This window comes from Carassius auratus, unplaced genomic scaffold, assembly GCF_003368295.1.
Source record: "Carassius auratus strain Wakin unplaced genomic scaffold, ASM336829v1 scaf_tig00008846, whole genome shotgun sequence".
Taxonomy (NCBI): Eukaryota; Metazoa; Chordata; class Actinopteri; order Cypriniformes; family Cyprinidae; genus Carassius; species Carassius auratus.
The window spans coordinates 18,548-160,339 of record NW_020523980.1 but is presented as its reverse complement, the minus strand read 5'-3'; the positions used below and the strand labels follow the sequence as shown (position 1 = coordinate 160,339).

At 44.7% G+C, this 141,792-nt stretch overlaps 10 protein-coding genes across 17 annotated transcripts; 6 read left to right on the top strand and 4 right to left on the bottom strand.

Annotated features, from left to right (window-relative positions):
- The first annotated feature begins 4,102 nt into the window (after positions 1 to 4,102).
- keap1b (kelch-like ECH-associated protein 1b) lies at positions 4,103 to 11,804 on the top strand. The gene is made up of 7 exons (XM_026245355.1): positions 4,103 to 4,224; positions 5,112 to 5,850; positions 5,927 to 6,172; positions 7,128 to 7,804; positions 10,303 to 10,508; positions 11,097 to 11,273; positions 11,534 to 11,804. Exons 2-7 carry the CDS (start codon positions 5,539 to 5,541, stop codon positions 11,695 to 11,697), a joined length of 1,782 nt encoding a protein of 593 aa, XP_026101140.1. The 5' UTR covers positions 4,103 to 4,224; positions 5,112 to 5,538; the 3' UTR covers positions 11,698 to 11,804.
- Positions 11,805 to 12,059: 255 nt separating this feature from the next.
- si:zfos-323e3.4 (volume-regulated anion channel subunit LRRC8E) lies at positions 12,060 to 17,528 on the top strand. Of its 3 annotated transcripts, XM_026245353.1 has the most exons (4): positions 12,060 to 13,582; positions 13,699 to 13,847; positions 13,945 to 14,093; positions 14,962 to 17,528. In XM_026245353.1, the coding sequence occupies exons 3-4, from the start codon at positions 13,953 to 13,955 to the stop codon at positions 17,233 to 17,235; spliced, it is 2,415 nt and encodes an 804-aa protein (XP_026101138.1). In that variant the 5' UTR covers positions 12,060 to 13,582; positions 13,699 to 13,847; positions 13,945 to 13,952; the 3' UTR covers positions 17,236 to 17,528. The 3 variants fall into 3 exon arrangements, with proteins under 3 accessions (XP_026101138.1, XP_026101139.1, XP_026101137.1); XM_026245354.1 differs by lacking the exon at positions 13,699 to 13,847; XM_026245352.1 differs by having other exon boundaries at positions 12,060 to 13,847.
- Positions 17,529 to 22,873: 5,345 nt separating this feature from the next.
- Positions 22,874 to 27,570, bottom strand: ap1m2 (adaptor related protein complex 1 subunit mu 2). The gene is made up of 12 exons (XM_026245351.1): positions 27,411 to 27,570; positions 26,899 to 27,055; positions 26,634 to 26,701; positions 26,406 to 26,536; positions 26,193 to 26,340; positions 25,991 to 26,117; positions 25,741 to 25,883; positions 25,365 to 25,436; positions 25,063 to 25,221; positions 24,071 to 24,196; positions 23,879 to 23,954; positions 22,874 to 23,137 (listed from the first exon to the last, which is right to left on the bottom strand). The coding sequence occupies exons 1-12, from the start codon at positions 27,450 to 27,452 to the stop codon at positions 23,112 to 23,114; spliced, it is 1,275 nt and encodes a 424-aa protein (XP_026101136.1). The 5' UTR covers positions 27,453 to 27,570; the 3' UTR covers positions 22,874 to 23,111.
- Positions 27,571 to 31,853: 4,283 nt separating this feature from the next.
- Positions 31,854 to 47,247, bottom strand: ldlrb (low density lipoprotein receptor b). The gene is made up of 17 exons (XM_026245349.1): positions 47,021 to 47,247; positions 44,911 to 45,033; positions 44,669 to 44,791; positions 44,200 to 44,577; positions 44,004 to 44,123; positions 43,802 to 43,924; positions 42,353 to 42,472; positions 42,131 to 42,259; positions 41,877 to 42,048; positions 40,727 to 40,945; positions 40,528 to 40,646; positions 40,318 to 40,457; positions 40,102 to 40,243; positions 33,826 to 34,044; positions 33,673 to 33,747; positions 33,423 to 33,586; positions 31,854 to 33,115 (listed from the first exon to the last, which is right to left on the bottom strand). Exons 1-17 carry the CDS (start codon positions 47,079 to 47,081, stop codon positions 33,080 to 33,082), a joined length of 2,463 nt encoding a protein of 820 aa, XP_026101134.1. The 5' UTR covers positions 47,082 to 47,247; the 3' UTR covers positions 31,854 to 33,079.
- Positions 47,248 to 49,674: 2,427 nt separating this feature from the next.
- smarca4b (SWI/SNF related BAF chromatin remodeling complex subunit ATPase 4b) lies at positions 49,675 to 73,283 on the bottom strand. Of its 2 annotated transcripts, XM_026245341.1 has the most exons (33): positions 73,065 to 73,283; positions 72,874 to 72,991; positions 72,278 to 72,661; positions 71,720 to 71,818; positions 71,353 to 71,620; positions 70,800 to 70,926; positions 70,518 to 70,691; positions 69,857 to 70,030; positions 69,343 to 69,564; positions 69,039 to 69,169; positions 68,911 to 68,965; positions 68,707 to 68,825; positions 65,378 to 65,525; positions 65,132 to 65,295; positions 64,988 to 65,054; positions 64,037 to 64,147; positions 63,714 to 63,956; positions 60,818 to 60,931; positions 60,637 to 60,744; positions 60,374 to 60,460; positions 60,238 to 60,284; positions 59,995 to 60,161; positions 59,533 to 59,696; positions 59,227 to 59,454; positions 57,987 to 58,028; positions 57,563 to 57,640; positions 57,249 to 57,467; positions 56,925 to 57,181; positions 56,455 to 56,560; positions 56,261 to 56,362; positions 51,377 to 51,503; positions 51,083 to 51,219; positions 49,675 to 50,992 (listed from the first exon to the last, which is right to left on the bottom strand). In XM_026245341.1, exons 1-33 carry the CDS (start codon positions 73,281 to 73,283, stop codon positions 50,954 to 50,956), a joined length of 4,845 nt encoding a protein of 1,614 aa, XP_026101126.1. In that variant the 3' UTR covers positions 49,675 to 50,953. The 2 variants fall into 2 exon arrangements, with proteins under 2 accessions (XP_026101126.1, XP_026101128.1); XM_026245343.1 differs by lacking the exon at positions 57,987 to 58,028.
- A 2,887-nt stretch (positions 73,284 to 76,170) lies between these two features.
- LOC113072328 (zinc finger protein 239) lies at positions 76,171 to 81,223 on the top strand. The gene is made up of 3 exons (XM_026245348.1): positions 76,171 to 76,329; positions 76,498 to 76,666; positions 79,435 to 81,223. Exons 1-3 carry the CDS (start codon positions 76,282 to 76,284, stop codon positions 80,310 to 80,312), a joined length of 1,095 nt encoding a protein of 364 aa, XP_026101133.1. The 5' UTR covers positions 76,171 to 76,281; the 3' UTR covers positions 80,313 to 81,223.
- A 209-nt stretch (positions 81,224 to 81,432) lies between these two features.
- On the top strand, positions 81,433 to 94,190 carry marf1 (meiosis regulator and mRNA stability factor 1). Of its 4 annotated transcripts, XM_026245345.1 has the most exons (25): positions 81,433 to 81,587; positions 82,097 to 82,543; positions 82,705 to 82,840; positions 82,925 to 83,130; positions 83,211 to 83,328; positions 83,871 to 84,043; positions 84,330 to 84,767; positions 85,049 to 85,149; positions 86,818 to 86,931; positions 87,016 to 87,202; positions 87,371 to 87,549; positions 87,622 to 87,702; positions 87,798 to 88,031; positions 88,158 to 88,277; positions 88,418 to 88,599; positions 88,772 to 88,992; positions 89,097 to 89,239; positions 89,318 to 89,451; positions 89,906 to 90,108; positions 90,184 to 90,411; positions 90,504 to 90,737; positions 90,807 to 91,031; positions 91,118 to 91,178; positions 92,009 to 92,086; positions 92,159 to 92,490. In XM_026245345.1, exons 2-25 carry the CDS (start codon positions 82,106 to 82,108, stop codon positions 92,488 to 92,490), a joined length of 4,566 nt encoding a protein of 1,521 aa, XP_026101130.1. In that variant the 5' UTR covers positions 81,433 to 81,587; positions 82,097 to 82,105. The 4 variants fall into 4 exon arrangements, with proteins under 4 accessions (XP_026101130.1, XP_026101131.1, XP_026101129.1 ...); XM_026245346.1 differs by having other exon boundaries at positions 82,097 to 82,228; positions 82,705 to 83,130; positions 92,159 to 94,190; XM_026245344.1 differs by having other exon boundaries at positions 82,705 to 83,130; positions 92,159 to 94,190.
- A 3,595-nt stretch (positions 94,191 to 97,785) lies between these two features.
- On the bottom strand, positions 97,786 to 103,499 carry bmerb1 (bMERB domain containing 1). 2 transcript variants are annotated; one of them, XM_026245340.1, is made up of 6 exons: positions 103,263 to 103,373; positions 99,908 to 100,023; positions 99,715 to 99,788; positions 99,234 to 99,348; positions 99,090 to 99,151; positions 97,786 to 98,642 (listed from the first exon to the last, which is right to left on the bottom strand). In XM_026245340.1, exons 2-6 carry the CDS (start codon positions 100,021 to 100,023, stop codon positions 98,530 to 98,532), a joined length of 480 nt encoding a protein of 159 aa, XP_026101125.1. In that variant the 5' UTR covers positions 103,263 to 103,373; the 3' UTR covers positions 97,786 to 98,529. The 2 variants fall into 2 exon arrangements, with proteins under 2 accessions (XP_026101125.1, XP_026101124.1); XM_026245339.1 differs by having other exon boundaries at positions 97,788 to 98,642; positions 99,908 to 100,028; positions 103,263 to 103,499.
- Positions 103,500 to 109,669: 6,170 nt separating this feature from the next.
- On the top strand, positions 109,670 to 134,792 carry mbd5 (methyl-CpG binding domain protein 5). Its single transcript, XM_026245338.1, has 10 exons — positions 109,670 to 109,936; positions 112,315 to 112,895; positions 113,709 to 113,811; positions 115,086 to 115,266; positions 116,319 to 118,262; positions 121,588 to 121,808; positions 121,906 to 122,976; positions 123,295 to 123,368; positions 134,348 to 134,423; positions 134,513 to 134,792. Exons 2-10 carry the CDS (start codon positions 112,789 to 112,791, stop codon positions 134,570 to 134,572), a joined length of 3,837 nt encoding a protein of 1,278 aa, XP_026101123.1. The 5' UTR covers positions 109,670 to 109,936; positions 112,315 to 112,788; the 3' UTR covers positions 134,573 to 134,792.
- Positions 134,793 to 138,180: 3,388 nt separating this feature from the next.
- Positions 138,181 to 141,536, top strand: sowahcb (sosondowah ankyrin repeat domain family Cb). The gene has a single exon (XM_026245337.1). The coding sequence runs from the start codon at positions 139,049 to 139,051 to the stop codon at positions 140,615 to 140,617; it is 1,569 nt and encodes a 522-aa protein (XP_026101122.1). The 5' UTR covers positions 138,181 to 139,048; the 3' UTR covers positions 140,618 to 141,536.
- The last annotated feature ends 256 nt before the right edge of the window (positions 141,537 to 141,792 follow it).

The following is a 141,792-nucleotide window of genomic DNA, read 5'->3' as shown; positions in this document are numbered from 1 at the left end:
ACAAACTAAATTAATTATTACCATTTACCAAAGAATCAAACAAACACCAATCTCCCCCTCCGGCATGAGACCAATTAAGTGTGCCTTCTATTGGCGGGAAACAGGTATTTAAAAATGGTGTCAATGTGGTGCCCGGGTTTCTTCTGATTGTTATGAGGAAATGTTCCAGTATACATAATACACAATAAATTAATCACACACACATACCTGGTGTTAACTGATGTTACATTGCGCAAAACTAATATGTGTTGTTGTATGAAAAGTGTATGTATACCCAGTGTGTTGTGTTCTCAGTCCAGTACCAAAGTCTCAATCCCACAGGTGTAATGGTTTTTATACTGTACAAACTGTATATTCTATGGCCCTACACCTAACCCTCACAGGAAACTTTGTGCATTTACACACTCTCTCTCTCTCTCTCTCTCTCTCTCTCTCTCACACATACACACACACACACACACACACACATATGTCATCATTGGCCAGAACTGAAGCTTCGGATGATTATATATAGAATTTATACAGAATTAGAATAGGGGCTTTATGAGGGCAGAAGATTAATAAGTCATTAATTCTGAAGCAGCTCTATATATGTATGAGATTGACCAAAAAAAATCACTTTTAACAAAAAAACAAAAACAAAAAAACAATTGACTGTTTTTCAATCCTGACACAAAATGAACAGCTAACATTAACTAATCACATCAGCAGCGCATGTGAAAGTGTGAGTGAGTATTGGTCAGGTAATCACTATCATACTAATTAAACTGTAAGAGCAGACAGATTGTTATAAAAGAAGAGAAGAAGCGTTTCCAATCGTTGTGTTGTTGTTGTTAGCAATGCTTACCTCCAAAGAAACACGTGCAGCCATCATCTCTCTGCATCAAAATGCAGGAAATTGCTACAAAGAATATTGCACCTGAGAGAACCATTTACCGGATCATCAAGAACTTCAAGAAGAGATGTTTGACTGCAGTGAAGAAGTCTTCAGGACGTCCCAGAGTGTCCAGCAAGGGTCAGAAGCGTCTCTGAGGAGTCCGCTCCAGAGTCGTGTCTCCAGCAGAGCTGAGCTTGCTCATGAAGAGCTTCAGGTTTGTGTGAGAACATCTGGACACACCGTGAGGACAAGACTTCTGGACAACGGCCTGGTTCAAGAAGAGCAGTGAAGAAGACACTTCATCCACGTGTGGGGTCGCTTCTCAACCCAGGGAGTGGCTCTCTCATAATTCTGCCCAAAAACACTGCCATGAATAAAGAATGGTATCAGAACGTCCTGCAAGAGCAACTTCTTCCAACGGTCCATGAGCAATCCAGCATGATGTCACAATGCAGGAGTGATGAAGAAGTGGCTTGAAGATCATTATAATGACATTTTGAATCCGTGGCCAGGTGTTACGTTCCCACTCTTTAACTAGTCTAGGGGAATGGAGGAATACGTAACAAAGAAAAGGAAAATCCACATGGAGCCTCTGGTCCCAGTCCCAGCTCTGAAGAACACCGCCAACCACCAAAGGATCCACTATAATTTGATTTATTATACTTCTTTAATACATGCAGGAGTAGCAAGAACAAAGCAAACAGGCTTCAGGAGGGGGCATAGCCAAAATAACAAACAAAACAGCAGCTTACTCCATTTTGAAACTAACTTACCTAGCACAGGGAAAAATAAATAACAAAAAGACAATATACTTCCTTAACTACCTAACTTTTCCAAAAAAACAGGAGAAAAGGAGTTAAAAGAAATGGGCACCCTCCTCCCTACAAGTTATAAAGTAGACAACTTAAATATTGAAGACAGGACTACAGAAGTATTAGCAATATTGAGTGGAGTTCAACAGTCTAGGTGGGAGCAGCAAGCAACAGTACACAAACTCAAACTCTAGCACAAAATTGGCATTAGGCATCAACTACAACAGTACCAAAACCACAACACTAGTCTGGGGCTGCAGAGAGGGAGATGGGAGATGGCTCAATCTTTCTCCTTTCCTCTCTCCTCCAACTGTGCTTTCTCACAGCACAGGAGAGAAAAGATGACTGAGAACAAACAAAAGCTCTGACCCCAGAACAGTACAACCTACGTCACAGGACGTAACACCAGGCAACTAACTCTTCAGATCTAAATCCAGTGGTGAACCTGGTCAGATCCTCAGAAGGTGAGTCAAGCAGAAGCACACAAACTGTGATCAACTCTGAGAAGTAATAAGACAAGAATGGGTGGCCATCGGTCAGGATCTGGCTCAGAAGCTAACATACAGCATGACAGAGGTTATGAAGAACATGAGTCAACACTCTTAATACTGACTCTGACTCATTACATAGTTTTGCCAATAAAAGCTGTTAAAAATTATGATATGCTTATCATTGTTTTTCAGTAAACCATATAAACATTTGGAAAAATGATCTACAAACACTGAAGCAGCAAACTTTGCAAAACACAAAATTTGTCACTACCAAAACTTTTGGACATGAGTGACTGTAGTTAAGGCTTCCTTCATCATACTGCTGATAAAGGCTAATAATAGATAAAAATGAATAGATAAATAATAGATATCTGCGTGTTTTTAATCCTTTTTAAACCCTACTCATCTACAGTAACAGCAGCTCTTAAAGACGAAACAGCACGTGCCAGTCAAGAGTCACACAATTTCTGTATATATCCTGAAGAACAGCCTCATCCGGGTTCCTCACAGTCCACTCGATGACCTGCAGCGACACCTAGTGCTCGACACAAGGAACGTGTTTTATTATTGAGTTTAACACACTTCTACATTTCACTCATAGTCATGTGTTTATGTCTCATCTTTTCTTGTATTTATCAGAATTTTAATCCATCTTGAAGTATTCCTGGGAACTAAGGTTAACTTAAATTGGGAACTAAATGTATTTTCCAACTTGAGCACTATAAAGCCTATTAATTTTATACATAATATATCAGTGGTTCCCTGTTCTGGTCCTAGAGAACCCCCAGCACTGCACGCTTCTGGTGTTATCTGACACACACATCTGAGTGTTTGAATAGAAATACATCTAAAATGTGCAGTGTTGGGGGTTCTCCAGGAACCACTGTAATAACACTGTAATAATCTCACTTCAATGTCAATACATATGTATATACTGTGTAAGTGAAGTGAATGCAGCTGAATGCCATTTTAACACAATTTTAAGTGTTTCTTTGGTTAAATTATGTATTTGCTTGTTTTTATTAATATTCACCTGTGTTACAATAAAAAAATGGCTCTTATTTGCCTCTTTAACCTTACACAGTCCTACTACACTAATTGTAATATAAATAATAGAAACATTAGACTTTAGAAGTGGTCATTAATAGTGGACCATAATTATTGCACTAATAGTATTTAGTACCAAACGATCTCCTCAAAATATTAAATAAATGTTACTGAACTAAAATATAGAACATTTAATTAGCTTTGAAAAATAGTTAAGGTCTATGGTCAAATTCTAAGTAAGGAATACCTGAGGGTTAAATACAAGAAAAACATATTAATGTTGCCTCTCCATCACTCTACAGAATAGAATGATACTGTAAATGTCATGGACATAATAATCAATGTGTATAATATAACTTAATGTTCACCAAAAGTTGCTGCTATTACCTGTAGAGTGAAGCTGTCATCTGTCCTGTTAACCCATTCAGATGTGTGGAGAGCGCTTACTGAAGCTCGTGACCGCGCGGCGGCGAGATCAAAGAAACAATGTAGCAACTCTTGTGAGGTGCTACACCAGTAACGCTACATTAAGCGTGCCAAAACGGCATTTATTGTTTGAATTACATATTAAAACTTACACAACTTGAAAGCTGAGACTTTGTTTTATATCACAAGCAGGCTTGCCAGTTTAGCGTGAGATTTACATGACAGAGTTTATCTGAAGTTAATAGAACGCAGCACAATAAAGACTAAGAAAAGCCATATTACTCTCGTTACTCTCGTTAATAAACGAGTTGTTAAGGATATTGTTATCATTAACAGCCCTGAGCTGATAGAAGCAGAAGATTCCATCCTGCGCGGACGAGCACTTTATAATTATGATCGATTAATTGATGGATTGGCGCCTAAACGCTGTTTGCGCGTGCACGGGGGTTCGGGAGCGCGCGTGTCTCCGCTGTGCTTAGTCACGCTGAGTTTCTGCTTTCTGAAACACACACACAAACACACACTCACACACACACACACACACACTCACTGTGAGCTGCAGCGATGATCTGTAAGTGTTTTCATCAGCGACTTTGTTTACTGTGTTTCTGCTGAGATTGAAACGCTTTTATTTCGTTTCACAGCTTCTGATTTATTCAGCTGATGGATAGTGATGATGATGAAGAAGGATTGTTTTGTTAAAAAAGAGGATCTGATTATTATGAACTTAGATCAAATTTAAAGATATTTCCGTCTATCGCAGTGAGATGTATTTGACACTTTTACAGTTATTACAGTCGTTTTATATTTTTCTCCAGATATTTGTAAGTGTTGAGGTTTGCGAGCGTGTGAAATCGACGGTGTTTTTGAGTAATCGGTTCGGCACGGAATTGTTTACACGTCGACTGCAGCTTCAGAGTCCGTAGAGCGCCGCGGTGCGGCTGTGTGAGAGACCGGCCTTGAGCCGCCGGAGCCGGGGAGAGTTTAAACTCCAGCCCGGGGACACCAGGCCCTCTCACTGTTTACATGTCAATATTTCAGACTCATACTTGCACTTTGTGATTTTAGTTTTATTTCTGTGTACTGTAAAATATGTAAGAGGGATTCTAAGAAAATTATGAATTTAGAGCCTTTATCAAATATTTATTTAACAGATCGTGACTTTTCAGCTTTCACTCAGTAAAAAAAAATACAAATATTAATTTAAATCTGTCCTGATCCCTGCCATTTCAGTGCCGTTTTTGAAGTTTGTCATTTATGCAGCAGCAGTTACATGTGTTTTTACCTGTGCAGTGTATACACACACAGAAACTCACACACACACACACACACACAGAAACTCACACACACACTCTCACACAGTCGTATGTTCTTGTGTTGCTCAGGACTCTGGACTGAGTGTGTGTCACTGCTGTAGTTGTGATTATGATTGTGTGTGTGTGTGTGTGTTTTCCTCAGGACTCTGAGTGAACGGAGGAAACAGATCAACATCATTAAACTGAAGGATGCGTGTGATTCCTGCTGAAGTGTGAGAGTCTTCACGCTCCAGAGACGTCCAGCCGCTGGTTCCAGACAGACAGACCTGATCTGAAAGACTCTAGAAGCTTGTCTCTTTGAGGAGAAGACTCAAAGATGTGAGCGACACACCGGGTGGACTCTGAGCTGACGTGAGCGTTTGTGTCTGTGCTCTTCCTGGTTCATGAGTGATCTGTCTAAACAGATTCACACGAGGGAGGATCTTTACAGAGCTGTGACCGTGGCCGGGTGAGAATGAGCAGGAGCTCTGTGAGCGTGGCTTTATAACTGTGTGTCTGATCAGAAGAGCGTCCCGTAAGACTCTGCGCTGGCGAGCGAGGATGTGCGGGCCGAGCCGCGGCCGGTGAGCATGTACACGGCGTCCGGGATGACGGAGTGTAAGGCGGAGGTGACTCCGTCGGAGAGGAACGGTCACCGTGTGTTCAGCTACACGCTGGAGAGCCACACGGCCGCCGCCTTCTCCATCATGAACGAGCTGCGTCTGGAGCGCCAGCTGTGTGACGTCACGCTGAGGGTCAAATACAACCAGCTGGAGGCCGTGGACTTCGTGGCTCATAAAGTGGTGCTGGCCTCGTCCTCGCCGGTGTTTCGTGCCATGTTCACCAACGGCCTGAAGGAGTGTGGGATGGAGGTGGTGCCCATCGAGGGGATCCACCCGAAGGTGAGCGGATCTCAGAAGAGCTCGAGCTGTGTGTGTCTGACGCTGTGTGTCTCTAACTGTGTCCTGCTGCTCTCAGGTCATGGGGCGGCTCATCGAGTTCGCGTACACGGCGAGCATCTCTGTGGGAGAGAAGTGTGTGATTCATGTGATGAACGGGGCGGTCATGTACCAGATCGACAGCGTGGTCAAGGCTTGCTGTGATTTCCTGGTGCAGCAGCTCGACCCGAGCAACGCCATCGGCATCGCCAGCTTCGCCGAGCAGATCAGCTGCACTGAGCTTCACCAGAAGGCCAGAGAATACATCTACATGAACTTCAGTCAGGTCAGACACACACTAACACACACACGCATACTCACACACACACACACTCACACACATACATACACAGACACTCACTCACACAAACACACACGCACAAACACACATACTCACACACACACACTAACACACACACGCATACTCACACATACACAGACATTCACACACACGCACGCACGCACAAACACTCACTCACACACACACACACACACACTCACACACACACATAGACAGACACTCACTCACTCACACAAACACACACACATACACAGACACTCACACACACGCACGCACAAACACTCACTCACTCACACACACTCACACACATGTGCACACACACTAACGCACGTACACACACACGTGCGCACACAAACACACACATACACTAATGCACACACACAGCCCAGCGGCAGAGACTCACAGTTCGTATGAGCATTTATGGGAAATAAATTATAGAATTTAATACTTTTATTTAGCAAGGATGCTTTAAATAATAAAAAACATGATAAAGATATTTATAATGTTACAAAAGATTTTTGTTTCAGATAAATGCTGTTCTTCTGAACTTTCTGTTCAACAGAAACCTGAAAAAATTCTACTTAGCTGTTTTCAACAATAATAATAATAATAATAAATCATCATATTATTCTGATTTCTGAAGATCATGTGACACTGAAGACTGGAGGAATGATGCTGAAAATACAGCGGAGCATCACAGAAATAAATTATACTTTAACACAGATTCACACAGAAAACAGATGATTTACATTACAATAATATTGCACAATATTACAGCTTTTTCTGTATTTCTGATCAAATTAATGCAGGGTTGGTGAGCAGAAAAGGCTTCTTTAAAAACTTTAAAACCTTACTGTTTGAAATCGTTTGACTGGTAGTGTCCTGTCGCTCGAGCTGTTCCTGAGAGTGTGTGTGTGTGTGTGTGTGTGTGTGTGTCCAGGTGGCCACGCAGGAGGAGTTCTTCAACCTGTCTCACTGTCAGCTGGTGACTCTGATCAGCCGTGACGAGCTGAACGTGCGCTGTGAGTCCGAGGTGTTTCACGCGTGTGTGGAGTGGGTCCAGTACGACCGGGAGAACCGTCGGCCGTATGTGCAGGCTCTGCTTCAGGCCGTCCGCTGTCACTCGCTCACACCGCTCTTCCTGCAGCGTCAGCTGGAGCGCTTCGACTGGGACGCCCAGAGCAAAGACTACCTGTCCCAGATCTTCCAGGACCTCACGCTGCACAAGCCCACCAAACTCCTGCCGCTCCGGACGCCCAAGGTGCCGCAGCTCATCTACACGGCGGGCGGATACTTCCGGCAGTCTCTGAGCTACCTGGAGGCGTTCGAGCCCTGCTCCGGAGCCTGGCTGCGTCTGGCCGATCTCCAGGTGCCCCGCAGCGGTTTAGCAGCCTGTGTCATCAGCGGCCTGCTGTACGCCGTGGGCGGCAGGAACAACGCTCCGGACGGAAACATGGACTCCAACATGCTGGACTGTTACAACCCCATGAACAACTGCTGGCTGCCCTGCGCTCCCATGAGTGTCCCGCGCAACCGCATCGGTGTGGGCGTCATCGACGGCTTGATCTACGCTGTGGGCGGCTCACACGGCTGCGTCCATCACAACAGCGTGGAGAGGTGAGACCGTGTTTAGCACCAGCGCTCCTCATCCAGTATCGAGAACAGACTAGTGAGCGCTGATTTATCCTGTCACTGCTCCATAATGAGCTAAAATAGTAGGGACGCACTGATATGAACATCGTCCGAAACCGATAATTCTTCACCGAAAGCTGATAACAGATAAATCTAAATCCACATTTACATAATTTTTGAGAGCCTGATTACCAAAAAAGTCTCATCATTAAAAGGTATTAAACACTTCAACATAAATCTTACATAAAGAAGCCTTACAAATAAATAAAATAATGCTTAAATAATGGAAACAAGTTACTGGACAACATTACTCAGTGTAAAAAACAATATATAAGGCGATAAGAGGTCCAGCATGTAAGCACTATAGCCTGAGATATTGTCTAAATCATTAAATATTGTCATTATTAAGAGCATTTGGCATTTCCAGTTAACTAGGCCTGTTATTTTCTGGCTAATATTATTAGGTTACTATTAATAAATTAATATTACAATTAATTGGCTCTGCAGCAATTGTTACACTTCAGTGACACTCACAATTTTATGCACCAATGTTCAAAAACAACCTGTTCAAGACGAATAATGTCTCTTCTCATTGTTTTCACTGTGTTCAGGCCACAAGAGAAACATTAAAGAAATAAATTAACAGTTAAATATGACACATATTAGGAGATCTGTCTCTCGTCGTCTCGGAGGGAATATTAATGTGTGCATCAGAAATCACCGTCAGCTTTTACTTTCACTTTCATGGTGAACGACGTTCTTCTGCAGAAGTTTGACTGCACACAGTTTGCTCGGTGCTTGTTGATATCCACTGGCTCTCCTCGGCTTAAAACAGAAGTAGATTATTTCTGCTATTGCAATACATCCGCGCTACAAACCCCAGATGGTCAGATCAGTCAGAATAGCCAGCTCTGAACAAAGATTCACTTACATTATTTAACAGTAGCTAATAATCTCATTATAATATGACACGCGTGCCCTGCACATGTTGCAGTTCACTGTATTTTCATTTTGGAAGTGTTTCCATAGCGCATCTGAAGTGTCTCTGCAGGAAATAATGCATTATCACATTTTCATTTTTGGGTGAGCTGTACCTTTAACAGAGCGTAAACAGCATAATACACCTGTGTTTCCAGGTTTAAAGGGACAGCAGCCTCATTCAGTGGCTGTTCTTTGTCATTAATGTTAATCAAGCAACAAACGAAAGAGAAAACCACTCACTGCTCTTGACGGAGTCACTTTAGGAGCCCTGATGAGGATTGAGTTTAATGAAGCATGTTGTTAGCAAAGAATGCATATACTGTATTACATAACTGTGCTATTGAAAAGAAGACCATGTTTTGTTTCTTTATGAGAAGAGGTTTTATTTCATTTAAAAATATAAAACATGTTATGTGTCACAACAGTGTCTGTATTGCATGTGCAGTCCTTAATATCAGGTTCATATATGATTTATTCATAATAAAAATACTTAAGTGCATAACTAAATCTAGTAGATTTTAGCTGATTAAATGTACAGTAGATTAAGACTAAACTATGACTAAAACTAAATAAAAATGAACACTGCTTTTGTAAAGACCTGCCCAAAACCGAACAAAGCTGACATTGAAATATAGCTTTGTGCGCTTAATTAAATAAAAATATGCGTGTTTCAGAGGGATGTTGATTAACAGTGTTGGGGAAAGTTACTTTTAAAGGTAATGCATTGTTACTTTTTATGGAAAGTAGTGTTACGTTACTTTTGGATTACTTTTTAAATCTGGACAGGGCTTGCTTGTTTTTAAAATAAAATAATTGTTTTTATATTTTTGGCAAATATAAAAGAGATTTCTCGCCAAAAGGGAAATGAATACATCTCAGGCTGAAGGGAAAGTAAATTTACATCTGTTCAGTAGAATTCAGAAGAAATTACAACACACAGCAATAAAAGACACACAAATGTTTGTCTAGAGTAGTTTCTGCTCATTAGTATGATTGAACTGCATCATCAAAGGTTGATTTATCAAATCAAAGACATTGATTTATAGAATGGCATTAAATACATGAAGAATATTTGTGTTGTTTAACATTTATTGCAGTTTTGCGTCATATTCTGATTTGCATTATTATTCATTTTGAGGACTACTGAATCTGTGGAGTAACACTGAACTACAGATTTCTCTCAACATGGGGACAGGAGAGCTGTCAATCAATAAATTGGAAAAAAATTAACTTGTGTTGTTTATTTGAAAAAGTAACTTCGATATACTCTTGTAAATGAAAAAGTAAGGCGTTACTTTAGTAGTTACTAGTAATCTGATTACGTAACTGGTGTTTCTTGTAATGCGTTACCCCCAACACTGCTGATTTACACCCGTGCAGCTCGTGATGCGGTTTCACTCCTGGTGTACTCACAGAAACCGCTCTACACTTCACCTGCTCCAGTGAGTTGAGCTGTGTGTGTGTGTGTGTGTGTGTGTGTGTGTGTGTGTGTGCGCGCGCAGGTATGATCCGGAGAGGGACTGCTGGCAGCTGGTGGCTCCGATGCTGACGCGGCGGATCGGTGTCGGTGTGGCCGTGATCAACCGGCTGCTGTACGCTGTGGGGGGGTTCGACGGCACGCACCGGCTGAGCTCCGCTGAATGCTACAACCCCGAGAGAGACGAGTGGAGGAGCATCGCGTCCATGAACACGGTCCGCAGCGGTGCAGGTCAGACATCGCATCAACAAATGGTTCATGTCGAAAGCTCAGTTGTCCTCGTTACCTTTCCTCGTTTACTTCCCAAACCTGCGCGAGGCCAGTGAATAAATGACGAGAGAATGAACACTTGTGTCTGAACTGTTCTTCAGACTCTTTCTTTAACTCTTTCTCCACCATTGATGAGTTATCTGGTCTTTTAGAAGACAACACTTCCCGTGTTTTCACTGTAATACACTGGGGGTGCTATTACACATCTTCTGAACGAGTACAAAAACCCCCGAACAAAAACACACACACGAGCAGGACGGAGGAACCGCGATCTCTCATGTAAACAGATGCATATGAAAAAGAATGTGTTCATCAGCGACAGACAGCATGTAAATGAAAACTGCATAATGTTATGGAGTACAGTGTTGATCCAGGAAGTGTGAGTGCAAGCTTTAGAGGTGTTGATGGAAGCGATTCACTGGATTTATGCTTGGATGGTCATACTGAAGATTATCCAGATGTACTTTTTTATAAAGTGTTCAGGCGTGTCCTGGGCGTCATGTGATCTGTTTTCAGGCATGTTCTGAGTGTCATGTGATCTGTGTTCAGGCGTGTGCGCTCTGGGGAACTGCATCTATGTGATGGGTGGATACGACGGCACCCATCAGCTGAACACTGTGGAGCGGTACGATGTGGAGACGGACGTCTGGAGCTTCATCTCTTCCATGAGACACAGACGCAGTGCTCTGGGAGTAACGGCGCACCACGCACGCATTTATGTGCTCGGTAAAAACTGCATCTTACATTTATACATTTATATTCATTCTTACACCTTTAGAAAGAATAAAACACACTCAGATATTATCATGTATTTTAACTTTGGTTACAGTTATTTATGGAAAGATAATACATTACAGTGTACATCATCAGTATATATACAATTTAAGCTTTAAGTCGAGTGTTACCGAAGCCCTCATCCGATGCTGATGGAAAGTTTCCGTGCTGATTATGAGACGTTGACTGGTTTGTTTGTTGTGTGTCTGCAGGTGGGTATGATGGGAACACGTTTCTAGACAGTGTGGAGTGTTATGACCCGGAAACAGACACGTGGAGCGAGGTCACCAACATGACGTCCGGCCGCAGCGGTGTGGGAGTGGCAGTGACCATGGAGCCGTGCCAGAAGGGCCTGAGCCCCTGTCAGAAGAGCTAGAAACACCTCTGTCTGTGTGTGTGTGTGTGTGTGTGCTCATTAATGCTCTCCCTCTCGCCCTCTCTGTCTCCCCCCCCCCTCTCTCCCGCTCTCTCTGTCTCCCCCCCCCCTCTCTCTCTCTCGCCCCCCCCTTCTCTCTCTCTCGCTCTCTCTGTCTCCCCCCCTCCCTCCCCCCCCTCTCTCTCTCGCCCCCCCCCTCTCTCTCTCGCCCCCCCACCCCCCTTCTCTCTCTCTCTCACCCCCCCCCTCTCTTCTCCCCCCCCCTTCTCTCTCTCTCTCTCGCCCCCCCATCGCTCCCCCCCCCTCTCTCTCTCGCCCACCCCCATCGCTCCCCCCCCCTCTCTCTCTCGCCCACCCCCCTCTCTCTCGCTCCACCGCCCCCCCCCCCCCCCAGCCGGTGTCATTAGCACACAATGCATCTGTTGTTCTGATGAAGCTCAGTGCACGTGAGAGTCCTGTGTCTGTTTCATGTGTGTTTCTCTTGTGGAGTCGAGGGAAGGTTAGCCAGCGAGCAGCAGAACTAAACAGGATGTTGTGAAAACACTGACGGCGTCTGAGCCGAATAAAGTGCCACGAGCGCCGCATCAGTATGTCTGCTGGACTTCACACCAGTTAATCAGTGCAGTTTGGATCAGATTAAGCTGTTCGGATGATTTTTGTATTTGTCTTTTTCATGTCAGACGTCGATCCCTCTTGAAACTGATGGTGTGATTTTGTGTGAAACAAACTAAAGATCTGCCTCAGAGCTTCTGGAGATGTACAAACATACATACACGATCATTTTTACTAACAGAATGAGCTGTGAAGCGTTTCCAGATTTATCTAACTGAATTCCAGCCTACAAAGGTGTTTGATGCCAACATTGTTTTTTCTCCTAAATGAAAGATGATTTTCACAGGCTGATGAAATGATGTATTTGTAAAACCAATTTAAGCTGCTTATCCAGGGATTTTGTACGTTGGTATTGCATGAAGTCTGTTTTTTCTTTTATTTATTTTAAATATTGTCCCTTTGCTATTAATGATTGACTCCTGTTTGTTCTCAATGGACTGAACTCGGGCTCTTTTTTTTATTTCTTTTTTTTTTTTTTTTTTTACAAATTAAGCTTTTTGTTTCAAAAGGGATGCGTTTTTCCTTTTCATCATTAAAAATTAAGTATACAGGTTTATTTAAAGTCTGCCTTGTAAATTTTACAGCAACGAATACATTGTACAAACATTGTATATTAAAAGCGTACGTTTCTTGCATTAGTTTGTGTTGTGATTCATTCGCGCGGTGGCGCCAAAACACCAAGCGCGGGAACGCCATGAAAGCGCGCGAAATATTGATTATAATTATAAAAGATTTAAACAATGACAAATTATGGCTGGACATACAGATTCTGAAAAATGAGGTTAAGGTTACCAAAAACATTCAGCGATTGAAACTAAAATGTTTCGAGTGTCCTCAGATTAAAACATAAACGTGATTTGTCTAATTAATAACTAATAAGGAGATATAAGATGCCCTCGTGAGTCGTTTGTGATGATGTTCCATTATTACTGAAGACTGAAGCTCAACAGAACCTGTTTACCCAGTGCACGCGCACAGCGCTGTTACAAGGGATTTAATGTTTGCGCGTGCACTGAACACTTCACAACGGAATGCCAAAGTAGACAGAAAAAAAAGACAGTGAAATATGAAGAAGGCTGAATATGGACCTGTAGTGACAGGGCTGTTTAATCGCGTTTATGAGAAGTATATAAGGATTGTTGCTGGTGTCTGACTCATTGAGTTCTCATGATGAAACTTGTTCTTCTGGGAGGTGCTTCGAGGATCTCTCGCTGTAGAAAGGCTTCGAGTCGCGGGACAGAGTCTGTTTCCGGGTGCAGGTGCTGAGGAACAGGTGAGTTCAGCTCCAGACACTGACACAGCTGCGACTCTGCTTTAGATCGGTTTATCTGTGAACTACCAACAATACTGCAATCCGAACACATGCATCTGGTCACCTGTGGTCAGCAGTGATATTACTGGAACAGTCTCTGGTTGAGTTGGGAAAGTCAACATAATTACTGAAAAGAAAAAACTTCGCAGAAACTGTTGAAAGTGTCACGTGGTGCTGAGTTCATCAATGTCGCAGATGATTAAAACCTCAGCTAAGGACTAATCAGGTTTGCTCAACTTCATTATGTCAGTATTAGGCAAAGCATTAAAATTACTTGTGATATTTTCCTAACAGTTAAGCGTGGGTCTGTGTTTGTCTGGCAGGTGTGGAGATGATTCCTGTGAATGAGTTCCGGAGCATCACATCGGAGCAGAACCCTCAGTTCCGGGTCCTGAAGCCCTGGTGGGACGTCCTGTCGGAGTATCTGGGCATCACCATGCTGATGATCGGGGTGTTCGGCTGCACGCTTCAGGTGGGACATCCGTCCGATCCGGACACCAGAGAACATGATGAACATAACCTCAGAGTCTCCTTAAGAGTCTGTGTCACACAAGACTTCCTGAGGCTGTTAATCAGTGACTGAGAAGAAGTAGTTCACATGGAAATGAAACCGTGTCATCAATGTTCTCTGACAGTGGACAGTGATTTTTACTGCCAGACTACACAACAAACGCCATCAAAGTATCATAAATGTATAACAACAGTCGTGAATATGACACGCACTTTATTCAGAGACTTCTGAAGCCATATGAAAATGAACAGACTGAAATGTAGTTTAATATATATTTTCCTTCACTGTGAGAATTTTCATTTTAATGTGAACTATTCCTTAAAAAAGTGCATATTTTTGTGTGTGTTGTCAGGCACGAGCAAAAGGCATTTTCACACAAGGATGACGTTTAAATGGATGTAAAACAAACATAATTAAATGTTAAAACTCTACATGGGGATGTGTTGACAAATTAATATTTTGTACCATTTTGAATGGACACTCCCAGCGTAAGGAGTTAGCAGCACTGATAATATTTCACCCACAAAAAATTGTGGAATTGAATTATCAAAAAAACGTGTTTGAGACATTGCATTCAAAAACTGAGTGCTCCGCGGGGAACTTCTGATCAGGAACGTGTGCAGTAAAGACAAGGGATTAGCCAAGAGCTTTAGCTGATTAGATAATGTGTGTCTGCGGTGTGTTTGCCGTCAGGCTCCTGTTGAGATACTGATCCTCCATTCTTCCTTTTATTTGCCGCCAGCTGTGTCCTGCTGTCAGCTCCAGACACATGCAGGTGTTTGCAGTGTAAATGTTCACTGATGCTTAGACAATCTTCATCTCTCCGCAGCTGACCCAAGACAAGATATCTTGTCTGCCGAACCGATTCCCGGATCTCTCCGGCGGAGAGCGAGACTGCAGTCACCTGCGGCAGGAGAACCAGAGTCTGTGGGAGTTCTCCATCACCAAACACCTCAGTCCGGACGTCGTGGAGGTGTTCGGCCGGAAGAACGGTCTGGATATCCACCAGTACGAGTTCGTCAACCACTTCTGCTACGAACGGGCCGTGCACTGGTACGGAAAGTACTTCCCTTACCTAGTGGTCATCCACAGCATGATCTTCATGGTGGCCAGCAGCTTCTGGTTCAAGTTCCCAGGAACCTCGTCTAAGATCGAGCTGTTTGTGACCATACTGGGGAAGTGCTTCGACTCGCCCTGGACCACGAGAGCCATCAGCGAAGTCTATGAAGAACGGCGAGAGGAGAGGATGGTCGTGTGGAGGAAGAACACAATGACCAAATCAGCCGCAGACAACAACGATGACATGGTGTCTCTGATCCGATCTTCCATAAAGTCCGGCTCGGAGCAGAAATCAGCAGAACCGCAGCCGACCGCGTCGCTCTTGGATAAGAAGGAAGGTGAGCAGGCCAAGGCCCTGTTTGAGAAAGTCCGTAAGTTTCGGACACACGTGGAGGCGGCGGATCTGCTTTACTTCATGTACGTGCTGCAGACGGCGCTGAAGGTCTTCAAATTCGCTCTGATCACAGTTTACAGCGTGGCACTGGTCCCTAACATCCAGATCGTGGTGATGTGCTCGGTGCCTCCAGATCTGACGGGGTTCAGTGTGTTCTGCTGTAACTACAATAAAGCACACCTGTTCTCTAAATTAGCCTACTGCTACATCTGCTTCGTGGGAGTGTACGGACTGCTGTGCGTTTATTCACTTTACTGGCTGTTTCACCGACCGCTGAAAGAGTATTCCTTTGAGGCAGTGCGCTTGGAGACGGGAATAAACGACATCCCGGATGTTAAAAATGACTTTGCGTTTCTGCTGCACCTCAGTGATCAGTACGACGCCCTGTACTCCAAACGCTTCGCCGTCTTCCTCTCGGAGGTCAGTGAATGTCGCTTACGGCAGCTCAACCTCAACCTGGAGTGGACGGCCGATAAACTCCGCGCTCGTCTGTCACGCAACGCCTCCGAGAGGCTGGAGCTCGCTCTGTTCCTGCTCCCAGGGTTACCCGACACTGTCTTTGAGATCTCCGAGGTCCAGTCGCTCAAACTGGAGCTGATCAGTAACGTGACGATCCCAGGAACCGTATCACAGCTTCCAGCCTTACAGGAGATGGTGTTGATCCACAGTCCGGCCAAGCTCCAGCTGGAGGCCCTCAGTCATCTGCGGGAGAACCTGAAGGTTCTGCGGTTGGGCTTCGAGGGCCCGGAGCAGGTTCCGCTGTGGATGTACAGCTTACAGAGTCTGGAGGAGCTTCACCTGAGCGGCGCTCTGAGCAGTGAGTTCTCCCGCGGTCCGGCGCTGGACTCTTTACGTGAGCTGAAGAACCTGCGCCTGCTGACCTTACGCTGCAAGCTGACCAAGATCCCGCCCAGTGTTGTGGATGTTTGCGGTCAGCTCCTGCGACTGTGCGTTCACAACGAGGGAACCAGACTCCAGGTCTACAACAGTCTGAAGAAGCTGGTGAACCTGAGCGCTCTGGAGCTGACGGGCTGCGGTCTGGAGCGGATCCCCAGCGCCGTCTTCAGTCTGTCCCTCCTGCAGGAGCTGGACCTTCGAGAGAACCGCCTCACCACCGTGGAAGAGATCTTGAGTCTGCAGCACTGTCGTCGTCTGACCGTCCTCAAGCTCTGGCACAACCACATCTCCTACATCCCCGAGCACATCAGCAAGCTCCGCGCCCTGGAGACACTGGACCTCAGCTGGAACAAGATCCGCAGTCTTCCGCCGCGCCTCTGTTACTGCACCAAACTCCGACACCTGGACCTTTCCCACAACCAGCTGGCGTCTCTGCCCTCGGAGATCGGCATCCTTCAGAGTCTGCAGTTCCTCTCGCTGGCCTTTAACTCTCTGGAGAGTCTCCCCGAGGAGCTGTTCTCCTGTAAGAGGCTGAAGGTGCTGGCGCTGGGGAATAACAGCATCTCCTCGCTGTCTCCTCGGGTCGGGAATCTGGCTCAGCTGCTTCGGCTGGAGCTGAAGGGAAACCGTCTGGAGTCTCTGCCTGTGGAGATCGCCGACTGTGTCTCGCTCAAACTGACCGCTGTGATCGTGGAGGACAGTCTGATGGACCTTCTGCCTCCAGACGTGAAGGACAGGATGAAGCACAGATAATCACAGCCCTGGAGCGCTGCTCTTATGCTTTGAACAAATATAGCTGATTTACTTGATGACATTGATTATATGAGCTCATTAACATGCACTGATTACAGCAAACCCTATCTCCACACATAATGTAAAATAATCCAGATCCTGGACAACTACCTTCAGTTCCGATCCAACAATGATCAAGTGTTCCTGGAGACTTTCATTCTGTGCTTCAGGTGTTTGATTACGTTTGGACCTCAACTTTTGCCATCTGGGAATTTCAACAGTAATTTATAAAGCATTAAAGACACGTTTATTGATAGATGGGTTATGCTTTAGTTGAAACTAAATATTTTAACTTTTTTAGGAAGTTTAACGCTAAAGAAAGAAAAACCTAGACAAAAACAAAACCATGATTTAACCCTGATTCTGCAAATAAATCTTGACACCAATCAGTGAATCACTCTTAGGCTCCGCCCACTCTCACATGAAGCACAAAATCCCCTCTCCACGCTCTTTCTGCATACGTGCTTATTCTGCAATGAACATACAATATGTTGTTTATAAATGCACAATTAACATCTTTAAATAAACCGTTTTAGTAGTTTTTAATTAGATTGAAATTTGCAATGGTTCATGGGATTGTAGTTCTTTCCTTCATTAAAGTCGTTAAATACAGTCTTGTACCTTTTTTGTACTTTATAGCTCTGACTCAAGGTTTGTAATGTTGTGATTTAGGGTTTATGACTAAACTCTGTAATAAATACAGTGAACACTATAGACACGATATTGACACGACAGGAAGCTGAACACGAGAATAGATGACATCAGTCCAGATGCATTGTGGGTCCCTTTGGCCCAGTTGATTCTGTATTTACAAAAAAAAAAAAACACATATACATACATACATATATATATTGTTTTGTTTTGTTTGTTTGTAGTATATAAGCTCAGATCTATTGAAGGAAGTTCACTCGGGTGTTTAAACCGTAATATCTGAATAAATAGAAATTAATGCTGCTTTTCTTCATAACAGCAGACACAGCTCTTAAAGCAAAAACATTTCTAAACAATGAAGCCTTTGTGAGTTGTTCACTGAAGGTGGGTGTGTCTGAGCCAGAGGACATGTCCACAGGTGTGTGTGTGTGTGTGTGTGTGTGTGTGTGTGTGTGTGTGTGGAGCTTTACCTTTATACCTGTTAACATTCCTTTTCATCTCGTGAAGTACACAATTAGAAAACCTCACTCATGGACGTTAGGTTCAGCCAACCACCTGAGCTGTGAATGTCATGTGACTCTCGAGCTGCAGGAAATGATGTCACAACAACACCGATTGGCCAATGACGAGAACACACACACACACACACAGTCACAAATCCTTCAGTAACCTCCTGAGCTGAGATGTCTAAGTCAGCACAATCAAGAACTGTGTCTCCTAGAGTATAATGTAGTTGTGACTGAATATTACAGGCAAAAAATTTTATCAGAATATTCAAATGGTTTTAAATATTTACAGCATCTGAAGTTAACTTGACTAACCAGCGAGGCTTGACTCGTCTGAAGCTCCAGTGATTGCTCCATGTGTGTGAGGATGAAGAAGATGTGTTCTGGGTCATGATCACCGGCAGCATTACATCTGCATCATTCAGTGATCATATTTAGCTAAATTCATCAAATCAGTAAAATCACTAGCGAAAGGCTGCACTTCTTTTGTTAGTAGCAAGACTGTGGATGTCCAGACAAAACATATTTCTTAATATATGAATTATCAATATATTAAATAATATTTTTATATGTTGAGAAATATGTAACAATATATTTGCTTGTAACACAGACTTAATGGTCTAAATTTCAAAATAATCCAACATTAAACACTAACAGACCTCCCGCTATAATAATATTGAGCAAAACACATGAAATATCACTTAACTTTATAATTTTCACTCTCCTTTAACGGTCAGAAGCAAAGCATGCTGGGAACTAGAAACCATTCTGTACATGTGTGTATATGGGAACATGAATGTGCAAATGTACTCAACAAAGAATCTGATGTTATGAATATTAGATGTTTTTGTTGAGATGATATGGTCAGGTGTAAACTGATCTGAGTTAATGCTTTCATCCCTGAAGAGTTTCTCTGAGGATGATTAACTCTCGCTGGCTGTGGATCTCAAACACGTATGTTTTACAGGTGCTGGTCAAATAATTAGAATATCGTCAAAAAGTTGATTTATTTCACTAATTCCATTCGAAAAGTGAAGCTTGTATGTTATATTCATTCATTACACACAGACTGATATATTTCAAATGTTTATAACTGGCAACTAAGGAGAATCCCAAATTCAGTATCTCAGAAAAGAAAATTAGAACATAAATTTAGACCAATAGAAAGGATTTTTAGAAATCTTGGCCAACTGAAAAGTATAAAAATGAAAAGTATGATCATATACAGCACTCAATACTTAGTTGTGGCTCTTGTGTCTGAATGACTGCAGCAATGCGGCGTGGCATGGAGTGGATCAGTCTGTGGCACTGCTCAGGTGTTATGAGAGACCAGGTGTCTCTGATAGTGGCCTTCAGCTCTTCTGCATTCTTGGGCCTGATATATCACATCTTCCTCTTCACAATACCACACAGATTCTCTCTGGGGTTAAGGTCAGGTGAGTTTTGTGGCCAATTAAGAACAGGGATACCATGCTCCTTAAACCAGGTACTGGTAGCTTTGGCACTGAGTGCAGGTGCAGAGTCCTGTTGGAGAATGAAATCTGCATCTCCATAAAGTTGGTCAGCAGCAGGAAACATGAAGTGCTCTAAAACTTCCTGGTATACGGCTGTGTTGACCTCTGACCTCAGAAAACACAGTGGACCAAAACCAGCAGATGACATGACACCCCAAACCATCACTGACTGTGGAAACTTTACACTGGATCTCAAGTAACGTGGATTGTGTGCCTCTCCTCTCTTCCTCCAGACTCTGGGACCCTGATATCCAAATGAAATGCTCAATATACTTTCATCAGAGAACATAACTGTGGAGCACTCAGCAGCAGTCCAGTCCTTTCTGAAGCGAGACGCTTCTGACGCTGTCTGTTGTTCAGGAGAGGCTTGACACAAGGAATGCGGAGCTGAAACCCATGTCTTGCATACGTCTGTGTGTAGTGCTTCTTGAAGCACTGACTCCAGCTGCAGTCCACTCTTTGTGAATCTCCCCCACATTTTTGAATGAGTTTTGTCTTCCCCATGATTGTGTAGCCTACAGAACCTGACTGAGAGATCATTTAAAGGCTTTGCAGGTGTTTTGAGTTAATTATCTGATTACAGTGTGGCACCAGCTGTCTTCAGTATTGAACCTTTTCACAATATTCTAATTTTCTGAGATACTGAATTTTCCTTAGTTGTCAGTTATAATCATCAAAATTAAAAGAAATAAATATTTGAAATATATCAGTCTGTGTGTAATGAATGAATATAATATATAAGTTAGTGAACGAAATCAACTTTTTGATGATATTCTAATTATATGACCAGCACCTGTATATAACAGGTGTTAGACTGATCTTCTAGAACTAACTCGTGTGTTACAGAGAATCACTCATTAAAATAAACTGGCCTGAAACACTCGATATCCTGCAGCAGATTCAGGTTTTTGCCTGAATGCAGCGAGCAAACAAAACCTCCATTGTGTCCGTGTCCTCTCAGAGCTGTAAAACAGAGTTTCTGCTCAAAGCGAAGCTCTGTCACAACACAATGTTAGTCTTGAACAGAGACACACAGTCCTGTGTCGAGGGTCACCTTCAGCTCATCTGCAGGAGTATAGTTACACCTGCAAAACAGTCCTACCAAACTTACACAGAAAGAGAAAATTCATCAGTGAAATAATTTTACCAGAATAAAACTTAACAGTTCAAGTTTCTGCATGAAAATGTTTTGTAAGATAGTAAAGAAAGTGTTATTTACAGGTGTTCCTGCAGAGCCGCTGCTAATGAGCCGCGAGAACTCACAAACACATGAAGCGAAATGTACAGTTCTTCAGTGTGAACTGGTTCCCATCAGACGCTCAAACAGCTCCTCCATCTCCAGAGAGCGAGCGTCCAGAGCGGTGACCCCACGGCTGTCCCAGTGACCCCAGGTCCGAGAGCGGGGCCAGGTGCTCCACCACATCCCTGTGACCCTCGGGGACACACACTTCACCTGCAGCACAGACAGACACACACACACACACTTCACCTGCAGCACACACACACACACTTCACCTGCAGCACAGACACAGACACACACACTTCACCTGCAGCACAGACACACACACACACACACTTCACCTGCAGCACAGACACACACACACACACACTTCACCTGCAGCACACACACACACACTTCATCTGCAGCACAGACACACACACACACACTTCACCTGCAGCACAGACACACACACACACACACACTTCACCTGCAGCACAGACACACACACACACACACACTTCACCTGCAGCACAGACACACACACACACTTCACCTGCAGCACAGACAGACACACACACACACTTCACCTGCAGCACAGACACAGACACACACACACACACACTTCACCTGCAGCACAGACACAGACACACACACACACACACTTCACCTGCAGCAAACACACACACACTTCACCTGCAGCACAGACACAGACACACACACTTCACCTGCAGCACAGACACACACACACACACACTTCACCTGCAGCACAGACACACACACACACACTTCACCTGCAGCACAGACACACACACACACACACACACTTCACCTGCAGCACAGACACACACACACACACACTTCACCTGCAGCACAGACACACACACACACACACACACACTTCACCTGCAGCACAGACACACACACACACACACACACTTCACCTGCAGCACAGACACACACACACACACACACTTCACCTGCAGCACAGACACACATCATCATCATCATCACCTGCAGCACACACACACACACACACACACTTCACCTGCAGCACACACACACACACACACACACACACACACTTCACCTGCAGCACAGACACACATCATCATCATCACCTGCAGCACGCACACACACACACACACACTTGAACTGCAGCGCGGTTTTCCCGAGCTCATTGAGTGTGTCGGGATCCCCCCGGTGATCCTGCAGCACCCCCCGCACCGCCGCCGCACCGAAGCTCCTCCCGAAGCCGAACCCGTCCACACCCATCCTCCGGAGCTCTTCCTCATCCGGGCACCTCATTCAGCACGAACAGCATGTGAAGCGCTTACCGTGTGTCCCTCCGTCGAGTCCGTGGATGAACGACCGTTAGCTGTTTATCTGTTAACTCGAATCCGTCAAAACAATCAGAAATAAACGCGCTGAGCGCCGTCACATGCGACAACAGCGCCGCAGCCAATCAGCGCTCACACACAGCAACACGGCTGCCATAATTGGATAAAAGGGAGGAGTGCTGATAGCCAGCGACCAATGAGGAAGTAGAAGGCGGGCGATTTGAGAAGGTTTGTTTGTAAACAGTTGCGTTTATTCACTCTGAGAGAGAGAGAGAGAGAGAGAGAGAGAGAGCGACGCATGACACACATTCATATGTCATCAGCAGGAATGATAAACAGGTATATAGCAGTAATTTCAGGACAAATATATTGATATGATATTCAATTTATTATTAATATTAAACAGAAATGATTGACAACATATCCCATGATTTGGTGCAAAAAGCACTTGAAAATACATTGTGATTGAAATGCTGAGTTTACTTCCATTCAACTTCAATTTATACAATAAGCTTTTGAAATTCTGACAGGATAAAATCAACTAAAACACAGAAACATTTCTTAAAATTCCTCCAAGAACTTGCGGTGCCGTTCTCAGCTGCAGTCTTTAGCTGTTTGTCCTCAGCTGGTAATCTGAAAACACATGCAGATATGAATAAATGATGATAATTATCCCCATCATCTCCTGATCTGCTGCACTGCCCAACACAGTCTTTTAGAAAACATTCTTTGTGAGAGATGGAGAATATTCTTAGTGTTTTTTCCTTTTCTTTTTTTTTTTTGCAATTTGTTCTATGTTGTAATTATGAGGTAAGGTAGGAGAAGTATTGCACTAATGGTCAAAGCAATGAGTTTTGATTGATACAGCCCTTTTTTTCTTTCTTTATATTATTCATTTACATTTTATTTAGTGTGTTTCTGTCTACATATTTAGTTTAAAGTGGTGCTATTATGCTTATTCATGTTTTCAATTTTAGTTAGTCTGTAATGTTGCCAATTGAGCATAAAAAAGGTCTGTAAATTGACAAAGCTTAAAGTCTCGTTATGGACTACAATGCATATCTTCCGGGATCTGTGACATCAGCCCAGGTGACCAATCACAGCGCGCACACCGGCCCAGCTGACCAATCACAGAACTATTGGAGCGTTCATGTCAGACTAGAGAGAGGTGTTGTAATAATGAAAAATATGTGTAAAATAATTTGCTCTTCGAAACAAGACTTGATTGTAAAAAGAACATAATTGGACCCCTTTAAATGACTGAAAATATGCATGTTAGACATGCTTGCCTGTTTGCATGAATTAGAAGGCCTAATCAAATATAAACCATATTAAAATCCCTGGCTTGTTAAGTGTGTGTAAACCGGCGCTCACCTCCGCTCTGAGTGATGTAGCGGACCCACGGCAGAGCCTGATAGCCGCTCTTCTCAATGATCTTCATGTACCGCACCTTTCATTGAACAGATCTGACATGAGTTACAGAACTGATCACACACTCTCACTACAGATCTTTAACACGATGACACGAGTGTAAACAGGGAGATGGTAGAACACATGTGAAGTCACCTGAATGCCAGACACGGTGAAATACGGGATCTCAAACTTGACGGTGATCGGAGGTCTTCCCTCGAGCTCGTCGTTCTCTACACTCGGCAGACAGAAGTGTGCACGCATCAGAAACTCCTTTCCTCCCTGTGGAGCACACCAGAGCTCAGATGAACAGATTCAGCACAGATCACAGCGTGAGAGAGCATACATGCCAACCCTCCTGATTTTTCCGGTAGACTCCCGAATTTCAAAGCCCCTCCCGAAAATCTCCCGGGCCGACCTTTCTCCCGAATTTGTCCCAATTTCCACCCGGACAACAATACTGCTACACCATCCGTCACTGGGCGCCGTTTCAGACCGAACAGCCTCTGGGTGGAACGGCAACGCCATTCTGGCGTTATATTGCGCATGCTCGAATTTAACTGCTACTTTGTGACGTTCTACTTTTAACGGTCTACTACGGGAGAACAGCTGATTTGCCGGAGTCGCTAAAATGTGAGAGATTAGATAAATAAATGTTATGGCATATGACACTGTAATTTGCATCAGTTTACGATTGTCTGATCACAAACGATCTCATTGGGAATCCCGAGAACATCTATATAGGTAATAAGAAAATATTTTATTTAACCATGATAGGTAAAAAAAAAAAGATAGCTTGAATGCACTGTAAGTCGCTTTGGATAAAAGCATCTGCTAAATGCATAAAAAAAAAAAAAATCTACCAGAATTGGTAGGTCACATTTTCTGACATGAAATTAATTTAAGCATTAGTCTTCCTCCATGTAATCACGGTTAAAAGGTATTGCTTACATGGTAAATCTAGGTTTTTAGACTTATTTACATCATACAATATTAAAAACTCCTCTTCTGACAAAAGATTGTAATTTAATGCCAAAAGCAATCCTTCTCTTGCTTTTTTAAATGACATTTTTTTATATCTCAAGGTTGGCAAGTATGTGAGAGAGTCAGAAACACATCAGGGATTACGTCTGTAATCACGCTCTCACCGGGAAGGATTTAATGCTCCACACCACCAGGTTCTTCTCAGGAACGTATTTAGCGTGACCCGTGCTGGTTTTGAACTTGGGAGAGTCGGCATCGCTCGGCACCGGCACACGGATCTCCACATTATTAGCCACGGACTGCTTTTTAAACTGCCCTTTAGCCTGAAATACAGAGAGAGAGAGAGAGAGAGAGAGCATTATATAAATATATCAGTCTACACACACTGAACAATGACTCTAAAGCTGTAGATTTAGACACAACATGTCTCCAGTGTGGAGTAATGAAGAAAGTCTTGCTCACAAACCTTCACCATGATCTCCACCCGACTGTGAGAGAACTTCTCGATAACAGACTCGATCCAAATGAGCGGCTTCACCTGCAGACCAGAGATGGAGAAGTGAACGGAGAGACACACATCGGCTGCAGATCTTCTCCAGAACTCACACGGTTTATTTTATGGACTAGTTGAAAGATCTAAAACCACAACACCATCAGGACTAAGTTCAGTTCTGAACAGATAAAGCCGTTCAGTATCTCTAAATGATCATGAGTCCGGTTATTGTGAGCTGTAGGAACAGAGACCAGCTGTCTGTAACATCTCAAGTATCACGGCTAGGTCTTCTTCAATCTGTTCGTGACTGCGGTTGTGTTACAGACGTGTTCGTACGGCTGGTTCTTACGTGTGTGTTGATCCGGTACGACATGAGCTCAGACTCTCCGTCAGGTGGGATGAAGGAGATGGTTCTGTCACTCTCGAACCGCGACAGACGAACACACTGATGAAACTTCACATCCTCCATAGCCACGGACTTCCCTTTGTCTCCTGCACGCGCGCGCACACACACACACACACACACACACACACACGTGTCAGCAGAACTGATCCTCTTCATCACTTCTTCACTCTAACAGTGTACTCTCGGTTCTTACGGCCGGTGAGGGCGAACACCATGCGGTCGTTGAGGCCCAGCCGGAGCTCTGGCATCCCTGAGAGCATCGTCTTGAGTTTGATGCTGCCCACGATATCACTGCTCATCACACTGCCGTTAGCGTTCACCTGCACACACACACACACACGTCTCGTCAGCACACAGACTACAGGAGGACAGCTGCTCAAAGACGCGTCACACACCAGCACGTTAATGGACTCGATGACGTCGATGAAGACCTCGTTCTTCTTGTATTTGATGCCCTCAGATCTCCAGGACACGGCGTTGGTGACCGTGGTGGGCACTTTGGTCTTGGCCACCTCCAGCTTGTTCCCCTGCTGCGTGATGTACCTGAGAGAGAAACAGGTGTCAGGAGAAGAGCCTCGGCTCGATGGCGTGAAGCAGACGTGTCTTACTCCTGAAGGATCTTGCTGTCTGTCGTCTGCGGGAAACCGAAGTCCATGAGCTCGTCCAGCAGCTCGTACACCACCACGAAGTTATCCTGAATGCTCTCCTCCTCCAGCTCCTTGAAGTACTCCGTGAACACCTGAACACACGGCACAGACACACGCTTGTTTCTCAGCATCACATTCAGCGCCTTCAGTTAACATTGAAGAAGTAACCCGCAGGTGTCTCCGTCTCACCTCCACCAGCTTGTACAGGAAGGCGTAGACCAGAGACGCGTTGGAGTTCTTGTTGGTGGTGGCCACCACTGATGTTATCAGCAGGTTAAGTGTAACACACACACACACACACACACACACACACACACACACACACACACACACACACGTTTACTGAAAGCTCTCTGGAAGATCATTACTCCACAGGATTCCACAGGATCTAACTTGCACTGGTTACTTAGAACTTTCTACAATCAGAACAAGAAGTTTGTGATGTTAAGGATACAGTAGAGATTGCTGTGTTTGATCCACAGGAAGTGGACACTGCCGTGTGACATCACTGGGCGGAGAAGCCCCTCCTCTTCCTGTTGCATTAGCAGGGTGAAGAAGTGGTCGATCTCTGACATGTCGACATCACCTTTGTAGTTACGGCATATCAGCACCTGATGGAGGACAAGTTAGGAAACACACAGCATTGACTTCAGATGACTGGGGTCATCTGTAATAATACTCCTTCCTCTCTGGAGAGGAAATTACATCTGCTCATTCACTGTCTGTGAAGCAGTCAGCAAAAATAAATCCGTTTCAGTAGAAAACATCTTCAAGAGATATGAAATACTACCAATAATTTATTGACCACTATTAAAGACAGCTGTTATTACAGTCGATTGAAGCTGTAGAAATCATTAAACAAAGACTATTACAAACAGCGGCTTGCAGGTGTTTCACGTAATTAATTCAGATGCATTTAATCTACAAATATCTTCCCTAAAGTCGCTCATTAAGAGTCATAATTACCTTCCCCTTCAGATCCAGCACGAACACGGCTGACGCAGACATACTCAACTCTTACTGACCACAGGATCCGTCCAGTTTAAAGAAGGGTCAGTGTTTACTGGTTTAGCGGAGACCTTATGGACTCACCTCGATCACTAGTTCCTTTTCCTGCGCGGTGACGTCACGCAGCGCCAGGTAAACGATTGCCAGAGACCACGTGACTGCGGAGGACCCCCTGTAGAGGGCAGCATCCAGCCACATTCAGCTCCTGCAAACCTATAAACGCTTAAATAACACGGCAAATTCTCTATTTTATGTATAATTATTAAAAAAATAATTGTATTAATGTTATTTTTATTTAGTCGCCATTATTACGCTTCACATAGCAGTGTTCATCCTGACAACATCTTCCTTACTGTCCTTCTGTGAAAAAACTGAACATGGTGTTTTAAAGATATTATAAATGAGGTTTAACACGCAGAATCGCAGGCTTGCTTTGTGTGTATGTGTGTGTGTGTGTGTGTGTGTGTGTGTTTCTGTTAGACTTCAGCTGCCTTTGGGAAGGAAATCTGATCTGATCTCCTGGGATTCAGTAACAAACACATGAAATGTTTCGTGTCCAACAGCAACTCCTCATCAGCAGAACATGCATCACACAGAGAATACCTTCAGTTCATCTCGACACCAGCTTCTGATCTCCACCACACTATTTATAGTTTTAATAAGATAACTTGTACAGGTTTATAGGCTATTATCTGATTGAAAATAGAAACACTGTAGTTCATACAAAACTTGACAAGAATAGCATATTTAACATCAGGATCTGCATCAGGTTCACAGAAAAAAAAGGGAAAAAAAAGAAAAAAGATATATATATATATATATATATATATATATATATATATATATATATATAAAATAGCTTTTAATAACTTAAACCAGTTTGAGTTGAGTTGCGTTGTGTTTTTCACTGAGACAAAGTGCTGAATCTAAAATCTCAAACATCAGTGAAAGCAGTCACTCTATTCATGAATCATAATACGATTGTACATTACAGAACATAGAATATCCAATGACTCAATTCTGCATAGAATTAGATCTCAGGTTATCATCATCATGACAACAAGACACGCCCTCCTGCCGCATCACTGCCCGTGGTGTGAGTTTAAAACCCCGCCCATCGCGTGGACCTGACCAATGAGATCATCAGAATGAGAATATTCTAAAGCTGCGAGCTGCTGATTGGATGGCATCATTATTCACCTGCACGCTGGGATCTTCAGCAGAAAACACACCATGACTGAATAACACAGGTGTAAACTGATTGGTCATTTAGCAGACACTGAATCTGTGTTCCTAATCTAAACTCACACCTAACCCTAACATTACTGCATGAGTGATGGTCAGCTGGACACTGTGTCCAACTCAGGCCTTCAGAGCCGGATGTTTATATTTATGGTTCCACAAATACAACAATGAATAAACTTGGTTCTATAGATAAGTATGGGTTCATAAATACATAAGTGTGGTTAAAAAAGTGAATGCCACACACAGTTCTTAAGAGCGTCACACATGCATCACTGTTCTGTTCTCGTGTCCGGTTCAACAACATACCAGACATTACTGCAGAGCTGAACATGACGTCCTCACAATGACTTCCGGTCCTTCATCACCTCTGATCCATGGAAAAAACATGAGGATGGAATATGTGATTTAATACTGTAGAACGAGAGAGAAGTTCAGTCACGAGATACTGACAAGTGAATATCAGCAAACACCATGATCAGTGTTTAATAATGAGTGAATGAATGAATGAATGAATGATGAAGGAATGAATATATTAATGATAAATGTATAAATTAATGATGATTAAATGAACAATGGATGAATTAATGAATTAATGATAAATTAATGAATGCTGAATGAATGAATGAATGAATGAATGATGGATGGATGAATGATGAATGAATGATAAATGAATGAATGATGAAGAAATGATGAATGAAAGAATGAATGAATGATAAATGAATGATGAATGATAAATGAATGATTGATAAATGAATGAATGATACATTAATTAATGATGAAGGAATGATGAATGAATGATAAATGAAGGAATGAATGATGAAGGAATGAATGAATGATGAAGGAATTAATGAATGAACAAACAAATGAATGAATGAATGAATGATGAAGGAATGATGAATGAATGAAAGAATGAATGAATCAATGAATGGATGAATGAATGAATGAATGAATGATGAAGGAATAAATGAATGAACGAACAAATGAATGAATGATGAAGGAATGAATGAATGATGAAAGGAGGGGTGTGGACTGCTCTGGAGGAGATTCATCAGGATTCTGCTCCTGATAGACAATAAAACATCCTATATGTCAATCAAACGCCTATATTATATTGCCACATTCAAATAAAGATTTTAAAATGCAAGCTAAGTGTCACTAATTAAACAAGTAGGCTATATATTCAGCTAATTGTCTTCCTCTATGTTTCTCATAAACAATTAACGTTTACGTTAGTCAATATGCATTAGAGCTGCCCTCAACTAAAGATTTTTCTGGTCGACTAGAATTCGGTCATTAGTCGACTATTAGTCACACTTTTATTAATAAACCATAAATCATAATAATGAGCCTTTTACTGCCTACATATCCAAATAAGTGCTCAGGCGCACACAAAAAATGCTTGCCACAGCACACCGGCAAATATAATAATTATGAATGTGTTAGGGGAAAACAGCAAGTACACTGCATTAACGTTTTTAATTTATTGTAACATCGTAATTTATTGTTACACTAGTGCTTTCTGTTTTCAGTTTAAGAGTTGAAGTCTGCGACACTGACTAATCTCTTCAGCACCTGTGTGCATGTTTCTTACGGATTACATAATGTGAGAATATTTGTTTTCTGTTTGAATTGGTTCGTTGATAAGTTAAACTCTCTATAGATTTATTTTTCATGTCTGTAATAAGGCAAGAATAGCTGTCTAAACGACAGAAAACGCTTCATGTTTGCATTCATTATTTTACAAAAGCACAACATCTCATTGCTATTCTGAGTGCACACAAATAAACATAGAGTCTTTACAGATAAAAAAGATGATTACTCTTATCTGTATTATCAATGCCAAAGAACTTTAAGAGTAAATGATCGCAGCGGAGCCTCCATCTGTTCAGTTTCACACTCCACACAAACATGAGCATTTTTCTCTACACTAACATTAGATTGAGCTGCAATGTACTACATATCTAAAGCGAGTGAATGTAAGGAAAGGAGCCGGACCTGATGGGATTTCTGGCCGTGTTCTGCGGTCCTGCACTGATCAGCTCACTGGTTTGTTTACATCCATTTTTAATGAGTCTCTTGCTACATCGGTGGTTCCCACCTCATTAAAAAAATCGGTCATCATCCCTGTGCCTAAGAACAATAAACCCTCTTGTCTGAATGACTATCGTCCAGTTGCCCTCACATCAATAGTCATGAAGGTGTTTGAGGGACTGGTTAAAAACGTCATCTGCTCCCCCATACCGTATACTTTGGACCCTCTTCAGTTTGCCTATCACCCAAACAGATCCACAGATGATGCCATCTCTCACATTCTGCACTCTTCTCTTACACACATTGACAGCAATAACAGGAACTACGTAAGGCTGCTATTTATTGACTATAGCTCAGCTTTTAATACTATAGTCCCCATAAAGCTAGCTTCTAAACTCATAGACCTCGGCCTGAATTCTTCACTCTGCAACTGGATTCTTGATTTCCTCACCGGCAGACCTCAAGCGGTGAAAGCCAGTACACCTCCAGCTCCATCACCCTGAACGTAGGAGCCCCACAGGGCTGTGTCCTGAGTCCCCTGCTCTTCTCTCTCTACACACATGACTGCGTGTCTTCGCACAGCTCCACATCCATTATCAAATTTGCTGATGATACTGTGGTTCTTGGCCTCATTCACAACAATCACGGACAGTGATTTCACCACTTCATGTGCAATTTATTTTTTCTGCGACTAAGTGACTAATTCAATTTAGGTAATGGCATATAAACAGCATTTTAATTAGAATAATCATGACTGATAGTAAAACATGCAAACATAAAAGAAAACCAAACTGGACATTAAAACAGCTATAAATTAAGGTTATTATTAAACATTTGGAGTTGGGATAACCTCCAAACCAAACCAATTAGAAATTATTTTTCTAAAATGTTTATATTCTGAGGTAGATTGCTGGCAACAGCTACTTTGGGATATTTTAGATTTGGTTTTAGTCCTCTTCACTGCTCCGAACGCTTTACAGATTTAGGAGCTAGTTTTAGTCTTAAGATGTTTCGTGAATAAGGGCCTGATATCTGGATGAAAGTGAATCTCAGACCAACACTTGAATAAACACCAGAGAGAAACAGAACAGCAGCAGCATCAAGAAATCAAAACAAACACACAGATTTCTGGTTTCAAAATGTGCATTTATTTAAAAACAATGTCAAAAACAGCTGAGTTGTTTCTTTGGGTGTCATTATATTCCGATCACTGGACCACCAGTCCTGAGATAAAGAATTAAAACTCCAACAGGTTTATCCCTTCTTCACAACAGTCAAACTGAACTCAAATGGCGCATCAGTAACAGAATGAGAATCCATTCAAGACTTCACTTTTACTCCACATTAGTGTTTCATCCTTCATAAACGTATAAAAGTCCCTGAATGACGCAGGTTCACTTCCTCTGTAGTGCACATCGATTTCTGGACGATATTTCTATATAGCATCTGATAAACAACACATTCAAAAGAAAAGCAAGAAACTCAAAATTGTACATTTACACAATAAATAAGAGTGTTCTTCGTACAAAGTCTTGGGTTTAGACGGGGTGATGAAGGAGAGACAGACTGCAGATTAGTGATTCTTCATTCGTCTGATAACAGCGAGCACGCTCCGATCCTTCAGATAACACGCTGCACTGGAGCATGCACAACAACAACAGAACATAAACACGTGACTCTAACGGACAGGTGAGGTCAGAGGTCACCCTGAGCACTGATTCACGCTCACGTGTTGAAGGCATCGTGGATTTTTCACACATTCAAACATTACACAGGCACGATCAGATTTAAGGCCCAGATGCAGTCTACAGAATGAAACAGAACTAATGCACTGTCATTCTCATTATTACTAAAGGAGCGCTGTGCATTCATCAAAACAAAGTCAAACAGACTGTTCAAGTGTGTCTGTGAAGGAGAAATATAAATAAAATCTGTGACAGACAACAAACTTAGTGCAAGAAGAGAGACACCCGTCTGCCCTCCACATAATCATAAACATTTACAAAGATCATATTAAATATTACAAAGTGGTAATACCTTCAATAAGAGGATCTTAAAAGCTCACGAATCACAAATGAAACAGCGTTGTGTTTGTAGCAAAGACACAGACTCCAGAAGAGTCTCTGTTTGAGATCTTCTGCTCTTCACTGTGATGATGTCCGTTAGACAGGAGTGTGTGTGAGTGTGAGTGTGTGTGTGTGTGTGTTTCTACATTCCTTATATGATAGAGGCATGATTAAATCCAGGGCGGATCCTGGGATCGCTTCGCACATGTGGACGAGTGTTTCCTTCAGCTCGCTGAGCAGCATTTAAAGTGACCTTGAGCTTCTGGAGGAACTTCTGGAGGAGCGTCAGGCTGCGTCTTCATCCACACTGATCATCTGACACTGAGACACAAACACACACACACACACACACACATTAACACCGGTTCAGTCGATCAGTCAAATGTGTGATAAAAAACTCTGACTCTTTTGTTCTAGTCAAATAAGTCAGTAACTTTCATGTTTCTGCCTCATCAGGACGAATCAGTTCTGCTTACAGTGCTCTTAATTCATCCAGATTTACATCAAATATCTGATAACAGTTTGATTGACAGCTGTCTCTGTGTGTGTGTGTGTGTGTGTGTGTGTGTAAGAGAGAGAGAGAGAGAGAGTGAGTGAGTGTGTGTGAGTGTTTAAGTGAGTGAGGTACCGATGGATGTGAGTATCCGTCCAGACTGGGGCTCCTGAAGATGTGCACCGTGTCGTCGGTCTTCTTCTGGTACACTGGGTTGGTGAAGTGGATGGTGTTGGTGTTCTTCTGCCGCCAGTGTCTCCATAGCAACACACTGCCGACCCCCAGCAGACACACGGCGGCTGAGAGAGAGAGAGAGAGAGATGGTCACTGAGCCGATCGGTCAGTGAGACACTCGTGTGTATTATGAGAATGAAGTTTTACTGACCGATTGGAAGTGTGATGTACAAGACTGTGGGATGCTGGGAAGGGCTGGAAACTGGCTCATGTTCTCCATTAATTTCTGTAAAGAAGCAGACAGATGTTAAGTGTGCGATGGGGGGGGGGGGTGAACATGCATCAGACAGGATGATGGACTGACCGCTCCGAGAGCCCGTATGGTCAGGCATTGATCCGGAGCGTCTGTGTGCGGTTCTGCTCGGAGCCGTGCTGCTCACACCGGACACACACGTCTTCATGTCTGCACCCAGGGTCATGTGATCAGGACAGGTGCAGGTGTATTTGGGCGAGTGTGTGTTAATCTGCGGCGCCGGCAGACACAGAAACTCACAGCCGCCGCCTTCTCTGCACCAGTCCTTTCCTGCCAGAACAACAACAAACCTGCAGATCACCGACTGAGACACAGAAGAACAGCTCACACACACACTGAACACGCTCGCGTCACACAGAAGAAGAGCTCATACACACACTGAACATGCTCGCGTCACACAGAAGAGCTCAAACAAACACTGAACACGCTCGCGTCACACAGAAGAGGAGCTCAAACACACACTGAACACGCTCGCGTCACAGAAGAACAGCTCAAACACACACTGAACACGCTCGCGTCACACAGAAGAAGAGCTCAAACACGCACTGGACACGCTTGCGTCACACAGAAGAGCTCAAACACACACTGGACACGCTCGCGTCACACAGAAGAAGAGCTCAAACACACACTGAACATGCTCGCGTCACACAGAAGAAGAGCTCAAACACACACACTGAACACGCTCGTGTCACACAGAAGAAGAGCTCAAACACACACTGAACATGCTCGCGTCACACAGAAGAGCTCAAACACACACTGGACACGCTCGCGTCACACAGAAGAAGTGCTCAAACACACACTGAACAAGCTCGCGTCACACAGAAGAAGAGCTCAAACACACACCGAACACGCTCGCGTCACAGAAGAACAGCTCAAACACACACAGAACAAGCTCGCGTCACAGAAGAACAGCTCAAACACACACTGAACATGCTCGCGTCACACAGAAGAGCTCAAACACACACTGAACAAGCTCGCGTCACACAGAAGAAGAGCTCAAACACACACCGAACACGCTCGCGTCACAGAAGAACAGCTCAAACACACACACAGAACAAGCTCGCGTCACAGAAGAACAGCTCAAACACGCACTGAACACGCTCGCGTCACACAGAAGAAGAGCTCAAACACGCACTGGACACGCTCGCATTACAGAAGAACAGCTCAAACACACACTGAACACGCTCGCGTCACACAGAAGAAGAGCTCAAACACGCACCTGACACGCTCGCGTCACACAGAAGAAGAGCTCAAACACACACACTGAACATGCTCGTGTCACACAGAAGAAGAGCTCAAACACGCACTGGACACTAGTGCTGCACGATTAATCGTATCGTAATCGCAATCGCGATGTCAGCCTGTGCGATTATATGACGGGAAATGTTGCGATTATATTAAATAAATAAGTGTGTGGACTTAAACACACATTTTCTGAGAACAGTTTGCCGATTTTTCGTGCCGCTAACAAAACAAACAAAAAAAGATGAAAAAAAAAAAGATCTGACAGTCTATCAGTATAAGCAAGTGCACGTGTGGCGTGCGTGTTCACTTTTGTGAGCAGCGCTGAGAGACCAGAACGAAGATGGATGCCGAGGAGACTGATCTGGTAGCCAAAAAAAACTCTACCTCTGTTATATGGCGATATTTCGGATTTGAGATTACTGACACTGAGCAGAGAGATGTACTGTGCAAGATTTGCAAAATTAAAGTCGCTACATCACGTGGCAATACGACAAATTTATATCAGCACCTGAAACAGCACAGAGAAAAATATGATGAATGCATGACGATGAAAACCCAGATTAGTAAAGAGACAGGTGAAGGAAACAAGGCACAAGCTGTTCCCCGAACAAAACAATGCGCAATTACAGATGTGTTTACAAGTCTCACGCCATATGATAAGTCTTCGCATAGACATAAAGAAATCACCGACTCCATAACCCACTACTTGGCAAAAGACATGACGCCCATACACACCGTAAGTAAAGTGGGATTTCAGAAAATGATCCGCACACTGGACAAGAGGTACCAGCTGCCCTCTCGAAACTATTTCTCTCAAGTAGCGATACCTAAACTTTATAACTCGCGCCGTGATGAAGTTCAAAAGGAAATGGCTTCGGTGACGTTCTTTTCAACCACTACGGACCTGTGGTCAAGCAGGACAAGTGAACCGTATATTAGCTTGACTGTGCACTTTGTCAACGAGGAGTTTGAATTGAAAAGCCGCTGCCTTCAAACATCGTATTTCCCCGCCGACCACACAGGAGAGAACATAGCCTTGGGCTTGAGAGAGGCACTGGCTGCGTGGGACCTCTGTGAGGAGCGTCAGGTCGCCATCACTACAGACAACGGCACCAACATTGTCAAAGCAGTGGAGCTTAATCAATGGACTAGAATCCAGTGTTTTGGGCATAGACTTCATTTGGCCATTGGTAAGTTAAATTAATTTCATATTTTGTTATTAAGACGGGCAGTACGACAAATCGCATGCAAATGCACGTCTTTTCAGTAAAGCCGGTCCTGTAATCAGTAGTAAATCTCCATCACATATGTGTTTCAGATAGAGCAGCTCTGTGTAGTAAGCGCTGCTGAAAGCACACACGTGATGGAGATTTACTACTCATTACAGGACCGGCCAACTATGGGGTTAGGGGCAGTTGTACCCTCGATTTATTAATGAAATCATTTTAAATACAGTGTAAAATTATGTGTATCACAAAAGATACTAGGAGTAGCCTATTTCATTAAGTGCTAATAATTAGCATTAAACATAACTCTGTAAGAGTGTAAAGAACAAATCTGCCATAGCTATTTGCCTACTACTATTAGGCCTAGAGTGGTGACATGATTTGATGAAAACACTGTGTGTGTGTGAGTGTGTGTGTGTGTGTTGTCATTTTTGTATTTTGTATTACATTTTTTTTTCATCTTATCATTCACAGAAAATGCTCTGAAGGATAATGCACAATGCATTAACAGAGCTACTGGGATATGCAGGAAGATTGTGAGCCACTTCTCCCATAGTTGGAAGAAAAGAGTGGCCTTGAAGGAAGCACAACAAGAGCTGAACCTCCCAGAGCATGCCATGGTGACAGACTGCTCAACACGATGGGGTTCCACTCAGAAAATGATAGCAAGAGTCCTGGAGCAGCAAAGTGCGTTGTCCAAGGTTCTCTCTACAGACCGCAAAGTGCGACACCTACTCCCTTCATGGCAGGACCTGGAGGTCTTGGAATCTGTAAACAAGGCACTAAGCCCACTCCAGGACTTTACAGATGCCTTATCTGGTGAGAGTTATGTGAGCATATCTTGTGTGAAACCTGCTCTGCATCTTCTGAACACCTCAGTGCTGGCTGAAGACGAAGCAGACACTGAACTGACCAAATCACTGAAAACAAAAATCCTTAGCTACCTCAACAACAAATATGAAGGCACACAGGACTTGCTAAACTTCACCACTTTCCTAGACCCAAGGTTCAGAACTCAATACATCTGTGAAGAGGAGACCCAGACCTTGAAGGAACGAGCCATCTCTGAATTGATAGTGAGTAAAACCAGAGTTTACCTAACTGGTAAGAATTCAATCTAACAAATTTCTAAAACATGCATTTTTTTTAATATTTGTTTCAGGAAATTCACCAGCAGCAGTCTGTTGCCCAAAGCACTGCAGTGATGGAGAATGATAGCCTGGATGTGGAAAGTCCACCTGCTGCTAAAGCCAAGAAGAAAACTCTGGCCAGTTTCTTCAAGGAAACCACATGCACAGCACCAAGAACATCATTGTCATCCACATTTGATTCCATGGCACAGTTTAGAGAAGCAGTGACCGCTGAACTCAATGCTTACATTTACATGCCATGTGTAGACCATGGAGAAGATCCACTGAAATGGTGGAAGTTTCACAAAGTAAACTTCCCTAGGCTATGCAAACTAGCACAGAAATATCTGGGCATACAAGCAACAAGCTCTGCATCAGAGAGAGCTTTTAGCACTAGTGGTAATGTTGTGTCGAATCATCGCTCCTGTCTGAAACCAGAGAAAGTAGACATGCTTGTCTTTTTGGCAAAGAACCTCTAATGTGATCAGTTTAACTGTTTAGAAAGAGGATTTAAAAGTACCAGTTGGTCATTTAAAAAAAAAAAAAAAAGATTTAGTGGTTTGACTTTGAACAACAATTTTATATGCAGTTGTTGTTTTTTTTATTTTCAGTATGTTACCTCCTGCGTAAATGTCCCTGTTTGTATGGACAAAATGTTTAAAATATCTTATTTTTGTGAAAATGTGTATGTTTTTATTTATTGTTTTATTTAATTTAGCTATATATTTGAGAAAATAAGTTTACATTAATAAGAATGTTATTTCATTTTCTAAAAATTATTTATTTTGAAACCATTTCTAGTTTTACAAATACACATTTCAGCATTATTACTAATCTGTGTGTGCATTTTCCTTAAAAACCCATCAAGTTGACTCACGATACCATTTATTATAATCGTATATCGCAATATTGACCTCAATAATCGCAATATGACAATTTTCCCAAATCGTGCAGCCCTACTGGACACGCTCGCGTCACACAGAAGAGGAGCTCAAACACACACCGAACACGCTCGCGTCACAGAAGAACAGCTCAAACACACACCGAACACGCTCGCGTCACACAGAAGAAGAGCTCAAACACGCACCGGACACGCTCGCGTCACACAGAAGAACAGCTCAAACACACACCGAACACGCTCGCGTCACACAGAAGAAGAGCTCAAACACACACAGAACACGCTCGCGTCACAGAAGAACAGCTCAAACACACACAGAACACGCTCGCGTCACACAGAAGAAGAGCTCAAACACACACACTGAACATGCTCGTGTCACACAGAAGAACAGCTCAAACACACACCGAACACGCTCGCGTCACACAGAAGAAGAGCTCAAACACACACAGAACACGCTCGCGTCACAGAAGAACAGCTCAAACACACACAGAACACGCTCGCGTCACACAGAAGAGGAGCTCAAACACACACCAAACACGCTCGCGTCACAGAAGAACAGCTCAAACACACACCAAACACGCTCGCGTCACACAGAAGAAGAGCTCAAACACGCACCGGACACGCTCGCGTCACACAGAAGAACAGCTCAAACACACACCGAACACGCTCGCGTCACACAGAAGAAGAGCTCAAACACACACAGAACACGCTCGCGTCACAGAAGAACAGCTCAAACACACACAGAACACGCTCGCGTCACACAGAAGAGGAGCTCAAACACACACCAAACACGCTCGCGTCACAGAAGAACAGCTCAAACACACACCAAACACGCTCGCGTCACACAGAAGAAGAGCTCAAACACGCACCGGACACGCTCGCGTCACACAGAAGAGGAGCTCAAACACACACTGAACACGCTCGCGTCACACAGAAGAAGAGCTCAAACACACACAGAACACGCTCGCGTCACAGAAGAACAGCTCAAACACACACAGAACACGCTCGCGTCACACAGAAGAAGAGCTCAAACACACACACTGAACATGCTCGTGTCACACAGAAGAAGAGCTCAAACACACACTGGACACGCTCGCGTCACACAGAAGAGGAGCTCAAACACACACCAAACACGCTCGCGTCACAGAAGAACAGCTCAAACACACACCAAACACGCTCGCGTCACAGAAGAACAGCTCAAACACACACCGAACACGCTCGCGTCACAGAAGAACAGCTCAAACACACACCGAACACGCTCGCGTCACACAGAAGAAGAGCTCAAACACACACAGAACACGCTCGCGTCACAGAAGAACAGCTCAAACACACACAGAACACGCTCGCATCACAGAAGAACAGCTCAAACACTGAACACGCTCGCGTCACACAGAAGAAGAGCTCAAACACACACAGAACACGCTCGCGTCACAGAAGAACAGCTCAAACACACACAGAACACGCTCGCGTCACAGAAGAACAGCTCAAACACTGAACACGCTCGCGTCACACAGAAGAAGAGCTCAAACACGCACTGGACACGCTCGCATTACAGAGGAACAGCTCAAACACACACTGAACACGCTCGCGTCACACAGAAGAAGAGCTCAAACACACACTGAACACGCTCGCGTCACACAGAAGAAGAGCTCAAACACGCACTGGACACGCTCGCATTACAGAGGAACAGCTCAAACACACACTGAACACGCTCGCGTCACACAGAAGAAGAGCTCAAACACACACTGAACACGCTCGCGTCACACAGAAGAAGAGCTCAAACACACACTGAACACGCTCGCATCACGTGAAGCGCTGTGGTTCTCACCAGAAGGCTGTCTGAGACTGTGATAAAGCACCATGTTTCCCGGACCCTGCAGGTGCTCGGCCACAGCGGCGATGTCTCGTCCTGTCACACGGTTGGCACTCCAGATGCTGTTACTGTGTTTGTTGGTCCAGAAGACTTTCTCCTGTGGGACAGACACACACATGAGCACCGGATGAAGGACACACACGCTCACGTCTCAGCGGCGACGCCACGCACCTCGAACACGGCCAGCGCCAGCGGATGCCACAGCTTCTGCTCCCCGTGGATCAGTGTGTGCCGCCCATCTCCATTCACGCTGATGCTGGACAGTGTGTGCAGCTTCGAGTCGACCCAGTACAGCCGGCCGCTCAACACATCTGCACACAAAGTGTCACGCGTCAGCACACGCCTTACATGGACTTCACACGCATCATCTGTGTGACTCACCGAGCGTGATGCCGTTGGGCCAGACGATGCCTTCTGTGACGAGAGCCGTCCGGTCCACTCCGTTCAGCCCGCTCTTCTCGATCCGTGCTGGCTCGCCACAGTCCGTCCAGAACATGAAACTGTGAAACAGATCAATAATCAGTACGAGCGCTTTCACACACGCTTCATCCCGTCCACACACACACACACACACACTCACTTGCTCTGCGGGTCGACAACGATCGCGTGTGGATTCTGCAGGCCCTCGCTGACCAGCGTCTTGCGCTTGCTGCCGTCAGCCGTAGCCACAGAGATGGTTCGGAGATCACTGTCTGTCCAGTAGATGTTTCCGTGGATCCAGTCCACCGCCAGCCCCTCGGGGCGGGAGAGCCGGCTGTCAATCACAGTGCTGGGGTGGGCGGGGTCAGTGGCCGCGGCGCTGTAGGACACACACGCACACACGAGATATACTATGAACACACGCAGAAACACGATGACACATGATGTTCTGATTCAGCATTACACTAGCAAATAAACTGAGCTGAAATACTGATTAAAACTATTTTATTTCCAGTAGAATCTACCAGAGCAATGGAACAAATAACTGAGACGGCGGTCAATGAAAGAGTTAATCAGTGAGCAGTGTTGGGAGAAATTACTTTTAAAAGTTATGAATTACAATGCTGTGTTACTCCATTAAAATACTTTTTTTACATTACTTTTTGTCACCTAGGCTTGGTTTACTAATTAGTTTTTTAATAAACAGAAATGATATTTCTGGCCAGTGTAAAGGCTCTCTCACACCAGAAGTGATCTGAATCTGCGTTCACTGCTGATTCTCTCAACACAGAGACAGGACAGCGGTCAGTCAGTACACTGCTGCTCATTTGAAAGAGTAACTCAGATGTTGTTAATTTAAAAAGGGGAAGTCGTGGGAAGTCGTGGCCTAATGGTTAGAGGGTTGGACTCCCAATCGAAGGGTTGTGAGTTCGAGTCTCGGGCCGGCAGGAATTGTGGGTGGGTGGGGAGTGCATGAAAAGTTCTCTCTCCACCTTCAATACCACGACTTAGGTGCCCTTGAGCAAGGCATCGAACCCCCAACTGCTCCCCGGGCGCCGCAGCATAAATGATGAACACTGCTCCGGGTGTGTGTGTGTGTGTGTGTGTGTGTTCACTGCTCTGTGTGTGTGCACTTCGGATGGGTTAAATGCAGAGCACAAATTCTGAGTATACTTGGCTGAATGTCACGTCACTTTTTCACTTTTTTTAAAAGGAATGAGCTCCTTAACAAGTTACCTGAAAAAAAGCAATCTGATTACATAACGCGCATTACTGCCAGTGGTCAATCAGTCACGCTCAGCGTCTCTCACCTGTAGATCTTCTTCAGGCTCATGTCAGACCAGAAGATGGTGTTGTTGTGAACATCCACGTCCAGCGCCTGCACGTTCTTCTGCCGGCGGATCAGAGCCGTGTACGTCCGGCTGCCCAGCTCCATCTTCCTGACCTCGTGCTGCGTGCTGAAGAGCAGGAACGCACTGGACCCTGCAGGACGACACATGCATCTCACTCTCTGAGCCGTTACCCATAATTCCCTCTGATCACTCGTCTCTGTTCGGTCACGCACCTGTTACTGCTTTGCAGTCTTTGGTCATGTGATCCAGCTCAAACCCATCTTCACAGTCACACCTGAAGCTGCCCGGCAGGTTTATGCAGATCTGAGTGCATCTGTCTGCGTCTGCACACTCGTCCACGTCTACACACACACACACACACACACACACACACGTGATGAGACCAAACACACTCACAGACCATAATGCACTGGGCTCATGGGGACGGAGCTCACCTTCACAGTGTGTGCGGTTGATCAGGTGGAATCCGTCTGGACACACACACTCGTATCCCATCTTCAGGTCACTGCACGTGTGGGAACAGCCGCCGTTGTTAGTGAGGCACTCGTTAATATCTGCGCAGAGGAAACACACACGTCACATGATCACCTCCACAGTCACATGATCAGCTCCACAGTCACATGACCACCTCCACAGTCACATGAGGTGCGTTTGACTTAACGCAGAACTGCACAAACCAATCGCAATCTTGAAGCAGTGCATGCAGGTTAGAATTTTTGTCCGGCTTGAGATGGCACAGATGCCACATGACTACAATCACATGTGTTTCGGGTTAGATGAACCTTTTCAGTCCCATGAAAAGTTAATGGTCACAAATCTGTGTTTTTAGAATGGTAAAAGCTTTTGTATTGTAGTCGCACTGTTTTTATTGAGTCATGTTTATCATACAACACTAAATAAAAGCACATATACCCCCACTTTATTACTATTTAAATAGTATAAGATTATGTTGAACTTTATTCTTATGGCGCTGTATTAAGCAGTATATAAAGAGTGTTTGTTGCTCATGAAAACATTTCTGAAATGTCTCTGTAGCCTATTTGACAAATACTGCATTATTTACCTCATCTGTGATAAAGTATGAAAACAGCGCGTAACTGTCAGTTTTCAACTCCGTCCTGATCACCCCCCCTCCTCCAGTCGTGGGATCACCCCGCCCCCCTTCCAGTCACAAAAAGTAATCATTTGTTTTATGTTAAATTGAATTGTGAGTTCATATTAACGCTCATGTTACTCAAAGAAATGTTTGCAAAAAAAAAAAAATAAAACGCTAATATTTTCTGACGTCATATCATTAACTGCGTGATAGTTCCACAGTTCCGGATTATAAGTCGCACTGTTTTTCATAGTTTGGCTGGTCCTGCGACTTATAGTCAGGTGCGAGTCATTTCTCAAAATTAATTTGACCTGAACAAAGAGAAATGAAGCAAGAGTTCACATGACCGTCTCCAGCCGCTAGAGGGCGCTCTGTGCTGCTCAGTGTCCTGTAGTCTACACTGAAGACATAGAGCGCCCTCTCACGGCTGGAGACGGTAATGTTTTCTCTCGGTTCTTGGTTCTAAATAAATGCAACTTATAGTCCAGTACGACTTATATATGTTTTTTTCCTCATCATGACGTATTTTTGGATGATGAATGAACGATGAATGATGTCGTGTGATGTCATAGTAGTGTTGTCCCAATCCTTAGGGGAATATTTTCTCCCCTACCCATTCACACTGTGTTTCATGGGACAAGGGGAAGGGGAAGGGGTATAAAATAGATTTGGGATTGGGCCTTAATAGTTCATCCAGAAATGAACACTCTGTCATCATTTACTCATCCTCATTTCATTCCAAACCTGTAAGAGTTTCTTTCTTCTGCTGAACACAAAAGAGACTCACTGCAGTCTGTGAGAGGCTCATCTGAGCCGTCGGGGCAGTCTCTCTGACCGTCACACACACGGTCTGCTCTGATGCACTCTCCACTGCGACACTGAAACACGCTCGGTCCGGCACACGCATGCACTGCAGAGAGAGAGACAGTTACAGACGGACAGGTACAGACGGACAGCAGCTTGATCTCATTCTCACGTGTGACCCTCACCGGTGCAGTCCGTCTCATCGCTGTGATCCCGGCAGTCAGGTTTCCCGTCACACTGGTGTATTCCCGGGACACAGCTGCCGTCGTTACACAGGAACTCATCTGGACGGCAGGTGGACACAGCTGTGACAGAAACAGGATGTGAGCGAAGGATCTCTCAGACACGTCTGCTCTACACCATCTAACACACGTGACTCACTGCAGTTGTGTTCGTCTGATCCGTCTGCGCAGTCATTGCCTCCGTCACACCTCCAACTGCTGTGGACACACTCCCCACTGGAGCACAGGAACTCGTGATCGCGACAGACCGTCCGAGGCTTCTGACCCGTGCCGCCTGGGCAGTTCTGTGTCCACTCGTCTGAGCCGTCTGTGCAGTCAGCGTCGCCGTCGCAGGCCCAGAGCCGCGGCACACACACAGAGTTATTGCACTGGAAGGATCCGGGGCCGCAGGTGGGCACAGGACAGGACGCCTCATCACTGCCGTCATCACAGTCAGAGTCAGAGTCACACACGAAGGACAGCGACACACACTGACCGCTGCGGCAGCGGAACTCCTCGTCCGTGCAATTCTTCAGGACTGAAACAACACAAGAACAAAACCATCGTGAGCACAGCTGAACATGTGACGTGTCATCTAGTAAACAAGGGCTTTAGATGGTTATATTTACCACAGCCCTGCTCGTCTGCACCGTTCTCACAGTCAGACTTCCCGTCGCAGCGCCACCTGGTGGACACACACTGATTGAGACGCCCGCCGCAGCTGAACTGACTCGACAAACACTTCTTGTTACCTGCAGCGGAGAGTGAGCATTAGCAGACGGACACTCAATCATCTCAACAGTGAATGTAAACATGACTTTTCGCAGCTAACTGTTTTCAGCGGTGCAGTGATGAGGAGTGTGTGACTCACTGCAGGACTCCAGCAGCTCGTCGCTTCCATCGCCGCAGTCGTCCGTCTGATCACAGACCCAGCGGCTGGTGATGCACTTCCCATTAGCACAGCTGAACTGCTCCTGACTGCAGACGGCCGCACCTGACACACACACACACACACACACATGCGTGAGGCTCTACACACTCATCTCTACTCCACTGTCACATGATCACATCAGTCATTCTTGCTGTGTCCCCATCCTTAAAATTAAAACATTAACTTGTGCACTTTCATAAAACATCTAACAGAATCATAAAGTTAAATGTTTATATGTGTCAGCAGAGAGAGAGACAGACGGAAAGAGAGTGTGTGTGTGTGTGTGTGTGTGTGTGTGAGAGAGAGAGAGAAAGAATGAAAGAGACAGAGAGAGAGAGAGAGAGAGAGAGAGAGAATCTTTGCACGAAGCATTTGTTGATTAGAAACACTCGGTGTCTTTGACTGATGACAGGTGTGTAGTGTCTCTTTAAGACAATGGCAGAGGCGGAGTTAATAATCACACCACCAGTTACTCACTGGTCTCTATGGAAACATTTGCATAACCAAGATACAGAGGAGATGGAGGAGGTGGAGCTTGATGGAAAATATCCAGAATGATGTTTAGAGAAACTGACTGATCTGACTCTACAGTATTTAAGAAACAATTATATATTTGTGCTTGATATAAACCACATTAACCAACTAAAACTCAACTGGTTTTCCTCCATGAACCTGAATACCCCAAATGCACACAGGGTGTGACAAGCCCATTGTGTGTGTGTGTGTGTGTGTGTGTGTGTGTGTGTGTGTGTGTGTGAGAGAGGACAACCAACATGCGAACTACCTTCACACTGCACTATATGCAAAGACACCTTTATAAATACTATAAGATTATATATTTAAAAAATTGTTACCATATTTGAACGTTTATATATATTCTTATGTAGAGTGTTATTAACGCTTTGGCAATGTAAAGATTCCTTTCACCGTTCCAATACAGCTAAACTCCCCAAAACAGATCTCTCTCTCTCTATCACACACACACAGACACACACACTCTCTCTCTCTGTCACTCCTCTCTCTCTCTCCCTCTCCCTCTTCTGTTTCAGTAAATGATGGATGTGATGTGTGGCCTAGTAAGGGAATTCCATACTCGGAATTTGTGCTCTGCATTTAACCCACACAGCAGTAGTAAACACACACACACACACACACACACACTTCTGTCTGAATGAGATGCAGATGTTCCAGCATCAGAGCAGAAGATCATCGGGATCAGAGGCTAAACCCGTCCTCATTAGAAACACAATCATGAAGCTGCTTTGATTCTTTGCTGAATCTCAGCGTTTGTGTGTTTTACTGAGGTTTAACAAACTCCCGCGAGAATAACGGTGTGTTGAGCGTGACGGCATCAGGTGTGTGTCAAGAACTGGACAAACCACATACTTCCGGTCAGATTTCCTCTAGATATCTTTACGACAAATCCCCGTTCAGACCTGCATGAGTCTGGTCTTTCATGAGCTGCAGCAGGACAATCTCTGAACCTCAGTCTACAGAGTTCGACGCGGACCGATCGGTGTTTCACATCAAAGTACCGCGACAGCTATTTGATACTTGGATTGATACATCGATCGATCTGCGCCGCTTCCAGTCGAACACACCTAGAGCTGATTCTCGTCCGACTGGGCTGTCAAAAACGACCAATCAGAAGCAGAATTTCAACTCCCTGATTGGCGCGTCCAACCAATCAGCGAAAGCGTCGCGCATGCGCTTCAGCGGCGGCCAATCAGGAGGCGCGTTTATTCTGCCATAGGAGCGAGGTTAAAGAGACCGACACTGTGACTGTCCCACGCGCGATACAATCATAAAACACCGATACCGGATCTAATAAACCCTTATATACACTGTATATATACACAGACCCCGAGATAAAAGCCACAGACAGCGTCAGCCGTTTATTCACAAGACAAAACAAAAACAGGAAGAGTTTGAACAACATCGGGTAATCCCAAGAAAGAAGAAACAAAGAACAGAATAAATATCTTGTGAATTGTGAAACAAGGCTCTGAACACATAGACAAGCAGATCTGCATCATAAACCGACACTCACGGGTTCCGTGGACGCAGTGAAGCAGAAGAACCGAGCAGATGAAGCCGAGCCGAATCCCCATCACCTGCGATGTTCTGATCAATCACAGACAGATCGATATCAGTCACAGAAGCGCTGCTCGAACAGCTCAGTATTATCAGATGTCCGCGGATCACTGATGCTTGTGTGGAGCTTGACCAGTGACAGGGCAGTTCTGACCTCCAGGTGCAAATCCCATCGATTTGAATGAAGCAGACCGGGGGGCGTGGCTCTAGCAGTGGTGTGATATTTAAAAAAAGTGGGACGTCAGCGCTGTGGGCGGAGCCTCGCGGTTAATTCTCTTATCATCATCGCAGTTTACACACGGGGCGCTTCCTCGAGCTGATAAGAGCATGAGTGATACAGAAGTATCCGAGCATCAGTCTCTGACTCTGTGTTACACACATGTTCAAGAGGGTTAGGGTTTTAAAGCTCAAATCTAACATGTATAGGGGATAATATCATTTACATGAGGCCAGGGCAGATAGAAGTCGCACAGTATAAATCCAAGAAACATAATTCTGCCTGAAACTGTGAAACCAGCTCACAGTTACTCAGAATGTCCCTTATCCTTCAAAAGAAGAGACAATTATTGATCAAACTGTAAAATACAGTTTGTTGAAAACAAAAATATTTCCCAGAAATCAGGATCAGAGATGAATATGCTTAAGCTGAATCGTATTACATAGAATATAATGCCTGAGATAATTTGCTGTTTACAATATCATCAATAAAACATGAAATTCTAGAACATAAAACCAAAACAGTCTTACGGTCAATTAAAGTCACCTTTATTTATACAGTGTTTAGTAAAGTAGCTAATGCTGTGTCAGAGCAGGTTTATAGTGTTAAACAGGAAATTAGTGTGCTGATAATGCAAGAGGACAATAGAAAACAGTCAGTTTATCAGCTAATAGTTCAGTTTTGATTCAGTGATGTGATAGTGTCACTAAACAAGCCAGAGGAACAAAACCTCCATCAGTGACAGAAATGAAGCCAAAACCTTGTGTGAAACCAGGCTCGGTCGTCCTCTGACCGCACCAAACCAGCATGATGTGCTCTGATTCCAGCAGCTCTTCACAGGGGATCTGTCCAGGGATCATCCAGCTCAACCGGAGGGAACACGATTTGCATTGTATTTGTAGATGCAGGGAAATGATGTTTCCGAGCTCTGCAGGCCTCCATTAACAGATGAAGTTACTCGCTGAATATCAGGAGCTCAGACTGAATCCAGCACATTGAACGCTTGTCCTAGTTTGCATATTTAAAATCAGTCTTCAGCGGGAGGAAAACTAGCTTGCAAATTTGATATCCTGAAAGTTGAAAACATTCATATGCACTTTATAATGAACTGAATAGTGTTGAATGTGGTAAAAGTGATGAGGAATCAGGCTTGTGAAGCAGGGAGGGAGTTTCCTGAGGGTCAGACAGGTGTGTGTGTGTGTGTGTGTGTGTGTGTGTGTGTGTGTGTGTGTGTGTGAGAGAGAGAGACACAATGATGACAGATTCTCTGAACTATGTGGAATGTTGAAGATCAGGAATGAGAGAAACCTCGCCTCGGAAGATCTTCCCTCACAAAAGCCTTTGTGATTTGACCTTAGACTCTGTTAATGATTACAGCAGAAACTTCTCTAGTTCTACAGGAAGCTGTGAGGGACACTTCAGCTTGACCCCGATGTAGACAGAGCAGACTCATGGAGAACGTGACTGTGTTTGCACGAGATCCTGGAGACCAGAACAGCTCTGCTCACAGCTTTACGAACCCCTTGCAGAATGTGAAAAATGTTAATCCTTTTAAAAGGGATCATGAATATTGCATGTTATTTAGTATTGGTCCTGAACAAGCTCCACATTACAGATGTGTACATTTAATCAAGATAATTCAAATATAACTCACTTTATAAAATTATCTGTTCAGAATTGTACATACCCTGTAAGCATATAATACCGTGTGTGTCATTATGTTTTGTTATAGCGGTTCATGAAGAATCCTCCAGCATCATCTCCATCTCTGACCCTTTCCAACTGTGAGCATGTGATTGTGTGATCCATCTTTACACACAGAGGACAATGAGGGACTCAAACACAACTATTACAAAAGATGAACACATTTCCACATGCTCAAGATGAACAATGCATTAAGTCAGAGTCAAAACAGTGTGAATCAGTTTATGGTGAAATCACACGGTGTTTGGAGCTACTTTATGGACAAGAGTCTGTCCGTCTTTCTGTGTTTATATGTGGAGATACACACTAACTCTTCTCTTCAGAATGTTAGAGGCATGAGCAGCAATGATATTAATCTCACATGATCATCACATTCAGATGTAAACACTACAAACGTTTGTCACTTTTCCTCGAAATCTCGTTTGTGAGCGTTAACGCCATCTAGTGGTTACTGTGTCAATACACACACTGCTCCTGTAAGGTCACGATTTAGTTCTAAACACAGTGCTTCAGAGTTTAGTAATACAGCAGTTTGTGGAGGGTTTGTTCTCTGTTCCAGCATTACAAGAAGCACATTTAGGAATAATCTTTAAACCACCCGAGAACCAGAAGACCACATCACCCACATCAGGTGAGCGTTTCATTCTGTGTATCAGTCATAAACACAATGGAAAACTACAAACACAGACATGAGGTTGTGATGTTTATTGTGTTTCATCTACACGCACAAACATACATTCACTACAGTAAGAGCTCATGCCATACAAAAGAGAGAGAAGTTCAGGAATAATATGATTAATCTACTACAGTAAGAGCAGATCAGCAGTCAAACAGCAGAAGCACACGATGAGCAGCAGCTGATGTGTCTAACACCGGACTTCAGCTGTGGTCAAGCTCACCTGTAGTGACCCTGATGACCCCGGTGACCCTGACAGATAGCTCAGGTGTGTTTGATCAGAGATGCAGCCGAGAACACAGGACCATTCCACCCTAAAGCGATCAGCAGTTACAAATCAACAGACATCATCCATTTTCAATCAAAGCTGGCGATTTCCAGCAAATACGAGCGACAGAAACAAGAGTTCAGCATTAAACGAGCAGCGACACGATTCCGCGACAAACGACGAGATCAGACCGGGATCCGCTTCATAAATCCGGTACCGAGAGAGAGCTCTGCTCCCGCAGTCTCCTGAATCAAACACACCTGGTTCAGATCATCAGATCATCAGTAGAGAGTCCAACACCTGAACCGGGTGTCAGAGAAAGGCTGCGTGTACACTTGGCATTAACATGCGGCCAGTACCCGGATGTTGTCCACACACACATCGAAAAGACGAGTGTAAACGCGCTTGTGATCGTGATGTTATCGTGTCCCGGTTCAGAGGAAGTCGAGGACGCAGTGTGATCAGTTTGAAGTTTAAACCTTGCCCTGTCTGTCGCGAGCTCGCATGTTCATGTCAAGTGTGAACGCATCCGTGCAGTGTTGTGAACCTCTGCTTCGAGTTATTCAGAGCACAGAGAGAGCTTATGACTGCAAAAACCCTCCGAACCCTTTCCTCAAGCGCGTGTAAGCCTTAAATCTGGTCTTGTAGCACACAGACAGCCTGAAGAACAAAACAACAAGCACATGAGCGTAGAACAGCTGCTTCTAATCCATTACATCTACTGTACATGCTAATGTTCTCCTAATGACACACTAGTGCAATTAACTGACAGCTTACTGGGGTTATACGAGATCATTTTACAGACGATCACAAATATTGCTCTTCTAAAACAGCAACGACTAATATTAAACAGAAACATGATGATGTCTGAAGAGCATCTCGGGCACATCCTCAGATCTCCTCGGTCTTCACAAGCTGATGATGAACGTGTGAGCGAACGCTTATTCTGCTGCTGATGAACAGATGATGGTGTTCTTCTACAGTGAGGTGTGTGTTTGTATCTTTAATGGTTTGCTGTGGATCTTCATCCCTGCTCTTCCTCACTGACGCTGTTGGACCGATCCTGAACAAACACACACACGTGACTTAACACACGATCAGACAGTGTTTCTTGTGCATGTGCGATTTCTGTGTGTGTGTGTGTGTGTGTCACCTCCTCCTGATCCTCGTCTGTGTCGTCATCACTAACTACAGGTTTGACTCGCGTTCTTGCGGTTCTCCTGCGTCCTCTGCCGCGCTCTGCACTTCTGTCCTTACGGCTAAGTTTAATCTTCACCTTCATAGATCGAGCTGCACACACACACACACACACACACACGTTATAGAGACACGTGGTCAGTAGTTCCTCTCTGCAGGTGGGCATCCAGCTAGCAGCTAGTTCCACATTTTCATTATGCATATGCATTAATTTGGCTGCCTTAAATAGCTTTGAATGAGTTAGACTGACTCTCTGAATCAGAGCCTTCATCCTCTTCATCTTCCTCACTCTCCTCTCCGTCACTCTCCTCCTCTCTCTCGATCTTCTGACGCAGGCTGGTGAACACTGACTGCAGCACGATAGAGTCCTCATAGATCTGACACACACACGAGAGAGTAAATACATCTATGTGTGTGTGTGTATGCATAAGTGAGTGGTTGTGTGGTGTGAGTGAGTGTGTGTGTATATGAGTGTGTGTGTGAGTGTGCCTAACCAGTGATCGCTCCAGGTTGAGGGTCTGAGAGAGAGAGTGAGTGTCTGTGTGTGTGTGTGTGTGTGTGTGTGTGCTAGGGCTGTCAAAAAATTTGATCTACGTTGCATTAGAATTTTAGGTGTCCTTTAAGGAGGCAGCTTTAAGGCCCGCCCCGAGTATACTTCACATTCCACGTTTCTGTTCCGTCACACACACAGCTTCGTCCGCACAGCTTTCAGAAGACGGATGAGCTGGACACGCAGTACCACTTCTGTCATCATTCACCTCGTGCATGTGCTGTTGTACACGCACCGTCCGCATGCAGGCACTTTTTGAGACCACGTGGACGGATGCGCGGTGACGACTAAAATTACATAATACAGTAGGTCAAATTATACTTTGGCCTTTATCAGTGGCGCACGAGATGCAATGAAAATAGTGTCATTGCATTATAATTTGTTTGTTAACATACAGTTGAAGCAACTAGATGCAGAGCTGCTGCGATGTTCACTCAAAATATTGCAGAAATAGAGAATGTGGAGAAGATCTTGTTTACTTCAAAACTGAAACCAAGCCATTCACACAGAACGTCTCCGGTTACTATCGTAACCTCGGTTCCCTGAGAGGAGGGACCCTACCTTCTCTGAAATCTTATTTGCTAACACCAGCTGGGGGCAGCTGGCCAATTGACGCATGCAAATACTGACAGGTTCGCAGGCAGTATAAATTGCATGGGTGCGAATATTACGTCAGAATCACGACTGAACACTAGCACAGCTGATCAAACAGCGACCATGGCGGCTTACGTAATGTCTCGTTCCCGTCTCTCAGGGAACCGAGGTTATGATAGTCTCGGCCGGAGAGTGAAATTACAGTCGCCAGGCCCGAAACATCGTTCACCGAAAACGCATGTAGGTCTCCAATGCGCTTTGCCGAGGCGAGAGGAAGAAGAGCAAGAAGTCTTCAGTCGAGGCTAAGGGTTTGAACAGCGGTAGAGATAGGGCCCTCAAAACTAGAGCTAAATCCCATGGCGGCACGAGGGCGGCCATGAAGGACACAATCTCCTCACTCCCCTGAGAAAACTGATTACCAGAGCATGCTTGCCGAGCGATTGCCCGTCAACCAAAGAATGAAAAGCAGCAAAAGCGGCCACATACACCTTCAGCATGGACAGCAAACTCCAGCAGTCCATTCTCTGCTGTAGAAAGCATAAAACATCTGACACGGAACAGGTCCCCGGGTCAATATGAATGTCATTGCACCATTTTGTGAAAACTCCCCACTTCAGAGCATAGAGGCGTCTTGTAGATGGTGCGCGAGCCTCCGTAAGTGTGTTCAGCACCTGTGAGTGCAGAGCGTCCTGCTCCTTTATGGTCCCCGCAGTGGCCACACAAGAAGGTTCCACAGCTCGGAGCTGGGGTGCCATGTTGTGCCATTTGCTTGAGACAGCAGGTCCTTCCTGAGGGGGATTTGCCATGGGGGAGCCCTCACTAACTCTCTCAGGTCCACGAACCAGGGCCGATTTGGCCAGTTCAGGGGCACAAGTATAACTGACACTCTCTCCTCCCTGATTTTGCACAAAACCATAGACAGAATCTTCACCGGAGGACACGCGTAAAGCCTGGCTTCCGGCCAGCGCGATGTCAGAGCATCTCCCAGTAGAGGGGAGTGAGATAGCGTGAAGAACGTCTGACAGTGCGTGTTCTTGCTTGTGGCAAACAAATCCACTTCCACCCTCCCAAATCGGTCCAAAATCATTTGAACTGACCCTGGGTGAAGCCCCCACTCTCCTTGAGGAATCCCGTTCCTCGAAAGCATGTCTGCTCCACGCTTCAGGATACCGGGAATGTGCGCCGCTCTTATGCAGAGAAAGTGTCGGTCCACCCACAACAGGAGACTGCTTGTTTGAATAGAGAGAGAATGTGCTCCTGAGAAAGATGGGCTCGCATCGCCATCGAGTCCAAACATACTCCCAGATATGTTATAGTTTGACTCGGTAAAAACATGCTCTTCTGTATATTCACACGCAGTCCAAGGGTATCCAGATGGCGGAGCAGTGTTTCCACGTGACTGATTAGCACATCTCTTGAGTGGGCTAAAATCAGCCAATCTTCCAAATAATTCAAGATACGCATTCTGCTCGATCTGAGGGGAGAAAGCGCTGCGTCCACACACTTTGAAAATGTGCGGGCGGCCGGGGCCAGGGCCAGGCCAAATGGAAGCACTGAATACTGATAAGCCGTGCCTTCGAAAACAAACCCGAGGAAACGCCTGTGGTGCGTCGCTAATTGAATATGGAAGTACGCATAATTTAGATCCACTGAGGCAAACCAGTCCCCAGGCTGTATTTGTGTCAAGGTCTGTTTCAGTGTTGTCATTCTGAATGCGCGTTTGTGAAGTGCTCGGTTGATGGGTCTCAGTCCTCCATCCTTCTTTGGCATCACAAAGTAGCGGCTGTAAAAAACGCTTTTCTGCTCGCTCGGAGGGACACGCTCTATCGCTCCTTTCTCAAGCAGACTGAGAACTTCCGGTCTCAGAATTGAATGATGAAGACTGGAGTGAGCGACGAGGCATCACGTCTCGGAGAAACGCTCTGTGACCGAATCCACGGTGTCACCAAAGAGGCCGGAAGGAGTGACTGAAATGTTTAAAAGCGTTCTGTGGTCCGCGTCCTTCAGGTCAGCTAGGGTAAGCCATAGGTGCCTGTAAAGGATGACCATGAACCCCATAGAACGGCCGATGGTTTGAGCGGAGCGCTTGGTAGCCATCAGCACGAGATCAGTTGCCGTGCGCAGATCCCTGATGACGTCAGCATCAACCACGCCACCATTGATGGATTGAAGTAGCTTCGCCTGGAACAACTGGAGAATCTGGAGAATCCCCTGCAGCAGCATAGGCTTTGTCCGCCTGGTGGGCTGTGAACCTGCACGGCTTGGAGAGCAGGCTGCGCTCCGAACCAGATGCTGAGGAAGACGGACACACGTGCGCAGCAACGGTCTCCTCGAATATGGCCTGTGTGGCAGAGTGGGTGCACGGTGGTTGGGGTGCAGCCCACGACTTCACCACGTGCTCATGTACGTCTGGGAAGAATGGGGTTCTTCTCCTCAATGCGGCCTGACCGTGGCTCGACTGGAGGAACCACAACTCCAGTTTACTTTTCACAGGCTCATCAGGTGCGTTCCAGGTGAGGTCCAGCTCCGTGATGGCCTTGCCGAGGATCCTGACGAGCTCCTCCTGGAGGACTGCAGGGCCCTCGTGGTCGGGGCGGTCTGACTGATTTGCCCAATCCTTCTCTGACGCAGAGAGTGGCATGGAGTCGTCTTCCTCACCAGCTCCGAAGGCGACGAAGTCTGCGTTTCACGCATTTTCTAGAGAGCGATATCTTCTATCACCCTAGCACTCGCGTCTCGCACAACAGAGTCCCATGTTTAGAAAGCCATGTAAAATTAAGGTGGGTTCAGTTTTTTTCAAAAACATATCTTGAGACTTTATGGTGGGTTTTTCCCATCACACTTTATTTCATTTTAAAAATAATTTTTCACAGTCATATTTTCTTATGCTTTGAATAAACGTGCATTTGTAATATTTTGCCCAATGCGCCCTCTTGTGGCCTCAGAAGAGAAGCCAAAAGCTTTTCTTCCCCCTTACTGAAATTATGCATTTTATATTTGAATATAATTCATATATAATATAATAAATTTTATTTGCAAATTCAAATTTAATTTTTCAGCCATTTTGACAGCCCTAGTGTGTGTGTGTGTGTCTAACCAGTGATCCCTCCAGGTTGAAGGTCTGAGCGTGTGTGTGTGTGTGTGTGTGTGTGAGAGTGTGTGTGTGTGAGTGTGTGTCTAACCAGTGATCCCTCCAGGTTGAAGGTCTGAGCGTGTGTGTGTGTGTGTGTGTGTGTGTGTGTGTGAGTGTGTGTCTAACCAGTGATCCCTCCAGGTTGAAGGTCTGAGCGTGTGTGTGTGTGTGTGTGTGTGTGAGTGTGTGTGTGTGTGTGTGTGAGTGTGTGTCTAACCAGTGATCCCTCCAGGTTGAAGGTCTGAGCGTGTGTGTGTGTGTGTGTGTGTGTGTGTGTGTGTGAGTGTGTGTGTGTCTAACCAGTGATCCCTCCAGGTTGAAGGTCTGAGCGTGTGTGTATGTGTGTGTGTGTGAGTGTGTGTGTGTGTGTGTGAGTGTGTGTGTCTAACCAGTGATCCCTCCAGGTTGAAGGTCTGAGCGTGTGTGTATGTGTGTGTGTGTGAGTGTGTGTGTGTGTGTGTGTGTGTGTGTGTCTAACCAGTGATCCCTCCAGGTTGAAGGTCTGAGCGTGTGTGTGTGTGTGTGTGTGTGTGTGTGTGAGTGTGTGTGTGTCTAACCAGTGATCCCTCCAGGTTGAAGGTCTGAGCGTGTGTGTATGTGTGTGTGTGTGAGTGTGTGTGTGTGTGTGTGAGTGTGTGTGTCTAACCAGTGATCCCTCCAGGTTGAAGGTCTGAGCGTGTGTGTGTGTGTGTGTGTGAGTGTGTGTGTCTAACCAGTGATCCCTCCAGGTTGAAGGTCTGAGCGTGTGTGTGTGTGTGTGTGTGTGTGTGTGTGTCTAACCAGTGATCCCTCCAGGTTGAAGGTCTGAGCGTGTGTGTGTGTGTGTGTGTGTGTGTGTGTGTGTGTGTGTGTCTAACCAGTGATCCCTCCAGGTTGAAGGTCTGAGCGTTCTGGCACAGCAGCATCACGTCTCTCTCCAGGTCGCTGAGGCTGCGGTATCGATGGCTCCTGATGCGCTCCTGCTCACACACAGAAGACAGAGGACTGAAACCTGAGCTCACAGACGCTGACTGTGTTCACGGATCTAGTGCTACTTCCTGGACACACTCACCTTGATCTTCCTGAAGTCCACAGGTTTGCGGATCAGCTCGTAGTACTCGGGCAGTTCCTTGCGTGACGGCAGCTGGATGAACACCTCACTTAGCTGACGGCCGTTACTAACATTCAGAACAGCACCAGACACACACACACACACATCAGTCACGGAGGATCAGTGAGGAATAATTCATACACTTGATGCCTGTTTGACCTCTGACCCATCCTCCAGACCTTGACCGCTGACTCTGACCAGTCCCTGAGAAAACACCGTCTCTAATAAACCTGCAGCATCTCCAGCTCTAACTAACACTCAATATCATGAACCACATCCCCGTTCAGCTCCTAGCGTCCTAAACATCTGAACATCATGGACCCTGAGAGGGACACACAAACCTGTTCACCAAGAACATCTGAAGAACCCACAGAACTTTATCACATCCCAGAACTGGCTTCTACTGTTCTCAACCACATTTGGACACTCACTTCTCCTTATATTTAATCACAGCGTCCACAATCTTCTTCATCTTCTTGGTGAGCGACGGAGGGTTGGGCGAAAGCTTCTCAGACGGGGGACGACCTCGTTTCTTCTGTCTTTTACTGTCGTCGTCTCTCTCTCGTCCCCCACGAGCACCTGAAGTGGACGGGATGGCGTCCGGATCCCGATCACGCCTCCTCTTCCGAGTGGTTTTCTTGTGCCGCACCTCCTCCTCGATCTCCTCCAGGGTCCCGTCCTCGATCGCCTGAGAACAGAGGGATGGATCAGGATCCAGCAGAGGATGATGGGTGAGAGAATGAAGCGTCTCTGACCTTCAGCCACTGTTTCTCTGTGAGTGAATCGCTGTAATCCACCTCCTTCCTCTGACGCGAGCCGCGGCCGAACATCTTCTCCTCCTCTTCCTCACAGGTGAGTCTTTCCACCTCAGCGTCGTCTTTCATGATCCACGTGGGCAGCTCGTCCTCCTCCATCAGACGAGGCTTTCGCTTCGGATTGCGTGCTTCCTCGCGGCGGCGATCCAGATCCATTCGCTGCGCAGAAGCAAAGAGATATTTGAGTTGATCTGGATCAAGTGCTGATCTGAATGTGTTACAGAAAACACAAGCAAGAGAAAGTGAAAGGAGACCATGAACTGGTCAAACTCGTCTTCACTCCTGGCGATCATCTGATTCACGGTCTCATCGTCCGGCACCTCGTCCTCTTCCTGACGGAGAAACAGACAAACAGCAAGCCATCAGAAGAGGATTAGAAGCACAGAAGTGATTCATGACCACGTTTACATGAACACAGAAAATAAGGTCTTGATTCTTCACAGTTAGCAGGATAATCCTACAGTATTTACATGCTAATAACATTCTCTCGCTAAATACTGGAGATGCTCTTATTATTATCAGATCACCTTAACGCTATAAAACTAAGTTATTATTAGTGCTTGTCACGATATATAAACATTTTGACTTCAATACGATACCGGACTCAAATATCTCGATACTAGTACTGAACCCATACCATGACAAAAATTACAAAAAGAAAAGAAAGAAATCTCTCACTTGACCAGTGTTCCTGTCCTGCTTTTTGAGCATTTCGTCCCCCTTAAAAAAACAAACAAGATCACATGCCAGTGTCAGCACACAGCCTCGGTGGAGATCTGTGTTAGCTTACAGCAGGAGCTAGCGGCGGGAAATATGACCCAAATATTATTCAACACTAGCAGTCATTTGATCTCACAATAACAATTTATATCATGATATAGTCATTTTTGTTATTAAGAATAACATTGTGCAAGTAACAAACAAAAGGACAAATACAATAAAACAAAGACAGTGTTTTTAGGGAAAGGGCTTTCAAGAAAGAGATGATGGAGAAACTGAAGTCATCAAAATGTAAAAGTAAAGCACTGCATAGTCTTCACTGTATCAATCAAACATTCATACATGTGTCCTTATTAAAGCTAGTAAAGTTAGTCAAGATTAGCGAGTGATTTTCTATTTTTCTTGATTATCATTGTAGAGACAGACAGGAATATTAGAGTACTGTCACTTTAAGAGCTCCACGCACCCAATTTATTGATACACACGTGTTTTCTTTCTCAGCCGTTTATGTTTATTTCAGTCATAAACCAAGATGATTGTGTGTGTTTGACCATTTAAAGAGATCTGAATCTGCGATCGCATGCTGGACTTTCGGACACGCCAGTTGTTTTTCAAGGTTTATTGCGCTTAAGTCTTCTTAACATCAAGCTCGTCCCGCGCTTTATTTTCTCATTCATGCAGGTTTCTTACTCGCTCCTAAACTCTCTAAGTTTAAGCAGCGATATATAGATCACTCAGGAAATAAAGCTCTTATTAAACCGCTGTTGTTCTTAAAGTATTAGTGAAATCAGGAATCGCACCATTAAAAAAAAAAAAAGTAGGGGATTGCGAAATCTTTTCAGTTCCGGTATATTGTGCAGCACTAGTTATTAAATGTATGCACAAATCCAGCGTCACAAACCCTTAAACGCATGAGAATAGTGATTAATTCTCACTTCTCCTCATGTGAGACGAATCTCCTCCAGAATGTGTGCTTGACCGATGTCTTAAAGCTTTTAGAAACACGTTTGGATGGATGTGAAAAATACTGTGCTACAGCTGATATTCTGGATAATTATTCTGGATAATATCATACGGCACCAGCCTCATTCATGACGCCTTTGTTAATAAAACAAGAGCAAATTATGAATGTATGTAATATTGGAATATTCTCATTCACGTAAATGTGGTCAACGTAGAGCCCAAAGAGACTCCTGACCTCGTCCTGCTCCTCGTGCTCCAGAATGGCCTGCAGAAACGCTCGGCGCTCGTGACTGGACGACTTCTGGTCGAACATGCCGGCCTGGATCACCTTCTGGTCCACGTTCAGCTTGTATTTAGCGGCCGCCAGGATCTTCTCCTCGACGCTGTTGACGGTACAGAGCCGCAGAACCCTCACCTCGTTCTGCTGACCGATGCGGTGCGCTCGATCCTGCGCCTGGAGGTCCTGCAGACCGAGAGCATCAGAACCACGCAGGACAAACATCGTCCAGCTGATGATGAAGATGAAGATGATGATGGGTACCTGATGAGGGTTCCAGTCGCTGTCAAATATGATGACGGTGTCTGCGCTCTGCAGGTTCAGGCCCAGTCCTCCGGCTCTGGTGCTCAGCAGGAATATAAAGTACTGAGAGGCCGGATCATTGAAGGTTTTCAGCAACATCCCACGATCCTCTGCTTTAGTCGTGCCTAAAACACACAAACACATACTGAGCCAAAGACCATTTCTATCACTAGTCTTCTGTCGCTTCTGAAGAAAGTGGATCTGCTGTGATGGCGTCGATAGAGTCGGGCTCTTGTCTCGTCACCTCGGCTGTAAACTATCTCTCTATATGAGGACAGTTCTTCTGGAATCCCAGCTCCTCACTAACTATTCTGATCTCCTGATCTCCTGATCTCCTGATCTGAGGGACGAGATCATCAAGAACAATAATAATCATAATCATGCTATACTTCACAAACTACAGACAGAGAAACACAAGCTCACCGTCCAGACGCAGGTATTTAAAGCTGCGGTAAGCGAAATAATCCTCCATTATGGTCATCAGAGACGTCATTTGGCAGAAGAGCAGTACTTTGTGATTGGACGCTCGTAATTTGGGCAAAATACGATCCAGCACCTCAAACTTCCCCGAGGCGCGGTATAAATCAGGCCTGCAGGTCAGACATGAAGCAAAGGTTTATGTCTAATGTGTTTCACAGATAATTCTACAGCATTTCTAATGCTCACCCCTGAACGATTCCTCCTGAGAAACCCAGATGCTCAGAAAACGACTCCTGAAAAGCAGAAGGTGTCAGATTCAGCGACACAAGAAACGAAGGACGTTCAGCAGATGATAAACACCACGACAGAAACACTAACACACCTCGATCTGCTGGAACATGTACGGATGATTGCAGATCTTCCTCAGCTGCATGATGGTGTTCATCAGAGTCTTAGTGCCGCCTTTACCCTGAAACACACACACACATAATCACACACACAAACTTATCCTGAAACACACACACACACATTTACACAGTCTGAATCTTCACGAGGGTAAAGAGCTGCTGGGACGTCTGTGACTCACCAGACTGTTCTCATGATCTCCACACACACACACACACACACACACACACACACACACACCTTCTTGTCCTTCTCTGAGCCGTCGGTCAGCAGCACTCCTTTGGCCTGCATGTGTCTGTACAGGACCCTCTGCAGCGCAGACATGTCACACTTGATCACGTACTCCACCTGCACATGGACAGAACGTGGGCATAAATCTATCCGAGGCCATGACACAGACACTGACCGCAGTCCAGCTCACCTTCTCAGGCAGCTGCGCTTCCACTTCCTTCTTCAGCCGGCGTAACAGGAAGGGGCGGAGCACCTTGTGCAGACGACGGATGATCAGGATGGTCTCCTCCTCATTCAGATCCACCTGAGAGACACAGCAGTCACGTCTCATTCCATCCTAGTTCATTTTTCATCACAATGAAGTGAACATAGGGGTACATTTTAATTCATTTCACTACTTTGCTTTGAATGGTTGCCTGTAAAGGGCTGCGCTCGCAACGCCAGGATCATGGGTTCGATTATAATAATAATAATACATTTCATTTGTAAGCGCTTTTCTAAGTACTCAAAGACACTTTACAGAAAATTGTAAAACAAATGTAGCAACATAGAAAAATTGTAAAGCAGAAGTAACAGAATAGAAAATAAAACACACAATAAAATTAAACATTAAAAGCAATTTTAAAAAGATTAGTTTTTGTCAAGATTTTGAATTTTGGCAAGTCAGTGCAGTCACGGATTTTTAGGGGTAGAGAGTTCCAGAGGGTTGGGGCAGCAGCAGAGAAGGCTCTGTCCCCTCAGGTTCGGTGCTTGGTCCTGGGAGGTAGAGTCGAGAAGTTTGCATTAGAAGAGCGGAGGCAACGAGATGGGTTGTGGCGGTGGAGCAGGTCAGTGAGGTAGGAAGGGGCCTGGTTATAGAGGGCTTTATGAGTGAGGAGAAGGATTTTGAATTGAATTTGTTGTGGCACCGGGAGCCAATGAAGGTTCTTAAGGACTGGAGTGATGTGGTCGCGGGTGCAAGTGTGGGTGAGTAGACGAGCAGCAGAGTTCTGAATGTATTGAAGTTTGTTTAAGCTTTTCAATGTTGTGCCATACAGGATGCTGTTACAGAAGTCGATTCTGGAGGTGATGAAGGCGTGGATGAGGGTTTCAGCAGCTGAGAACGAGAGTGAAGGACGGAGTCGGGCAATGTTTTTTAAATGAAAAAAGGCAGTTCTGGTGATTTGTTTTATGTGCGGATCAAAGGAGAAGTTATTGTCAAAGATGACTCAGAGGTTGCGACTGTGAAGGGATGGAAACAGGGTGGAGTTGTCGACAGTGAGAGAGAAACTGTGAGTGGCCTTGGTGATGGATTTGGGACCGATGATGATCATGTCTGTTTTTTCACAGTTAAGTTGAAGGAAATGAATGTGCATCCAGGATTTAATGTCAATGAGGCAGTTGGAGATAGTGGAGTGGGTAAAGGAGGTAATGGATTTAGTAGAGATTTAAAGCTGAACATCATCGGTGTAACAGTGAAAGTTTAGACCATGGTGGCGAATGATGTTGCCAAGGGGAAGCAGATATAATATGAAAAGGAGAGGGCCAAGCACCGAACCCTGGGGGACACCTTGGGACAGCAGAGCAGTGGAGGAGGTACAGTTGTTAATGTGAATGAACTGTTGTCTGTCGGTGAGATACGATTTGAGCCAGGAAAGGGCGGTGCCAGTGATGTTGAGGGAAGATTCGAGGCGGGAAAGAAGAATGGAGTGGTTTATAGGGTCAAAAGCTGCTGTGAGATCCAGGAGGATGAGAATAGTGAGATAACCAGCATCAGCAGAGAGGAGGATGTCATTGGTGACTTTAAGGAGGGCTGTTTCAGTGCTGTGTTGCGAACGAAAGCCAGATTGAAAAGGTTCAAACCGGTCATTTGAGCAGAGGTGGGTTTTGAGTTGTTTGGCAACAGTGCGTTCCAGTATCTTTGACAGAAAAGGGAGATTAGAGATGGGCTGAAAGTTTGACATGATGTCGGGGTTTAGTCCAGGTTTTTTAAGAATGGGAGTAACAGCAGCCAGTTTGAGTGAAGGGGGAATTGAGCCAGTGCTGAGAGAGGAGTTAATGATTCCAGTAATGAGTGAGGAAATAGCTGGTAGACAGTTCTTGACAAGATATGATGGGATGGGGTCCAGGACACAAGTAGATGTTTTCATTCCAGTTATGATTTTGGACAGCTCCCCTACCGACACAGGTGAGAACTGAGACAGGGACAGAAAAGTGAAGGGCAGGAGCAAGTGATAGGATGGGAGTACAGACAGTATTGACAGAGGAAGAGGAAAGGTTGTTATAAATGGTGTCAATTTTGGTCTGAAAAAATTAAAGAAAAGCGTTGCATTTCAGTTGTGAAAGAGTTGGTGGTAGTATCACTGGGTTTGAGAAGTTTATTTACAGTTGAGAAAAGAGCCTTGTGGTTGGAGGAACCAGAGTGTATGAGGTGTGAGTAGTAAGTGGATCGGGCAGTTTTGAGAGCTTCTTTATACTGCTCGAGGTAATCTGTATATGCTTGAAAATGAACAGATAAATTGGTTTTCCTATGAAGCCTTTCAAACTGACACTTTCGTGATTGGCAGGAAATGCATGAATTGATAAAAATGTATAATCTGACTGAATGCAATGAAAATTGTTTTGGATAAGATCGCCTGCAAAACATGTGAAAGTAAAGTAAATATCAGGTTACATCTTCAAGGATGATAACTACATCATTTATATAACTATACGTTTTAATAATGACCCTAATTATTCCACACTAAACGATAACCATGATAACCAACCAATCAGAATTAAAGAGCTTGGGCATTTAAAGCAGTAGATGACAAAACAACAGCACGCTTAAAATAAACCTAGTGTCGGTCAAAATAATTATCATTACAGTTCCTGGAGTGAAGAGGCCTTAACGGTCAATTCCTGAGCGATGACTACCTTCAGCTTTTCTCTGTTCATTTTCTAGACAAATAATCATGTTATAATGCACATTTCTGAAAGTCTGATTCATCCTTATAAGAAGAAAGATGCTAACACACTAACACAAGCATGATTAGCATCCATGTTTTTAATCGTTTGTGTCTGTGTGTGATAACGGCTCCGTGTCAGAGATGTGTCCTCAGACGGACCTTCTCTCCGGTCATGGCGAAGGGTGCGTTGAACCACTGCTCAAACGTGCTGCAGCTCTTGAAGATGGTGGGCAGCAGGAAGTTGAGCAGCGCCCAGAGCTCGGGCAGCTTGTTCTGCAGCGGTGTCCCGGTCAGCAGCACGCGCCGCGGCGCCAGGTAATGTGTGTTCAGCACCTGCGTCAGCTTACAGTGATGGTTCTTCATGCGATGGCCTTCGTCCACGATCATGTACTTCCAGCGAATCTGTGTCAGGTGACAGGATCTCATCAGTGCGTCTGGACGAGGTCACAGGTCAAAGGTGACCACACAGAGGAACACGTTACCTTGGCCAGCACATGCTTGTCTTTGATGATGTATTCGTACGTGGTGATCAGCACGTTGAACTTGCCGCTGCGCAGCTGTGGGACGAAGGCTCTTCTAGCAGCAGGAGATCCCTGAACACACACCATCACATGATCAAACCAGCGCTTGGGTTCGTGGGAAGCTACGAGATCAACTCTAGTGGTCAACCGATATATCGCCGATATTTTGCATTTTTCAAATATCGGCATTGGCTGATGAGTTTTTCTGCGTGACGGCCGGTCCGTGTGAATTGAATGTTTAAACTTTAAACTTGTGGTTTCAAATTAGCTACGCTTTATGGACACAAGCTTCCCAGAATAATGAGTGCTTACTTTTTAAATATATTTTTATTAAATATTTATTTGTGAAAAATACTTTGTTTATTTTACACATTTATTTTTTAATCCATTGTCGAATCATTTAGAATTTCTTAAATATTAATAACATTTTTTTTTTTACAAAATTATAATAGCCTTTATATCAGCTATCAACCCCCTGCTTTCCAAGATATTCGCTGTCAAAAAAACAATATCGGTTGACCACTACTACTGACTACACTAAAACGGCTTAAAGTAACTGTGAAATTGAATATTTACTTCCTTAAAACAAAGTGACTCAAATATGAGGAGCATCATCATGAGTGTCACGTAAGATTCGCACAACACAGGCACAATATAAACTTAAGTAGAGCTACTTTACAGCTGAGCTCATTTCATGAACAATGAATTATACAACATTAACTGTTATTTTCATGTTTATTTACATGAAATCTGTATTGTATAAAGTGCTATAGAAATAAATATGACTTGGCATAAGCTGTATTATCACATGGGCTCAAGCAGAAGTGAAATACAGCCAGTTTAGTCACTCGCCAACACAGATTCATGTTTACTCCACTACAGTACATCAGATCACGTCTCTGTGTGTCTCACCTTGTAGGAGACTTTGACGACAGACGGCGCCCACTTATCAAACTCATAGACCCAGTTGGACAGAGTCCTGTCAGAGAATCACAGTGTTCATCAAACACACAGAGAAGAATGAAAGCTGATATAAAAACAGGCTGAGCGACTGACGAGAGCGGCACGATGATGAGGTAGGGTCCGTTCAGACGCTTGTTCTCCATCAGGTACGTGATGAGCGCGATGGTTTGGATGGTTTTGCCCAAACCCATCTCATCCGCCAGGATCCCGTTCAGATTGTTGTTATAGAGAGACACCAGCCACTCCAGACCCTTGATCTGTGGAGAAACAATCACAGCATACATTCAGCGTGTCTTGTGTATACCAGTCGTTAAATGTCTGGTAAGAACGCCGAATGACCTGGTATTGCTTGAGTTGACCGTTGATTAGCAAAGACGACTGTTTGTCCACCCGCTCAGTGACCGCATGAGCCACGGCGTAATAAGACTGTAACCCACGAGCAAACACTGCGCTGCCGTACTCATCATCCACATCCTGTTTAGCATGCCTGCAAAGACACACACACACACATCAGAGACATGAGACACACACACATCAGAGACATGAGACACACACACACACACACACACACACACACATCAGAGACATGAGACACACACACACATCAGAGACATGAGACACACACACACACACATCAGAGACATGAGACACACGCACACATACATAAGAGACATGAGACACACACGCACACATCAGAGACATGAGACACACACACACACACACATCAGAGACATGAGACACACACACACACACACACACATCAGAGACATGAGACACACACGCACACACACATCAGAGACATGAGACACAAACACACATCAGAGACATGAGACACGCACACACACATAAGAGACATGAGAGACACGCACACATCAGAGACATGAGACACACACACACACACACACACACACATCAGAGACATGAGACACACACACACACACATCAGAAACATGAGACACACACGCACACACACATCAGAGACATGAGACACACACACACACACACACATCAGAGACATGAGACACACACACACACACATCAGAAACATGAGACACACACGCACACACACATCAGAGACATGAGACACACACATCAGAGACATGAGACACACACATCAGAGACATGAGACACACACGCACACACACATCAGAGACATGAGACACACACGCACACATCAGAGACATGAGACACACACACACATCAGAGACATGAGACACACACACACACACATCAGAGACATGAGACACACACACATCAGAGACATGAGACACACACGCACACACACACAAACACACATCAGGAACATGAGACACACACACGTCAGAGACATGAGAGACACAGGCACACAAACACACGTCAGAGACACGAGACACACACACACACACACATCAGAGACATGAGACACACACACACACTTCAGAGACATGAGACACACACGCACACACACATCAGAGACATGAGACACACACGCACACACATCAGAGACATGAGACACACACACACATCAGAGACATGAGACACACACACACACACACACATCAGAGACATGAGACACACACACACACACACATCAGAGACATGAGACACACACACACACACACATCAGAGACATGAGACACACACACACACACACATCAGAGACATGAGACACACACATACACATCAGAGACATGAGACACACACGCACACACACATCAGAGACATGAGACACACACGCACACACATCAGAGACATGAGACACACACACACATCAGAGACATGAGACATACACATGCACACACACATCAGAGACATGAGACACACACACACACATCAGAGACATGAGATACACTCACAAACACATCAGAGACATAAGACACACATGCACACACACAAACACACAACAGAGACATGAGACACACACACACAATAGGAACATGAGACACACACACACACACAAAGACATGAGAGACACAGGCACAAAAACACATGTCAGAGACATGAGACAGACACACACACACACACACACACACACACACATCAGAGACATGACACACACACACACACACATCAGAGACATGACACACACACACACATCAGAGACATGAGACACACGCACACACACTTCAGAGACATGAGACACACACACACACACACATCAGAGACATGACACACACACACACACACACACACACATCAGAGACATGAGACACACACGCACACACACTTCAGAGACATGAGACACACACACACACACATCAGAGACATGAGACACACACGCACACACACATCTGAGACATGAGACACACGCACACACACATCAGAGACATGAGACACACGCACACACACATCAGAGACATGAGACACACACGCACACACACATCAGAGACATGAGACACACACACACACATCAGAAACATGAGACACACACACACATCAGAGACATGAGATACACTCACAAACACATCAGAGACATAAGACACACATGCATACACACAAACACACAACAGAGACATGAGACACACACACACAAACACACAATAGGAACATGAGACACACACACACACACACACACACACACATCAGAGACATGAGACACACACACACACACACACACATCAGAGACATGAGACACACACACACATCAGAGACATGAGACACACACACACATCAGAGACATGAGACACACACGCACACACACATCAGAGACATGAGACACACACGCACACACACATCAGAGACATGACACACACGCACACACATCAGAGACATGAGACACACACGCACACACACATCAGAGACATGACACACACACACACACATCAGAGACATGACACACACACACACACATCAGAGACATGAGAGACACAGGCACACAAACACACGTCAGAGACATGAGACACACACACACACACATCAAAGACATGAGACACACACACGCACACACACAAACACATCAGAGACATGAAACACACACACACATCAGAGACATGAGAGACACAGGCACACAAACACGTCAGAGACATGAGACACACACACACACACACAAACACATCAGAGACATGAAATACACACACACACACACATCAGAGACATGAGACACACACACACACACACATCAGAGACATGAGAGACACACACATACACACACACACACACACACACACACACATGAGACGTGAGGCACACACATCAGAGACATGAGACACACACACACACATCAGAATCATGAGACACACACACATCAGAGACTTGAGACACACGCACACATCAGAGACATGAGACACACGCACACATCAGAGACATGAGACACACACACACATCAGAGACATGAGACACACACACACACAAAGAGACATGAGACACACATACACACATCAGAGACATGAGAGACACACACACATCAGAGACATGTGACAAACACACACACACACACACACATCAGAGACATGAGACACATACTCACACACACATCAGAGACATGAGACACACACTCACACACACATCAGAGACACGAGACACACACACACACACATCAGAGACATGAGACACACACATCAGAGACAGAGACACACACATAGGTTCAGACTGCAGTGCTGAGAGTGTATGAAGAGCCTGTAAATGCTGATGATTGCAGTGAGGCTCCAGCTGCAGCAGATGTGCGTCAGGTGTGTGTGAGTTTGTCCTACTCTATAATGTGACGGGCGTCCACTTCAGACACGTCCTCACTGTCCGGGTCAGGAATCTTCTTCTTCTCTTCTGCAGGAGTTTGTGACTGCATCAGCTGAGGAGCTTCCTCATCCTCTTCCTGTCAGGAAACAATCATAGAAGGTATTTAATGAATCTTGTTCTCTCAGTTTAATCTGGTATGGTCAGAAAGCAGCTGTAGGAACCTCATCCTCCTCCGACCCAGAATCCTCGCTGTCTGACCGCGGAGCAACTTCGTAACTGAAGAGAGAGAGAGAGAGAGAGTGGAGATGATTGAATCATTAGCAGCACAGATGATCAACTGTCCTCTTACCCAGGGTTCATCTCCAGCCACGTGTCCAGCTGTCCAGCTTTAGGAGCGTCCACTCCAGTCAGAATCTTCCCACTGTCCACGTGGATCACCTTCACTGGAAGATCACTCATCTGACTCGTCTCATCCAGAGGCTGCAAACATCATCATCCTCATCATCATCCTCATCATCATCATCATCCTCATCATCCTCATCATCATCATCATCCTCATCCTCATCCTCATCCTCATCAGAGCCTCATATAGATCAGTGCAGCAGACTTCCACAACTTTCCTGAAATATTGGATATTGTGACGCTGCACCCACCTCTCCATCGGGTCCCAGGGCCCCCGACTGGCCCTCTGCGTTCTCCAGCTTCTTCTTCTTCCTCTTCTTCTTCTTCTTCTCTTTCAGGGCCTGCACAGCTTTATGAGCGCGGACCAGCTCCGTCAGATTAGCCACGTACTCATCCGTCTGCTGCAGCAGATACGCCAGACGCTTGTCCTTCTTCTGGTCAATCAGCTTCCTGTAACCCTCCTCATCCTCAGCCTACAGCACAAACACACACAACAGCTACACACCTGACCTCAGGTAAGTGTACGAGTGTGAGTGTGTGTGTGTGTGTGCAAGTGTGAGCGTGAGTGTGTGTGTGTGTGTGTGTGAGTGTTTGTGCATGGTAGTGTTTCTGTGTGATAATGTTTGTGAGTGTCAGAGTGTGTGAGTGTGTGTGTGTGTGTGTGAGTGTTTGTGCGTGAGGGAGTGCAAGTGTGAGGGTGGGTGTGTGTGTGTGTGTGTGTGTGTGTGTAATTGTTTGTGTGAGTGTGTGTGTGTGTGTGTGTACCATCAGGCGTCTCATTCGCTCTTTCTCGATGCGCTCGTTCTCTTTCTTCTGCTCGCGCTCAGTGTTGGCGTGGTATGTGGCCACAGCTTTGGTCAGTTTCTGGATCTTTGCGGTGATGGACCGATGGTACTCCTTAAAGTCTTTGGCGTGCTGCAGGATGCTGTTGAGATATTCCTGCAGAGCAATGAATCATGGGAATTATCAGAGTGACTGAAGTGTGCTCCAAACGTCTGAGAACACTTGTGGAAATGTTTATTTTCCATTCTCCTGTAATTAATAAATAAACAAATATTTCATACTAATCATATGATCAGCATCACAATAGGAGTGAGCAGCTGAACTGCAGAAGGAAGAGTGAGAATCAGTCACCAACTAAACCTGATCATCGTGTTCTTCAGCGGGACCTGAGATGATCCACAGAGCATCTTCAGCTTCACTGGAAGAACAACATGATCTCTGATCTTCTGTTTGATCGCTTAGAAACAAATAGAGCCCCTTTTTCAAAATATTGTGTTTTTTTACATCATAACTTTTCCTTTAAAATCATAAAATGATCTTCTTATTTGTAGGTTTAAATGAGATTTTGAATCCCAGATTCCAGTGTGCTCTCAGACGTTTGGAGGAATCAGAGATCCGCTGTGAATGTGCTAGAGCTGCTTGCCTGGTGTTTCTGCCTGCGTTTGCGTTCCTGTTCGATCTTCTGCTGTTTCTCTAGTTTCTCTGTGATTCGCGCCTCACGTAAGGACTGTCTCTTGTTGCGCTTGTAGCCCTTTGAGTCCAGGGAGGTTTCTAAGGCCGTGTCGCGTCTCATGCAAACCACCACCTCCTGACGCAGCTGTGAAGACAGACGGATGAACATCAGAGCGCTATAGCAGAGGACGTTCAACAGATGCACTGAGGAGGTGGACTGATGTGGATCACAGCGTTAGTCCGGGTTCATCACCTGTCTCTGGAAGTTGAGCAGTCGGAGTGCTTTGAGCTCAATCGTGGCTTTGGTGCGCAGATCTCCAGCCAGAGACCCTGGAAGATTCTCCAGCTCCTGAATACGGTGAGTGATACGAGCTTCCAGTCTGCAGAGAGACAAAGCATCAGACGTCCTGGAACCACTCACTGAACATCAGAGTGACACATCAAACAACACAAACGAGACCATCTGTGCCTGAAAAACGTGTTTGTTGGAGGATTTTTTTTTAAAGCCACTGAACTTCAGGCTCAGGGAACCGGCTGATTCTTGAACTATTACCAGCAATCATGAATGAGTCTTTACGGTTAAACTGTACATTTCAACTATTTCATAGTGATTAGGAATCCAAGTCCTAGTATTCAGAACAGACCATGGAGAAAATCACTTCAGTGCAGATTCACTAGGAACAAACCTCTACAAGCCTAACTTCTTTTGGTTGAGAGGAGGCTGGTTTGACAAACAGCAGAAGCTGTGTCCTGAGGAGATCATTGGTTTTCTCACGTCCATCACTGCCTGCGGTTCTGTGACTCACCGGTACTCTCTCTCCTGCAGGATCTCCACCGGATCCAGACCGCAGGGCTTCTGAACCGGTGTGATGCGGTTCTGCTTCTGGTGCAGCGGCACCATGGTGCTGGGTTGAGACGGATGGGCCAGGTGTCCTGGAGACTGGGTCTGGGGCGGCATGACCGGAGACGCAGCGGGCGGCACAGACGGTGGCGCGGGAGAGGGACGTCCAGTGGGCTGCGGCGGCATCAGCTTCTGAGGAGCGTTCGAGGGGGTCGCTGCATTGACCAGAGGACCTGCCACACAGACACACATCATCACAGACTGCTTCACCATTCAGAAGAACGTTACCGGAAGAAGTACAGCCAGCACACGCTGCACGGATGCGCTCTCACCTTCAGGCCATGGTTTCGGGGGCCCGTTGTGGTTCTGGCCCTGAACACCAGCTGGGACTCCAGAAGGTCCAGGAGGAGGCATGTTGGGTCCCACTAACCCTGTGGAGCAACCGAAACAAACTAACCCTTTACTAAAGTCACCACAGACGAGCGCAGCGCCGCACCTCCACTCCATCAGTGCTGAGCATCATTCAGAAGAGAAGCCAGGAATACACTTCAGTCTGAACTAGGAGCGAGATACGCACAGAACCCAACTGTGAATTTAAGGACTGGTTGTTTGACTGCGTTGAAATTCTTTTGAACTTTCAGTCAGTTCATCTTCCTGTCATTACAGTTTAACATCCTGTGTGACCAATTTAATTCAATTCAACTGAAACCAAACAACTAAATTCTGAATTTTGCCCAACCCTGCACTCCATAACCAATTAAACATTACAATACGTACCTTGTCATCAGAGAATGAAATCCCATCATCAGTAATTGATTTAAACTATCAGCACCAGCATGAAGCGCTCAGATACAGGTGTGATAGATGAAGTGTGACGGGTGTCTGCTCACCATGTCCTCGGCTGAAGCCGGCGCTCGCTCCTCCGGCTGGAGACGGACCCTGGGGCATCCCTGGCATGGGACGCTTGCCCTGCACCGCCATCTGCAGGTGTTCTGGGAGCGGCTGCCCGCGCGCCAGCATCTTATAGGCCATGATCTGCGCTCGCAGCTGGTGCAGCTGGCTCTGGTTGAAGGGTGTCGGAGCGGAGGAGCCGCTGGAGCCCGGGGCCACACTTTGGCTTCCCGGACGGTTCTGCTGCGAGAGGGTCTGGCCGTCCACACCGTCCAGCGAGGCAGAGCTGGAGCCAGAGGTGGACAGGAGAGGACCTGACGGAGGCCCGCTGGCGGACACAGGACTGGACACGTGCTCTGAAGAGCCCAGCGGAGACGGGTATCCTGCAGGAGACAGAAACAACACTTCAGTCAAACAGTAAATCATCATCCTGTCGGTGACGGAACAGACCGCAGCGCTTCTCAAATGCTGAGTCTCATGCAGCACAGTAAAGCATTAACTGAATGCACAAATTAAAATGCAACTAGGGACCCGAAAACTGACATCAGTCAGAGTCTCCCTTTGTCTGCTGATGGTGAAGGCTGTGAAGTGTTACCTTGCGAGTGCTGGTCCATCGGGCTCCCTGGACGGGTCATCCCACTGTGACCGGCCCTCATCGGAACCACCTTCATCTGACTGAAGCGAGCGTCTTCTGGAAGGTTCTCCTCCACTGGCTGTAGGACAAATACAGACATTAATAGAGATATGAGCTCATCTACTGGGTTTAGGGTTGGGTCAGACCTCCACCTTGTGCATCTGGTGCAGACTCTCCTGGCTGTATCCCACAGACGCTTGCGGAGGAAAGGAGAGTCCTGTGGAAGTGGCTGGTCCAGGACTGGGGCCCATCATGCTGTGTGAGGATCCAGGGGACAGTCCGGACCCCAGCACGGCCCCTGGAGATGGACCTGGACCAGGCGAGGGCCCCGGACAGGGTGTGCCTCCTAACGAGGGCTCCGGGGTGGACATGCCACAGACTCAGCCTGCATTCAAGGTTCGGGAAAGAACATCTGTGCCCATTAAAATCTTTTTAATTTATGTACATTATTTATATGGCGTCCAAAACTGTTTTGAATCTAAATTTCTCTGTGATGCTTCACAACATGATCCAGCTGAAGAAGTGAATTACAGACGCATTCACATAACATCACCTTAACAGCAGGTCCTGCATCTTTCACCTGTTAATTAATTTATTTTATTTTTTCATATCATTTTAAATTTTATTTTATATATATATGAAAAATATATAAAATAGTTATCATATATTTCATATATATATATATATATATATATATATATATGAAAATATATGATAACTATTTTACTCAAGAAAACTGCCCATTTTGAGATTGTGTTAGGTTTCCATGACTTTTCCGGGCCTCAGATTCAGAACCACCATTTCTAATGTCTCTGTGTGGTCCAGGTCTTCTGTGATGCATGATGATGCTGATAATGATGAAATATGATTCTGCAGATCAACTCATCCCTGCCTCTGGAAACATCTAACAGCGGCTCGTTATGGGAAAATAAGGCATGCATGAACATCTGACAGGAGAATAAAATGTCGCCCCGCTCGCGCCGCTGCAGTGGTCCTCCGCGCGTCATCCGCCGCCTTTGATCTCGCATCGCATCGCATCGCTGCAGCGCGACGGACATCATGACGCGCGAGGCGGACAGACAGACTGCTGTGCTGTGCTCGTGTTCACACTACACAGATCGATAGGATAATAATTCCTTGCGTATTTCATTAGACTTACCCTCGATATAACGAGAGAGGCGGACGCGCTCGAGCTGATGACGGTGCGGTTAATTACCGAGCAGCGCCGCCGACATCCGCTCCGTTCATTCGGTCGATGCTCATGTACGGAGCGCCGCTGCGGACACAGAGATCGAGTGAAAGCGAAAGAGATTACATTTCTAAATTATGAAAAGATATGTTTCATATTATATAAATAATATTTTGTCTTTTGATGTTTTTCTTTAATTATGTATGGTATAGCTGTAACAGCTGATGTTAATTTCTGACCAGAATAAACACATATGTCTACCAACTAAATGAATATCAAAAACCTTGACATAATCATTCTGTAGAGAAATATACAGATACTTTGTATACTGTGTGTAATTTAAATGCATCAGTATTTCTGACTTCATGCTCTTAATCATGTTCAGAGAGACAGATATACATCATCCAAGCTGTGTACGGTGGTGCTGATGGGAAACTGCAGGTTAAAACTGTCCAGCTTGTGTTGTTTTTATCCAGCTGATCTATTGTAAATCTATGGCAGAACAAAAGAGACATGATAAAGCCCAGTATTGTGACCCATACCCAGAACACTGAACAGAACTGAAACACACAGAAAATGACAAACGCTCCGTAACAAAACAAGCAAGTGATACTGAAGGACATTATATATATCTTGAACTTCTTCGGTTCAGGGTCATTGTGTCATGAATGTTAGAGTTACAGTGTTGGGCTCGTTACTCCAGATGTTTTATACACTGTATTTTATTACTCGTTACTAGTTACTCCTTTCAAAAGTAATATTATTATTTTCCTTATTACTTTCTGGCAACAGTGAATAGTTAAATTACTTTTCCTTCACGCCCCTGTCACGATGGCGATCCAGAAAACACAGGGAGAGAGAGATCCAAATGCAGGTATGCTTTTATTGAGGTAATCCAAATCATAATCAGTCCAGACAGGGGTCAAAACCAAAGTAACAAATCAAACATGAACAGACACTAAACACACGGGCAAGAACAAGACTAGAATAGTCGTGAAAACTACAAGGACTGCGTGACACATACTAAACAGACAGGAGTAAATACACAGGGAAATGACAGTGCTAATGGGGAATTGACTGAGTGCAATGATTAGACAGAGATCGTGGGGAACGAGGATATCTGAGGTTACCACACACTGTGACAGTCCCACAGAAGTTTTAATTGTTGAATTGTTCTAAAATGTTATAATATATTTCTGCTCATCACTGGTTTGTGTCAGAACTTTTAACAAACACTCATGGATTGATAGTGACTTTTAAGTAAAAGCTAATTGCAGCTATCATTTCTCCGTTACCCAAATATAATTATAATTCATGATTTTATTTAAAAAAAAATCATGTTCATAAGATTTTTAATTATAGTATATAATTTCTATGTGGATCACAGGGATGTGGGCAAGCCATGTAATGCCACAACTTACACATCTGAGATCAGATCAGCTTTACTCCTGACAATATTCCCATCCCCTGAATGTAAGCTTTTCCATGTGCCAAGTTTTCCTGATGCACTGCTGACTTCATGTGAAAATTATGAAAATAAGTCCAGGAATTATTGGATGTTGAGACATCAAAAGTAACGTAACTAAGTAATGAGCTGTTTTATGGATACTGTGCTAATGCTGATATCTTATTAGTTACACTACTTATCACTGCAAAAGTAATATTATTACAATAACTAGTTACTGCCCAACACAGTGATGAAAGTTTGTCATGTTCTGGTAGAATTAGATGATTGTGAGACTCAGACGTAGGATTACTGTGTGATTCAGGACAGGGATGAACTGATGTGTGACAGAGTTGAAGAAGTGAACTCTTATCAACAAAGACATGAAATCAGTGAAAATCATAAGGAAAACATTCTGATTTGACTGTTTTATATACAAACCTATACTGAACTACATCTAAAAACTGTGTGAGTGTGTGTGAGAGAGAGAGAGAGTGTGTGTGTGTGTGAGAGAGAGTGTATGTCTGAGAGAGAGAGTGTGTGTGTGAGAGAGAGAGAGAGAGTGTGTGTGTGAGAGAGAGTGTATGTCTGAGAGAGAGGGAGAGAGAGAGAGAGAGAGAGAGTGTGTGTGTGTGTGTCCTCCTCTACAGCAGGTGGCGCTGTTGTTTATTGTGCTCGTGAAAACAGGAGCGAGTTCCGGTGAATATCAAATGTCTGCTCTTTCTCCTGCTCATCGATGAATTTCGTTGATAATTTACACAAATGGACGAGTAGGATGGATCTGGTACGTGTTCTGCGGTTATAATGTTTCACTCTGTTCGATTAAAGGTGATGAAGGGGCTGTCAGAATGAGTTTAATCTGGAGCGTGTGTTTGTGGAATATGTTCCTGTCGGTCCCGGTTGACGCGGCCGCGATGTGTGTGTGTGTGTGATGTTATTCACTCTGTTTTAGGACTTCGGGAACAAACTGCCCCAGGCTCTGTCGACAAACACTAAACTGCCCCAGTCTCTCTCCTCTAGCGCGAAGTTTCTGCCCTCAGACCCGTTTGAGCGCTACAGGCGTCCGCAGGGGGTCCGAGTCAAAGAGGAAGACGAGAGTGTGGAGGACTTCTTTCATTTCGGTGAGTGTCTAGACACACACACACACATCCATACAGACTCTCTCTCTCTCACACACACAAACACACACACTCTCTTAAGTCAAGTCACCTTTCTGTGCATTTATTTGCAATCAAGTCAATGATATCGCTGTAGATAAAGTGACCCCAACTAAGCAAGCCAGAGGCGACAGCGGCAAGGAACCGAAACTCCATCGGTGACAGAATGGAGAAAAAAAGCTTGTGAGAAACCAGGCTCAGTTGGGGGTCAGTTCTCCTCTGACCAGACGAAACCAGTAGTTCAATTCCAGACTGCAGCAAAGTCAGATTGTGCAGAAGAATCATCTGTTTCCTGTGGTCTTGTCCTGGTGCTCCTCTGAGACAAGGTCTTTACAGGGGATCTGTATCTGGGCTCTAGTTGTCCTGGTCTCCGCTGTCTTTCAGGGATGTAGAGGTCCTTTCTAGGTGCTGATCCACCATCTGGTCTGGATACGTACTGGATCCGGGCGACTGCAGTGACCCTCTGATCTGGACACAGACTGGATCTGGTGGCTACGGTGACCTCGGAGCAAGAGAGAAACAGACAAATATTAGCGTAGATGCCATTCTTCTAATGATGTAGCAAGTACATCGGGTGTTATGGGAAGTGTTTCCGGTTCCGGTTTACCTAATTAATGCAGCCTAAAGATCCTTTAGCGGATTTGGATATTAAAAGCATATTAGTATGTTATGTGTAAGCCAGGTTAAAGAGATGGGTCTTTAATCTAGATTTAAACTGCAAGAGTGTGTCTGCCTCCCGAACAATGTTAGGTAGGTTATTCCAGAGTTTAGGGGCCAAATAGGAAAAGGATCTGCCGCCCGCAGTTGATTTTGATATTCTAGGTATTATCAAATTGCCTGAGTTTTGAGAACGTAGCGGACGTAGAGGAGTATAATGTAAAAGGAGCTCATTCAAATACTGAGGTGCTAAACCATTCAGGGCTTTATAAGTAATAAGCAATATTTTAAAATCTATACGATGTTTGATAGGGAGCCAGTGCAGTGTTGACAGGACCGGGCTAATATGGTCATACTTCCTGGTTCTAGTAAGAACTCTTGCTGCTGCATTTTGGACTAGCTGTAGTTTGTTTACTAAGTGTGCAGAACAACCACCCAATAAAGCATTACAATAATCTAACCTTGAGCTCATAAATGCATGGATTAACATTTCTGCATTTGACATTGAGAGCATAGGCCGTAATTTAGATATATTTTTGAATGCAGTTTTACAAATGCTAGAAACGTGGCTTTCTAAGGAAAGATTGCGATCAAGTAGCACATCTAGGTTCCTAACTGATGACGGAGAATTGACAGAGCAACCATCAAGTCTTAGACAGTGTTCTAGGTTATTACAAGCAGAGTTTTTAGGTCCTATAGTTAACACCTCTGTTTTTTCTGAATTTAGCAGTAAGAAATTACTCGTCATCCAGTTTTTATATCGACTATGCATTCCATTAGTTTTTCAAATTGGTGTGTTTCACCGCACCGCGAAGAAATAATAGAGCTGAGTATCATCAGCATCACAGTGAAAGCTAACACCATGTTTCCTGATGATATCTCCCAAGGGTAACATATAAAGCGTGAAGAGTAGCGGTCCTAGTACTGAGCCTTGAGGTACTCCATACTGCACTTGTGATCGATATGATACATCTTCATTCACTGCTACGAACTGATGGCGGTCATATAAGTACGATTTAAACCATGCTAATGCACTTCCACTGATGCCAACAAAGTGTTCAAGTCTATGCAAAAGAATGCTGTGGTCAATTGTGTCAAACGCAGCACTAAGATCCAATAAAACTAATAGAGAGATACACCCACGATCAGATGATAAGAGCAGATCATTTGTAACTCTAAGGAGAGCAGTTTCAGTACTATGATACGGTCTAAATCTTGACTGGAAATCCTCACATATACCATTTTTCTCTAAGAAGGAATATAATTGTGAGGATACCACCTTTTCTAGTATCTTGGACAGAAAAGGGAGATTCGAGATTGGTCTATAATTAACTAGTTCTTTGGGGTCACACACACACATACACACACTAGAGCTGCACAATTCTGAGAAAATTTTGATTTTTTTTTTTTTGTGTCCAATAGACATCCCGATTACGAACTAATCCAAATAGTGTTTACTTTACTAGAAGCTGTGACAAAATATTAATTTACACCATTTAAAAGTTATTATTAAAAGACTCATTGTTATTTAGAGATGAGGTTGTGTGGGTGTTTAAATCAAGATTACGATCTTTTAACTATTAATCATGCAGCTCTAAATCACACACACACACACAGATATATAAACATAGATACACACACACAGATACACGGCTCGTTATTCTTTATTTTTTTCCCACTTGTCTTGTGTTAATGACACAATCATTTTCAATCTCATAACTTGTAAGCTGTTTTTCTGCTTGCAGTTGTGGCATTAACCATGAGTAGGTCTTAAAGTATTTTATTTATAAATGCAAGAACTAACACCCTTTCAGTTTTATATGGGTTAATTTAAAATATGGATTAGAAAGTTTTGTCATTGGGTGTTTTAAAGTCATAATTGATGGTGTGCGGTCACTTAGAGGGACATTCGGACAAACATCATCATTCTGTCAGATTTACTGACTTTCTTCTGTGGATCAGAACGATGAGATGAAAGTCCCTTGAAAGTCACTGATGCTGGTTAAGACTGGAATGAATATGATATCTTGTGTTCACCTGGAGCGGACTGCAGTTAATTGTGTTTCTCTCCGCAGCTCAGCACCTGCAGCAGCAGACCGGAGAGTGTCTCACGGCTTGCTGCGGCACATCGAACCCTAAAAGCCTGTCTCTCTCCGATCCGGCCAAGACCCCCAGTCGTCCCTCTGCGGACCGGCCGTACCACTGCCAGGACTGCGGCAAATACTTCCGGATCAACGACATCAAGCGGCACCAGCGGATCCACAGCGGAGAGCGGCCCTTCCCCTGCTTCCAGTGCGGCAAGAACTTCCCCACCTCCGGGGACCTGAAGAGACACGAGCGCATCCACACGGGCGAGCGGCCCTACCACTGCCTGCAGTGCGGCAAGAACTTCTCCGACTCGGGCCACCTCAAGCAGCACGAGAGGATGCACACGGGCGAGCGGCCCTACCAGTGTCCGCAGTGTGCCAAGAGCTTCTACCGCTCCGGAGACCTGAAGCGCCACCTGAGGATCCACAGCGGAGAGCGGCCCTACAAGTGCCTGCAGTGCGACAAGACCTTCTCCGACTCCGGGCACCTGCGGGGCCACCAGCGCATCCACACCGGAGAACGGCCCCACCGCTGCACGCTCTGTGAGAAGAGCTTCTTCAGATCGGGCGACCTGAAGCGGCACCACAGAACACACACGGGCGAGCGGCCCTACCAGTGCTTCCAGTGCGGGAAGAGCTTCTCCGAGTCGGGACACCTGAAGGAGCACCGGCGGATCCACACCGGAGAGAAGCCCTACCACTGCAACCAGTGCGACAAGAGCTTCTCGCGGCTGGAGCGGCTCAAGGGCCACCAGAGCATCCACACGGGCGAGCGGCCCTTCCACTGCACGCAGTGCGGCAAGAACTTCTTCCGCTCGGGAGAACTGAAGCGGCACCAGAGGATCCACAGCGGCGAGCGAGCGTGAGCAGACCTCGCTGACGTTTGGCCTTCGCTCGAGACTACGTGTTCCTGTATGAGCACATGTGAGCGGCAGACGCTTGACCTCACTGACCCTGTAAGACTGTAGAGCACTGCTGATCACTGACTCTGCTCTTCATCTCGTGTGAGAGCAGCACATGCTGTGTGTCGCTGTGAGTGTGCATCTGTTGGTCATCGTAATGAAGCCTGCTCCAGCTGTTCATCCTCTGACTGATGCTCATGGGCTTCGTTCATCACACTCTGTATGTTGTTGAGAAATATATAGTCCAGTGACTCATTAGAACTGTAAATTGTATTACAGTTAGTATTACTGTGTGTTCTCACATTCCCTGTATTTAAGGAGTTCTTCTCAAACTATGTTTAAAAAATATATATAAACCTGAATTGTTTTATTGTTAACATGATTTGATGCCACAGAAGCGTCTCCAGATCCTCTTCGTGTGTGTCTCGATGGTGGCTCTGTGTTTACTAGCTGCTGTGTAAATAATGTATGTGAAACACCAAATAACGTTACTTTTTAACTGCACCACTTTATTTGTTTCTACTGTTATAAAGAAGCAGTTATAAAGTATAGATGTGCTGTAAATCAGCAGCTGTTTTTGAGCAGCAGATGATAAATATAGTCAACTCGGCTCATAAATCACATTAGATTTACTTTATAGTCTTTTTAAAATTAGCTCTTTACACGTATCATGGTTTTGAATGGTCTTCTATTTTTACTTTATATATTTACGTATTTAGCCATCTTTAGTTTGTGTTTAGTTTTCAAGGCTTTAATGTCACCAGAAAGGCTTTTTATAGTAAATTAGAGGATCGAACTATAATTGTGTTCTTAGTGTGAATTAATGTTTTCTTCATATGTGTGTCAGGATAATAAACACTTGAGCTCTGATTACAGCCGCGCACATGAACATGCAGTTTATTGTCCTTCTGTAACATTTCCACTATTATTATTATATTAGATCATTAATAAACGATGATGTGAAATCGAGTGATTCAGGGTCGTTTCAGTTTTCGTTGAGTTTTGAACGACACGCCACACATTGTCTCAGTAAATTACTCGCCTCATTTAAAAATGTGAGAATGTAGCCTTTTAGATACATAGCCAATATTTTTACACAATAGAAAAAAGCGCTGCAAACCGCTTCCGCTCTGGTGTAAACAATGCTCATTTTACGACATCAGCGTTGGTTTACGGCACCGATCAGTCGGAAGTCTGGTAACCAGGGAGACTCCGAGACACTGCGGCCGGCGCGAGAAGGTGAGCTTTGTTTAATTCAAAATGTCCTTATTTAAAGCAATACATTGTCCGATTTTCGTCACAAAGGACTATTTCATGTGTCTGATGGTGTTTCCACGAACCCGTAAACGGTGACTGACAGGCAGCGCGCGGAACACGGCAGTCGCGCGAACAAAAACAAACACTGACAGAAAATCTGGAGCAAACAGCAGCGCGTAAAGCAATCCGTTCTTTAGAGTGTCATGTGAGGCTCATTAGCTTTGATTCGACTGATTGGCGGCCCGTGTCGTCTGTCGGATTGCTTTGCTGGTGTTTTTCTCGTGTGTTTGTCGCTGATCTGAGGTCAGTGCGGTGCTGATGGCAGACAGGTGCGATGCTCAGGTGTTCTCTCACCTGCTGAGACGCTCCTGAAGATTTAAACCTGCTGCTGTGTTTGTGTGGAATCTCGTCAGAAATGCGATGCAGCGCGAAAGTGATCTACGAGCACATTTGTGTGTTCTCAAGGCCTCTGTGTGTGTGTGTTTCTCTAGAGCGACTCCATGGAGGTCCGTGATCCGGTCCTGGAGCTGAAGGACGTCCCTCCTCCTCCTCCTCCTCTTCTTCCTCTTCCTCGCCTCCACAGCACCGGTTCTCCGCCGTGTCTTGGGCCGGGCCGCCTCAGTGTAAGCGTGTGTTCCCGCTGTGAGGCCAGCATCCACCTGCAGCAGGGTTGTGCTGAAGCGGGTGGAGGCTTTCCTCTGTGTCTCTCTCAGACAAACACCCTTCCTCACGCCGGGTCTGTGGGAGCGCCCTGCTGCGGGGGTCTGAGGCAGCAGCACACCTGTGCCCCGCCGGGCGTCTGTCTGTGCCACAGAGTGCCCTCTCTCTCTCACGGTGACCCGTCCTCACCCTCTCACCTCTGCTCTCTGCACCTGAGTGTGGGCCGCGCACCGCAGTGTGTGAAGGGCGTTCACTGTTTGCAGGACTGCTGGAGAAAGGTTGGTGTATCGCACTACTGTTTTTGGGAGCACATCCTTCGTTCCTCAGTAAAGCACAGCCTCGACTGACTGAGGGCGAGGCAGAAATGTGGTAAAACTCACTGTAGGGCTGTCGGGTGGATTCTGCGCTGAAATCTAACATCAGTCTCTTCTGCTTTCAGAGTTTACATGTTGACTCGGAGAAGGTCTGGCCGAACATCCCTCCACCTGTCCCTGTGTGCAACGGCTGTGGTGTGACGGGCGCATCGTCTGACGGTCTGCTGGGGGTCCATTTCGGCAAAACCACACAGAAATACGGTCCGTACACACACAAAACACACGTTTTGACTCTTGAAGTTGTGCCTGTGGAGTGTGTTTGGAGTGTGTCTCTCTGTGTCGCAGGTCCTCTGGAGACCGAAACACTGCCACCCATCGGGGTGTTCTGGGACATCGAGAACTGTGCGGTTCCCAGCGGACGCTCGGCGGCGACCGTAGTGCAGAGACTCCGAGAGCGCTTCTTCCAGGGACACCGCGAGGCCGAGTTCATCTGTGTGTGTGACATCAACAAGGAGAACAAGGCCGTCATCCAGGAGCTCAACAACTGCCAGGTGCATTAGTGTTCACTGTGCTGTGACTGCTGTTCCTCTTCAGGAGAGCGTTTCTTCACGGCTTCTCTGTTCTCGCTCAGGTGACCGTCGCACACATTAATGCCACCGCCAAGAATGCAGCAGATGACAAACTGCGTCAGAGCCTCCGGCGATTCGCAGAGACCCACGCCGCTCCCGCCACAGTCATCGTTGTCTCATGTACGTGTCTGCAAACGTGAAAAAACTGGGGTTCTTATATTTGATGGGATTACATGATGACGAATCAGATTGTTGTTTATCTCTTTGGATGAAAGTGCTTGATTTATAATGAGTCAAATAAATCCGCTTTACTTCCTCCAGCAAAACTAAACCTTTATTAAAAAGAAGGTTCTCGTTCTGAACTTCTGGCGTCACACAGATGAACGTCATGAGCGTCCTCCTTCACCTGTGATCAGAAACATGATCTCCTGAGTAACCTGAGGACATTAGGAGGAAGCAGGATTTCCAAATGTGGAAAAGTGTAAAGCTTTAGCTGCTCCTGTCAAAACTAGACTGAACTGACCGCAAACACACAGTGATGAACTGGTTTCAGGTAGACTAGACACACCAGCAGCAGTGACCCTTCAATCTAATAAGGGTTAGAGACAACATTAAGACTGATTCAAACACAGCCTAGTTACAAACACTGTAAGCTGGCCTCATGTAAAACACGAAACCGAATCCAGTCGTTCTAATGTCAGCGCTCTCTGTCCTCCACACAGCGGACGTGAACTTCGCCAGTGAGCTGAGTGACCTGCGGCATCGACACGGGTTCCAGGTGATTCTGGTCCACAAGAGCCAGGCCTCGTCTGCCCTGCTGCAGCATGCACACCTGCGCGCCGCTTTCGAGGAGTTCGTCTCAGACCTTCCTCCCGGGATGATCGTCAAATCTCAGGTCAGCCGCCACACCTCACTCTCTGTTCCTGACTGCGTTTCCTACAGGTGAACACTGGTTTGATGAATGCAGAGACCGGCCGGCTGGTGTTTCTGTTTGAATGCAGCGCAGTGTTTGGATGCTGCTGCTGTAATCATGTGATCGTAAAGTCGTTCACTGTCTGACTCCATGCTCTGAGATTTTATTGGGGTTGGTAGAGAGTTAAAGCTGTCAGCGGCGGGCTAGACGCTGAACTCCAGCACCATCTCAGATCTCCCAGAGTGCTGTTTGTGTGTGTGCTCCTCAGCCCAGTTTCAGCCTTCTGTTTGTGCACCGCCTCCCCACGCACCGCGACACCAAAGCAGTGGCCAACCGGCTGCAGCGGCTCTCCAATAACTGTGGAGGGAAGGTGTTGGGTGTGTCGGGCAGCTGCGCCGTGCTCCGGTTCGCCAGCACTGATGCAGCCGAGCGCGCCCGCAAGCGCATGGAGAACGAAGACGTCCTGGGCCACCGAATCGTGCTGTCCTTCTCTCCCGACGGCCCGGAGGAGGAAGAGGAGCGCCGGCCTCCTGCCGCCTCCTCCTCTTCGGTCTTCCTGCCCGTGGAGAAGCCGCACTCGCCCCGTCGCCTGCGGCGGGCATCTCGCTCATGCCAGGGCGGAAGCCACGCCCCCGAGCGCCCGTATAGTCCCAGGAGAGCAGGCCACGCCTCCTCATGCAGCCCTGTGATGAAACCCCTCCCCCAGGTCAGCTGTGTACCCGCCTCTGCCCGCCTCCTCCCCATCATCCTCCAATCGCACGCTTCCTCTTCTCATGCCCTTCTCATTGTGCTGCCGCTTGCCCTGCTTGCGCTGCTCGTCCTGCCGCCGTCCCGCTGCTGTCTGACCTGTGGCGTGTGCCGCTGCTGAGACTCATCTTCCTCTGTCTTCATCTGTCCTCCCCGTCACATTCCTGTCTCTCGCCTCATTGGGAATCGGCCGTGTGTTCGTGTGTGTTTAAGTCAGCGCTGTGTGTGTGTTTGCTGCAGGCTGTGAGTGCTGTGACCCGTCCTGCGACTGCCTCTCCCCAGAGTCTCCCGGTCCTGTGTGCAGCCGTTAAACCGGCAGAGCCGCCGCAGCGCAGCCGCAGGTAACCCAACACACACATGCATATGACCACAAATCAAAGCGACAAAGTTGTCTCCACAGTTTTATAAGGCTAAAATCCAAGTGATCGCGCCTCACACAGTTCCAAGCATTGCTAACTTGACATTTTCATTTCTGTTCAATTTCATCATAAAATGCATTCAGCCAAACACACTGAAAAACGCTCTACTGTTCGGTTTAAACATTCTTTAGTTCAATCTGTGCCCCTTCGAGTGACCACCGTACCGCTGGGATTCTTAGGCAGAGCACATTTGTGTATTTTCCATCCCTCTACACCTAAACCTACTCCTCACAGAAAACCTCCTACCCTTTTTTTTTTTTTTTTTTTTTACAATCTCAAATAAATAAATCCATTCTGGATGATTTATAAGCTTTTGTACCTATGGGGACCTCAATTTAGGTCCCCACAGTTACACAAGTCTCCGTGAGTTGGTGTGCATTCAGGGTTAATTCCCCAACGGACACACACACACACTCTTCTCTCTCTCACACACGTACACTCACACATACAGGTGCTTCTCAATAAGTTAGAATGTTGTGAGTGGTTTTATTTTAATAAACTCAAATTGTGAAACTCGTGTATTAAATAATTTCAGTGCACACAGACTGAAGTAGTTTAAGTCTTTGGTTCTTTTAATTGTGATTTAATTTTGGCTCACATTTAACAAAAACCCACCAATTCACAAATCGGAACAAATCTCAACAAATTAGAATATGGTGACATGCCAATCAACTCAAAACACCTGCAAAGGTTTCGTGAGCCTTCACAATGGTCTCAGTTTGGTTCACTAGGCTCCACAATCATGAGGAAGACTGTTGATCTGACGGATGATCAGAAGACAATCATTGACACTCTTCACAAGGAGTCACAAACATTCATTACCAAAGAAGCTGGCTGTTCACAAGTGTTCAGAGTGCTGTATCCAAGCATGTTAACAAAGTTGAGTGGAAGGAAAAAGTGTGGAAGAAAGATGCGCACAAATTTTTTTTTTTTAATACATGAGTTTCACAATTTGAGTTGAATTATTGAAGTAAATTAAATTTTTCCATAACATTCCATTTCATTGAAAAGCACCTGTACACACACGCTTGCTCTCTCACGTGCACACACACACACACACACACACACACACAACACACACAGAGATCAGATTTTGGAAAAACTGTTAATGCAGCAAAACAAACACACCCCTTCCCCAACAAGGCCTCGCCCCTATTTTGATAACTCCACCCCACATGTACAAACCCTGGCAGCGACGCGGGTGGAGTCTGTCATTCCTGCGGCTGCTGCATCTTCAAGCAGAAGCCAACACAGATTAGTTGTGTGAAACAAAGCTAAATCTTCCTAACTGGCCGATCAAAACCTCCTTCCACTCCTTAATTTTCCCCTCCTCTGGAAACCTGCTCCAATATTTACACGGTCCCACCTCTTGCCTGATCATAACCCTCGACCATTCTCCCGGTCATTACTAGAGAGTGTGTTTGGGACCAGGTCCAATACTGCATTTAAACAAAAATAAATATATAATTAAAATATAACTTTGACAGCATTATTATTATAATTATTATTATTAAATGAGCTCTGAGATTGTGAAGTGTTTGTAATTGGATGCTGGTGTGTGTGTGTGTGTGTGTGTGTGTGTGTGTGAAGGCGGGACTCTCCTGGCCAGATGTTTCAGGTCAGCACTCCTTCAGCATTCAGTAAACTAAGTTTGCAGCGGAACTTCAGTCCCATGATGCTCTCTCAGAGCTCATGGTCATCACGGTTAGTAAATCACATGATCTTTAAACACTTTATAAATCTCTCTTGCATTCTTGTCACGTGTTGGTTGGTCTCTGCTCTCTTCAGGAGCGCGTCCCCGTGCCTGTCGAACCGCTCGTCTCCGCTGACCGCTCCGTCCCCCAGCATCTGCACCGATGGCCTGGCCGAGCCCTTCTCTGATGGAGTGGACGTTCAGGTCACTAATCTGGACTACAGGATGTCACGCAAGGACCTGCAGCAAATACTACGAGACGTGTTTGCTAAACATGGCAGAGTGAGTTGCTTTTCACAAATTCAAAACCTGAGTGCATTAGGAGTTTCGTTCATCTCTCTCTCTCTCTCTCTCTCTCTCTCTCTCTCTCTCTCTCTCTCTCTCTCTCTCTCTCTCTCTCTCTCTCTCTCTCTCTCTCTCTCTCTCTCTCTCTCTCTCTCTCTCTCTCAGGTGAAGAGTGTGGATCTGAGTCCTCACACTGACTATCAGCTGAAAGCACGGGTTCACATGAGTTCGCTCCAGCAGGCCATCGGCGCCGTCAGTCTGCTGCATCGCTATAAAATCGGTAGCAAGAGGATTCATGTGTCTCTCGTCACCGGAGCCAGTAACAAATCTCTCACCTGCCTCAGGTATCCCACAGGCTCTGCTTCTGTTCTCCGTTCTCTTTTCCTGTCCTAGATCTGACTGTGTTTGTTCCTCAGCTCAGAGATCATCAACATCCTGCAGGACGCTCCGGCCAACTGCCTGCCTCTCTACAAGTTCACAGAGACGTACGAGAGGAAGTGAGTGACGTGCTCAGACATGCGTGTGCTCTCGTGTGTTTGACTCGACTCCTGATCTGTGTGTGTGTGTGTGTGTGTGTGTGTGTGTGCTGCAGGTTCGGTCGGAAGCTGGTGGTCAGTGATCTGTACCGGCTGCCGGAGGTGGTGTGTGTGCGTGAGCAGGGCGGCGGGCGGCTGGTGTGTCTGCTGTCCAGCACTCAGGCCCGTCAGAGCCCGCTAGGATCCGCACACTCTCACAACAGCTCCAGCACCGCCAGTCCAGTTCTGTTCGAGGAGCTGGAGTACCACGAGCCCGTCTGCAGACAACACTGCACTCAGCAGGACTTCAGGTGAATCTGGGCACACGTGTATTCATCAAGTTGCAGATTTTCATGTTTGCTGTTTAGTTTCAGTAAAAGCTCTTTTTGGGCTGGAGAGGAAGTTCTGAACTTATGATGTTTCTCTTCTGGTTTCAGTGAATCTGATTTTGATCCGGATTCTTACGTGATCCCGTTTGTGCTGGTGTCTCTAAAAGTTCTGGCTGCTCATGTCCACAGTTTACTGCAGAGTCACGAGGGAACGGTGCCGCTGCTCAGGTAACACACACACACACACACACACACACAAAGCAACAACGTGTGATTATTTCAAAGGGGCTGATTCTTTTCTAAACCTACTTTATTTCATTGGTATTTTTAATCTCTTTAGCACACGTGACCGTTCTTTCTCTGTACAGTTTCCCAGAGTGCTATGCAGCAGAGTTCAGTCCTTTACCCGTAGCAGAGGAGGGGAAGCTGGAGGGAAGCGTCCCGTTAGAGCACCTCATCACCTGCATCCCTGGAGTCACTATCGTAACGGCCCAGAACGGCTTCAAGATCATCAAGTGGATTCACAACAAACCCCCGCCACCAAACGCAGGTGTGTGTGTACCTGCTTAACCATATTTTGGGGACAAATCTGTACTCAGAAGTGAGCAGGGGGTAGGAATGGGTTGAGGTTAAAAGTGTATAACTCTGTATTTGAAAACAATGGAAGTCTATATAATGTCCCATTCCACGTGTGTGTGAGTTTGTTTCTGTGTGTTTGTCAGATCCGTGGCTGCAGCGCAGTAAGAGTCCGGTCGGGAACCCACAGCTGATCCAGTTCAGCCGAGAGATGGTGGATCTGATGAAGAACCAGCCGTCCTGTCTGGTGCCCATCACAAAGTTCATTCCAGCGTATCACCACCATTTTGCCAAGCAGTGCCGTGTGTCCGACTACGGGTACTCCAAACTGCTGGAGCTGCTGGAGGCCGTTCCTCACGTGCTGCAGGTCTGAATGTGAACACAAGCACACACACACGCTAACATCTGTTTGACATTCTCTTACATTCCTCAGCCAGTTTAAAATATGTGTGTGTGTGTGTGTGTGTGCAGATCCTGGGTTTAGGCTCCAAGCGTTTGTTGACATTGACCCATCGTGCTCAAATCAAACGCTTCACTCAAGACCTGCTGAAGCTGCTGAAGTTTCAGGCCAGTAAACAGGTGGTGATCAGGGACTTCACGCAGGCGTATCACTGGTGAGGATCTCTGTACAGCATCTCTCTGTGCTGCTGAAGCATGAGGCTAACTGCTTCATCCTGATCTGTTTGTGTCAGGTGTTTCTCCAGGAACTGGCAGGTGGTGGATTATGGGATGTGTGATCTGATGGACCTGCTGGCTGAGATTCCAGACACAACGATCACGGTCTCTCAGCAGGATGCTGACACGCTCATCTCTGTTCCTAAGAGAGGTGAAGCACTGCTGCGAATACGCTGCGTCACGCATTCATGTAACACGAACCGTTCATCCATTCACACCCAATGTTAGGGTCTTATATGACAAAAAGTGCAGACAGTCAGAACCGTTTCTCTCTTTGTCACCGTTGTACACACCCGTACACTCACACGCGCACTCTCATACTCACACGTGCACACCCGCACACTAACACACACACTAGCGCGCACACCTGTACACTAGCGCACTAACACACACACACCCATACACGCACACTCTCATACTCACACACGTGCACACCCGCACACTAACACAGACCCATACACTTACACGCACACCCGTGCACTATCACACACGTGCACACACTTGATGCGCACACACTCATACACTTATACACACTCGTACACTAATGTTGTGGTCGTGAGTGGTTAGGCCATGGTGTAGCCGCTGAATGGGTCTGTCTCCCTCAGAGCGGACGGTGGAGGAGCTGGAGCGCACACGGCAGTTTGGCAAGGAGGTGGTAGATCTTCTGAGACATCAGCCGCACTTCCGGATGCCCTTCAGCAAATTCATCCCCACGTATCACCACCACTTCGGACGCCAGTGCAAGCTCTCCTACTACGGCTTCACCAAACTCATGGAGCTGTTTGAGGCCATTCCAGACATTCTTCTGGTCTGTACACGGTGCAGATGTGAAGGTACTCGAGCACTCGGCAGGAGTCTGTGACACGCTGTGTTTGTGTGTCAGGTGCTGGAGTGTGGAGAGGAGCGGCTGCTGGCGCTGACGGAGGTGGAGCGCGTCAAAGCTTTAGTGGCTCAGCTGGTGAAGCTGCTTCGGGCCCAGAGAGACTCGTCACTTCCTGTCAGTCAGCTGCTGAGTGAATACAGCAAGACGTTTGGCTACAGCCTCCGCCTGCAGGACTACGACGCCGCCACGCTGCCCGCCCTGCTCAACAAACTCTGCCACGTGGTGAAGGTGAACGTCATTTCATTTCATTGCACTGAGAAGCCTCCTTAGATGATCTTTGGCATATCTCTCTCTCTCTCTCTCTCTCTCTCTCTCTCGAGGTGGTGGACACTCCCGAAGGGAAAGAGGTGCAGCTGATTAACAGGAAGTCCCTGCGTGCCTTGACGTCTCAGCTGCTGGCCCTGATGATGTCACTTCCTGAGGATCATGATCATCTCGGAGTGGAGGAGCTGAGGAAGCAGTACGAGCTCAGCTATGGAGCGCCGCTCAACTCTTGCGAGTACGGCTTCATCTCTCTGAACGAGCTGCTGAAGAGTCTGCCGTACCTGCTGCAGGTGAGAGCCGCGGCACGCGTCCAGCACTCGCTCTGTCCTGACGCTGACCGTTTCTTTCTTCTTCTGCAGCTCTCTGAAGGCGAGCATGATGACGGTGACGCAGAGGAGCGTGTGAGGCTGACCAAACTCTACCAGTTTGCCCGCAGCATCCGTGCGCTGCTGCACACGTATCATTATAACCAGATCTTCCTGTCGGAGTTCTGCGGTGCCTTCAGCAAATACACCGGCCAAGAGTTTCAGCCGCAGACGTACGGCTATAAGACGCTGGAGGATCTGCTGGCTGCTATACCGCAGGTGCCCGAACACTCGCACTAGCTTTCTTTTGATTCAGCGCACTCACATGAATGCCTCTCGATGAATGCATTCTGTGTTTTGAAAAGGTGGTCTGGATTAAAGGTCACGGTCACAAAAAGATCATCGTCCTGAAGAACGACATGAGAGGTAGCAGAATCCTTTATTTATTTATTTTCCTTCCATTTTTCTGTCACTCCTGTGAAGTGCCTGTTCATATAAAAAGGAAAGTACAAGTCAGTGATGACTGAATGGCTTTGTGAAAGAGCTTCAAGCCTCACTTTCTTCTTTTTGTAGATTATCATTATTTGTGTCATTTACTTGCACTAACACATGCTTCCAAACCTGTACGACTTTCTTCTTTGGAGCATAAAAGGAGACATTTAATCATTTTTGTCTGAAGATGTGATGAATGCTCTTGGATGGTATAAAGAGTGCATTCAGTATAATTCAAGGTGTCAGGTGATCAAAACACGATCACGTCTGACCCTGATGTTCTAAGCAAAAGAAATAACTTGTCCTGCATGATCTGATGATGACCTGAGCCGAATCCAGTGAATGTTCTCAGGGTTTGAAAATTAGCCCATAAATTACCCCCCCGGCATCTTGGGTGTTGTTTCAGATGAATCCAGTTGGAGTTATATTAATTAAATTCTCTTTGATCTTTCAAGTTGTTTGATGGCACTCAGCGGGTGTTGCATCAGTCCAGAAGAAGTTAAATATAAAAACGCCCAACCATTAAAAAAAAAAAGGGTCACCCCCAGGGCTGGACTGGGACAAAAAAAGGTCCCTGGCATTTTTGCTCAGACTGGCCACCACAATCGGTCAGATATAACCAACCAGTACACCATCCTTGTGATCCCTGCATATCTACCGTTCCATTCCCAAAAACCCTACGAAGCTGAGAACTAAGTGCCATGGACCAGTGTACTCACTCTCTCTTCGTGTGTGTGTGTGTGTGTGTGTGTGTGTGTGTGTAGCTCGTGCCAGTCCTGCGGTCACTGCAGACGAGCCGTGTCCTGATGAAGAGCCCCGGTCAGCCGAAAGCCCCGCCAGCGGTAAAGACTGCCGATCGTTAGCCTGTGCACCGGTCATCCGCTGGAGCTAATGAATCTGTGTGTGTCCTGCAGGTGAGATGGAGCTGCTGTGTCTGGGTTCTCCTGTGGATCTGCTGTGTGCTCCGGTTCCCTCCTGTCTCCCGTCTCCTCAGCTTCGGCCCGACCCGGTGCAGCTGCAGCCCAGGGATCTGATCCGCTTCGAGCCTCATCCGCACGCTCCGTCTGAACCAGAGCCGGTTCACGATCAGCAGCCTCAGTCGGCCAACGGTCCTCTCATGACTTCAGCTGCTGGTCATGGAGTGAGCAGGAAAACCTGCGTTACAGACAGCCCTGGCCGGCGAACGGCACGCAACAAGGTTAAACTAGCAGCTAATTTCTCCTTCACATCCGCCCTGTCTGTCTGAAGCGGAGCACGTCACGTGAGGAGGAATATTTGTGCAGCGTGACGTGTTATTCTGTGAGGCTAGCACATGTTCTGCGTGGTGAATATCATGACTGTTCAAAGTTTGATTTGTCTGGACTGCAGCAGACCTCATGTTCGTTTGGTGTTTCTCTCAAGCCAAGCCACTGTTCCTCCACGCGGGATGTTGTTTTCTTTACTGCAGCCGTTCGGTCGAGGCCTGAAAGTGCGGACCGCAGCTGATTGCTGGACATCACTCTGAGCTGCTGTGAATTCTCCAAACCTTCATTACGGTGAATCTTTCCTCCTGCTGAGATGTGCTGTCGTGCCTTTGTTTGAGATGTTATTTGTGTTGTTTGAAGCACATGGGCTTCCTCTGATGAAATGGAAGAATGAGTTTGCTGGAATTCACTTTATTCTTTTCGATCCGAGATCTCAAACACTCACAGATGCTTTTGTGTTAAGTCTCTTTCAGAGCCAGAGCCTGTTATCAAAGGGCCTTCCTCCCTTTTAACTGATAGATTAGTCAAAGCCGCCCGTCTCAAATTGCTTAAGTTCATACTGTGAATGAAGTCTGTGTTTATTGAAACTCTTACGGAAGTGTTTAGTTTAAGATCGTCTCAGCTCATCTCGAAGGAGATTCACAATCATCTCACCGTTTCGCTGGCGTCTGCGTGAAGAAGTTCATCAGGCCGAAGAGAAACACCCTAATATTCTGCAGACCGAGGCAGTTTGTTTTACGGATGTTTTTTTTGTGGTCCGGAAGTTGCTTTGCTAGTTCTATGCACATGGTGCATAAACCCTTGTTTCTAAGCAGTCCTTTGAGTAGCTGCAGGCTTTTACTGCATTTCTTCTTTTATGTATTTTGGCAAAATGATGCTAATTCAGTGTAACTGTTCCTCTGGAAATGCCAAGGTTGTTTACTTGAACCTTGAGTTCGTGTGTTCGGTTGCGGTTTGCTCTCCACGGAGGCTCTTCGATGGCTTTTACAATGGTTTGTATCAGCTTTGAGACGCCGGCGCAGGACTCCGCTTCTGCTAACGGCTTTGGGTCACAGTGGGTGGATTGTGTGCATGTGCTCTGTTTAGGGTCGTTTTCGGCTCGTAGCAACACGAGGAGCTCAGAGTCCTGTGTCTGAACGCTCACCTGTGCCGTACCACGGCTGTCGAACGCATTCATTTGTTTCTTTTAAGGGTGGCTCTCTTTGGTCAATGTTTTTGGAAACCTTTAAAAATGCTACCAGCGGAAACTCTTGAGCTGAAGTACATGTCTCAGTGATTTTATGCATGTTTGCATAACTTTGGCCTCATGTTGTTTATGGATATATTTGATTTAGACAGAGCATTTATTGGCCAGCAGAAATCTGACATGTTGTACATGTGTCTCATCTTTAGCGTCTCTGTTCGTCGTGTGTGTGTGTGTGTGTGTGTGTGTGTGTGTGTGTGTGTGTGTGTGTGTGTGTGTTCACTCTCACATCTGTCAGACAACCACAATGAACCAAGAAGCCTCTCAGATTGTGACATTCACTGAACTTAATGAGCTTCATGTGAAATAACGTGGACGTTCAGCCTCAAGACACTGGAGGTCTTGTATGATTTTAGTCTCCACCAGAAAGTCCTGTTAGAAATTTTTTTTTTTTTTTTTTTTTTTATTTCTATGTAATGACCAAATTTCTGTCATGTATAATAAATATCACAAGCATCATTTGGTGTCCTGTTTCAGTTGTTTGCCTCTGCCTGTATCAATGGTTTTCTCAGCTGTTAATGGTCTAGTTCGAGCTGTTTGGGAAGAACGTTCCTCTCAAACGACACGCAGCGGTGCAAGGTCAGTGTTGGCTGCTGCTTGAATTATTTTTTTTAATTTTTGGTATTTTTGTACTAATAAAAAATGGGAATATTTTATGTAAAATTCACTATAAAGAAGGTTTTTTCATTTTTAATTTAGGGCCAATATGCAATGATTAGGAATTCTGACACCTGTTGGAAACCTCTAGAATGAAACGGTCAGGATATTCCCTCTAGAAGCAGTAGATGGCTGCAGAGGAGAACTCATGAGTTTCCACTCCATTATACAGACCTTTTGATGCGTTTTGCTTTTAGATTTATATTCAAACATTATAAAATCACCTTTTGTCAAAGTTCAGCACAGTTTTGTATTGATGATGTATGAAGTAGCAACTCATGGGATATGCATGAATCTGACAGTTGATCTATTTTTAATTTGAAACTAAGATTGAGTGAACTGTTTCTAAACCGAACACCCAATCACAAACATAATGTGAGTTTAGTTATTGTTTGACTAACAGAAAGACTTGGAAATGAACTGATATTGTTATGTTAATGACAATTAGACCGACCGGTGTGTGACATCATCACCATCAGACCGACCGACCGGTGTGTGACATCATCACCATCAGACCGACCGACCGGTGTGTGACATCATCACCATCAGACCGACCAACCGGTGTGTGACATCACCATCAGACCGACCGACCGGTATGTGACATCATCACCATCAGACCGACCGACCGGTGTGTGACATCATCACCATCAGACCGACCGACCGGTGTGTGACATCATCACCATCAGACCGACCGACCGGTGTGTGACATCAAAGTACTGTGAGAGTGATTCAGAAGCACAAGGAGTCGTCTGCTCTCGAAGCTCTTTTGGTTCTTTGTCTCACACGATCGGTCTGATAATGATGATCTGCTTCAAGTCGAACAAGCCTAATGATTCAATGAACCATTCATAGAGAACCCTTTACTTCACTCCTGAATGAGTCAAACGAACGATTTTTGAACAAATCAAAGGAATGAATAAATGACTCAATGACTTAATCATTAAGAGATTTACCACCACCTACTGGCAGTTTTGGTTTATTACTTAGCGTATCATTAAAGGGTTAGTTCACCCAAATAGCAAAATCGTCATAAATGACTCACTCCAAACCCATGAGACCTCCGTTTATCTTCAGAACACAGTTTAAGATATTTTAGATTTAGTCCGAGAGCTCTCAGTCCCTCCATTGAAGCTGTGTGTACGGTCTACTGTCCATGTCCAGAAAGGTAAGAAAAACATCATCAAAGTAGTCCATGTGACATCAGAGGGTCAGTTAGAATATTCTGAAGCATCGAAAATACATTTTGGTCCAAAAATAGCAAAAACTACGACTTTATTCATCATTGTCTTCTCTTCCGTGTCTGTGTGAGAGAGTTCAAAACAAAGCAGTTTGTGATATCCGGCTCAGGAACAAATCATTCGATGTAACCGGATCTTTTTGAACCAGTTCACCAAATCGAACTCAATCGTTTTAAACAGTTCGCGTCTCTAATACGCATTAATCCACAAATGACTTAAGCTGTTAACTTGTTTAATGTGACTGACACTCCCTCTGAGTTCAAATAAACCAATATCCCGGAGTAATTAATTTACTCAAACAGTGACTGACTGAACTGCTGTGAAGAGAGAACTGAAGATGAACACCGAGCTGAGCCAGATAATGACTCGTTCACGAGTCAAGAACCGGTTGCATCTGTTTTCGGATCAACAGTAGTTCTTTCTGACAGTTCGATTCAATAAACCGGTTGAAGAAAATGGTTCACCGGTTCTTTTGCTCTCGACGTAATGACGTCATTGGCGATGACTGCCCTTGATTCAAGCCTTCGGTTTACCCGCGCTCATAACACTAGCACAGAATCAGTTCAGTTCAGACGCTCAGTGTCGGTCTGCTTCACGCTGAATCACACATGCGCAGTATCATCAGCTCCTCGGTTCACGAATCAGACACGTCTGACAGAAACGGTTCTTTCCCCCGTTTTCTTAAAGCGGGGGTGAAATGCTGGTTTTCACTCAATATCCTGTTAATCTTGAGTACCTATAGAGTAGTACTGCATCCTTCATAACTCCAAAAAGTCTTTATTTTTATTATATTTATAAGAGAAAGATAGTCTGTACCGATTTTTCCCGGAAAAACACGAGTGCCTAGAGGCGTGACGTGTGGGCGGAGCTAAAGAATCACGAGCGCCAGTAGGCTTTTGAGTTGAGAGCATGTGAAGCTGTGACAGATCCAGAGGCTGAAATTTAACATCAAGAGCAGCATCAGCAAAGGCGGTATGCTATGTGGTATGTACTGATGTACTGTATATATTTGCTTAGCGGTTTTGGAAAATGACTAAGTTCCACTTTATGTAGTCTTTTTTTTTTTTTTTTTTTTTTTAACTGTACATGTGGAAAGTGCAGTTTGATGACAACATCGCATGTTGTTTACTTGATGTGCTTATGTGCTGATAGCTAAGTTAACAACACAGAGATATTTTAAGCAGTTTTACTCACCGCCTGCGGTTCCAACACACGATCGTGACCCTTTTCCGTTGGGACTGCATTATCCTTAAGAAATAAACGATGTGCAATCCGAAATGCAGGGAACAAACACAAACACTTGCACAACTCCGTTGATGCTCTGTAAAAATAAACTCCATCCACTGGTCCCTTAATGCTGTTTCTCTTTTGGTAATCTGTGCAGGGTTGTCTTGCCCTGGCAACCAAAAACACACTTCTTTTGTGACATTTGGCGACGCTCTGGCTCTGATCAGTGAAGTCTGTTGTGCTCTCAGTGCTCTGCTATACGGGAGCGCGCTCTTCCGGCAGAAGTGCCTCAGGACCCATATAAGGAAATTCCGCTCCATCTAACGTCACACAGAGAAAAACTTTCCGAAACTTGTGACAAACCGGAAGAGTTTTTTTGGAACAAAAATACTCCTTCAAACGTACAACTTAATTTTTGAAACTTTGTCCATGTTTAGCATGGGAATCCAACTCTTTAACAGTGTAAAAAACTCAGTATTCATGAAATAGCATTTCACCCCCCATTTAATGTTGTAAATCTATTTATTTCAATTCTTAAAGTGGATGCTTGGCGTGCGCTGTCATATTGACTGCACCATAAGAACAGCCTTTCTACAGAGACGACACCGAGCCTGTTGATTGAGATCGTCAGCTCGTTCCGAGAGATCTGTGCTCCTAACACCGGGACCGGAAATGAATTTGAACAGATGCAACTTTTGATTTTAATAATGTATTAGTAAATGTTGAATTTAACATGAACTAAGATCAATAAATGCTTAAGATTTTTTTTTTCACTGTTAGTTCATATGAACTAATGTAGTTAAAAATGTTAACAAATGGAACCTTATTGTAAAGTGTTTCCAAGTAAAGTTATATATTAAAACAAATGGATGGATCTGCTTGCCGTGCATGTTTTCATACGTTTAGTTTGAAGAGCTGATGACATTGTGTGTATAAAAGCAAAGATACAGAAAATCAAATATGTATAAATAAGAAGCATCTGAATGCTGTGAATATCAGAGCCGCAGCTTTCTAAACACTGAATAAAGCAGAAACAGACTGCAGGAAGATACTTTATTTACAGAATATTCACGAGCTGATGTCCTGCTTCATTCAGATTCAGTTTATGTCTGATTATGTCTGATCATCAGGCCGTTTAAATACCACTACATTTCAAAAGGCAAAGAAATGCAGTAACTCCAAACATAGTGAGTATGTTTATGCACATTTATCACGAACATCCACTTCTGTGTTCACGAACATGTTCCTTTTTATAGAAAAAGAGTAACAAAACCCCCAAATGCCAGAATCACTTTCAGACCTTAAAGAGGAATATTTGGTGAACTGTCCATGAAATATGAATTCAGTCATGATTACGGAGTGATTGATTTTTACAGGGGATCCTGAAGTGTGTGTAACCCTTCTGATGAGCCTCTAACATACACCAGAAACTCACAACAGTGTTATTTCACATTTCTTAACTAAGTTTCTGTTTGATGTGATTCTTCGTGACTCGTATCGCTACAGTGAAGAATAAACAAATGCTTCTCTGAGCAGGGTTTTGTGTTTCGGGTGGATGTTTCGTGCTCCTCCTGAGTCACAGAGGGGCTCAACGTCTTTTTAATGCTCGGCCAACAAACTTATATTCATCAAATTGTGGTAATCTGATTAGTTCTGTTGGATGTGGGTGATGGTGTTCACATGATGAGGCACTGAGTGGCTCCGCAGCAGTCCTTCACGAGCGCCGCGCTGCTGCTGCTGATGGAGGGTTTGTTGGCTGGAGGTTCAGTCCTTCTGGGCTTCAAATCTCCTGCGGAGAGAAACACAGCCAATCAGAGAACACCACGCAAGTCATGTGCTTCATACCGCAACTGCATTGTAACATAAAATCATTTCAATTTTAACCTGTTTGCCACTGACCTCTCCAAAAGAAAAGAAAAGCCCAGTCATCAGGAAACCAATCAGAAAGGGCCAGTATGAACAGAGAGAGACTAAAGAGTTACAGTCACTTGGACTTTTTTTCAAGATTCAAGATTTTTATTCGTCACATACAAAATGATATATAGCATATATAACCAGCAGTGAAATGTAGAGTATTTTTCTGTTCTGAGCTCAAATATACATTTAGTTTCATCACTTTCTTCAGTGTTTACTGTGTGTACTTCATGCATGTCACTTTCGTGTCAGAAACATCCCAAATCTCTCCTTCAGTGTAAAAAGAAACACGCATCTGAGAGACGGCTGTGAAAACACTTACTCTGTGTAACACTGAGCTTCTGTCGGAGGAACTCGGCCATCTCTTTATCTTCTTCCTGCTCCCTGTTAGACAGAGAAAACCAGAAAAATCTCACAAAAACGTACATTTGATGACTAATGTCACTAATAAACTTTATTCTCTGACCTCAGACGCTCGACCTCAGCATCATCCACCAGGAAATCTCTCCTCTGCACCAGCTGATGAATCTCCTGGATTAATTTCTCTTCTCTGTGATGATGTTTCTTAGACTTCTCTGCATCTGTGCGTTAGATGAAAACACACACATGATTTTCAATCTAAGATGTAGCTCAGCAGTGTCTGCGGTCATGTGTCACTCCATCCTTCGGCCGCTCTCCGCTCACTCACCTCTCAGTTGCATGGGTTGGGCTTTCACTGAACTATTTCTATTGCAAATTAATATATGCTTTTCACATGTGCCCCAATGCAAAAAAAAATAAAATAAACCTAAACATTTGAATAAACTGAGGGAAAGCACAACGTTTCACCTTCACTTTAGTTGAATTTGTCTCCTTGTTACATGATGGCAAACCTGCATTCACGTGTGTGTGTGTGTGCGTGTGTGTGTGCGTGCGTGTGTGCCTGCGTGCGTGTGTGTGTGTGTCACCTGGCACTGCCACTATCTCCCTCAGCTCCTGCTTCAGCTTCATAATGTCTTTGCAGAGATGAATATCGTCCATCCTGAGAAAAACATGAGAGAAAACCAGTTGCTCAGAGTCCATCATTCCAGAACTATGAATTTAGAGGAGAATTTGAGCATTTTATTCTGAATACATGCAGTAAATGCAGCCGCTGCTCACATGAAGCGCAGCTCGGACTCGCGTCTCACCAGAACCTCACGCAGACGCTGGATCCGAACCATCTCTGCCTCGAGCTCGACTGCAGACCTGGAGCTTTCAGCCATGGACACGTCCATCTGGCCTTGGGCACAAACAGACGACGAGTGAGTGTGTGTGTGTGTGTGTGTGTGTGTGTGTGTGTGTGTTTGAGTGAGTGTGTGTGTGTGTTTGAGTGAGTGTGTGTGTGTGCGTGTGTGTGTGTGCGTGTGTGTTTGAGTGAGTGTGTGTGTGTGTTTGAGTGTGTGTGTGTGTGTGTGTGTGTGTGCGTGTGTGTTTGAGTGAGTGTGTGTGTGTTTGAGTGAGTGTGTGTGTGTGTGTGCGTGTGTGTGTTTGAATGAGTGTGTGTGTGTGTGTGTGTGTGTGTGTGTTTGAGTGTGTGTGTGTGTGTGTGTGTGTGTGTGTGTGTGTGTGTGCGTGTGTGTTTGAGTGTGTGTGTGTGTGTGTGTGTGTGTGTGTGTTTGAGTGAGTGTGTGTGTGTGTATGTGTGCGTGATTGAGTTTGTAGCAGTTTTCTCAGGGTTCGTTCACTGTAAGGTGTGTGTTGTATGTCACTGCTGTATCACGTTTCTTTATCGAGTCTGAGTGTGTGTGAATCAGTGTTTGGTGATGTTTATTGCAGTTCTGCTCAGGATAACACAGGTGGAGATATTTAGTAATTAATTCATCTTTTTGTGGCTATTATAAAGCTCTTTATGACACAATATATTCTTCTCTGATCCGTTATGACCTTGAAGAGGTCAGAGGCCGTTAACATTAGGAATGACTGATTATGAATTCTAAGCAGTCAATCATTTCCTTTATTTTGGGATCATTTTCATTCAGTCATTCATATTACATTCAAATATTCAGTAATACATCCGTCTTTTTCTTTGTGCGCTCTTCTTTGTGAGTCTCAGATGTGTGCATCTACGTACAAATGTTATGATAAAAAAAGAGAATAATATTACGGTGGAAAAATATTTAAATATTTAATTTGGTAAAAGAGTATGTCATAAGAAGACTTGAGGCTGTAGAAATAATATTGTTACTGTGGGCATGAAAATATCAGTGGTGTCAAGTTAGAGGTGAGTGGAAATAAAATATTTGGGTTAAAAAAGGAAACGAAAAGAGAGGCAAAAATGAAAGCCTGTATAAAATCTGATTTATGGCACTCGTCATCTCTGTGAGATCTCACATGTAAACACTCATGTGCTCTGTGTGTGTGTTGGCTTTGAAAACTCCCTGATTCATGATTCTATTGTTCTCACCAAACGAGTCTTTCACACCTCCGCCAGGTATTACACATTATCCGCATCATTCTTTATCATTATTCTTTTGTTTTTATTCCACCTTTATCAGCCTTTTTTTGTGGAATTTCAATGTTTCCAAAGCAGCGATCTCACTTCAGTCTCTGTTTGCATTTAGCCCTTATTTATCAAAAGTCTTACTATAAAAATACAACAAAACATTTTCTTACGACCTTACGTGAATTATTGTGACAGAAATGCATTATGAAGAAGAAATGCACCTGCTATTATTAGCATTAGAGCTAACATTAGCATCAAGCTACATCAGACAATTTATTAAAATATTAGTACACTTTTACTCAAAACTCACTCTGAACCCTGCTAGATTGACAAGCCGAACGTCCAAGTCTGTCTGGGTCACAGCTCAAATACACGGAAGCAAACACACACAGATCGCTGGGAGCAGGCGGCAAGGAAGTCGACCGGAAGTTGAAGTCGGGTGGGTGCCGCCATCTTGTAGCAGAACTTCACTTGCGTTAGCATACTCATTGACTCCCATTCATTTTGGCGTCACTTTGACAGAGAATAACTTTACATCTGAAGAATTTAAAGACTCCGTTTGTCCATTATTTATTTCTAAAGATACACGACAATGTATAAAGGGCTCCATTACCTTCTATGTTACATTATGGCCCCGTACAAACAGTTTTTGTAAAAATAGGCTAACGATTGCGTCATAACCACTCGGCTCTCTGTCGCATTACCGTACAGACAGAAGGAGAAGCTCGCAGGCAATTAACTTAATATGGCGTACTGGCGTTACATTTTAAAATACTATACAAAATAATTAATCAGAATACTTACTCCTGCTCACTCACGACAAAGAACTCCCCGCTCAAGCTCGCCGTCTCTGCAAGATTAACGATGGCAGTTTGCACACACAGCTACTAGAAGATTTACATCTGTCAGACAGGTTGCTGACGTCATCGAGCTTAGTTTGAGTCTGCAAGTGCTAAAAAACGCTAAAAATGGGCTTCACTTGTCTAAATTGAGTTGCAATGAGGTCGCTGTGTCCATTTCTTTTACTGTCTATGGCTGGGAGAGGCTATTTATCATCAGATCAGATCGTGTAAATCAGTGGAAATGAATAGAAATGATGATTCTGTGTGAAGAAATATGAAGTAAACATCAGTAAATATATCCATATATCTCCGTAGATATGCATCTTTGGTCTATAAATCCTTATTGACGCTGTTCAGTGAGTATATGTGAACACAAATAAACCGCTGCTGACGTGACTGAATATGAGTGAGTGGTGAATTTCTATTCAAAATGTGGCATAATACGGATTTATTATTTTGCACTTCTGACATAAATCACTAAATATCTGTCACTGCAACAAAGCTAGAGTCTTTAAACTTTCAGTTGATGCACAGTTTGTCCAGATCAAGTAAGACAGTGATGTTTAACGTGCTGTGAAAGTGAAACAATAATAAACTGGGGCCGTCGGCGATGTTTGACAGTAAAGGGGTTAAACTATCTTGGACACTTTAAAGATCTTCCTGATGAGTTTGATCAGGGTTGGAACTAAACTTTGAGCTGAAAATAGATGATTTATTGTGAAATGATTTTCTCTCTTAGAAATCTTTATTTAATACCACTATAAATGCCATTAATTCCACAAAAAGTTTTTTTTTATTTAAAGTTATTAGTATACGTTTTACCAAGACAATATGTTACTGAAGCGCTTGGGATATAATGTGAGACATTTCCACCACAGTTTGCTATTAAACACCCTTGATGAATGTAATGAAGATGGCATATGTTGCATCATAAAAATGACAATACAATACATAAATCATGTTCTGTCCACAGCTGGACATTATGAGTGTACTGATTAAATAAAGCAGAGAACGTGTGAAAAAAGCTGAAGAAACACATGCACGTTTTAAAATGAAAGGGTCACTTAAATAAATACATCGATGACCTTCAAAAACACGATCCGTGTCGCGTCTGATAATAATACTACAATCATATCTGATAATAAGACTTCTATGATATCTGATAACATGAACATCTGTAGTGTGTCACCTTTGTCTTTGCTCCGGTGTGTCTCCTGCAGCGCGCCGTATGTTTTCACCGTGGCTTCGCTTTCAGAAATGGCTTTCTTTAGCTCCATAGTAAATGTTGATGTCACAGATTTCTGGTTTGGTTGATTTTGTAGCTGTCTCGTCGCTGTAATCACGCTGATCTGATATCATCCGCAAAACCGAACGACATCTTGACAGAATGAAGCTCCGTGACGTCACAGTGATGAGGGATGCAGAGCGCATGCGCACAAAGGATAACGGACCGATACTAGAAACTGATAATTAATCGGGATTTTATAGTGAAAAAACTGACGTACCATACAGCCAAGTATGGGGACCCATACTCAGAATTCGTACTCTGCATTTAACCCATCCGAAGTGCACACACACCGGGAGCAGTGAACACACACACACACACACACAGTAAGCCTGCGATTCTGCGATTTTTGTTTTTGTGAAAAGTGGGGACATCCCATGGGCGTAATGGTATTTATACTGTACAAACTGTATATTCTATTGGCCTTCACCAACCCTACACCTAACCCTAACCCTCACAGGAAACTTTGTGCATTTTTACTTTCTCAAAAAAAAAAAAAAAGAAAACTCATTCTGCATGATTTATAAGTGAAGGTGAAAGTGAAGTGACATTCAGACAAGTATAGTGACCCATACTCAGAATTCGTGCTCTGCATTTAACCCATCCGAACTGCACACACACAGAGCAGTGAACACACACACACACACACACACACACACACACACTGTGAGCACACACCCGGAGCAGTGGGCAGCCATTTATGCTGCAGCGCCCGGGGAGCAGTTGGGGGTTCGATGCCTTGCTCAAGTACACCTAAGTCGTGGTATTGAAGGTGGAGAGAGAGCGGTTCATGCACTCCCCCCACCCACAATTCCTGCCGGCCCGAGACTAGAACCCACAACCCTTCGATTGGGAGTCCTACCCTCTAACCATTAGGCCACGACTTCCACGACTTCTAAGCGTTTTGAAAAATGGGGACATGGGTTATGTCCTCATAAGTCACCCTCTCCTTGTAATACCTGTGTCATACCCATGTCATTATACAGAGTTGTGTCCTGATATGACACAAAAACAAGAGCACGCGCACACACACACACACACACACACACACACACACACTCTCACACACACACCCGGAGCAGTGGGCAGCCAAAAAAAATTAATAAAAAAAAAAAACCTGAGAAAGTTTATGGTTGTTGCTTGATTGACAAAGTTGGGAAAATGACAGAAATCCATGCTAGCAATGTATTTTTACATAGCTTTATTCTGTTAACATATAAGAGCACCAACCTGTTAAATACAATTTAAATAAATTCATTTATTTAAAGGTGTAGTAGGGAACCTTTTTGAAAAAATATTTTTTACATATTAAACCTGTCCTTATGTCCTGACAGTAGAATATGAGACAGATAATCTGTGTATAAATCAAGCTCCTCTGGCTCCTCCCAGTGTCCTATTGCCATTTGCAGTTACAGACCACTCCCGGTAATAAATCAACCAATCAGAGCTGCGGTCCGTAACTTTGTTTGTGTTCAAAATGTAGAAAAGTGTATATAATAAGTGAGTACACCATTAATCCATTTTCCAAACTGTGTTTTTGGCTTGTCCTGAATCACTAGGGTGCACCTATAATAAGTGTTTATATTCAGACTATTTTAGATTGCTTGGGGGGTACCGCGGCGGAGTAACCCAGTACCTTTGTGATTCTAGAGCGTCAAAAGTTCCCTACCGCAGCTTTAATTGCTGTAGTGTGCCAAAAAAAAAAAAAAAAAAAGAGCCAAGTTCAGGAGCTGTTTGTCATGAAGGGTTAGGGTTAGGATCACATCTGACTATGAGGGAAGTCGTGGCCTAGGGTTAGAGAGGTTGACTCCTAACCCTACGGTTGTGGGTTCGAGTCTTGGGCCGGCAATCCCACGACTGAGGTGCCCTTGAGCAAGACACTGAACCCCTGACTACTCCCCGGGCGCCGCAGTATAAATGTGTGTGTGTGTGTGTGCACTTTGAATGGGTTAAATGCAAAGAACGAATTCTGAGTATGGGTCACCATTCTTGGCTGTATGTCACGTCACATTGTCACATCACATGAGTGTGGAATGAGTGCAATGAGTGTGTAAGAGATTGAGAAGATTGACAGAGAAGAAAATTGACAGACTTTTATTGTCATTCAGTATACAACAAGTGTGTACAGAACGAAATTTCGTTTGCATAGGCCACAGTTTCAGTACAGTGTAAATGTCAATGCAACAAAGTGTTCTAAGTGTTCAACAGTCTGATGGCTTGGGGAAAAAAACTGTTATAGAACCTGGTGGTCCTACACCGCATGCTGCGGAACCTCTTTCCGGAGGCCAGCAGAATAAACAGACCATAATGGGGGTGAGAGGAGTCGCTACAGATTTTTCTGGCCCGAGATGCACAGCGGTTCTCTGCAATGTCCTGAATGGAGGGAAGAGAAGTGCCGATGATTCTCTCTGCTGTCCTCACCACTCTTCTCATATCCTTCCAGTCAGAGGCACTACAGCCTCCACACCACACTGAGATACAGCTGGTCAAGATGCTCTCTATGGTGCTTCTGTAAAATATGGTGAGGGTAGGTGGGGGCAGATGGGCTCTTCTCATCCTCCGTAGGAAGTACATCCGCTGCTGTGCCCTCTTCACCAGTGATGCAGTGTTTACAGACCAGGTAAAATCGTTTGTGATAAGCACCCCCAGAAACTTTGTACTGCTAACCACCTCCACGGTTATGTTGTTGATGAGTAGTGGAGCATGGCTGGGCTGGTTCTTCCTGAAGTCGACAATGAGTTCTTTGGTCTTGTCGACATTCAGGATCAGGCTGTTATCTCTGCACCAGCCCGCCAACTGCTCCACCTCTTCTCTGTAAGCCAGGTCCTTGTCATCCCTGATGAGGCCTACCACTGTTGTGTCATCCGCAAATTTCACGATGTGATTTGTGACATGCCTAGGGAAGCAATCATGTGTCATCAGGGTGAACAACAAAGGACTCAGGACACAACCCTGAGGGGAGCCTGTACTGAGGGTGATGACGCTGGAGGTATTCTGTCCAACCCGTACTGACTGAGATCTGTCAGTGAGGAAATCAAGCAACCAGTTCCGCAAGGGGGTGCTGAAGCCCAGAGGTTTCAGTTTGTCTACCAGATGTTGAGGGATGATGGAATTAAAAGTTAGAAGTGACTGTGATTTATCTGCATGAACATGGGCACAAACAAACAAACTGAAATCTGATGGATGTGACCGTCAGCTGCCTCATGAATCTGAGACAGAGGTTTTCCAGTGTGACAGGATTGAGAGACAGTTCTGATGCTGAGATCTGGATGCAGCCTTCGTTCAGTGTGAAAACATGAGAGACTCACCTCTCCCTCCAGTCCTGCAGAAGCTCACACCTGCGTCACGACACCTGCGAGCTCTCTTTCACTCACTCAGACACACACACATACACTCTCACTAACACTCTCTCTCTCTCTCTCACACACACACACACACACACACACACACACACAGACACCCAATCCTGCAGAAGCTCACATCTGCACAAGGACACACGACACAACTGAGCTCTCTCACTCACTCACTCACTCAAACGGATTTACATACACAAACTCACTCACTCAGACACACACACACTCTCTCTCTCTCTCTCTCTCACTAACACACACCCAGTCCTGCAGAAGCTCACACCTGTGCCACAACACACCTGAGCTCTCTCACTCAAACACAATTACATACACACACACACACACACACACACTAATGCCGTGTTTCCACCACAGGAACTTTACCCAGGAACTAGGAACTTAGTGTGTTTCCACCGCAGGAACCAGGAACTAAAAGTTCCGGGTAAAAAAAATGCCCCTCAGAAAGTCCCTGCTACTGAGGTAGTACTTTTTCAAAGTTCCGGAACTTTCGGGGGCAGGACTTGGGCGCTAAACATTCTTATTGGTTGAGTTCACGCAGCATTGGTCGCACCTGAGCTCTTCTCTGAGCTCTTCTCTTCAGACACACCTGAGCTCTTTAGACGCCCCTGAGCTCTTCTCTTCAGTCGCACCTGAGTTCTTCTCTTCAGACGCACCTAAGCTCTTCTCTGAGCTCTTCTCTTCAGATGCACCTAAGCTCTTCTCTTTAGTCGGACCTGAGCACTTCTCTTCAGACGCACCTGAGCTCTTCTCTTCAGATGCACCTGAGCTCTTATCTGAGCTCTTCTCTTCAGATGCACCTGAGCTCTTCTCTTCAGACGCACCTAAGCTCTTCTCTGAGCTCTTCTCTTCAGATGCACCTAAGCTCTTCTCTTTAGTCGGACCTGAGCACTTCTCTTCAGACGCACCTGAGCTCTTCTCTTCAGACGCACCTGAGCTCTTCTCTTCAGACTCACCTGAGCTCTTCTCTTCAGTTGCACCTGAGCTCTTCAGATACAACTGCGATCTTCTCTTTAGTCGCACCTGAGCTCTTCTCTTCAGACGCACCTGAGCTCTTCTCTTAAGTCGCACCTGAGTTCTTCTCTTCAGACGCACCTAAGCTCTTCTCTGAGCTCTTCTCTTCAGATGCACCTAAGCTCTTCTCTTTAGTTGGACCTGAGCTCTTCTCTTCAGACGCACCTGAGCTCTTCTCTTCAGACGCACCTAAGCTCTTCTCTGAGCTCTTCTCTTCAGATGCACCTAAGCTCTTCTCTTTAGTCGGACCTGAGCACTTCTCTTCAGACGCACCTGAGCTCTTCTCTTCAGACGCACCTAAGCTCTTCTCTGAGCTCTTCTCTTCAGATGCACCTAAGCTCTTCTCTTTAGTCGGACCTGAGCACTTCTCTTCAGACGCACCTGAGCTCTTCTCTTCAGACGCACCTGAGCTCTTCTCTTCAGACTCACCTGAGCTCTTCTCTTCAGTTGCACCTGAGCTCTTCAGATACAACTGCGATCTTCTCTTTAGTCGCACCTGAGCTCTTCTCTTCAGACGCACCTGAGCTCTTCTCTTAAGTCGCACCTGAGTTCTTCTCTTCAGACGCACCTAAGCTCTTCTCTGAGCTCTTCTCTTCAGATGCACCTAAGCTCTTCTCTTTAGTTGGACCTGAGCTCTTCTCTTCAGACGCACCTGAGCTCTTCTCTTCAGATGCACCTGAGCTCTTATCTGAGCTCTTCTCTTCAGATGCACCTGAGCTCTTCTCTTCAGATGCACCTGAGGTCTTCTCATCAGTCACACCTGAGCCCTTCTCTTCAGACGCACCTAAGCCCTTTTCTAGTCGCACCTGAGCTCTTCTCTTCAGACGCACCTGAGCTCTTCTCTTCAGACACACCTGAGCTCTTCTCCTCAGATGCACCTGATCTCTTATCTTAAGACGCACCTAAGATCTTCTCTAGTCGCACCTGAGCTCTTCTCTTCAGACGCACCTGAGCGCTTCTCTTTAGTCGCACCTGAGCTCTTCCATTTAGTCTTGCCTGAGGTCTTCAGATGCACCTGAGCTCTTCTCTTTAGTTGCACCAGAGCTCTTCTCTGAGCTCTTCTCTTCAGTCACACCTGAGCCCTTCTCTTCAGACACACCTGAGCTCTTCTCTTTAGTCTGAGCTCCTGACGCAGACGCACCTGAGCCCTTCTCTTCAGACGCACCTGAGCTCTTCTCTTCAGTCGCCTAACCCTAACGAAATCTCTGCCTGCGAACAGATAGCAATACAGTGTCATGTAGTCACCCATGGAAAGCGTCTAACGATCCGTGAACAGTTCAAATGAAATATGGATAGATTCTCAATGTTTTTATATGATCACTGTTCTGTTGTGAATGGCTGTTTGACAGATGATCCTCTCGAACACCATGCCCACTGAACGGAAGGGTCCTAGCATTCTTCTTCTGCACATCATCATCTGATCGAGAATTTTAACAAAGAAAACCGAATGAATAAAACACACTTAGCATTGCAGAAAGGGTGGACTTTATCATGAACCACTAGTTTTTTTACATGATATCAGACAGTATTTTTTTTATCTCAAACGTTCTACTGCTATATTACATTTGTCGCCCTGATGTTTCTATGTTTCAAGAAATATATAAGTAGAAAGCTGTGTACAATCAAATGACTATATAAGCTCATTCAGAACTTGATCAATGATCATTGTGTTCTTATTCCTGCAGTCACTAGAGTACTTTTAATAGCTATTCATTTATTTGCATTTTACCATTTTTGTACATATCTGATCCTGCATGGAATAGGACACTTCTTTATATTCAGCGATGTTTTCAAATAAACCCCACTTCTGCCTTATTGTGCAACGTTTGGTACAGTATGAACCCTCTGTAGGCTGCACGGCCGAGCTCGTCCGTCATGCCCCGGTGCATTGTGGTCGCTGTGAGGGGCGCATGCGCACAGCGGAGCTCCATCTTTCCATCTCGAGCGCAGAAGAGCAGCGGATGTGTTGATGCTTTTGGCCGTTTTGTTTTGATTTTTAAACGTCCGGAGTCGCTGCGAAACAAACCCGAGCGGACGCGCCCTCCGTTATTGTCCTCCCGGGAGCTTGCAGCCGACAGAAATGCGGCGTGTGGCGGGTGTTATGAGGTAGATTGAGCCGCTGCTGCTGCGCTTCGGCCGCGGAGACACATTTGAGTGTAAATCCGCTGCAGGAGAGTTTCCGGCCCGCGCGAGCAGGTACGTGCGTGCGGCGCGTGAGCTTCTGTGTGCGCGAGTGTATTTTAGTTGCGCGTGTGTCGTGTAGGTTAGCAGTTAGCTGTGTGTGTGTGTGTGTGTGTGTGTGTGCGTGCGCGCGCGCGCGCTGGGATTCACCCGCAGCCATAATGAGCCCGGAGCTTCATCCAGAGCCGAGCCTCGCTTCATCTGCTCGGGGTCTGTGTTGGTTATGTTCGTTATGAAGTGCAGAAATGAGTGATTGTGAACGTGATAGAGCTGTTGTTTGTCATCATACACACGAGTGTGAGCAGCAAATTTATCTGGCACTTATTGTTTGTAACTAGTTAGATTAGTCATCTTCTGGAGTGAATCTGTCTGATCAGATCCGAAACTAGCATTATTGAAAAGTCGGTTTGTAAATCGGTTAGCAGCTTAAGACAGGATCCATAATTAGCAGTCAGCGGGTGAATGTGACAGGCATGATGGGAATGATCTTATGAAGGGTTATATTCATCCTTTCATGTTAATGATGTTAATGACAGGTGGGCAGCACCTGGAGTGTGTCTCTCTCTCTTTCTCTCTCTCACACACACACACACACACAACATCAGCTCACAAACCACTGCAACTATTTTAAAGTGACATGACATACAGCCAAGTACGCTAACCCATACTCAGAATTTATGCTCTGCATTTAACCCATCCAAAGTGCACACACACACAGCAGTGAACACACACACACACACACACACACACACACCCGGAGCAGTGGGCATCATCTATGCTGCGGCGTCGGGGAGCAGTCAGGGGTTCAGTGTCTTGATCAAGGGCACCGCAGTCGTGGGATTACCGGCCCGGGACTCGAACCCACAAAACTAGGGTTAGGAGTCGAATTCTTTAACCACTAGGCCACGACTTCCCCGAAGTCAAGTGAAATGACAGCAGACCATACAACATCATACATGAGAGTGCAGTACACTTCATGAGTGATGTTAGTGTGTGTGAGAGAGAGTGTGTGTGTGTGTGAGATGGAGGGAGAGAGAGAGAGAGAGAGTGTGTGTGTGTGTGTGTGTGTGTGTGTGTGTGTGTGGTTCGCTCAGTCCTGTAGTGAGTCAGCAGCACTGTGACACAGGGATCTCAGTCTTTGCTGGTTTTTGTAGTCCGGCCTCGTCTCTGTCAGTCCAGCTGTGAGGATTGTTTGATCTGGACTCACACCTGTTCACACTGCAGTGCTGATGCTCTGGAGTGAAGTCAGATCTCATACACACTCCTAAGTCAGACCAGAATTCCCAACGTCTCAGTTCCTGATGTTTGTGCTTCAGAATAGAGGAGCTCTGATTAAAATCACTGTTTACAAGATGAGCTGAAATTCATCCATGACTTCAGTCAGACCTTTCTTGAAATCGTGCTGAAATCTAGAATGTGTTATGAACCCGTGCTGTTCAGATTATAAAGGTCGGCTGAGCATCATCTGCATGCTCTGGTTTCATCTCTCATAGACGGATCAGTGCTGAGCAATCAGGGCTCACATGTATGTTGTTTAGTGCATATATGTGTGTGTATATATATATATTCAGGTCACTGTACTGTGATCAACTACAGAGCGTTTGATGATTCTTCTTTGGTTGAGTCATTCACTGTATAAAGTACATCATAACAATATGATAAAATACTTAATGAAGTAAATAACAGAGACTGTGAAGTTTATTGTAGTGTCTATCTTTTTAATTTACAATTAATTGAATGAGAAATCATTAATGGTCAGGTGATTTGCATCTCTGCAGGAAATGACAAATATTTCTGATTTTGAAAAAAATGGTGTGTGTGTGCGTGTGTGTGTGTGCGTGTGTGTGTGTGTGTGTAGTTCTTCAGAGCCCCTCGTGTCTTTACTGGACGCAGATTGTCTCCTGAGTGTGAGAGATGCAGAACTGCAAATTATTTGATGACCGATTGATTATTAGCGTGTCTGCTAAATTAATTCTGCATGCTAGTTTGATTTGCAATTTTTTCAATAGATGTTAGGATTAAACGTTTATTGTTGTTTTTTTTATCCAAACATTTGACCAACAGACACTTTGTTCCTGACCGTTTCATTCTGAAGTCTCGATGGTGTGATTAGTGTTTGACTTAAAGCAGCATTTGGGGGAAATCTTCTATTTTACAGTTGTTTACAGTCAGTGTTTATTGCCTTATGTGTTGAGCAGCTACACATTGTAGTTTTTGTCTAATGAAGGTTTAATGTTTGCGTCAGAGCGACTGTAAAGGATCCGGAGACTGATGACTGAGGCGTTTGTGGAAGAAAGCTCTGGACTGGATCGGGCGTGTTGGAGTGTTGGGGTGTTGAGGTCTCACATATTTCTAGAAGTGGTCAGATTATAACCTGTTCTTTCTCTCTTTAGGAACCATGAATTTGCGAGAGCTGCAGCTAAACGGTCCATGATGAGCAGCATGTCTGAAGATCGTGAGGTGCGCTGTCTGCTGTAGAGACGCCACGCCTGACCCCTGACCCCTGACCTGACCCGACCCTGACCTGCGGGTCCCACTGCCTGCTGGGAGCTGCAACTGTTTTCAAGTGTTTAGTCATTTGAGGAGCTTTTATGTCCAGATCAGGAGCACTTTCAGACTCTTTTCTCATGGCTTTGATTGCTCAGACACTAGCAGCGGAGTTCCTGTCTGCATCGAGTGACAAAGGAATGAGGCTCTTTCTCTGGGCAGCGCTGTGAGCGTCTCGCTGCGGTCCGGCCGCAGATCCACCTCGCATTCAGGAACATTGTGCTCCGTCTTCCCTCTTCTGAGCGTCAGAATGAGACTTTGTGTCGGGACAGAGAGCAGTGTGTGATCCCTCACGAGCAGCTTTGCACTGATCCAGAAAGATGAATGGAGGACAGGAGAGGGCGGGTGTAGAGGGCAGAGGTCAGCTGGTCCAGGTGCCCATCGGCTGGCAGCGCAGGGTGGAGGCCTCGGGGGTGCTGTATATCAGGTATGGACCTCCTCTGTCTGGACACGCCAGGGTCCAGATTAACACCTGCCCAGATGAACTGTCCGTTTCATTTTCTTAACAGCTGTGAATCACTATTTTGCATTACTGTATTTTTCGGACTATAAGTCGCACCTGAGTATGTCGCATCAGTCCAAAAATACGTCAGGATGAGGAAAAAACATATAAGTCGCACTGGACTATAAGTCGCATTTATTTAGAACCAAGAACCAAGAGAAAACATGACCGTCTCCAGCCGTTAGAGGGCGCTCTATGTCTTCAGTGTAGACTACAGGACACTGAGCAGCACAGAGCGCCCTCTAGCGGCTGGAGACGGTAATGTGAACTCTTGCTTCATTTCTCTCGGTTCATGTCAAATGAATTTTGATAAATAAGTCGCACCTGACTATAAGTCGCAGGACCAACCAAACTATGAAAAAAAAGTGCGACTTATAATCCGGAAAATACAGTATTTGTATTTAAAATAGATTTTCTTCGATGTGACGGTGAATGTTTAGCTGTTTGCTGCATCATTTATGAGGTTGACACAAACGCTGAGACACGTTTTGAGGACAGTTCTGCATGTGCATTGCTGCAAAAAATAGGAAGATCCCAGATCAGCATCAGATGTTCAGTGTGTTGGTTCTGATCCTGATAATCACCAGCCCAAATCCAGCTCGCTCCTCAGAAGTGTCCCGGTGTGCAGCTTATCATTTCACCTAGTTCTCCATACACAGCATTTATTTGTAGGAAGGGTCTAACATTATGTTTGTAGATTTCTGTCTTTACTGTAATTGTGATTGTGTGTGTTTGTAGTCCGAGTGGATCAGTGCTGTCCTGCCTGGAGCAGGTGAAGTCGTATCTGCTGACCGATGGAACCTGTAAATGTGGTCTGGAGTGTCCACTCATCCTCCACAAGGTCAGTGCTCAGACTTCAGCCTGTCCATATCACAGACACAGACCTGCCGCAATAATCTATCTATATACATATATCGCCCATTATTTACATAAAAACGAATGTCACTTGTATTTTGCACCTTCCACTTGCGCCTGTGTGTTTTGCAGCTTCTCGAACACAACATGAGGTAGAGCTGAAGATCTTTGCCCGAACCCGATGGGACCTGATGGCTTTGGTCGGGTTCGGGCTTAATTTATATCATGTTAGGCGGGCTCGGGTCGGGTTCGGGCTTGCGCTCCGATCATGTGATGTGTTTCGTTAGCGCGAGAAAGATGCGAATGTATGCTGAGTAGGTGTAACGGAGGCTTGCCTCTGGCGATTATGCAACTAAAGCAAAGTCTGAGGTGTGGAAAAGTTTTGACCGTGTTTATAATGAGAATAATGAGTGAATAATGACATCATCAGTGAGCGCAGGAACACGCTAAAGACATCTACAGTGGATTCAATCATATTCCTCCAGAAAAACATGTAGACCTAGCCCAATCTCTGTGAGGAAAGGTTTTTCAAATGATAACTAAATATTCATTGAGTCTTAAATGCATAATGTGGACAGGGTATATACGCTAATGTTGGCATTATTCTTTTATTAAATATCATCTGCTAGTGTGAAGCAAATCTGGCGGAGACTTTATCTTAATTTCGTTATTGCCAAATACCCATCTTAATTAAGAATTTATCTTAATTTTATTTGTTAAAAAAGACTCGTTTTTATTGGTGCGTTGGTCTATTTATAGGTTAAATGAGCCTCTGTCAGCATATTACTCATTTATGCTTACTGTATAGAGTTAGGGGCTGTTTGGATGGGAGCGTAACTTCAGTGTGGTATCATTGACTTTGAGATCTACTCACTGTAAATGCAGGGGCGGACTCAACCAATAGGATACTGGCCAAACATATCTGGCCAATGCTTCAGTGTGTATTGGTGTTGAGTCCTGCGAGCTTGCGAATCCTATCATAATAATAACGTGTAGATACGATGTATATAAGAGGTTGGCTGTGCAGTGCAGACAGCTTCACTGATTATCACAGCGTCGTGAGATCGCGATGAACTGAAGTGAATCACAGCTTGTAGAGATTATAGAGGGACTGCTCTTGGTTAAACATTAGTTATTGTGTTGGGGCCCCATACCTGAAATTTGCTTAGGGCCCCCAAATCACATTATCCACCGCTGCCTAAATGTCACATCATATAAATAAAACTAACTGAAGTCTTGGTGTGATGTCTGTTGTCTCAGGTGTTCAGTTTTGACCGTGGTGCGGTGGTGAAGCAGAGGACTGCGGAGGATGTGAAGGCCGATGAGGATGTGACCAAGCTCTGCATCCACAAGAGGAAGCTGATCGCGGTGGCCACGCTGCACAAGAGCATGGAGCTGTCTCCTCCGTCTCTGACGCTCACCAGCCCCGGCGGAGGCACCAGTGAGCTTTTAGCACATTAATATGAACATTTTTGGAAGAGTGATTAATCTTTTATATTTTTATGCATATATATATATTTTCTCAATAATTGATTTATTCGACTGTGCATTGCAGCAGGGGTTTCTTTGTTGTAAATTAACTAATGTTAGCATTTTGATAAATATAATGAATTTCACAATATCACCTTTTATGGCAAATAACATTACTAGGGCCCTATGATTTCTATGGACTAGTATCTGTAAATATTAAACCACAAAAGTTGATTTAAATAGGAATCCTGTGTGTGTGAATGGCAACGGAACGGTTTCACTTACTACACACATATGAAGCGTGTGACGTTCGCAGTGATCTCAGCGTCTGTCTTCTCACTAAATGAGGACATTAACACGTGAACAACATCTCCAGAACTGCTCTGAGACTCACTTCATGAGCTTTAGACCGTTTGATTTGAGTAAAACTAGCATCATATCACATACACAGAACTGTACATTTGTACCAAAAATATATTACTGTTGTTCAGTAGATTGCACATACTACCACTACTAGAATGAAGCATTACTTTTTTAAGGGTATAATCACACAACATTTCCTCCATGTTTTAATTTTAATTGTAAATCCCCTTTGTTTGCCAAGAAATTAAGTTTGCGTAATTTTCAGTAATGTAAAGATAAATTAAATCAACGTTATATATTATTTTAAATACACAACACAAAACATTTCATAAGGCTATTTTAAGAATAAGTTTGAATAAATTACGTATGCCTAAAGACAGAATTGGATAACAATAAAACATGTTTGTTAAACTTTTAATAAATTGATTTGAAATTGTATTTTTCATGATTTTAATAAATTAGAAATGCTTCTAGATTAATACAATTTTTATTTAACGATTAAAAAGGAGTACAGAAAAATTAAAACTGAAAAAAAAAAAACTGAATCCAGAATATGACTCAAAACCCCCTAGCGGCTCGTATGCCCTCGCGAGGAAACCCTGAGCAATCGCATCAGTTTCTGCTCCTGAAATCACTGACAGCGACTCTCTCTTCCTGTAGGTGTGACCTCCGTGACCTCCGTGACCCCTGCCGCACAGCCGCGAGCAATAAGGAATAAAACCCACGAGGGTCAGCCAGAATGTAAGAACCCGTTCAAGGCGATGATGGCGGCGGGGCAGCGGCGCTTCTCTCCGGATCCGTGTGGCATGCAGAAGCAGGAGGTTTTCCCTGTGTATTCCCGGCAGAGACTGGCCAGCGGTGACCGTAGCGGGCATGTGGCCCTGCTGAGCCCTCCCTCGCAAGCCTTCGGGGACGGATCTCTGTCCCCACGAACAGATGCTCTCGGCAGTCCTGAAGGGTTTGTGCGCAACACCCCCTGCGGCTTCCAGGGGACCGGCAGTCCTGGGGCCATGCACAGCAGCAGCCGCATCCCTCTGTCTTCTCCTGGAGCCATGATCCACGGCTCTCCCGCCTCCCAGTCGTCCTGTGTCATGGCTGGAAGGATTAACATGCCTCTGTCCCCCCCAGTCTCCAACAAGAGCCCGATCATGAAGAAGCCCCTGTGCAACTACCCGGCCAGCATGGACTCGAGCAGGACTGTGTTTCATCACAAGGCCCCGTCTGCTCCCGGCCCCCCGCTGCCCCCTCCCTGTGCCCTGCAGAACAAACCGCTGTGCTCCGAGAAGGACCCTCTTGGCATCCTGGATCCAATCCCCAGTAAACCCAACCCCTCCACTTTCCACCCTAATGCCCACTCTCAGGTACCAATGATGAATGTAAACATCCCCCCCGCCATCGTCCCGCTCCCGAGCAATCTGCCTCTGCCCACAGTGAAGCCGGGGCCGGTGGGTCACATGCAGAGGACTCCACACACCGCCTCCATCTCCCCGTCGCCCGTCACCTCGCCCGTGCACATGTCTGGGCCGGCCTTGGGCCGCATGGAGGCATCTCCGCAGCGCTCCCGTTCCTCCTCCACCTCCTCGGAGCAGGGCAGCTTCGCCGTTCCCCCCTGCAGCAGTATGAAGATCCCGCCGCGCTCGCCCAGGTCCTCCATGAGCTCGCCCCGACCCGCTTTACCTTCCAGCCCATCTGGCAAGCCGGACAGTCTTCACCAGTACAAAGAAATACCCAGCCAGCTGCTGGCCGGGATGAGCGGTCAGCACAACCCCATGTATCCACCCGCCCCGCAGAAAGAGCACCCGGGCCTTTTGGGAATGCCACTGAACCAGATCCTTAACCAACACAATGCTGCCTCTTTCCCTGCCAGCAGTCTCCTCTCTGCGGCCGCCAAAGCACAGCTAGCAAATCAAAACAAGCTCGGAGGAGGCGGCGGTGCTTGTGTGGGAGGTGTGGCGAGCGCGGCGGCGTCTGATGCTAGCAGGGCTGTCGAAGGCCACAGTACTCTAAATACCATGTTACCACCCAACCCTTCCATGATCATGCCCAGCGGCGAGGGCCAGAGCGGACGGGCGGCGCTTCGAGACAAGCTCATGGCGCAGCAGCGTGACCCTCTCCGCAAGCGCAAGCTTCCTCCAAACGCTGCCAACCACGAGAACAGCTTCTTCAACATGTCCAGCATGAGGACGCCCTGTCCTTCCGCAGAGCATATGAGAAAAACCTCACGACTGTCCTCCAACACGTCAATGGCCCAGTTACTCCAGTCTCTGAGCAACCACAGCTCCCACATGAGCCGAGGCAGAAACCCAGGTGTGTCCGGCGCACAGGTCCAGCAGCGGCTGCACGGTCAGACGGAGGTCATGCTCGTCCCCGGAGCCGAGTCAGCGGCACACGCAGCCCAGGGCCAGTATCCGGGCATGATGAACCAGATGCAGGCCACAGCGATGGGAAACTGTGGACCCGTGAACCAAAGTGGACCGGTACCTGTCAGAAACCATGTGCTGGGACACGCCAGCGGTCACTTTCAGCAGCGAGTCCAGCCGAACGTCAGCTGTATGCTGCCCAGTGGCACTGATGCTGGCTGCTCACAGCCCCTGACCGATCGAGGTGAGGAGAATATCCAGTGCTTGAGTCTGTGTTGATGATCGTTAAACCAAATTGGTATTGAGAATTTCACTACCACTCTAATGTTGGCATCATGGCACCCTTATTTCAAATATAAATATGATTATACAGAAAATAATTACTTGTAAGGCGATTCCCCAGCTTGCATGATTTTAGGTTTTATTCAGCGTATGCCTAGTTCACACTGCACAATTTTAGCCCAATTTTCCACTCACTGACAGGTTTTGCAACCAAATTTGGATTGTCGGATTTTCATAGACAATGGCCGAAATCGGGGCAAACCGGTGCGTCGTTATCAAAGACGCAATCTGAGGAAATCACCAACACGTCGCCAACGCCCACAAAATATTTGGTATGCTAAATATCTGGAGCTGTTGGAGATTCACAGAGACGCTGTGTGCAATGATTTCTACTAAAAACTACACCGTGTTCTAAATCATTATGCAACATCAATAGGATTTCGGTACAATAAAGATTCATATTTTTGTTTGTGTTGTTTTTCACATCCATTTCAGGTAACTGGGATTAATCTCAGACTGGTTTGGTCAATAGTTTGCCAGGTCTTCTTAGGTCAATGGAAACCCTACTTAAAGAGGTTGTTCCACATTATCAAGCAAGTCACAGTTCTCATGAAATATGGTGAGGAAGAAAGATCTTTCATGGGATAGTGTGTTATCCTGCATGAAAATCCACAGCAGAAAATGGTCAGTTATGAACTCCACATATCTTGCAGAAGTCATTTTGACACCCTAAAATGACTCTCACTACCCAATACTCCAACCCAAATCATCACCCAGCGCCTCCTCGCTGATGTTGCAGTCTCGCTGGAATAGGACGGCCATTCATTCAATCAGAAATCCATTTATCCTGAAGCCTTTCTTAAGTGAATAACCCTATTTAAAAACAAGTCTTCATGTGTTTCTACGGTCACTGTGCAGGTTTCTCTTAGCAGCGACTGAAACACGGAGAGCATGGAGAAGATCTTGAGACTCCAGGAGCTTTAAACACCTGTCTGTTCCTCAGCAGCTGTTTGATAGAAACTTTCCTTAATAAATCTTCATCTGACCAAGATCTTATGTGCTCTAAGTCACTGTTTTAACGGTTCAATAATCTCTATGTGATTTTTGCTAAATATTGTGTGTTGATGCCTTTTGCAAGACATTGCATTGTTTCATACTTTTCATCTTCAAGATCTTTCTTCCTCACCATATTTCATGAGAACTGTGAATTGCTTAATAATGTGGAACAACCTCTTTAAGTAGGGTTTCCATTGACCTAAGAAGACCTGGCAAACTAAACCAGTCTGAGATTAATCCCAGTTACCTGAAATGTGAAACACAAGACAATCAAAAATATGAATCTTTATTGTATCGAAATCCTATTGATATGTTGCATAATGATTTGTACATCGGCGATGACCTAGAGCCAATGAGAGACCAAGATACAGGGCAGAGAGAAGTTGGGAGGAGTTATAGACCAGAATATAAGGATTTTAATAGATATATGAAGAATTGAATCATATAGAAACAAGCATAATCATTTGCTTGACCAGCCACAACATCAGCATAAGAACACTAATCCCTGTTCCCTGCATCTCCCTCTCGCGTTATTTCCTCATCACGTGTTGTTTGTGGAGCAGACAGAGCGGTCAGCGATTCTTCTTCTTGTGAAGTCGTGCTGTCCATCGTACATCGTGAACACCGCAGCAACTGAATGCTTCCCCAGAGAGTCACAGCGTGTGAAAACAACGGCGATCTGAAGAGTTTAGGAGTGAACTCTGCATTATGGGGGGGCAGTTCAATTAGCAGCTAGATTCGTAACGCCATCAAGTCAGTTCTTATAATGCGCTTAATCAGGGGTAAAAATGGTTTAATCCTCTGGGAAAAAACTGCCTTTTCCATGATTTCTTTTAATTTGCTTAAACAATAAGAGGGATTTTCTGATCTGATCTGAAGTGACGAGTCGTATCATCACCTGTTCCTGTAAGCGGGTTCTGCTGATGTGTGCAGCATCTTTTGATCATTATAGCCACCTCTGAACATTACCCAGAAACTAGGTTCTTTGGGCTGGTACTCGTTGTGTTTCCACCGCAGGAACCCGGATCTGAACCAGGCTCAAGTGAGAGCTCTAATTAAATTTATTTAGGTAGTACTTTACAATAATTCTTGTTAATATACTAAAATGAAAATAAAAGAGGCAATACTGTTTGTGGGGTTGTGTTTCTGGTTCAGTTGTTCCCGGTGATTTCGGTGGAAAGTGGTTAATGAGAGTCACTTGAAGCCAGTGTTCAAACCTCGGTCATTAAGTCAATCTATCAAAGTTAATTACATTGGAGAAAAGATTGCCTGCTGTCAGCTCACCATAATGTGTCATAATAGTAATACTTGTCATAATCACACTTAAAATCCAAATTCAGTAATATGTTAGACTGTAAGAAAAGGAGGTTAAAAAAGGAAAAAAGAGGTTGTGTCCTATTGAACATGTTCTGCTTCGGGCCGGTTTTCATGTTCTTGACCAGAGCACTTGCACTCACATGGTTAAAAACCTGTCTTATACCCTGTGCACACCCATCTTTCCTGACCTGTTCAGTCATCTGTGTGTGTGTGTGTGAGAATCATACCTCGGAAAGCACTACCAGTCATCTCACTGCTGTCTCCATGGCAGCCGCTGGCAGCAGTAGATCACACACACACACACACACACACGCAGTGGCGGCCGTTGTTCTGTGACACACAGCATTCAATATACAACACGACACGGCTGCTGGCGCACATGTGTTTCACTTCAGTGGATGTGTGTGAATTCAGTGTGAGGTTTAAGCTCGATTACACACTGAACGCACATCATGTGTTAGCAGTCATTGTGCCACCACACACTGTTTATCATCCAGCGGAGGATGTTACACACTGATCTGTAGCTCCGCAAACTACACACGCTCACAATAAACATCCTGGCTTTTATAAACTAAAGCTACTTGTTCCCGCTCTGGAGTCCAGCCTGATCTCTCACCTGTGCCTTCCTGGTGATTATCTTCATCAGGTGTGTTTGATCACCTGAAGGACAGTGAATCTCGAGGGATATTGAAGTATTTCACACATTTTAAGAGACTTCAAGTAATTATGTAATGAAATATCTGCAATTGTAATTTTGACATTTAAAGTTACAAGATTAGTAATCAAATCAGACTAGTCTTATGCTAAACGTATAATATTGTTTTACATCTTGTGTTTGTACTTTTTAAACATCCTGCTTGCATTCTTTTCCACATTTGGAGATGTGACTGGTGACGCTTCTGTGTTGCTAACAGGCGAGGCGGCGTCTCTGAGCTGCAGCATGGCTAACACTCCTCAGATGGGCAGCATGATGCCGGCCGCGGGGCACATGTACCACCATCAGCAGCAGCTGCGCCCGGCACTGCAGGGGGTCTCCGCTTATCCGGGTCAGGGGCATTCCTTCGCAACGGCTCCTTTTACAGACAGTAATGTTCCCAACTCCAACAGCTTGCCTTGCCTATACCAGGATTATCAGGTGACTCACTCAGTCCAATAAAAGTCCTTTCTTTGACTGTAGCTAGCCTGCTGTAAGTGACATACTTCTGTTTGTGTGGTTTTTGCTGTGTGTTCAGGGCTGCATGTCTGACGGTGGCCAGCCTGCTATGAGTTCTCATTCTGGAGACGCAGGCCTGTACCGAGAGGCTCCACAGAAGCTGCAGGGTCAGGGGAACGTTTCTATGGCGGGAGCGTCTGGAGGCCACAGTTCAGTGGAGTCTGTTGATGCAATCTACAGAGCGGTGGTGGACGCTGCCGGTAAAGGCATGCATGTGACCATCACCACCGGCGTGAGCGGCAGTACGCAGGCGAGCCCCGTCCCCGCGCTCAGTGCCATGAGTGCCTTCACCGCCTCCATCGGCCAGCCGCTCAGCCTACCTCACGCCGTTAATGCGGTCATACACGCGCCGCGTGGCTCGGAGGGGACGGAGCTGCCGTCGCAGCCTCAGCGTGGCCGAATGCAGCTGCCCAACCACACGCGCAGAAGCTCAGAGCATGGCAAGAACACGCCTGATGGTGCAGACACACACGAGTATTTCCGCTCACCTAGCGCCACCACACCTCGCCCGCAGTGGGACGAGCCCAACCACGCTCACTGGAGAGGTGAGGAGTTTCTGGAGTGCTCCACCCAGGTGCACAGCAGTCCATGCAGCAGCAGAAGAGAGAGGAAGACCGGAGTCATGGAGTGTCTGCAGGAGACCCGCGAGCCCTCCGACGCTCGGACAGATGACAGCGCTAGCCTGCGGTTTAACCACCGTGTGAGAGATCGACTGGAGCCGATGGAGCGCTGTGCTCCTCTCAATGGAGCGCTGCATCGCGGAGGATACGGAGAGCCGCTGACCGGAGACGACCAGTCACCCGGCTCCTCCACCAGCTTGGAAGGGCCACTGCTCAAAGACTACACTCACTTCAACGGGCACTTTAACGGACACTGTGTGCCCAGCCCCTCGGACACCAAGAGTCTCAGCAGCGAGGAGGAGCTGCGGCACCCCGACTCTCCTTCGGCCGAGCTGCTGCACTACAGGCCCAGGGCCTTCAATGTGGGCGAGCTGGTCTGGCCGATCAAAGGCTTCCCGCCCTGGCCGAACAAACTGATGGGAGAAGAGCATGGGCGCAATGCCAACATGCAGCTGTCAGAACAGGCCAAGGTAAGAGACGCTGCCTTGTCCTGTCTAAATGCCATTGAAGGTGCCTTACCCAAAAGTAAATTATTATACAACGTGAAAATGTTACAGAAACTTCATACGTCATTTTTGCCGTAGAGCAGTGGTTAGTGCAGCAGCCCAAACATTTCAGTGAGATTTGTCTCAGTGGTTTTGTCTCTGTTTGTCTAGATTAAGAGGGCTTTCAGATCAAATATTCAAGTCCTATTTAAAATGTTCAACTGCAGTAGTATATAGATCAGATAATAGGTTTCCTGGGTTCTGCTGTTGTGGTAACAGATCTGCTGTTTGAACTCTCTTTAGGTGGAACCAGAGAAGCTGAAAACACTAACACAAGACCTTCAGGTGCTGGACAGAACCAGCAAAAAAAACAGGAAGTAAGTTTCTCTGTAACACAGGGATCCTAAAAGCCTAAAAGTGTAAAGAAACATCTACAAGTGAACATAAGGTTAAAAGGGGATGCTCAAACAAGCTGAACAGGAGGTGTTACCTGGTGTTAAGATATAAAATTCATCTCAACTGAAAAAAGGTGCAACACTCTAGAAAAAAAAAACATCTACAAGTGAGAATGTTTCATTGTGTGTCTGAGTTTTTACATGCTGTTTGAGGGAAAGTAAAGTAGGGCTGGGTCAGAATATTCAATGGTCGGTGGGTTGGCATTAGATTTTCAGTCTTGAGATACAAATAACGGTCTTCATTCATGCTTGAATATAGCCCTTTTTACCATAGGGCCACACAGTTGTAAGGAATGTCAGGTACGGTTACAGTTGTATTTCCTGTGAGCCTGGTACGTTGCGGCACGAATACAAATCATTCTCAGCCTGGAATTCTCTGCACAAGACAAAGGCAGTGTGCCAAATATGTGAAATGAAACTGGTCTACCACAACAGCACATTGAGTTCTGCAAGTAGTATGCCTATAGTTTATTTTTGGTGTTAAAATAATTCTGAACGTGTCGCTTGTCCATATTGCATCAAAATGTGACACTGCACTCCTCTGGGTCCACGTCAACACACCCGCCACGCGTGAAGTCGATTGCATGGACGGTTCTCGACATAATAAAAATGCTGACAGAGACAGACACACAGAGATTCCTGCCTTTTATTAGAGAGAAGAATATTCTCAGCCGCTCCCTCCAAAGCTGGAATATTCAGTGTTGATTACTACCGAAGCTTCGAAGCTCAACATTTTTTATTGAGACCATCCCTAAAGTAAAGTAGTAAGTTGATGTTTCCACGATAAGACCATCACACAACCATCCTGTTCAAGCTTCTGTGTCCCGCTAGACTCACACAAGCTCATCTTTAAGATGCTCCCAGACTTTTTGATTCTACCATCAGCAAACACAGAAAACTGGATAATAGTATCAGTACTCTGTATTTGTTCATTTATACCTCAAAGTGACCTTCCGCCCAATTTCAAGTGACAGGATAACAGTTTTAAGTTCACATTTAAGTGCTTTTCACAATACATATAGTTTCAAACCAGCCTTATAGAAAATGCATGTTTCAGTGACAAGGTTATTTGAGCAGGGAAATTAATTTAACTCAAAGTTCTCTAATGTATGATTTTGAAAAAATGTTATGTCAGGAATAATGATAAATTGATCAAATATTGAAAGGAAAATCTAATATTATTTTATATTGATATTTACTTATTTTGATATTTGGTGCATTTAGCACCTTTTTTCTCTTTTTTTCTTCATTGCTACAATACTATTTGTCTCTTTAAAATACTTTGATCCATTAAAATAGAATGATTAGGCCGTAATAACAATAACTCATCGTAATCAGTAAGAAGTAATCTTCAAGTATTTAAAGGGATACTCTAACCCAAAATGAAAATTTTGTCATTAATCACCTACCCCCATGTCATTCTAAACTTGTAAAAGCTTTGTTTGTCTTTGGAACACAACTTTTTTGAATGAAAATCAGGAGGCTTGTGACGGTCCAATAGAGTAAAATACAATGTCAAGGTTCAGATAAGTAGAAAATATATCGTCAGAATAGTCCATCTGCCATCAGTGGTTTAACCGCGGCTGACACAGGAGAGCGTAAGCTGCTTGCGTTCAGCAGATATTCTCCAAAATGGCACTACAGTTAAACTACTAAAGGTATATGGACTATTCTGACAAAATCTTTCAAGTTTGGAATTATATGGGCATAAGTGATGGACAAAATTTTGGAGTATCCCTTTAACCTGTACCGAAATTATATCATACTATGTAGAGCCTCTAGGTGAACAATGAAGCTCAAGTAGAATTAAGTGAAAGGTCATTATATTTTACTGCGTTCTTGGGATCTAACAATATCAAAATCTCACAGTACGATACAATTTCGATATTGACCTCACGGTACGATATTTATTGCGATATTGTGGAAAAGCTCACAGTTTGTTTGTAATACTGACATTTATTCTGCTTTTGCCAGTCAACAGGCAATTTATTGTTGTATTTATGGATCCATGACAACATAAAACGCTGATCACATAGTGCATTTAAAGTGCTAGTTGTAGTCAGGAACATCAATATTCTGTATAGTAATATTTGGTTGCATAACTGATTCTTCTGGGCAATGTTCAAGTTAAGAAGCAACTAGAACAATTGTAAACAATAGGGAATTCCTTTTAAGTGCAAACAAAGATCAAGTTAAGTCAGTTTAAATGTGCAAGGCAAATAAAAGCAGCCTTTTAAAACTGGTATTTAGGAACATAACTTAAACTTAAATAAAATAGTCAGTCAAAAGCCTTTAAAAAAAACACTGACCTATCATTTAGCTTATGTTCACGTTTTTCATCAGAAAGATCAAAATATCTACATTGCAAGGGAGAAGAAGAGACCTCTGGGCATTTACAATATCCCCTGCTGTTGAAAATACCCTTTCACTGGGCACCGAGGTAGCGGGTATACACAGGTAGGTCTTTGCTAATGAAGACAGAATAGGATACCGCCCTGCATTGTCTCTCCACCACTTAAGAGGGCAAGCAGACAGAGAAACTAATGCTTCTTTGCAGTAAGAGTCAATTTCTTCCTGTATTCCACCTGTGACTTGAATACTGCTAAACGAAGAGCCAAGGAGGTCCTCAAGAGCATGCTTCTTAAGAGGAGGCACAAAGCTCGCGTTGCTGTCGTCCAGATCTGCTCGATGTGGGCTCCTGGGCAGCACATCTTGGTCCTGGTTCATAAATGATAAAAAGACATCATATAAGCATTTTGTTACATTTTATTGTAGTTCTCTCCATTTTCTCTATGGCACAGCGTTAAAAAATTTTACCTGTTGTTGCATCTGTGATGCTTTGAACTTTATTCTTTCAAAGACATCCTCTCTCTCTCCACTGCCTAGATGTTGCAAGGTCCGAAAGCGTGGATCCAAAGCACTGCTCTCCTGCATGAACTTTTCATCCTCTCCTTGGTATCTGTCAGTAAGATCCTTCAGAATGGCTACCTTCATCTGAGCAATGCCATTTGAGTCGTGATTATCTGTGGCCATGCTGTCTTGAATCATTTGTTTTAGTGGTGAAAGGAGATATTGTTGGTTGCAACTCATCACAGAGAACATTTGAGGCCTTTTTTATTGGTAAAAGAATCTTCACAAGATCCTCTGCATTTGCAATGTCAGATGTGTCCAAAGTGTCAATTTCACGTGACTTGTGTCTCAGTTCATCACTCAGTAGGGCTGCAGCAACAGCTTGTTGCTGTTCAAGGTAGCGCTCCACCATGTCCAGAGAGCTATTCCATCTTGTCACTACATCAATAATGTGTTTATGTACAGGGAGATTGAGTAGTTTTTGTTTGGTGGTCAGCACGGCTGTAGAACTGCGGTGAAAAAAACGTGCTACACGTCTGACTCTACCTAGGAGGCGGCTCACTGCGTTGACCTTTTAAACCTGCTTGGGAGGCCAGGTTTAGTGTGTGCTCAAAGCACCGTATGTGAGGGGACAGTTCGGCTTCATTTACTGCTACTCCCATGTTGCTTGCGTTGTCTGTAACAACAGCGTTCCTTGTTCCAATCTTGTCCAGCCCCCACTCTTTGACTGCAGATTTAAGGACTTCGGCTATGTTTACGCCAGTGTGTGATTCACTAAGCTGTCTAGTTTGTAAAACGTAACTCTGCATTTCCCATTCACTCGTCAAAACATGTGCGGTAATAGTGATGTAACTGTGAGTCGCTCTGGAAGTCCACCCATCAGTGGTAATAGCAATGCACTCAGACTGTTCAACATGACACGTTCTTTTGTCTCACGGTAAAGAGCAGGGAACACAGTTTGACTAAAATGAGCCCGCGACGGCATTTGATACTTCGGCTCAAGCTTGGCCACTAACCTTTTAAATCCTTTGCAATCTACTGCAGAAAAGGGACGTAAATCACACGCTATGTATTCCACGATGTACCTCGTGATTTCTTGAGCCCTTGCGCTGTTGTGTGGTATAGTTGTTGAAAATGCCTCCTTCAGGGTTTTTTGACCGGACAGGACTTTCTTTGTGAGAGAATCTGCAAACTTTTCGGGATGATGGGTCGTCAGATGACTTCGCATGTTGCTTGTGTTTCCTGTGTTGTATCGCAGTTTACTGTGCCAGTGCTTGCACATAGTCCATTATCCGTCCACCACCTTCTCTCCTTTTGCATTTTTTGACACGGCGAAACCAAAATGTTTCCAGACATCTGATTTAAAAGCTGCAGGGGCTGGCACAATCTCAACTCCGGTTTTGTTGTTTTCATCCTTACAAGTATAGCTGTCATTTATGCTGGCTTGCTGTGAGCTTGTGTGGACAGCGTGCAATCCTATTGGGTTAACAACAGTTGTTGTGATGACACAGCGCAAAGGATCATTGTCTATGTCGTTAACAATGATTTGTTCCACGGGACTGTGTTTATTCCTCTTGCTTTTTGACCGACACCTGTCCTTTTAATATTGTAACCCAACGACGACGATATCGAGACACGTTTACCACCGCGATATCGTCAATATTGTTACATCCGTAGTTATTAAAGGTATAATTCACCCAAAAATTAAATTGTGATGTTTATTTGTTTAACCCCAGGATATTTAAGATTGAGGTGACTTTGTTTCTTCAGTAGAACACAAACTGAGATTTTTAGCTCAAACCATTGCAGTCAATCAGTCTTATTATGTAATGCGCATTTCCACCGAAATTACCAGGAACATTTGTACCAGGAACTTTTTTTCTCCCCAGACCTGTTGCTTTCTGCATTTCCACCGCGGTCTAAAGTACTGGGAAGATTAGGCAAATAGACTGGTGACGTAGGTCTGTGCGCGTTTCTCAATACAAAGTACGCTGATTTTGGACGTGCACCATCGGTAGTTCAAACTTTGCTCATTCTACTCGGGAGTGTGATGTCCGCGACGACGCAAATCCGGTAATTCTGCAAAAAGCAGCATACTTGATAACTTCAGTTAGCTGACCATGGCTACTGCAATTTACCTCTGTATATTTACAATAAAACGAAATAGGATATCAAATACCACTGCCTCCTTTCGTTTTCATTTAAACATAATTTCATTTTTTCATAAACAGCTGCAGAACTGTACTTATTCAGGGATATGTGTATATTCAGCCATTACAATGAAACGAAATATTATATAAATTTGCCTTTTTTATTTTCATTTTAACATATAGATAAATTTAATACAGACCAAAGGTTGGATTGGGGGGGATCTTCAGCCAAAGTAAGTGACTGCTTCTTTCGGGTTGGTCGCTGCAATTTCGGATGGGAAGGTGAGTCTCTGACTTAAGTCTACCCGCATTTCCCAGTCCCGGGCTGTGTTCGTCTGGCAGCGAACGATTGGTCAACCGTTTCTCCCCTTCCCTGATGAAGGTTGTTGGTTGCTGAAAAGTAGTGTGAGCTTCCAGGTGCAAGGCGTTAACAGTTACCCTCTTACTCTCTAGGGTAGCATCCAGGCACTTCATCACTTGGTTGTGGCGCCAGGTGTATCTGCCTTTCATAAGGCTGGTTTTGCAGCCCACCAGGATGTGTTTCAGGGTTGCTGGGGCAGGACACTCGAGGCAGGTTGGATCCTCTCCAAACCAGAGAGGTAGGTTGGTTGGTGGCACAACCAACACCTGTCCGCTTCCTCCTGATGACGCACCTCATCAACCACCAGGTGCTGCCGTTCAGCTGGAATGGCTTTCTGCCATGTGGGTGTTGTTGCTCCCAACCCTAGGCCCCCTCTGCCTTGTTGGACTTGGCCCACTATGTCCCAGTGTCTCAGAGCAGATTTTGCTAGTGCCCCTGCTACCCCTGGCCTCCACTTCCTTCCTGTGGCTAATGCGGGAGCAGCCCTTCTGACAAAGGGATCCCGGGATTCTGTGAGGGTCATTTCGAGCCTTGCTTTAGAGCATTTGTACTCCTCCACCAGGCCTATACTGCTGAGGCATCTGGGTAGTATCCTGCTTCAGTTGTTCCACCTGTTCAGTGTCTTTGAGATCTGTGTTGTACCACCAACCAAGGCTTTTGATTGGCTTCTCCAGGATAGTTGGTATCAGCTCGTCATTGATGTGGTAAATCTCATTTATGATCTGACCCTTCACAATGGAGATACTGCGGGATTTGCTGGGTTTGATCTTCATTCGTGCACATCTGATGTTTTCTTGGAGATGTACAGCAGGCATTTGGTGCATGCGTTAGTCATTGTTATGGTCGTCATGTCATCCATATACGCCCTGATTGGAGGAAGCCGCAGCCCGCTCTTCAGGCGTTCCCCTCCAACCACCCATCGAGATGCCCAAATTATTAACTCCATTGCCATGGTGAAGGCCAGTGGGGAGATCGTGCAGCCTGCCATTATGCCTATCTTCATGGCATGTCATCGGGGATGGTGGCTGGCACCTTCCTCTGATTGTCGGAGTAGGTCTTTCTCAGGTGCTCCTCCAGTTCCCTTACAGGCACTTTGAGAGTCCCAGTTTTCTCCTTGGCAAAGAGGTCTTTGGTGAACTTGTAGGGATCTCTATAGAAGGCAGTTGCTGTTTGCTTTTTCTTATGTTCAGCCAAAGTTTTCTTATGTTGTTTTCTCAAGCATTCAGCTTTTCGCAGTGTTGCAAGGCGCTGCTTGCTATCACCCTGTAACACCTATATTCCTTCCCTTTCCGCTTCTGTTGCCTTCTTCCACTGTCTTCTTAGGCATCTTCTCTCTTTCACAAGTCGCTCAATCTTTTGCTGTCTCCTGGACTTAAGATGGGCTGAAGGTTGCTTCGGAGTACTGTAGTCCTTGCGTTTCACTCCAAATCTCTCTGTGCCGTAGCTGTAGATGATCTCTCCTATCTTCTCCAATTTTCTTTTGACACTCCCTTTTAGACCTTCTAGGAGATGGACGAGGTCTGTGTCAATGGTTCCCCACTTCCCCACAAGAATTTGAGGCTTTCGTCCATCCATTTTCTTCTCTAATGCTTGCTGTGACTGTATGGGATCTAGGCACATGTCCATTGGTGGAGCTGTGTCTGACAAAGCCTTGTCTGGGGTGCTGATACCCTGTGGGCTGTGGTGAGTATCCTAGAACTTAAAGGTACAGCACGCACATCCTAAACCTTAAAACTGGGTGCTGGGCAAACAAGTAGTTGCAAAGGTAAACAATGAGTCCGCACACCAGAAAATGCTCCTTAGCAATTTTAATGATTGCTCACCACGTGTAACGTTTCAGGTCCAAGCCCTTCATCAGACATGTTAGGGTGCCTTGCGGGGTCCCTTGGTAAGCTTTTTCGGGCACTTTTCCTGCCCTAGTGGATCTTGAGTCCCTTCTTCAATGTAATCTTATTCCTGCCTCAGATACAGCTTTGTAATTTGTGTCCTGCCAGTGCTGTTAGTCCGTCAACTAACAAATACTTTGAATCTGTATGATTCAGATTTTATCCAGGAGAGTACTGTCGTGGAATCTGTTCACAGGACTACTCTGCTGATTGCCAGAGAAAGCTCAGTCTCAAGAAGTTTGGCTAGCTGAGCTCCATTCAGGGCTGCACATAACTGCCATCGAGGGATGATATGTCACCATTTAAGATCTACTTTAGACCTGGACATGATCAAGGCAAGTTGAACTTGACCTCTAGTTTCAGTTTATCTTCAGGGACTCATACTTGACCTTGTAGAGTCCAACCCACGTGTGGCTGCAGGGTCCCTGGTGGACTGGTTCTCTGGGGGTTATTATGTTAGGATGGTCTTCTCTGATCCACAGCAATGGGCTGGCTTTATGAATGGGAAGAAGTGGTAAACCTCCCAAGTGGCTGAATTTCTTTTGAAGGGCAGCAACAGGATATAAATGTTCTGCCAGGCTCAAGGGTTACGCTGTAAAATCTCTCTCAATAAGATAGCTTTTATAAGGTTGAGATCTTGAAAGAAACTGCTGTACCATGGAGCTTTGTGACTGTCCTGGGAGACCTAGTCTTTGAGCTGCAGATTACAGAATGATTGTGCACTCAGAACTGTAATCTAGAATGGCATATGTATCTAAGCTCTTACCGTTGTGTTACATGATCACTGTAATGACCTTGAGAAGGTCTTGACTGGACACTTCAGGCCAATCCATATACAGTGGAGTGCTGGTAGAGCAGACAAGGCAGGTGCCTTCCTGATGGAGGTTTTGCAAGTGCACAAACAGCTTCTTTAAAGTGCACTTTATACTTCAATGGGAACATCCACACTTCCAACATCTATTGTTCATCTTTATCCAGTCAGTCACTTGGTCTTTAGAAAGAGCCTGGAAGGACATACGCTGGTTCAGGTAAATGTAGTAATGGCAGACGGTGTAAATAAACCTTAGCAATTTAGCAAAGTCAAGAACTGTGTACACTATACCTAGTTGATAACTCATGTGTCTTCTGAAGGATGACCGCAACTCTGGAGGTAGTTTGGTGAGAATTTGTGCCATGTGGGATCCACAATGTAACAACTTCTTCTGTACCCAGTGTCTTAAGGAGGCCTAAAATGCCCAAACCTCATAGTGAGTGCTACCAAAGTGTCTCAATATGAAGTAAGGGAGTTCAAGAATGAATCTGTTGTCAGACGGGCTTGCATTAGGCCTGTGCGATTTGGGGAAAATATCTAATTCAGATTTTTTTTTTTTTGACATATTGCGATTTGATTTGTGATTTTAATTTAAATTTGCAAAGTCAAGCTTCAGCTCAGTATTGTCAATAATGTTCAGTTTCCATGTTAATTTTTTTTTTCAGCCGGCAAGATTATAAATATGTAACTTCTTTTACAGAATTAACTTAATTACTGAATTATTTGATTATAATTTTTTTTAAAAATAAGGACTATTTCTTTAGTCTATTATTAAAGTATTACATACACTCACCTAAATGATTATTAGGAACACCTGTTCAATTTCTCATTAAGGCAATTATATAATCAACCAATCACATGGCAGTTTCCTCAATGCATTTATGGGTGTGATCCTGGTCAAGACAATCTCCTGAACTCCAAACTGAATGTCAGAATGGGAAAGAAAGGTCATTTAAGCAATTTTGAGTGTGGCATGGTTGAGTATTTCACAATCTGCTCAGTTACTGGGATTTTCACATACAACCATTTCTAGGATTTACAAAGAATGGTGTGAAAAGGGAAAAACATCCAGTATGTGGCAGTCCTGTGGGTGAAAATGCCTTGTTGATGCTAGAGGTCAGAGGAGAATGGGCCGACTGATTCAAGCTGATAGAAGAGCAACTTTGAAATAACCACTCGTTACAACTGAGGTATGCAGCAAAGCATTTGTGAAGCCACAACACGCACAACCTTGAGGCGGATGGGCTACAACAGCAGAAGACCCCACCAGGTACCACTCATCTCCACTACAAATAGGAAAAAGAGGCTACAATTTGCACGAGCTCACCAAAATTGGACAGTTGAAGATTTGAAAAATGTTTCCAGGTCTGATGAGACTCGATTTCTGTTGAGACATTCAGATGGTAGAGTCAGAATTTGGCGTAAACAGAATGAGAACATGGACCCATCATGACTTGTTACCACTGTGCAGGCTGGTGGTGGTGGTGGTGGTGTAATGGTGTGGGGGATGTTTTCTTCGCACACTTTAGGTCCCTTAGTGCCATTTGGGCATCGTTTAAATGCCACGGCCTACCTGAGCATTGTTTCTGACCATGTCCATCGCTTTATGATCACCGTGTACCCATCCTCTGATGGCTACTTCAAGCAGGATAATGCACCATGTCACAAAGCTTGAATCATTTTAAATTGGTTTCTTGAACATGACAATGAGTTCACTGAAATAAAATGCCCTCCACAGTCACCAGATCTCAACCCAATAGAGCATCTTTGGGATGTGGTGGAACAGGAGCTTCGTGCCCTGGATGTGCATCCCACAAATCTCCATCAAGTGCAAGATGCGATCCTATCAATATGGGCCAACATTTCTAAAGAATGCTTTCAGCACCTTGTTGAATCAATGCCACGTAGAATTAAGGCAGTTCTGAAGACGAAAGGGGGTCAAACACAGTATTAGTATGGTGTTCCTAATAATTCTTTAGATGAGTGTATGTTACATTGTATTCGAGATTTTAAGAACAAGTGGAAAATGTGCTGAATGTTTCATTTCATTCAAGTGATATTAGCAAGCAGCTAGACTGAATTTACATTAGTTTTAAACGCGGAGCCAGGCATGAGTTGACGCAGGTTGGCGCGTGTGTCAAACCTCATCCATACTGCCAGATGCGCTTGAGAAGCTTTGCGGTGCAAGGCCGCACGAGAATATAACAGAGCTTTACGAAACCGGCTGTGTGAATGTGGCGAGTGTGAACGGTGGTACAGGATTCGCTCCGTGTGGGTAAGAGAGGAGCGAGTATGAGAAGCATTCAGAGACGAAGGCTGTGTGCGGTCTTCTGAATTGGGAATAGCGAACATGCATTATAAATGGAGAGATAAAATGTGTAAGATAACATTCATGTACTAAGAATGTATCTTTTATTCTCCAGTACCAAAATCAGAACCGATAAGGGAGCTCTTGAACATTAATTCTTGCATTGTGACGCAGCTCTTGCAAATTACCTTTTTGGATCATTGTCTGTCGTTCCGAAGCTTACGGTACATAACGTTTTTCTTAAGTTCTAATTTGCCTAACTGTTGATCTGAACCTGTAGATGCCATGATCCCACTCTCCCACTTTTTTTTTTTAAATGGTGGGTGTCTACGCAGTTGGTTAGAGCGAGCTGATTGGGGAGAATGGAGGTGCAATTTAAAAAAAGTAATGGGTTGAATGTCACATGTCTCATGAGTTTCTACTTCAAATCTGAAGAAGATACCATGAAAAATTAGATTCCTGCAACCATTTTTATGAGACTTTGAATTGTTTTTAAAGGTATACTATTAATGCATCTCGTGCCTCTCTCTCTCAGGGCGGGAAAACTGAATCATCATCTAGAAGCTGCGATTCATGAGGCCATGAGTGAGTTGGACAAGATGTCTGGAACTGTGAGTTTCACATACACAAACATCTCATAACACTGGCTCTGACTGGATGAAGGGATGATACAGTGAAGCTGTTGTCTGTCCATCTGCAGGTTCACCAGGATCATCAAGTCAAACTGCCCAAACCCAAGAGGAGGAAGATCTCCAGATAACAGCAGCATCAGGCATCAATGTCTCTCTCTCTTTGATCGTGGTGCTACACTCTAGCAGAAGGCTCATTGTGGCTCCGCCCTCATCCAATGACTGACAGGTGCTGGATCAGCCAATTAGTAAAGGCAGCAAAAACAACTTGCTGAAGAACTATTTTTTTCTAGCGTACAAGGAAAAATATAAAAATGCAAAAAAAAAAAAGTAAAAATAATTACTGCATTTAAGAACACAGACAGTCCAAATATTTCTGATATGTTTTCAATGTGTATATATACAATACAGAAATGTCATGGTAAAAACATGGGAAGAAGTGTAAATACTGTAGGATAATGACATGTACAAGCCAACTCAATGCACACTTTATCTTCAGCTGTACAAAACACAAAACAGAAATGTCTCATCGGTCCATAAGGCCCAGCGACATTACAATGAATAAGAGTCAATCTGAGACTCTTCTGAGCTTCAGTTTGAGTTGTATTTTGAGTGTGTGTGTGTGTGTGTGTGTGTGTGTCTGTCTGTCTGTCTCGGAGTGGACTTCACCAGCTAAATGAGGTAGATGGGTGTGACTCGAGCTTGTGGGCTTCTATATATATATATATATATATATATATATATATATATATTTATATATATATATATATATATATATATATATATATATATATATATAGAGCGAGAGAGAGAGATAGTTTAGGTCTTCCAGCACTAAACACTAATACACGAATATGTTTATAATTGTCCCGTGACATTTTGCTGCGTTTGTTTTATTTTTTGTTGACTTTATATGGTTGTGTTGGTCTTTCCTTTGTGGATTTGTTGTATTTGAGTTAGACAGCACTGGTTAGTGAGGCTGCATTGGAGTCGTTCATACTGTAATGGCCAACAAAAAGGAAAACTAGGGGCCTTATAATGGGTGTTATAAATGATGTATGGACTCCCTGTTTATTTGACATGTTCAGTAAACTTGGCAATAATACGGCCCTGTGCAGATACTCACTAAAGCCTTATACTTATGTTCTCTCACACACACACACACATTTCAGTATTATTCAGTTAACACAGTGTTCCTTTGCCTTCATAATACACTTAGTATTTTCTCTGTTAAAGTTTCATTCATCAAGAAATCAACAGTACTTTTGGAAAAATATAATTTCCTTGTCCACATAATGATGAAAGCCTCCAGTCTTATCGGTAATGTACTAAAGTTAGATTTACTCTACATGAAGACGGTCAGGATCACTTTATCTCAGTAATGTGGCATGGAAAAATGCTGTCAGTCTTTGGTGCTGCATCATCCTTACGTCAGGGGTCGGAATCAGGCCGAGAACAGGAACACATAAACTGAGACGTCACTGAGTGTATCTCAACGTGACCCAATCTTGGTGTAGTAATGTGGTGGTGTGTTTGATTCTGCATTATGGAAAGACACAGATGAACTGTAGGTTTGTTGAATCTCATACAGACTCCGGGAAAGTCCTGCTACCATTAAGACTCATGTTCTAAAAGGAGTTCATGGGAAACGCCACTTAGGTGAGAGGAGTTTGTTTTTGTCTTGGTGTCTGTTCTACTTTCGTGAATATACCATCAGAAGGGTTAGAACATGGCTTTATCACCGAGTGGTTTAGGGGTCGTAGACTGGGAGTTGGAACAGGTCAGAGGTCAGGATTGAGCTCAGAATCAGTGGAGTAAACAGTGTCTTATGGATATCTGCCAGTAACACTAACTTAATATGAACAGCTGATTGAATTATTTTTGTCTGTAAACTCTAGAAGTATGTGTTGGATTCGCAGCACATTGCTGTGTGAAACACACACTCATCAGTTTGCATCCGTTTGAAACTCTAAAACAGGGCAGATTAAATACCAGATATTGGCAGTTTTTTCTCCTTGTTGATCTTTACAGAAATCTCACTACATAATTAAGTGCAATATTTCCATTCAGTGGAACTGAGAACTATATCGGCACAAATATCATTGTAATGGTGTTTCAGAGGAGAAATGGTTCAAGCCTGAACAGATTCGATCGACTCGTGTCTCTGCTGGTGAAGTCGACTCTGTTGTCAGTGCAGTGCTGCGCTCTGTGTTCAAACTCTTACTGTTCAAGGTCAAAAACATTTTGTGTTCATGTGGTCAGTGTTGCCCAAAACATTTTCCATTTAAATTCTTGAGTCCTTTTCTTTCATTTCCTCTCTCTCTCTTTGTGTGTGTGTGTGTGTGTGTGTGTGTGGACATTTTTATTTTATTCTCTTTGCTTGCTATTTTATGATTGGTATCTGACTGGTATTACAAACCATTCTGATGTCAATATTTTTTTTCAATACATATCTGAGTATATATTTTCTCACCAGTATGTACTTTACAGCAGTCGACTTTGTAAAGTATGTTGTGCACTTGATTATGTTTGTTTCTGATAGCTTTGATGTGGCTGTTAGGGTTAGTTTGTTAAAGTCCATAATTTCTTATTGTTTAATTAGATTTTTTTTTAAAGATGTCCTAAACAGCAGTTTTGTAAATATTGTGAACATTACAGGTCATGCTGTGATGTGACATTGAAATGATGTTGCACCAATGTTTCAATTAAAACCTGGTCACTAAATCTTGGTCATTAAACTGGTGTTTTTACTCTAGCTTTAAAAGATGGATCATCAGAAATTAAAGTATGTTTGCTTTGCTCAAACTATTTCCATATTTACTGTAGATTTCGGTTTAATTTAGTTTCAGCAGTGTTTTTTTTTTTGGGTTAACTTTTAGTTTTCATTCAATTGACAAATGTATTCATGAATTATTTGTTTCAATATTGGAAATGAGTGAACTGCCATTTTTTCACTTTATATAAATTCCTTTGAATTTTAGGTTGCCTTCATGCAAAGCTGTGCTTTATCACCGCTAAGCAGAGGTGACCAATAAAACAAGTTACTAGAAGCAAGTCAATTTTCAGGTCATTTTCCCTCAAAATTTCCAGTCCTCTCAAAAGTTTATTATGGCCTGAAGTTTCTTCTATAATTACTGCAATCTCTCATAAGATGTAGGAAAAAGATAGACTGAGATCAATACAAATTCATGTTTCAGAATCTATGAAAAACTTACATTTAGCTGAGATCCTGTAGGCATTTGTACTTGATCACAAACATGTTCATGAATCATTAATAAGAGAAGTGCTAAAGCAGAAACTGCTTCTTTATTCATTAATGGTAAGATGATGCATTTCTGCCATAATTTCATAAATCTAGCAACCTTTTAATTTAAAAATAATAATTATATTAATGTAATCTCTCTTTGTAACATTATATTTCGTGCTAAAATGACCCTAGGAAATTTTTGTTTTCAATCAGCAGCAGTGAAGTGTGACTGTAAATGTAATTCTCTTCTGTCTGCCGCAATCCATCGGTTTATATATTTTTTCCTCCCTTGGAAGGTAATTAGTGGATCCATATGCTGCAGACAAATTGGAAAAAAACAATAGACTTATTGACATATGATTTGAAGCATTCATTGACCGACATCATGTAGAGGGTTTGACTGAAATGCTGTACTTTTAAATGCAATGAAACCAGACCATTCAGGGGTTTATGTAGAATGGTTATTTATTATCAATATAGAACACAAGTAGCCAAAAGTAAGATGATAATACTTGGGTGATACGATCATTTTCTTCACCTGGTAAGAACTCTCTTTTGGACTACCTGTAGCTTGTTTATTGAGGATGCAGGAGTCTCAATGACTGACAGCAGAGAGTTTTGTGTGGCTTGCCTACTGTTGAAAATAATGGTTTGTCATCCAGATTGATCTGTGAGAAAAAAATCCAAGTTCAGAAAAAGGTCTGAGAAAGACTGTTCTGTAGCTTTTCATCAGTCACTTGGAATGACTGCAGATGTTCATTCCAGAGGTTGGCCAGTATATTTGCTCAGATCTCACTTTATCATATCATCATGCACAAACTACAAGGATCATCTTTGAGTGTTCTTGCAACTATAAATGCTTGCCCGTTTGCACATAACCATTGTTTAAAAGATTATTATTTAACTTAGTTTTTAAGAAGAACTGTTAAATAACGGAGTCAGTAAATATTTACCAAACTGACTCGAAACAACTATTATCACTCGGAAAACAGATATGATCTTTTACTTGAATCACTGTAACGGAACGTGTCACCTCAGTGCTCGTTAAAGCTTCTTTCTGGACTTTGGACATTAAACATCCGGACACGGTGTTGTGTAGGGTTCCATTGTTAAATCTGTTGGTTTCACTCTTGAGCAGACACGCGCAGAGCTCCACCTGCAGGTCAAGCCGAGCACTGCGGCTCCCGGAGAGACACGGGCGGGGGATGGAGGCGCATCGAGCTGATTAACGGTGGAGAAACGACAGCCGCAGCATTGTCTGTTTACATCGCTATTAACTGGGAAGATTTCTGTTACCTATTCGGTGATTATTGATTTACAGAGATAGTAGGCTATTTAGTAAGCTTAACGAATACATCCGATGGCGACCGAATGCAACCAAGAAGCGGTTTTATATTTCATAAAGGAGAGAGGAGGACGCGTGAAAACCGTGGATTTAACGGATCATTTTGGTGCGACATTGCCTAAAGATCCTGCATTAAATCCAGTGGCAAAGGAAGCGTTTAAACGCTATGTAGACAGCGTAGCTTACTTTAAAGAGGAAAATGGCGAGAAATACGTTTGCCTTAAGAATAAATTTAGGAAATCAACGGGTTCAATCGAGAGTGACAGAAATAGTCCAGCTGATGATCGCAAATCCCGTGGAGAAAGAAGGCACGTGTCCTTACAGGCCTCTGAAAGCAAAAGTGGAGGAAAAGAATTGATGTTACCTGGCTCAGGTTGCGCAACTGGTAATGCGGGAGGAGCACAATCTGAGCCGGATATTTCAGTCAAGTTTCCACAGGGTGTGAACAGCAGCACAGATTCTGAACTCATGGGGAACTCGAGCAGCGGCACGGCGGAGGACAAACCTGCTTTAAGTGTGAAAATAAGTCAACCCCAGGCGGCAGAGAAAGGTCCGAGAACCGAGATATCAGTGCGAGACTCCGACGGGACATGTTTACAGAGAAATGAAACACACACTGATGAATCAAAAGACGAATCACAGGATGAGGCTGGAAAAGAAAACAGACCTCAGCGTGTGAGAATTCGGCAGAGCAATAAACTGACCGAAGAAGATCAGCCGGACTCCATCAACGACACTCCGAAAAACAGCCGCAAACATTTGGTCGAGGCTTTGACCAGCAGTTCACCTCAGGTTCGTCGCAGTGTTTATCTCTCGGGCAGATGTAAAGACTTTCCGCGGGGCGACAGCGACTATGAGTCCGCCACAGTGACGCTCGAGCCGCTGGAGCACGAGTGGATGATGTGCGCGTCTGACGGACACTGGGAGAGTCTCCACCGGCTGCTGGACAGAGAGCCCAGCCTCCTGACCAGGAAAGACTTTGTGACAGGATTCACATGCCTGCACTGGGCTGCAAAGCTCGGGAAACACGAACTGATGGTAATGCTCGTCAACTTTGCCAAAGAACATCACGTCACTGTGAACATCAACGCGCGTTCCAGCGCGGGTTACACGCCTCTGCATTTAGCTGCGATGCACGATCATCTGGAGGTCGTCAAACTGTTAGTCGGAGCGTTTGACGCCGATGTGGAGGCGCGAGATTTTAACGGGAGAAAGGCGTGTCAGTATCTGAAGAGTGATATTGGGCAAAACATTCTGGACATCGTGGGCGCGTGCGTGGAGTGTGACGCAGACAGCATGGATGTTGGAGACGCGAGTCGCTGGAGATTGTCAAGAGTCATTCAGTCCAACTTCAGACCTCTGAAAACTCAAAACCATAACAGCAGCGAAGAGGACGGCAGCGGCTTGACTAAACAGAAGTCTCTCCGCAGGAAATCTTCCTTTTCTAAAATGAAACCCAATCTTAATAAAATACGCATGAGGTCGCAGATAGTTCACAGCACGTCACTCTTTGATAGATTTGAGAAAGATACAACAGAAGAGTCTCCAAACTTATTAAGACCCAAATCGAACCTCTTTGGATGAAGAAATACACCAATTACACAGTATATACAGCTACATTTGTACATTTGCTGCTGTTGATCACTGAGGGCTTTTTTTCTCTTGCTTTGCACAATATGTATTGTGACATTTAATTTTAAAGTAGCCTTCCAAACATTCATGATGATATGATATTATTTCTCTTCCTTTAGGTGTTGAGCAGGTAATAACAGAACACAACATACAATATATAAAACCTTTCTTTTAAGAGAGACTGTAATGTTTTATGGATCCTGAATAATAATGACTGTAACTTTAGCTTAGAAGAAACAGTTAATTTTCGTCCTGTCACTTGTAAATTACTGGTTTTATTTTGTTAAAGGGGAGTAAAAAGGTGTTTGTGTATTCAGAGTTGTTCACAGTGTTCAAGAGATGGATTCTCATGCTAAGCATGGCCAAAGTAAAAAATAATAATAATTTGGACGGATTACAGAATTTCTGTGCTGAAAATCTTACTTCCGGGTTGATACAAGTTTCGACTGTTTTTTTTTCCGATCGTGGATCTAATAACGTAGACGATGGTGGAACTCCTTAAATGAGCATTTCTCTCTGAAAAGCACACCCGCAGACACACGTCGACCAGAGGAGAGCGAGACCAAACTTATATTCCCACATATCCTTTCCATATCTTTTTATCTTGTATATGGGTTATCTGGAGCTTTCCCCATATTTATTTGTGATATATGTAAATCTTCACTACTGTCAGCAGTTGCAGACTTTATTTCACAGAATAATACTATGATTAGTGACACCTTTGCCAAATTCATTTAAATATAATGAGGGAAACTTTAATACTGGATGTACTGCATTCACAACCATTTTAAGATATGATATTCAAGGCTTGTGGAAAATGTTTATTTATTTACTGTTTAATTGTTTGTATAATGTTCAATTAAAGGGTTCATAACATGACGATTCAAGTTTTTCATGATCTTTTTTGAGATATTGTGTTATATTGTACTATAATTACTGTATATTTCAGAACTCCCACAAATGAAAAGCTGCTACGAAGGGTTATTCATATATATAGGACACGTTCTTTCTCTTAAGTTTTAATTGTTGATTTATTTAAACTCATGGCCAGGCGGGGCTTTTTATATACCACATTTTATTCACAATGGTAATTCAAAGTTCTTTGCATAAGAATAATTCAGTCATCA

Bases quoted from the DNA above. Each gene is read 5' to 3' on its own strand.
- keap1b (XM_026245355.1), top strand. From the start codon at position 5,539: ATGTACACGGCGTCCGGGATGACGGAGTGTAAGGCGGAGGTGACTCCG. The intron at 5,851-5,926 runs GTGAGCGGATCT...TGCTGCTCTCAG, and splicing joins TCGAGGGGATCCACCCGAAG to GTCATGGGGCGGCTCATCGA. The intron at 6,173-7,127 runs GTCAGACACACA...GTGTGTGTCCAG, and splicing joins TCTACATGAACTTCAGTCAG to GTGGCCACGCAGGAGGAGTT.
- si:zfos-323e3.4 (XM_026245354.1), top strand. From the start codon at position 13,953: ATGATTCCTGTGAATGAGTTCCGGAGCATCACATCGGAGCAGAACCCT. The intron at 14,094-14,961 runs GTGGGACATCCG...ATCTCTCCGCAG, and splicing joins TGTTCGGCTGCACGCTTCAG to CTGACCCAAGACAAGATATC.
- ap1m2 (XM_026245351.1), bottom strand. From the start codon at position 27,452: ATGTCTGCGTCAGCCGTGTTCGTGCTGGATCTGAAGGGGAAG. The intron at 26,118-26,192 runs GTGTGTGACGCG...GTGTGTGTGCAG, and splicing joins TCGAGTCCATTAACGTGCTG to GTGAACGCTAACGGCAGTGT. The intron at 25,884-25,990 runs GTAAGAACCGAG...GCGCGCGTGCAG, and splicing joins GGTGTTCGCCCTCACCGGCC to GAGACAAAGGGAAGTCCGTG.
- ldlrb (XM_026245349.1), bottom strand. From the start codon at position 47,081: ATGGGGATTCGGCTCGGCTTCATCTGCTCGGTTCTTCTGCTTCACTGC. The intron at 45,034-47,020 runs GTGAGTGTCGGT...TGTGTGTGTCAG, and splicing joins TCACTGCGTCCACGGAACCC to GTGCGGCCGTCTGCAGTCAG. The intron at 42,260-42,352 runs GTGAGCTCCGTC...GTGTGTGTGTAG, and splicing joins CAACCGCACACACTGTGAAG to ACGTGGACGAGTGTGCAGAC.
- smarca4b (XM_026245341.1), bottom strand. From the start codon at position 73,283: ATGTCCACCCCGGAGCCCTCGTTAGGAGGCACACCCTGTCCGGGGCCC. The intron at 60,745-60,817 runs GTGAGCTGGACT...GTCCATGTGCAG, and splicing joins AAGCGCAGCTGCCTGAGAAG to GTGGAGTACGTGATCAAGTG. The intron at 59,455-59,532 runs GTACCCATCATC...CTCGGTCTGCAG, and splicing joins GCGACTGGAACCCTCATCAG to GACCTCCAGGCGCAGGATCG.
- LOC113072328 (XM_026245348.1), top strand. From the start codon at position 76,282: ATGAATTTCGTTGATAATTTACACAAATGGACGAGTAGGATGGATCTG. The intron at 76,330-76,497 runs GTACGTGTTCTG...ACTCTGTTTTAG, and splicing joins GGACGAGTAGGATGGATCTG to GACTTCGGGAACAAACTGCC. The intron at 76,667-79,434 runs GTGAGTGTCTAG...TTCTCTCCGCAG, and splicing joins GGAGGACTTCTTTCATTTCG to CTCAGCACCTGCAGCAGCAG.
- marf1 (XM_026245344.1), top strand. From the start codon at position 82,106: ATGGAGGTCCGTGATCCGGTCCTGGAGCTGAAGGACGTCCCTCCTCCT. The intron at 85,150-86,817 runs GTAACCCAACAC...GTGTGTGTGAAG, and splicing joins CCGCCGCAGCGCAGCCGCAG to GCGGGACTCTCCTGGCCAGA. The intron at 90,738-90,806 runs GTGAGAGCCGCG...CTTCTTCTGCAG, and splicing joins GTCTGCCGTACCTGCTGCAG to CTCTCTGAAGGCGAGCATGA.
- bmerb1 (XM_026245339.1), bottom strand. From the start codon at position 103,350: ATGGAGCTAAAGAAAGCCATTTCTGAAAGCGAAGCCACGGTGAAAACA. The intron at 100,029-103,262 runs GTGACACACTAC...TTTGTGCCCAAG, and splicing joins ACACCGGAGCAAAGACAAAG to GCCAGATGGACGTGTCCATG. The intron at 99,152-99,233 runs GTCAGAGAATAA...TCTGTCTAACAG, and splicing joins GCTGAGGTCGAGCGTCTGAG to GGAGCAGGAAGAAGATAAAG.
- mbd5 (XM_026245338.1), top strand. From the start codon at position 112,789: ATGAATGGAGGACAGGAGAGGGCGGGTGTAGAGGGCAGAGGTCAGCTG. The intron at 121,809-121,905 runs GTGACTCACTCA...CTGTGTGTTCAG, and splicing joins GCCTATACCAGGATTATCAG to GGCTGCATGTCTGACGGTGG. The intron at 134,424-134,512 runs GTGAGTTTCACA...GTCCATCTGCAG, and splicing joins TGGACAAGATGTCTGGAACT to GTTCACCAGGATCATCAAGT.
- sowahcb (XM_026245337.1), top strand. From the start codon at position 139,049: ATGGCGACCGAATGCAACCAAGAAGCGGTTTTATATTTCATAAAGGAG.